The 144,179-nt window shown below is 42.4% G+C and overlaps 2 protein-coding genes and 1 long non-coding RNA gene across 8 annotated transcripts; 2 read left to right on the top strand and 1 right to left on the bottom strand.

Moving 5' to 3' along the window:
• The first annotated feature begins 47,385 nt into the window (after nucleotides 1-47,385).
• ccnh (cyclin H) lies at nucleotides 47,386-55,204 on the top strand. Its single transcript, XM_021620926.2, has 10 exons — nucleotides 47,386-47,672; nucleotides 47,924-48,053; nucleotides 50,428-50,550; nucleotides 50,638-50,711; nucleotides 50,970-51,183; nucleotides 51,407-51,570; nucleotides 51,772-51,842; nucleotides 51,996-52,104; nucleotides 54,432-54,495; nucleotides 54,572-55,204. The coding sequence occupies exons 2-10, from the start codon at nucleotides 47,937-47,939 to the stop codon at nucleotides 54,605-54,607; spliced, it is 972 nt and encodes a 323-aa protein (XP_021476601.1). The 5' UTR covers nucleotides 47,386-47,672; nucleotides 47,924-47,936; the 3' UTR covers nucleotides 54,608-55,204.
• LOC110535722 (ras GTPase-activating protein 1) lies at nucleotides 52,516-111,105 on the bottom strand. Of its 6 annotated transcripts, none has more exons than XM_036935510.1 (28): nucleotides 109,956-111,105; nucleotides 109,668-109,925; nucleotides 73,970-74,122; nucleotides 68,841-68,976; nucleotides 68,471-68,541; nucleotides 67,763-67,880; nucleotides 67,466-67,497; nucleotides 64,394-64,446; nucleotides 62,721-62,871; nucleotides 62,323-62,401; nucleotides 62,074-62,197; nucleotides 61,667-61,823; nucleotides 61,353-61,440; nucleotides 61,177-61,257; nucleotides 60,577-60,734; nucleotides 60,323-60,399; nucleotides 60,014-60,186; nucleotides 58,561-58,720; nucleotides 58,242-58,384; nucleotides 57,627-57,742; nucleotides 57,324-57,428; nucleotides 56,869-56,955; nucleotides 56,622-56,689; nucleotides 56,422-56,510; nucleotides 56,186-56,263; nucleotides 55,929-56,063; nucleotides 55,721-55,800; nucleotides 52,516-54,054 (listed from the first exon to the last, which is right to left on the bottom strand). In XM_036935510.1, the coding sequence occupies exons 1-28, from the start codon at nucleotides 110,195-110,197 to the stop codon at nucleotides 54,006-54,008; spliced, it is 3,261 nt and encodes a 1,086-aa protein (XP_036791405.1). In that variant the 5' UTR covers nucleotides 110,198-111,105; the 3' UTR covers nucleotides 52,516-54,005. The 6 variants fall into 6 exon arrangements, with proteins under 6 accessions (XP_036791405.1, XP_021476596.2, XP_021476595.2 ...); XM_021620921.2 differs by having other exon boundaries at nucleotides 109,668-110,273; nucleotides 110,490-111,105; XM_021620920.2 differs by having other exon boundaries at nucleotides 109,668-111,105.
• A 313-nt stretch (nucleotides 111,106-111,418) lies between these two features.
• On the top strand, nucleotides 111,419-124,124 carry LOC110535721. The gene is made up of 4 exons (XR_002475299.2): nucleotides 111,419-111,455; nucleotides 112,193-112,267; nucleotides 112,788-112,912; nucleotides 123,084-124,124. It is a non-coding gene; the product is annotated as an uncharacterized LOC110535721 (long non-coding RNA).
• The last annotated feature ends 20,055 nt before the right edge of the window (nucleotides 124,125-144,179 follow it).

Here is a 144,179-nt window from a genome sequence, read left to right as displayed (position 1 = left end):
ATTAAGCTTTAACCTCCACCCCGCTGATCCTCAACACTAGGGCCCGACAAGGCTGCGTTCTCAGCCCTTTCCTGTACTCCCTGTTCACCCATGACTGCGTGGCCATGCATGCTTCCAACTCAATCATCAAGTTTGCAGACAACACTACTGTGGTAGGCCTAATTACCAACAACAACGAGACGGCCTAAAGGGAGGAGGTGAGGACCCTCAGATCTGTCTGTCCCCTTCCTCAGATCTGTACCTCAACACTATTGTGTCTCGGAGCTCTATGGACAATTCCTTTGACCTCATTGCTTGGTTTTTGCTCTGACATGCACTTTCATCTGTGGGACCTTATATAGACAGGTGTGTGCGTTTCCAAATCATTTCCAATCAATTGAATTTACCACAGGTGGACTCCAATCAAGCTGTATAAACATCTCAAGGATGATTAATGGAAACAGGATGCACCTGAGCTCAATTTTGAGTCTGATAGCAAAGTTTTTCGTATTTAAAACATTTGCAAAAATGTCTAAAAACCTGTTTTCACTTCACCATTATGGGGTATTTTGTGTAGATTGATGAGGATTTTTTGTTAATTTAATCCATTTTCGAATAAGGCTGTAACGTAACAAAATATTGATAAAGCCAAGGGGTCTGAATACTTTCTGAATGCACTGTATAGACTGAATACACTGTACACACACACACACACACACACACACACACACACACACACACAATAGCGACATGCCTGAGGTGATGAAAGCATTCCAGCTGCAGTGTCCCTGTTGGGAGTGGGGCGGACACACAAACACACATATAAAACGACCTTCTATACTATAGCCTGCCTTACAAAGGACCCACAAAGTTCACATCAGTGCACTATGTGCTAGTTTATTCTAGTTTTCAGGTAGCCATATAATAACTTTGAAATTCCCTCACAGGGCAATGTATCGGGTTGTGACATCGTTATGGTAGAGTTGGAGTTAATACTTGAAGATGGACCTAAAATGTATAGCCTTACAGTAAGATGAACATTTACAGTAAGTCATGGGTTTTTCAATGGTGTGTTACGATGCACTATTTCAATGCTTAATTCAAACTTTTGCTTAGTTCATGCTTCACTTTACACCTCCCGATGTGTCATCACTATTACTCAAAGAGAGGTATAAAAAATAAATGGCAGACAATTACTCTCTCTCTCTCTCTCTTTCAACAGTTCTGCCCATTAACAGTCAGGGGCTGTGATTTGAACCTAACCCAGAATCTCTTTAATGAGTGCAATGATCCACAGCGAGAGCACAGGTAAAGTGCTTCTTATGAGAGGGTCCCTATTCCAGCGGCCGCTTTTATTCCATATCCTGCTTCAAAGCAGTGCTTCAAATCAAGCCGACGAGACTCCATCGCCTCTTATCTGCCACTGTGTAGGTCCTCCAGAGTGCAAGTGAAGATGTAAAGGAATGATGGGGGAGGATGTATTGCATGCAGGGTGGCAAAATTCCAGGAACTTTCAATGGATTCCCTGGTTTTCCAGAAGTCCTGTTTGGAAGATTCTGGATTTCCTGCTTATTTACTCCTGAATCTTCCAACCGGGATTTCTTGAAAACCAGGGAATTTGTTGAACGCTCCTGTACTTTTTCAGCCCTAATTGCATGCACACGTGGATACAGGGGAAGTTAGCTGAATTCGCTGCATACGAGGTAGGAGAATTCCAGGGAGTTGATCGAGGCCTACATACACAGCTCTGTCCTTGGTGAGGAGTGTACAGTTCTACCTGTCTCTGTTCGTGTTCTTCCTTCCTCAGACCTGTACAGGCACTTTAGTAACTGTAGTGAAGGGATGTAACTGTAGTAACTGTAGTGAATTGACATTGGAACTCAGTCCGGGTCCCAACTTACTATTGCAAGTTAGAATAGTAGAATACACAAGGTGCAATTTAGACATTTGGTTGTGCATCAGCAGTTTTTCTCTTGTTATGTCAGCCATTGACAGTCACTCAAATAGCCCATGTCAGCTAACATGTTTTAGATTGGTGAGTTAGTCTAGCGGCTAGCTATCTAAACTTGTAGTAATCATGGTCAAATTTACCTCCATTGATTTTGTTAGTCACTCTAAACACTGCAAACATTTCTCTCCACCGTATGGCCAAATGTGTAGAATTGCAGGAAGTTAGATGTTAAAACTGCCCAAAAAGTATCTGCCCCATGGAAACATTTGTAGAATTGCATGAAATTAGATATAAAATTGCAAAAACTTCTCTACGCCCCATTGCAAAATGTGTAGAATTCCAGTAAATGTGCTTTCTAACTGAAACATTTTCTCTATGCTCCATGGCAAAATGCACAGAATTGCAGGAAATAGACTGTGAAACTTCATTTGTTTTCTTCGCTGTCAAGGCGGGAGCTGCGGGGGCTCAAATGTTTGCTTAGGACCCCCCAAAGTCTATGGCCAGCTTTGACTGCATGTGTGGGTGTTGATGTGGGTATGCAGACCCGTGAGCCATTGTGGCCCATCATGATGAGTTCAGATTTTTCGTGGCCCCCAACCCCATCAAGTTGCCCATCCCTGCTGTATTGAAAACAGTATATTTCAGTTGGAGTATGAACTATACCTGTTCAAAGTTAGATTGTGTTACATGATTGGTGTCCTAAAGGGTGAGGATTGGTGAGCATCTATGTGAACAACCTTGTGGTGACCCTTGGTGGAAGTCAGTCACACCCACGGGCCCTTTGTGGGGCTATAATTAAGGCCCTCATTTATATTCAGAGTGGAAATGAAATGGCCATCTGAACAACTTTATGTGCCCTCGTAAATAAAGCCTAGGACTTCCAATACTTTTTCCACAAAGGAGGTTAACTTGTGTGTGTGTGTCCCTGCGTGCCCGTTTGTGCTAGCTCGTTTGCTGAAGAATCAGTATTTGTAAAACCTTTGAAATACATTTGCACCTTCACGCTTGACTGTGGATGGAAATAAAGTATTAGAAATAAGTATCAAAACTACACTGTAGACATCGTGTTGTTGTGCGCAAAAATGTGTGTGTGTGTGTGGGGGGGGGGGAGTACATTTTTATTGTTAGATCATTACTCAGTTCTCCTGGTGTTCCATTACAATGTGATAGACATCCTACTGGGTAACTACATACAACTTGAACGGCCCAATCTAGCTAATAACAAAGCATCTTGTGCAAGAGAAATACAGTTGGATAGCTTTGAGGTTGGATTGAATGAATGAAAAAAGGAAATGTCACCAAGTCCATACCCGAATATCTCAGAGAGAGGCTGACAATGAACATACATCAAAGGGAGATGCAGACCCCACAGTCTTCAAAAAGGCACACTGAGAAGTGCATTCAGGGTTATTAAATAGATTAATATTGACAGGATCTTTCCTATTCGAGGTGAACGGAAGAAAGGGGGCAGAGAGACAGTGCGCACAGCCTAACACTCTCCCCCAACTTGCTCATTGGACCGAGCCGTTGCTGAGCCAATCAGGGTAAGTTTTGTTGGCACGAACTCTGAGACGTCCTTCAACACTTTGGCCCCATTCATCTCGCCAAACCACCCTCCTAAGAATTTAACTGGCGGGCAAACACAGAGCGTTCCAGTAATGGTGGGGAAACCTTGGCTGTCTGTGTGAATATTTACCCTTTCATCAAAGGAGGAACATGCATATAAATCTCTACCCTGGTTTGGAGGCTCAGGATCAGGCTTTATGAAGGAAGAGGAGAGGAGGGATGCTGGGGGAAATGATGAATTGTCAATGGCCGTCTATGGAGGAGAGATTACTCAGAGATGCACAGCCAGGTATATGGGTGTAGGAGGGAGCACCATTGGAGGAAACACAGTGATAAGATTGCTTTTCAGACCCACAAAATCCAAATTAAAAGAAAGTAAGAGTTTTGAAGATCTGTTTAAGACAATTTCTACTCTACTATGAAACTTAACACCATTTTGTACATAATGTAGCTGCTACAGTCTCTTATGACTGAAAATAGCTTCTGGATATCAGAACAGCGATTACCCACCTCGAACAGGACAAATATTTTTTCTTTCATGAGTCTGACGCGAAGGATATACTGCTTCTCAGAGACCAGGCCCAAATCCCCGTAATTTGCGTGAAGAAAAGGTGGACGCGGTACATGGGGCGGAGATCGGGGTGCCTTGTGAAAATTTGTCTGCGAGTGGGTAGCCCACCTCTACCATCTGTTCTATTGGCCAACTTGCAAACACTGGAGAATAAACTGGATGATCTCCATTCGAGACTATCCTACATCAATAACAGCTGGTCTGCAATGTCTAATATTAAGGTATTGCTCGCGTGAGATAGAGTACCTCTGATTCAGAGGGGTTGGGTTAAATGCAGAAGACACATTTCAGTTGAAGGCATTCAGTTGTACAACTGACTAGGCATCCCCCTTTCCTTTCCTTTCATGATAAACTGTAGACCACACCATCTACCAAGAGAGTTTTCATCTATATATTTCATAGCCGTCTATTTACCACCACAAGCCGATGCTAGCACTAAGACCTCACTCAACGAGCTGTATATGGCCATAAGCAAACAAGAAAAGCTCATCAAAAAGCAGCGCTCCTAGTGGCTGGGGACATTAATGCAGGCAAAACCTGTTTAAAACCATTTAACCTAATTTCTACCAGCATGTCACCTGTGCAACCAGAGGGGAAAACATCTCTAGACCACTTTTACTCCACACACAGAGACGCATACAAAGCTCTCCCTCGCCCTCCATTTGGCAAATCTTCTCTCCTCCTGATGCCTGCTTACAAGCAAAAACTAAAGCAGGAAGTTGTAAGCAGGAAGTACCAGTGATTTGTTCAATACGGAAGTGGTCAGATGACACGGATGCTACGCTACAGGACTGTTTTGCTAGCACAGACTGGAATATGTTCCTGTCACCGGCTTCATCAATAAGTGCATCGACGACGTCGTCCCCAAAGTGACCATACGATTATCCCTACCAGAAGCCATGGATTACAGGCAACATCTCTACCGAGCTAAAGGCTAGAGCTGCCGCTTTCAAGGAGCAGGACTCTAATCCGGACGCTTACAAGAAATCCCGCTATGCCCTCAGACGAACCATCAAATAGGCAAAGTGTCAATACAGGACAAAGATTGAATCCTACTACGCCGGCTCTGACGCTCGTCAGATGTGGCAGGCTTGCTACTATTACAAGCCTACAAGCCTGCCGCGAGATACCTAGTGACGCGAGCCTACCAGACGAACTAAATGCCTTTCACGCTTGATTCGAGGCAACCAAATTTGAAGCATGCATGAGAGCATCAGCTGTTCTGGACGACTGTGTGATCACGCTCTCCATAACCAATGTGAGCAAAACCTTTAAACAGGTCAACATTCACAAGGCCGCGGTGCCAGATGGATTACCTGGATGTGTACTCAGAGCATGTGCTGACCAACTGGCAAGTGTCTTCACTGACATTTTCAACCTCTCCCTGACTGAGTCTGTAATACCTATGTTTCAAGCAGACCACCATAGTCCCTGTGTCCAAGAAGGCAAAGGCAACCTGCCAAAATGAATACCGGCCCGTAGCACTCATGCCGGTAGCCATGAATGCTTTGAAAGGATATTAACGCTTCACATCAACACCATCATCCCGGAAACTCGAGACCCACTCCAATTCGCATACTGCCCCAACAGATTCACAGATGACGCAATCTCAATCGCACTTCACACTGCCCTTTCCCACCTGGACAATAGGAACACCTATGTGAGAATGCTGTTCATTGACTACAGCTCAGTGTTCAACACCATAGTGCCCACAAAACTCATCACTAAGTTAAGGACCCTGGGACTAAATACCTCCCTCTGCAACTGGATCCTGGACTTCCTGATGGTCCCAGGTGGTAAATGTAGGCAACAACACGGGGGCCCCTCAAGGGTGCGTGCTTAGTCCCCTCCTCCACTCCCTGTTCACCCACGACTGTAAGACAGTCTATAGGGAGGAGGTCAGACACCTGGCAGTGTGGTGCCAGGGCAACAACCTCCCCCTTAACGTGAGCAAGACAAAGCAGCTGATCGTGGACTACAGGAAAAGGAGGGCCGAACATACCTCCATTCATGTTGTCGGGGCTGTAGTGGAGTGAGTTGAGAGTTTCAAGTTCCTTGGTGTCCACATCACCAATAAACTATCAATAAACACACCAGGACAGTCATTAAGAGGGCACAACAACACATTTTGCCCCTCAGGAGACTGACAAGATCTGGCATGGGTCCCCAGATCCTCAAAAAGTTTGACAGCTGCACCATTGAGTAGTGCGTACGGCACAGTACATCACTGGGGCCAAGCTTCCTGCCATCCAGGATCTATATACTAGGCAATGTCAGAGGATGGCCCAAAAAATTGTCAAAGACTCCACTCACCCAAGTCATAGACTGTTCTCTCTGCTACCTCACGGCAAACAGTACCGGAGCGCCAAGTCTAGGTCCAAAAGGCTACTTAACAGCTTCTACCCCCAAGCCATAAGGGTTTCTGTACAGCACTTTGAGATATCAGCTGATGTACGAAGGGCTATATACATAAATTTGATTTGAAAAATACATTTGATTTGATAAGACTAATCAAATGGCCACATTTATTACATTTACACTGCTGCTATTCAGTGTTTATTATCTATGCATATTCACTTTACCCCGACCTACATGTACAAATTACCTAGACTAACCTGCACATTGACTTGGTACCAGTACCCCCATATATAGCCTCGGTGTTGTTATTATATTTTTTACTTCAGTTTATTTAGTAAATATTTTCTTAACTCTATTTCTTGAAGTGCATTGTTGGTTAAGCAATGACTGAATTGTAAGACACATAACATGAAAGCTCGTTATTTGGAAAGAGTAGCATTTAATTGCCAGCTGTAACAAAGACATCTGAATAGACAGAGGAGATCTGTTACTTTTATTAACCTGTGCTGGTTACACTATGTTACACATTGGATAGTGACCTGTATCTCACTCACTGACGCTAGTGAGCGGGAGATCATCAGCTGGAACTATCTCCAAATTAACTGAACCTGAATGGGCCTTGAGGCTAACACATAGAAAATGATAGAGAGAGCATCCCTATGCACTTTCCATTATGTCGACTGTAAGCGCACGGGCAGCACCATTGATGCAATCTCCAATTTTATTCTCCAGTTCCATCTTCAGTTGCAGAGAAAAACCCACATCTCAGACTGGCCAATAATAAAAAAAAGATCAAGATGGGCAAAATAACACATACACTGGACAGAGGAACTCTGCCTAGAAGGCCAGCATCCCGAAGTCGCCTCTTCGCTGTTGACATTGAGACTGGTATTTTGCGGGTAATATTTAATGAAGCTGCCAGTTGAGGACTTGTGAGGCATCTGTTTCTCAAACTAGACACTCCAATGTACTTGTCCACTTGCTCAGTTGTGCACTGGGGCCTCCCACTCCTCTTTCCATTCTGGTTAGAGCCAGTATGCGCTGTTCTGTGAAGGGAGTAGCATTGTATGAGATCTTCAATTTCTTAGCAATTTCTTGCATGGAATAGCCTTCATTTCTTAGAACAAGAACAGACTGACGAGTTTCAGAAGAAATGTCTTTGTTTCTGACCATTTTGAGCCTGTAATCAAACCCACAAATGCTGATGCTCCAGCTCCTCAACTAGTCTAAAGAAGGCCAGTTGTATTGCTTCTTTAATCAGAAGAACAGTTGTCAGCTGTGCTAACATAATTGCAAAGGAGTTTTCTAGTGATCAATTAGCCTTTTAAAATTATAAACTTGGATTAGCAAACACAATGTGCCATTGGAACACAGGTGTGATGGTTGCTGACAATGGGCCTCTGTACTGTACACCTATGTAGATATTCCCTTAAAAATCATCCGTTTCCAGCTACAATAGTCATTTACAACATTAACAATGTCTACACTGCATTTCTGATCAATTTCATGTTATTAAAATTATTTTCTTTCAAAAACAAGGACAGTGTAGATTAATCTATTTTAGAGTAAAAACACATTTTGCTTAAGGGTTTATAAGTAACACACAGCAGTCAGCATGGTCAATTAGATATAAACAAGCAGAACATTGAAAGTTTCATTAAACTTCAGTCTGATATATTTTTAAAAAATGTTTCATTTCTTTTATTTAACTAGGCAAGTCAGTTAAGAAGAAATTCTTATTTACAATGACGGCCAAACCCGGACGACGCTGGGCATATTGTGCACCGCCCTATGGGACTCCCAATCACGGCCGGATGTGACACAGCCTGGATTCGAACCAGATACTGCAGTTTCATAGTCCAATCATCAAAATAAAGATTCCCAATTTCCCCAACCCTCCAACTTTCTATAATTCACTAATGCCTGATAAATTATTTATAATGTTACAAATTAAATAGTATCGAAACCATGCAAAAAAGTTATAAACCATGAGTGTCCTGAAATACAGAGCTATGCTTACTTGTAGGGGAAATTCCAGGAGAAATTCAGATGACTCTTTTTACTTGGGGGAGTTGTGAGATACTGGGGATCTCTAATGCATACAAACAAAATGGCTTCCATTCTTCAATAGAAATAAGCACTACTGCTCTAAAGGGAAAGAGCTGATGGAGTGCCAAGGAACCTCTCCTCACACACATGGGAATGTGTTTCATTTTTCTGGTATGTAGACAGAGTAAAGGTAGTAATGGCAGGACCAAATGTTTTATTTATTCATTTGTTGACGTCTATTCATAATTTAATAGCTCACTGTGTAATCTTCAAATGACGTCGTAAGACTACAAGCGGTACAATGCAAATGGCCATCTACTTAGCAGGGATGAATATAACAAAGAAGCAACTCACAATATTAATATTGCAAGATCATGTTCCTCTGTACAGTAGCAATCAATATATTGCATAATATTTACATAAATATAACTCCATAGAAAATAACAGCATAGAATATTAATGTGAAAATAATCTAACAATGTACTCTTTTGGTTTGTGGTTTCACTAGTGTCAATACGGCTATGTCCCAAGCCTTGTGAAAAACCATTTCAGATAATACACCTCAACATTATCAGCTGAAGAAGTTATCTTGCCTCAGTCATGTTCCTCTTTTCAAAGAAGAACCATGCATAATAAAACATTGTATTACTTCCACCAAATTTAAAGTTGTATTTTAATCTACAACATATCTAATGTCATGAGTGATTCATTATTTCCCCCGCAAAAAAATGTAAATAAGATTTTAAAACAAGATTTAAAACCCCCCTTTTTTTTTTTATTTTTTTTTTTTTACATATTGGTAAGATTCCCCTCAAATGGATTCTGCTATGAACATGACCCTAAGTTTTCCATTGTCTACTTGGAGATGTGGAAGACCAATCCTGATCCATGCCTCACAACAGCACAACATCACAGCAGTGTCATCAGCACATATCTCTCGGGCCTTGGTAGGCCACCATTTTCTCTCTCTCTCTCTCTCTCTCTCTCTCTCTCTCTCTCTCTCTCTCTCTCTCTCTCTCGCTTTCGCTGCAACGCTGTCTCTTAGTTTGTCGGTCTATCGGTCTCTCTCTCTCTCTCCCATTGCTATCTCATGCCTACACTTATTTATTTACACTCATATGTTTGTAGAGCCACAAACACCCACGTACATAAAATAATCATCCGGTTAAAGCATTCACAAATCTTCAAACTCACAATCCCCCCACTCCACAAACGCACACACACGCACGCACGCACACACACACACACACACACACACACACACACACACGCACACAGCCCTTTGTGCTCTCTCCCACACCAGCACTCCTCTGGGGTCCTATTCTGTGCTCCAGACCCCTTTAGAGGGGCAGCAAGCCGTAAAATGACCCCATGCTGTCCCCGCTCGGCTCGGCCCCGCCTGGTTCCGCCTGTTTCCCAGGGATCCGCTAAGGGGCCAGCTCCCCCAGGCCCTCCTCTCACGCCACACCACCTCCTAGGGCCAAACGCTAAAGAAGGCTCCCCGCCCAGGACAATGGGGGCTGGAGAACGTGGGAAAGAAATGTCATAAGGCTCTCTGACAGCGACAATGCGACCCCTTGACCCCCAGGCCTGGTCCCATGAGGGTCCTTTATGTAAACAGAGGTTGGCCAAACAAAGCAAGCCTCCGTGTTAATTAGATTCATAACCCTTATGAGGAGCTATAGAGCTGAGGAGGTGAGTGAGGCTGTGTATGGACAGCTCATGACAGCTCATGACCAGCTCATGATAGAGATGGAGCTGTCCTGAATGTGGCAGAACATGCCCTCTTACCGGTCTGTGGAACAGGCTCCACAAATTGCAGATCATTTATTGATAACATCCTAATCTTGGCAAACTTTTCTTGTCTACACCAAAAAGTTATACACATTAATTTACAACAAAAAGTAATCAAAGGTCTTAACTTATATTCATTGGGGCTAAACAAGGCATCAGCCAACAGAAGGGATTCAAGCAACAATATTGAAGAGACTCCACTATTTAATAGTCGTCAACAAAGAGGGAGAACACTAGCTCAAAAGCGGTGTGGTGTTTACAATCTCATCTCCTTGTTAACAGTCCTGGTCATTTAACCTTTGACCTTTGGGTATGACTAATTCAGACCGCTGGTCTTTCCATATGGGAGATAGAGATGCAGGTCAAATAGGGATGGCAGGACAGTCGGTTGGGGAGGAGGAGTAGGAGGAGGAAGAGGAGGGAGATGTAAAGGGGATAGACACTCCACTGTGGTGTGGGATGGTTGACCAGTCAATTGAAGGTGTGCTGGTCACTTCCCACCCTGACCTCTGACCTTATGTGTTGTTGATGGGGTTACCCCAAGAGAGAGCTTCATGTTGGGTAATTTGTATAGTGGTTTTAATGGTTGTCATTATGTTGGAGCCTTCATTATATACAAAATAAAATATCTGTAAATAATTTATTATAACTCAATGGAAAATACATCTGGAAATTACTTGTGCTGTTAATTGGAATCTTTCAATAAAACAAAATGTGTGTACTCAAAACAATTGTGGTTATGGTCAACCAAGGAATCAACCGAATCCAACATCTTGTTGTGTATTTGACGAACAGGCATCTTAACCATTGACCCTTAATAGTGGTATTGTCACCAGTACCGTGGCCTGAGCCCTTATTAAAGCAGGCCACGTGCCAGTTATCAAGGTTCAGAGGTCAGCCCATGATGGTGTTGGACAGCGTGGTGGTTGGCCGTCCCATTCACACTCAATGGCCTTATCTGCTTGCTCACGATCCCTGACAACATCCCATTGGTGACCTCATCTGGACACCAACACATGTCTGGGTCAGGTCACTGTGGTGGCTCGGGGTCAGAGGCTGAGACCTGGTTCCCAGGGGGGATCATGGCTATTGACTTCACGTTCAGTTAGTGGACATCATTTTTAAACAACTCAGGCAGGACAGGGATGAGGAGAAATCCACCCCAATGCTTTGCTGATGGCTGGTATTATAATTCTGCTATAACGTGAACATGAAAATTCTCTGTGGAAAGGTATGTAGAGGGAAAATTATGAAGTGTAAATTGGAGGATGATAATTAACTCTTTGAAGTCGGACACTTTAAACTCAAGGTTAACGATGCCACGTGTAAATAGGGGCTGAGGGCTCTACATTTCAGACCAGGTATTGTCAGGAACCCTACAGTACCAAATTGGATATGTGAATATTTGATATCAGTTGAATTAAGTGTAGCACCATCTCACAGCATCATGTTCCACAAACTAAATCATGTTCTATTCATCCAACTGTGAAGATCATCATCACCACATCCCTTGAGATATGCCCAGTTGAATCAAATCAAAATCAAGTCAAATTGTATTTGTCACATACACATGGTTAGCAGATGTTAATGCGAGTGTAGCGAAATGCTTGTGCTTCTAGTTCCGACAATGCAGTAATAACCAACGAGTAATCTAACCTAACAATTCCACAACTACTACCTTATACACACAAGTGTAAAGGGATAAAGAATATGTACATAAAGATATATGAATGAGTGATGGTACAGAACTGCATAGGCAAGATGCAGTAGATGGTATCGAGTACAGTATATACATGAGTAATGTAGGTTATGTAAACAAAGTGGCATAGTTTAAAGTGGCTAGTGATACATGTATTACATAAAGATGCAGTAGATGATATAGAGTACAGTATATACATATACATATGAGATGAGTAATGTAGGGTATGTGAATATTATATTAAGTGCATTGTTTAAAGTGGCTAGTGATACATTTTTTCCATCAATTTCCATCAATTTCCATTATTAAAGTGGCTGGAGTTGAGTCAATGTCACGTTCTGACCTTAGTTATTTTGTTATGTCTTTGTTTTAGTATTGTCAGGGCGTAAGTTGGGTGGGTTGTCTATGTTTGTTTTTCTATGTTGTATTTTGCATTTGGCCTGGTATGGTTCTCAATCAGAGGCAGGTGTCGTTAGTTGTCTCTGATTGAGGATCACACTTATAGGTAGCCACCCACCAGTGTTTCGTGGGTGATTACTTTCTGTTCTGTATTTTATGTATGCACCGTATAGGACTGTTTCGGTTTCATTTCGTTCTCTTTGTTGTTTTATTATTTAGTGTTCTGAGTTTATAATAAATATAATGAACACTTAGCACGCTGCGCATTGGTCCTCCGCTCCTTCCTACTACTCCTCCTTGTCAGAGGAGGAAGACGAAAACCCTTATAGTCAGTATGTTGGCAGCAGCCACTCAATGTTAGTGATGGCCTTGAGATAGAAGCTGTTTTTCAGTCTCTCGGTCCCTGTTTTGATGCACCTGTACTGACCTCGCCTTCTGGATGATAGCGGGGTGAACAGGCAGTGGCTCTGGTGGTTGTCCTTGATGATCTTTATGGCCTTCCTGTGACATCGGGTGATGTAGGTGTCCTGGAGGGCAGGTAGTTTGCCCCTGGTGATGCGTTGTGCAGACCTCACTACCCTCTGGAGCCTTACGGTTGTGGGCGGAGCAGTTGCAGTAACAGGTGGTGATACAGCCCGACAGGATGCTCTCGATTGTGCATCTGTAGAAGTTTGTGAGTGCTTTTGGTGACAGGCCAAATTTCTTCAGCCTCCTGAGGTTGATGAGGCACTGCTGCGCCTTCTTCACAACGCTGTCTGTGTGGGTGGACCAATTCAGTTTGTCCGTGATGTGTACGCCGAGGAACTTAAAACTTACTATCCTCTCCACTACTTTCCCGTCGATGTGGATAGGGGGGTGCTCACTCTGCTGTTTCCTGAAGTCCACAATCATCTCCTTTGCTTTGTTGACGTCGAGTGTGAGGTTATTTTCCTGACACCACACTCCGAGGGCCCTCACCTCCTCCCTGTAGGCCGCCTCGTCGTTGTTGGTAATCAAGCCTACCACTGTAGTGTCGTCCGCAAACTTGATGATTGAGTTGGAGGCATGCATGGCCATGCAGTTGTGGGTGAACAGGGAGTACAGGAGAGGGCTCAGAACGCATCCTTGTGGGGCCCCAGTGTTGAGGATCAGCGGGGTAGAGATGTTGTTACCTACCCTCACCACCTAGGGGCGGCACATCAGGAAGTCCAGTATCCAGTTGCACAGGGCGACCCAGGGTCTCGAGCTTGATGACGAGTTTGGAGGGTACTGTGGTGTTAAATGCTGAGCTGTAGTCGATGAACAGCATTCTCACATAGGTATTCCTCTTGTCCAGATGGGTTAGGGCAGTGTGCAGTGTGGTTGCGATTGCATCGTCTGTGGACCTATTGGGGCGGTAAGCAAATTGGAGTGGGTCTAGGGTGTCAGGTATGTTGTAGGTGATATGGTCCTGGACTAGTCTCTCAAAGCACCTCATGATGACAGAAGTGAGTGCTACGGGGCGGTAGTCGTTTATCTCAGTTACCTTAGCTTTCTTGGGAACAGGAACAATGGTGGCCTTCTTGAAGCATGTGGGAACAGCAGACTGGGATAAGGATGGATTGAATATGTCCGTAAACTATCCTCGACTTCACGATGTCATTTAAAAAATATACTCCAACACTCTACTCAACAAATTGGATGCAGTCTATCACAGTGTCATCCATTTTGTCACCAAAGCCCCATATACTACCCACCACTGCGACCTGTACGACCACCTGTGGTGGTCCTCATGAGAGCCAGCTTCATCATAACGCTTGATGGGTTTTGCGACTGCGCTTGAAGAAACGTTGAAACTTCTTGAAATGTTCCTTATTGACTGACCTTCATGTCTTAAAGTGATGATGGACTGCTGGACTGCCAAAATATATGTTTATTTGTTTAACACTTTTGTGGTTACTACATGATTCCATTTGTGTTTGATGTCTTCACTATTATTCTATTATTATGCCCCCACTCATTTGGGGGCAGAATAATAGAATAATATAAGTTATTGGCCAGTATTCCAGTTATGGCCCTGAAGCTCCTGCACTACCCCATCTGAGTGAAGGAAGCAGGGAGAACAAGCCATGGCTCGGGTGGCTGGGGTCCACGATAATCTTCTTGGCCTTCCTGCAACACCTGGTGTTGTAGGTGTCCTGAAGGGCAGGCAGTGTGCACCCAAAGGGGCGTTCGGCTGAGCGCACCACCCTCTGTAGCTCCTTGTCGTCTGTGGCGATGGAGTTGCCGTACCAGGTCATGATGCAGCCCGACAGTTTCCTCTCAATGTTGCTCCTGTAGAACACTGTAATGCCCTCTGGGACGGGATGAATTTCTTCAGCATCCTGAGGTTGAAGAGTCACTGACGTGCCTTTTTCACCACAGTGTCCGTGTAGTTTGACCATTTCAGCGTCTCAAGATGTGCATGCAAAGGAACTTGTCCACAATCAGCTCCTTTGTTTTGCTGACGTTGATGGAGCGATTGCTTACCTGGCACCACACCGTCAGAGTGCCTACCTCCTCCGTGTAGGCCATCTCGTTGTTGTTGGTAATCAGGCCTACTACTGTCATGTCGTCAGCAAACTTGATGATGGAGTTGGACCTGTGTGTGGCCACTCAGTCATGGGTTTACAGGGAGTACAGGTGGAGACTGAGGATGCACCCTTGTTAGCATTGCCTACATTCACCACCTGGGGGTGACCGTCAGGAAGACCAGGACCCAATTACAAAGGGAGGAGTTCAGTCCCAGGGCTGTGAGAGTTGTGGTGAGCTTAGATGGCACTATGGTATTGAAGGCCGAGCTGTTGTCGATTAACAGCATCCTTACATATTCCTTACTTTTGTCCAGGTGGGTAAGAGCAGTATTCAGTGCAATGGCGATTGCATCGTCTGTGGATCTGTCAGGGCGGTAGGTGAATTAGAGAGGGTTAAGTGTTTTGGGGAGGGAGGAGGTGATGTGGTCTTTGACCCAACGTCTGGAAGTACTTCATGATGATGGAGGTGAGTGCTACGGGACGGTAGTCATTCAGTTCAGTTACTTGTCTTTCTTAGTCTCAGGGATGATAGGGGACATCTTGAAGCAGGTGGGGGTAGCGGCCTGAGCTAGAAAGAGATTGAAAATGTCAGAGAACACAACAGCCAGCTGGTCTGCACATACTGTACGCTGAGGGCGCGGCTTGGGATGCTGTCTGGGCTGGAAGCCTTGCGAGGGTTAACACATTTGAATTACCTACATACGTCCTCCACGGATACCGTACGTACGTAGCCCTAGTTGTCCCCTGGGGCTCTCCTAGGCAGCTCAGAGTCTTCGTTGTGCTGTGAGGGTGTTTAGCTCGTTTGGTAGGGCAGCGTTGATGTCCACAATGTGGCTTGCTTTCTTTTTGCACTCCTGGATCATTAGGAGCCCCTGCCACATACGCCTCGTGTCTGACCCGCTGAAATGCTCCTCCACTTTAATCCCTATACTTGTGTTTCACCATCTTGATCGATCTGCGTAAGTCGTCATCTCCCTGTTTAATTAACCAAACTATTGTCCCCGGTCACCTTGCCGTGTTCATAAGCAGCATCTCTCTCCTTCAGGTTCCCTATAAGGGTGCCATAAATCTACGGTTTGGATTCAGGTAAGTTTTGATCACTGTCGGTATCACATCATCTATGCATGTTTTTATGAAACCAGTGACTGAATCAACATATTCATTGATGTTATCCACAGAGGCAACCCGGAATATATTCCAGTCCAGTGATCAAAACAGTCTTAGAGCTTGGATTCTGATTTTTCGGACCAGCGCTGTACAGACCTGACCCCTGGAACTTCCCTCGAGACTTTGTTTGTAGCGGGGATAAGCAATATGGCGTCGTGATCAGATTTACCGAATGGAGGACAGGAGAGAGACTGCCTTATACAGTGCCTTGCGAAAGTATTCGGCCCCCTTGAACTTTGCGACCTTTTGCCACATTTCAGGCTTCAAACATAAAGATATAAAACTGTATTTTTTTGTGAAGAATCAACAACAAGTGGGACACAATCATGAAGTGGAACGACATTTATTGGATATTTCAAACTTTTTTAACAAATCAAAAACTGAAAAATTGGGCGTGCAAAATTATTCAGCCCCTTTACTTTCAGTGCAGCAAACTCTCTCCAGAAGTTCAGTGAGGATCTCTGAATGATCCAATGTTGACCTAAATGACTAATGATGATAAAATACAATCCACCTGTGTGTAATCAAGTCTCTGTATAAATGCACCTGCACTGTGATAGTCTCAGAGGTCCGTCAAAAGCGCAGAGAGCATCATGAAGAACAAGGAACACACCAGGCAGGTCCGAGATACTGTTGTGAAGAAGTTTAAAGCCGGATTTGGATACAAAAAGATTTCCCAAGCTTTAAACATCCCAAGGAGCACTGTGCAAGCGATAATATTGAAATGGAAGGAGTATCAGACCACTGCAAATCTACCAAGACCTGGCCGTCCCTCTAAACTTTCAACTCATACAAGGAGAAGACTGATCAGAGATGCAGCCAAGAGGCCCATGATCACTCTGGATGAACTGCAGAGATCTACAGCTGAGGTGGGAGACTCTGTCCATAGGACAACAATCAGTCGTATATTGCACAAATCTGGCCTTTATGGAAGAGTGGCAAGAAGAAAGCCATTTCTTAAAGATATCCATAAAACGTGTCGTTTAAAGTTTGCCACAAGCCACCTGGGAGACACACCAAACATGTGGAAGAAGGTGCTCTGGTCAGATGAAACCAAAATTGAACTTTTTGGCAACAATGCAAAACGTTATGTTTGGCGTAAAAGCAACACAGCTGAACACACCATCCCCACTGTCAAACATGGTGGTGGCAGCATCATGGTTTGGGCCTGCTTTTCTTCAGCAGGGACAGGGAAGATGGTTAAAATTGATGGGAAGATGGATGGAGCCAAATACAGGACTATTCTGGAAGAAAACCTGATGGAGTCTGCAAAAGACCTGAGACTGGGACGGAGATTTGTCTTCCAACAAGACAATGATCCAAAACATAAAGCAAAATCTACAATGGAATGGTTCAAAAATAAACATATCCAGGTGTTAGAATGGCCAAGTCAAAGTCCAGACCTGAATCCAATCGAGAATCTGTGGAAAGAACTGAAAACTGCTGTTCACAAATGCTCTCCATCCAACCTCACTGAGCTCGAGCTGTTTTGCAAGGAGGAATGGGAAAAAATGTCAGTCTCTCGATGTGCAAAACTGATAGAGACATACCCCAAGCGACTTACAGCTGTAATCGCAGCAAAAGGTGGCGCTAAAAAGTATTAACTTAAGGGGGCTGAATAATTTTGCACGCCCAATTTTTCCATTTTTGATTTGTTAAAAAAGTTTGAAATATCCAATAAATGTCGTTCCACTTCATGATTGTGTCACACTTGTTGTTGATTCTTCACAAAAAAATATAGTTTTATATCTTTATGTTTGAAGCCTGAAATGAGGCAAAAGGTCACAAAGTTCAAGGGGGCCGAATACTTTCGCAAGGCACTGTACCTGTGTCTAAAAGGCAGTGAACAAGCTTAGAATTTCCACAAGTATGAAAGTTAATTTGTTGGTAATAATTTGGGAGACGGACCTCTAATTATCTTTGTTAAAGTACTCTGCCTCTGGGTATGCGGGTATGCGATCTCCAGTGGAGAGCATTTTTGGTGTCTGCTTGGGGCGGGATGTGCACAGCCGTGGTCAAGGGTTAAATGGCTGATGTCAAGGGTTAAATGGTTGATGTCAGGGGGTAATGGCCCTCTGTGTGGGGAACCCTTAGATCACTGAGAGGGTGTTGAACATGTGTACTTAGATTGGGAGATAGATTGAGATAGTGACAAGTGTATGTTTTTTGGGGGGGGGATTGGCAATTGGCTAAACTGTAAGCATGGACAATTGTAGTGCTAATTAAACCTGAATTTGATGGAAGTCCTAATCATAGAGTGGTTATTCTGAATTGACAAATGCCAGATATCCCAACAATATGTATTAAAAACAGAATAAATCCCTGTTTTGTAGCCACTCCCCTCACTAAATCTTGTTGGCCCAGATTAATGCCGGTGCTGGTGCTGTGGCCAGGCACTGGCTGTGTCCAGGCAGATAGGGGCTCAGGCCAGGCCAGTGCAGCGCGTCGCTCTCTCACCAGGCCTACAGATTAGAACACGTCCCCCCGCCACCCGCTTTCATCCACAGCCAGCTCCCCAGCAGAGCACAGACAAGAGACGGATCCGCTTTCTCTCTTTTCGCTCTCTCCCCCTCCTCCTCCACCTCATCCTCCCTCTACCTCTCCTCTCACAGGGGGATAGAGAGCTAAGGCGCGCAGGGACAAACCTGGCGCCGTGGAAAGAGGAGGAGGAGAGAGAAAGGGGAGAAAAGGGAGAAACGTGCATTGTGCTTTTCAAATGGATGGGAAATGATTCGGTGGGATTTGCTGACAATTATACGGTGGGGTTTAATCAATTCGGCCCATTCACAGTATGGAGAGGGCTGATCCTCCAGTACAAAGGGTCTGGCCATAGGGGGGCGGTACCTGAGAAAGCACCGGCCTGGTGTAAGTAGCATGGGGCAACACTCCCCTCCTCACACACGGCATAGGAGCATATGGCCTCGCTCTGAACTTATTAACTGCCGGATTAAGGGCAATTGCAGAGACCTAAGGGCCACTGTCCGCCCCCCTCCTCACCCCCAGGAGTAGGGTTGACTGACAATGGACATTGTGTGAGGTACCCAGCTCGTCACACCCCTTACTTACCCTGTCATCCGCTCCTGTTTGATGAGGTTATTTAGAGGAGAAACCTGGTTCTGAACAACCATCTACATCCGTCAACACACTTGTCTGGAGACTTTGTTCTGTGTTCAAAATGTTGAATTTCTTAATTCCAAAACTACCTAACACACCCATAGTTTCTACTGTATTTAAAAAAAAACATGTTGTACCTAGAGATTTCATATTGAATAGACTAAGTGCACTTGAATGTGCCCACAGATCTAATAATCGTTGCTACTCACCAGGCCTGCTCAACATGAGGACTACAGGCAGAGAAAAGGCCAATTGGCCATGGGGTTGATTAAAGGTCCAGTATGCACCATTGTAATTAGTGACTGGCTAAGAGTAGACATGTATGGGAACCGAGAGGGGCTTGGTGGTGGAGTGTGGGTCTAGGGGTGTCGACACGATCTCACGGAATTGCTAGTTTGACTTCAGAGTCTGACGCTTATCCACGTTTCTACAAACACACAATTTTGAAGTTGCTCCAAATATCAAATTGTGTTTTTGGTGTTTTTGACACCATCAGTTGCTAATCCTGCTCATATAATTTTGAGGTTAAGGGTTAAGGTTTTGGATATGGTTAAAACATTCCATTTAGGCATGAACATCAAACATTCGGATTCGGAGTCATGGGATTGCGCACATCCACCTCCCCCATCCACAACGCCCTAGCAAAACCCAAGCCTACTTGATGGCAATAGCCTAACCCTAATCCTTTTCGTCATGAATCTTGTTCTGGAGGTAGCTCTGCAAAGTGGTCACAAGCTGGCACAGTCACAAAGTTAGAAAATCTGATTTTAAACCCAACCCTAAGCTTAACCATGACCTCAACCACACTGCTAACACCAATACCTAACCATAACCTTAAATAAATTTTGTTTTCATAAATATTTACAATAAAGGCCATTTTAACATTGCACCTGGCCTATATAACGGGAAATCTCTCAGTTCCCCATCCAGGACAATAAACGTCAACCTGCGTCTTGGACAGGAGCTGTAGCTGGGAGAGTTCACCCAGTAACACCTGTCTGGCCTGTCTAAGTATTCAAGGGGATATTTGAAGAGAGGGGAGCCTCTCTAAGCCCTCATTTGACCTAGAGAGAGGCAGGTGATCCTGGCTCATTTTGTGTAGCACTGTGGGGGTCCATCTACCCAAGTGACCTCCCTTACCTGGTGTCTATCAGCGTACCTCATTTACGGGGGAACAGAAGGGCTAATGCAGCCTCCGGTGCCCACCCATAGTGAAGCTCCACCTGGTCTCACAGGGTGCAGGGTCACTCGGTCAGCTCCAGACTGCGACGGTGAGGATTTTTGGGGCCTTCTCTGCTAATCCACTCACACAGAGCAGACCCAAAGGTCAAGGCAGAGCAGAGGAGTCCTTCCTCCTCATTCTTAAAACAGGATTACAGGCCCAGCAGGGGTGGGTCTTCAGGAGCCTGGACTCATGCCGGAGACCACAGAGAGACCATACAGAAGACTACAGATAGGACCCTTAAGAATGGACAGACGTGCTCAGCGATCTTCCCCCTCTCCTGAGACCACCTGTGACCTCTGACCTATAATACACTTCAGGCTACACACCACAGCCCTACAAGATTGACAGCCAGTCACACCTCTTTCAAAGCATCCATTCTGGGTCCGTCTCTGCTAATGTCTAGAATCATGTGCCTGTGTCTTATGGTTACCTCCGAGTGTTTGTTTGTTTTCTTCCAGGGAGAAGGGCTCGTTAGTCGGGCGCTGAGCGGTTGATCTTTAATGAGAGGGGAATTGCTCTTCCCCCCTGCCCCCTTTTGCTGCACGGGCTCTCTCTCTATACCTTATCTTTAAAACCCCTCGCTGGCTTTCATGTGGCTTGTCGTTGCAAGGTGAGCGGCTGCTCCTCAGAGAGGCTTCTGTCTTTGAGCACCACTGATTAATGCTCTTTGAGGACAGGCGAGAGGCAACAACACCTCCCCTATTTTACATACAAAGCAAAGAGAGCCTGTTTTCTACACAAACAGTAATGCCACGGAGGAAAATGAAAAGCAGAAATATACAGCCCTTGCTGGCATTTCATATTAATTTAGGTAAATGGCCGCCTAATGGTCAAGTCTTTTTCTCTCCCGATCGCTTCCCCACACGTGGGCTCAATCAGATGTTTGTGTGTTTTATATCTCACCGCTGGCTTTCTTGACACTACCTCACTTTTCCAAACACTTTGGTAATCCAGTATCATTAAAATTATTTATCGTGACAAAATTAGCCACAGTATGGGTTATGATAGCTATTTCAAGAATGAATAAAAAGAGGTTAAGAAATATAGAATTGCAATGCACTCAACACATATCTTAAAAGTGCAGTGCTGTAAAAAATGAGATTTTCCTGTGTTTTATATATATTTCCAAACCATGCGTTGATGATAATGCCTTTTTAGTGTAGGAGCTGTTTGAAAAGACCGCCTGGAATTTCTGCCTGTTTTGGTGGGATAGAGTTTTGGCCTGACTGGCGACATCACCAAGTGGTAAATTAGTTAAAGTTGCAATATTTAACTTTTTGGGTGACCCAACCAGATTCATATTGAAATGTGAGTTATAGATCGGTAATTCACATTTAAAGCAAGTCTAAGAAGCAGTAGATCTGTTCTAAGTGTGCTATTTCTATGCTCCCAGTTCTTAAGTTTAGTTTTTGCGTCTTTTACTTTTGGTTTTGTAAACCAGCTTCAAAGAGCTGAAAATAAATATTGTGGGTTATTGAAAATATATTTCACAGCGGTTTTGATGGTACAATGATTCTTTACTCTATACATTGCTTGTTTTGTCACATAAACTGAAATTAGGCAAATTATTCACATTTTTTAAACCAGGAAATGGTTGAGCAATTTTTGCAGATTGCACCATTAATAGACTCCAAGTCAAGAACTGGCTTAAACATTCATACATCATCAGATAGAATTGATAGCAAGCATTAGAGAGGGGGTGGGAAAATTAAAGGGATATAAATTGACAATAATAATAATTATATATTTTATTTGGCAGATGCCTTTAAGGACACTCAAGGACATCTTACATAAAATCCACTGGTGTAAATAGAATCTATTTAATTTAGGCCTACGTAATGAATTTGAATTATGCTCGATTATTTACTGGGGAAAAACAATAAAAACAAGTTGTAAAAATAAAAAATGGCTTATCAATTTCAAAATAATGGGCAGGTTCTGGCACATGTGCTACCCACCATTAGCCAGTTAAGACTCACTAGCCAATTTGGCTAGCAAAAACAAACAAAAAAGCCAAACATAGCTCACTGTTAACATTTTTCAAGAGGCCATGTATAGAAGAGGACATTGGAGAATTTGCCAAGTTAATTGATATCAGTGATTCCGCCATGAAGGGCTAAGTCCCCCTCCAAATAAATCACTGCTTGCATTGATCTAATCGATGACCCTAATGTCAGTTTCAGTACATTCAGAGACAATGATCAGCACTACACCACTGTTTTATTTAACACTTTGAGTAATCATGAAACACGCTTCTTCACTTCGACTCACACCTCCATTGAGACATGACTATCAGTCCAGTGTAATAAAAAAATCTGATATTTCAATTTATGCTCCGATGTGCCTTGCAAGTAATAGGCTACAAGAACTACCCTCTTACCAGTGTTATCATATATTGTAGCTTGAGACTCTAGTTTTGATTTATAATGGGACTACATGGATAAATTATTATGCATTATTTATAATAAAGGGTAGGCCTACATGGAGAAAATCAAACCTCTCTTATTATATATGAAAATAGGCAAATACATGAAACAATATTTATTTCCAGTCAATGAAAATAGCCTATACATTTTAGAAATTACATTTAATTGGAAATATAACTTTGCCCTGTGTTTTTTTGCCCATGCACTACAGTTAGGCCCTATAGGCTATTTATCATTTAATTGATATCACACAATACATTGTTGTCACACCCTGATCTGTTTCACCCGTCCTTGTGCTTGTCTCCACCCTCCTCCAGGTGTCGCCCATCTTCCCCATTATCCCCTGGGTACTTATACCTGTGTTCTCTGTTTGTCTGTTGCCAGTTCGTAATGTTTGTCAAGTCAACCAGCGTTTTGTCTTAGCTCCTGCTTTTCCCCAGTCTCTCTTTTTCTCACCCTCCTGGTTTTGACCCTTACCTGTCTTCACTCGGAACCCGCCTGCCTGACCACTCTGCCTGACCCTGACACTGCCTGCCGTCCTGTACCTTTGCCGCAAATCTCTGGATCATCGACCCCTGCCTGCCTTGACCTGTCATTTGCCTGCCACTGTTGCTGTAATAAACACTGTTACTTCAACACAGTCTGCATTGGGTCTTACCTGAAACGTGATAATTGCAGGCACACTTGATCGCTTGCGCCCAGCAGAGAATTGAACTCAGTTTGCATTTTGACTCCTAAAGTGATTTTGACTAAGAAAAGGTAAGTGACAACTGTTCTAGTCTATTTAGGCTATGGTTGAATATTACTGTTATATCAGGGCATTATGTTCTAGTATCATAGTTTATTAACTATAAGCCTAGGGTTTATTATGTGTAGGTCTATGTGAATTACATGTTAAATGCAAGTCAAGGATTTACGTAGGCCTACAACACTTTGGTCTGTAATGCGAAATCACATGTCAGATGGTTTATTGTGTGCAATCAATTACAGTAGGGCAGGGGTAAGCAAACCTGTTCCTGGAGTGCCACAGGTACTGCAGGATTTTGTTCCAACTGGGCACCGCACCTGACCAACTAAGCTAATTGACCAAATTCAATACACCTGGTCTTCCAGGTTGGTTAAATCAAAGACATCACATACCTGCAGCACTCCAGGACCAGGGTTGCCTAACCCTGCAGTAGGGTATCCAGTGCATTTGGAAAGTATTCAGACGCTACAAGCTTGACACACCTGTATTTGGGGAGTTCCTCACATTTTTCTCTGCAGATCCCTCAAGCTCTGTCAGGTTGGATGGGGAGAGATGCTGCACAGCTATTTGTATGTCTCTCCAGAGATGTTTGATCGGTTTCAAGTCTGGGCACTGGCTGGGCCACTCAAGGACATTCAGAGACTTGTCCTGAAGACTTGTCCCGAAGGCGTTGTCTTGAATGTGTGCTTAGGGTCGTTGCCCTGTTGGAAGGTGAACCTTCACCCCAGTCTGAGGTCCTGAGTGCTCTGGAACAGGTTTTCATCAAGGATATCTCTGTACTTTTGTCCATTCATCTCTCCCTCCATCCTGACTAGTCTCCCAGTCCCTGCCACTGAAAAACATCCCTACAGCATGATGCTGCCACAGCCATGCTTCATGATAGGGATGTGCCATGTTTCCTCCAGAAGTTAAGCTTGGCATTCAGGCCAAAGACTTCAATCTTGGTTTCATCAGACCAGAGAGTACTTTTAGCAAACTCCAAGTCAGCTGTCATGAGCCTTTTACTGAGGTATGGCTTCCGTCTGGCCACTCTACCATAAAGGTCTGATTGGTGGAGTGCTGCAGGGATGGTTGTCTTTTTGGAAGGTTCTCCCATCTCCACAGAAGACCTCTGGAGCTCTGTCAGAGTGATCATCTTATTCTTGGTCACCTCACTGACCAAGGTCCTTCTCCCCCGATTGCTCAGTTTGGCTGGGCAGTCAGTTCTAGTAAGAGTCTTGATGGTTCCAACCTTCTTCCATTTCTGAATGGTGGAGGCCACTGTGTTCTCGGGGACCTTCAATGCTGTATAAATATTTTGGTACCCTTCACCAGATCTGTGCCTCGACACAATCCTATCTCGGAGCTCAAAGGACATTTCCTTCAACCTCGTGGCTTGGTTTTGCTCTGACATGCACTGTCAACTGTTGGATCTTATATAGACAGGTGTGTGCCTTTCCAAATCATGTCCAATCAATTGAATTTGCCACAGATGGACTCAAAGTTGTAGAAGCATCTCAAAAAGGATCCATGGAAACAGGATCCCCTGGAGCCCAATTTTGAGTCTCATAGCAAAGGGTCTGAATACCTATGTAAAAAAGGTATTTCTGTTTTTATTTTTAATACATTTGAAAAAAAAATATAAAAACCTATTTTCACTTTGTCATTATGGGTTATTGTGTGTAGATTGATGATGCAATTGTTTTATTTAATCCCTTTAAAATAAGGCTATAACGTAACAAAATGTAGAAAAAGTCAAGGGGTCTGAATACTTTCTGTTTGCATCCTTTGACACATAAGAACACGCATGTGTGATCATTCTACAGTGGTCCCTGCAGCATACGCTGAAACCTGTGTGATTAGAACACTTCATTAGAACGTCTAGTTACGATTGACACAATAGTCAGCGTTTGAGCTGGCCACAGTTTTTTCACAGAAACATTTAGCAAAAAGAGTCTTTCCGATGATATGTCCTCCATTTGAGCAGTTTATTTCTGGATGCAATGTTCAGACATTCACAGAAGTAGTAACAGCACAACAAAATGCTCATCCAAATCAGAATATGTAGTCTACATTAGTCCCAATGCTTATCGAGGAAAGAGTGAGCTAACACAAGCGGTCATATTTAGATAAATCTCAGCTGATAGAAATCATAATATGAATTAGCTAATAGCAGCTACTACAATTCATCAAATCCCGAGTGAGCTCACCAGAGATTGAAATAATTTAGTAAAACACTTTCTAAAAATATAAAGTAATCCGACTGTGGGTAGAGTTTATGCACGCAGCCATGTTTGTTTTTCTGCGTCAACCAAAGATAAGAAGAGTTGACAAGATAAGTTGGGTCTGATTGCAGTATGCATGTTGAAGGGGGTGTGTCGTCTACCATCACTCACTTCTGGAAATTTACTCAAAAGACGAGTGAACCATCCCTTTACCTCGTTTTGTTATAAACTCTTTGGTTTGACAACCACAATGCATTGTATGATGTCAACAAACATAGCTCCACACATAGCTGGCAATAAGCTTAGCATTAGCTCATCATAATTAGTACACCATCAAAAAAAAATGTATTTCACGCACATCATATAGTTGAAGTCGGAACTTTACATAGACCTTAGCCAAATACATTTAAACTGAGTTTTTCACAATTCCTGACATTTAATCCAGTAAAAATTCCATGTCTTAGGTCAGTTAGGATCACCACTTTATTTTAAGAATGTGAAATGTCAGAAGATTTGTAGAGAGAACTATTTATTTCAGCTTTTATTTCTTTCATCACATTCCCAGTGGGTCATAAGTTAACATACACTCAATTCGTTTTTGGTAGCACTGCCTTTAAATGGTTTTACTTCGGTCACATGTTTTGGGTAGCCTTCCACAAGCTTCCCACAATAAGTTGGGTGAATTTTGTCCCTTTCCTCCTGAGTCAGGTTTGGAGGCCTCCTTGCACGCACACTCCTTTTCAGTTCTGCCCACAAGTTTTCTGTGGGATTGAGGTCAGGGCTTTGTGATGGCCACTCCAATACCTTGACTTTGTTGTCCTTAAGCCATTTTGCCACAACTTTGGAAGTATGCTTGGGGTCATGGTCGATTCGGAAGAGCCATTTGCGACCAAGCTTTAACTTCATGACTGATGTCTTGAGGTGTTGCTTCAACATATCCACATCATTTCCCATTCCTCATGATGCTGTCTATTTTGTGAAGTGCACCAATGCCTCCTCCAGCAAAGCACTCCCACAACATGATGCTGCCACCCCTGTGCTTCACGGTTGGGATGGTGTTCTTCGGCTTGCAAGCCTCCCCCTTTTTCCTCCGAACATAACAATGGTCATTATGGCCAAACAGTTCTATTTTTGTTTCACCAGACCAGAGGACATTTCTCCAAAAAGTACAATCTTTGCCCCCTTGTGCAGTTGCAAACCGTATTCTGGCTTTTTAATGGCGGTTTTGGAGCAGTGGCTTCTTCCTTGCTGAGTGGCCTTTCAGGTTATGTTGATATATGACTCGTTTTACTGTGGATATAGATACTTTTGTACCTGTTTCCTCCAGCATCTTCACAATGTCCTTTGCTGTTGTTCTGGGATTGATTTGCACTTTTCACATCAAAGTACGTTCAGTTCTAGGAGACAGAACGCATCTCCTTCCTGAGCGGTATGATGGCTGTGTGGTCCCATGGTGTTTATTCTTGCGTACTATTGTTTGTACAGATGAACGTGGTACCTTCAGGCATTTGGAAGTTGCTCCCAAGGATGACCCAGGCCTTTTTTTCTGAGATATTGGCTGATTTCTTTTGATTTTCCCATGATGTCAAGCAAAGAGGCACTGAGTTTGAAGGTAGGCCTTGAAATACATCCACAGGTCCACCTCCAATTGACTCAAATTATATAAATTAGCCTATCAGAGGCTTCTAAAGCATGACATGATTTTCTGGAATTTTCCAAGCACAGTCAAAGGCACAGTCAACTTAGTGTATGTAAACATCTGACCCACTGGAATTGTGATTAAGTTAAATAATCTGTCTGTAAACAATTGTTGGAGAAAGTACATGCATCATGCACAAAGTAGATGTCCTAACCGACTTGCCAAAACTATAGTTTGTTAACAAGAAATGTGTGGAGTGGTTGAAAAACAAGTTTTAATGTCTCCAACCTAAGTGTATGTAAACTTCCGACTTCAACTGCATGTGTCCATTACAATCTGCGCAATAATCGGAATGTATGATTTGTCACCAGTACTTGAAAATGTGAATAAAACAGTATATAAATAAATTATTACCACACAAACCATTTGTTGATAATGATTTATTAATACTAGTGCCGCGTGCCGGAAGTCAATCACGTAACCTCTGACACCCACTCGGAACCATTCAGTGTTGTTTATGTATGTAGTTAGTGGACTATGCTGTAGCATTAGCAATGTCTTTCGAAAGGAGACAACTCATAAATGTGGAAATTCAGAAGATTTTTGTTATTTATGACAATGAGTCTGAGTATGAAAGTGAGGAATCAGATTCTGACAGTGACAGTGAGGAGCTGCCCCCCAACCTGCTGGCCATTGAGAACCCTGAATATGAAGACCCCTTGTCCACCAATGAAGTCCTAGGTTCCTCTGAAAATGCTGGTGGTTATGAAGGCAGAACAACAGTTGGTGAAGAATGGGAGGTCTGCGGTAGCTGTAAGGCCTCCAGCCATTTCACCCCTCCAGGCTTTGCTGAGTTCCAGTCTGGAGTGAAAAGCCCCTAGCCATCTCCCTCTGAGGCAGAATGCTTCGAAGCTGTTTCTGACAGAAGAGCTGGTGGGAGACATTGTGGAGAAGACCAATCGCTATGCCTTAGAGCTACAGGAGAAGAGAGAGCCCGGAGTGAGGGGGAAGCTCGCTAAATAGGTGACAACCAAAAATAGTGAAACGTATACTCTTGGTGACAGTCCTTCTCATGGGAATAGTGACCTGCCAAGATACTATGCCTTTAGGATTCGGGGATGGGAATTAAGTTTTTGTTGTTCAATCACTACACGAACATTGAAATCTGGGTTATGCGTATTAAGAAGTCGTCAGTCTTTTCTTGTGTTTTTTTTCTCTCCCTCTATAGCAAAACTAGCTTTTGTTTTTGTTGCCATTACATATGGTATTTTCTTGCAGTTTTTTCCTCAAGTAAAACCGTAAAGGCGTGTACGTTCAAACCCTATGTGGCTCGCCTCAATAAAAGCTCGCCTCAATCTTCAGCAAGAAAGATGTCCGGCTCCAGACAAAATCACAACTAGAATGATATAAAACACAGTAAGAAACAGTAACTGAAGAGCTCCACAAGGGGGCAGGGCAGCTGAGAGCAGAGCTATGCTTAACAGGCCACGTGGCTACACAGGCCATGGTCCTGATAAGGCCAGGGCAGCTTCAAAGGAAACAACACAAACTAATACTTCTGCATACTTGACCTGGGGAATTACTGGGGGAGTACTTGGGCTCTCATCGAAGAGAGAAGTTAGTCCGGCTCATCTAGCCCATCATTAGAATAGCATGCCTCAAACATAAATTGGTCTGCCACTGTGAAATGGGCTACTTCGACGTGAATTAAGGAGGAGGCAGAACACACCTAATTTAAAACTGCTGTTTGAAAATAAACTTTTTTTGAAAATAATTTGAAGTTGAAACATAGCCTATAGATAATTAGCAGGCAGTGTGCCTGGGTTTAAGGGCAGTGAAGGGTTAACTGTTCTGTTGAGTAACAATCACATTTTGGAACAGTGAGCACATTCTGATATTACACACATATAAAAACTCACGCTGGGGGGACAGTTAGAGATATTTGGAACTCACATGTAAAAAGGTTAACGATGATTTGAGTGCCCAAAAGGGACAGTGAGAGATATTTGGAACTCACACATGAAAAGGTTCATGTTTTTATTGCCCGAATGTTGGCCCACATACATTTTTGCTAGCTCTGCCATCAATGGATTTCTTCCTATGCCACTGCCCCTCCCAGACAGTCCCAGCAAAATTCTTGCTTGAGAAATGTTGCTTTCTTCATTGACCATTTTAATTGAAAACAAATCACTTTAAAGTACTTGATTGTTAGCCAGAAATGATTGGATATTCAAATAAAATGGCTGTAATGGACCTTTCAAAGTTATCTTTAAATTAAAAAGGTAGGCCAGATATTGTGTTCCTCATTGGCATTGATGGCTAGGAGAAATAAGAGCCATCCAGACATGACTGAAAATGGCCTGGGATATACTTTTGATGATTGTAATGCGAAACCTTTGGCATGCCGTAGTGTATTAGATGATCAAAATGATCAACCTTTGCAGAGTTTGAATACATGCGCAGACGTTAGCATTTCAGATTAACCTAATGCTAACCCTTTGGCTCATTTGGCTCATTTGCTGCCATTAAAGGCTGAAAGAGATGCAAACCTGGCAGGAGTCCATCTCTCTTGTCATAGCGCTCTCTCGCTCACTATCAAAGCCCAGTCAAATCGAGTTAGCAAGTCAAATCAGGTTAGACCCTCTTTAGCGTCGAACTACACTTTTTTAATTCAGTGCATCACTTCATCAGCACCATGCCCACGAGTGTCAGCATGCCAACACCAACGTTCCTGACCTGAGAACTCGCCGTGGCGCTGATCCGTGTCCAGCAGGGTCAGCCCGGATCAGGCACAGGTTTTGGGCTATAGGATGCGGTTGTGTGAGGAGGAGAGGAGTTACTGACACTTCTGACTCTCCTTCGCTGTGACGTGTGTTCAGAGGTCTCCACACACCTTGTCGTCCCCCTCTGTGCCCTGTCGGCTGTCACTGGGGGTTGAGTGTGTGACAGTGTGTCGCTGTTTGTGCTCCCATGGAGTGGGGTTGGAGGGGGTGGCAGGGGCCATGTCCTGGCTGCCAGTCACTCCACACAGGGTTGGGCCTGGTGGAAACACACACAGTCCCCACCTCCACCATATCATCCACTCTTCACCACCTTCCCTCCTGCCCCCAGTCACTCATGGATATGCCTACTCTCTGGCTCTCCCTTTACTCAAAGTCCACCTCAGTTGGTGACCAAAATTGTGCATTCCCAGACATGTGCCCAAAGACACAAACAAAAACGGAGCGACGCATGTACACACACACGCACGCTCACACACTCGCACACACACGTACGCATCTATCTATCTATCTATCTATCTATCTATCACACACACACACACACACACACACACACACACACACACACACACACACACACACACACACACACACACACACACACACACTCACACACACACACACACACACACACACACACACACACACACACACACACACACACACACACACACACACACACACACACACACACACACACACACACACACACTAACTGTTATCCCATCAAAACACATACACCCTATTATTCCACCAAAAACCTATCGGCTAATGCACCAGTCCATTTCCATTGGAGAAAACTGCCATAGAGTGAGATACATTCAGGGAGCACATCGGGGAGAGATAGTCCTTTATTCTGATGTTGATACTCTCTCTACTGTTGCCTTAGGGCACCTTAACCTCAGCAGGGACTAATAGCAAGGGTCTGACCGTCTTTGCAAAATCAAAGAATAATGGGACTTAAACATGCATTAAGCACTGTGTCACCCACCATGACACACAAAACAACCACAACAACTGCTAAACCTTCAGCCTACAACGCATACAACATTGTTCTGATACAGACATGGCTTCAATACAGTCTAAGTATACAAAATAAACATCAACCAATCAATCAATAAACATAAACATCAACCACAATGGTTTTAGATTTAAGAAAAATATCTTGCCTCTGCGTTATGTAAATCATTTTCAGGCATGACAGATCATTTTCAGGCATGACAGATGCAAAGGTCACTATATTAAACCTGAGTTGATTTGGCTGATAATTGTTAAAGCGCATGCATATAAGATATGAGCTTTATTTAGACTCTATTAGGGAGCGGAAAGCATGTACTTCTCATTGTCTGGATTTTCCTGCTTCATATTTTGCAAATAACAGCAATAAAGACACAGACACGGCAATATACACTGAATATACAAAACATTAAGGACATCTGCTCTTTCCATGACGTAGACTGACCAGGATCCATTATGCTATGATGTCACTTGCAACATCCACCTCAATCAATGTGGAGGAAGGGGATGAGCCAGGGTTAAAGAAGGATTTTTAAGCCTTGAGACAATTGAGCCTTGGATTGTAAAACTCAGCAAGAAAAGAAATGTCCTCTCACTGTCAACTGCGTTTATTTTCAGCAAACTTAACGTGTAAATGTTTGTACGAACATAACAAGATTCAACAACTGTGACATAAACTGAACAAGTTCCACAGACATGTGACTAACATAAATTTAATAATGTGTCCCTGAACAAAGGGGGGTTAAAATCAAAAGTAACAGTCAGTATCTGGTGTGGCCACCAGCTGCATTAAGTACTGCAGTGCATCTCCTCCTCATGGACTGCACCAGATTTGCTAGTTCTTGCTGTGAGATGTTACCCCACTCTTCCACCAAGGCACCAGCAAGTTCCCGGACATTTTTGGGGGGAATGGCCCTAGCCCTCACCCTCCGATCCAACAGGTCCCAGATGTGCCCAATGGGATTGAGATCAGGGCTCTTTGCTAGCCATGGCAGAACACTGACATTCCTGTCTTGCAGGAAATCACGCACAGAATGAGCAGTATGGCTGGTGGCATTGTCATGCTGGAGGGTCATGTCAGGATGAGCCTGCAGGAAAGGTACCACATGAGGGAGGATGTCTTCCCTGTAACGCGTTGAGATTCCCTGCAATGTCAACATGGGCCAGCATCCCTTTGGTACACTTTCGACACCTTGAAGAGTACATAGGCCAATGAATTGAGGCTGTTCTTAGGGCTAATATTGCAACACAATATTAGGAAGGTGTTTCTAATGTTTGGTATACTCAGTGTACGTCTCTGAATGTACGTATCGCTCTGATCTTCTTTATAAATACTATATGGGTGGAGATTTGTCTAATACCTACAGTATGTGTATAAGCGCGTGTAAAATAACTTGAGGCTACTGAGGCTGCAGGTGTGAGTCATGCATGCAGAGAGGCAGTGGCAGCTGTCCTGCCACTGGGCACAGATGTCAATTCAACATCTATTCCACGTCTATTGCACATTTTCAAATTGTGATTTCCATTGGTGCAAAGCCAACCCAATTGTCATACTTGAGTAAAAGTAAAGATACCTTAATAGAAAATTATTCAAGCAAAAGTGAAAGTCACCCAGTAAAATACTACTTGATTAAAAGTCAAGTATTTGGATTTATTAAATATATTTACGTATCAAAAGTAAAAGTATAAATCATTTCAAATTCCTTTTATTAAACAAACCAGACGGCACCATTGATTTAAAAAAAAAAATGTTTTACTTATGGATAGCCAGGGGCACACTCCAAAACTCAGACATCACTTACAAACAAAGCATTTGTGTTTAGTGAGTGCGCCAGATCAGAGGCAGTAGGGATGACCAAGGATGTTCTCTTGATAAGTGTGTGCATTTGACCATTTTCCTGTCCTTCCAAGCATTCAAAATGTAACGAGTACTTTTGGGTGTCAGGGACAATGTATGGAGAAAAAGTACACTTTTTTCTTGAGGAATGTAGTGAAGCAAAAGTAAAAGTTGTCAAAACTATAAATAGTAAAGTAAAGTTCTTATTCCCCACCAAAATCCTTAAGTAGTACTTAAAATTATTTTTATTTAAGTTCTTTGCACCACTGATTATATTCTTAAAACATTCTAGTAACAAAAAAAATAGTATGCTTTGTTTTGCTTAAAGCTATTTATATAGTATAAATCTCCTGTTGTTGTCAACATGAAGTCATTCATTCAGACACATTGGCTGACAGGAGGGATGTGAGTGTGTGTGTGTGAGAGAGAGTTCACTGAATCAAGGGGGCTGCAGGGTCTTGGTGTAGGCGTGGTACCCTAACCCTTCTCTGAATACTGCGTAGGCTGTGTTAAATACACTTCAGCCACAGCCTAGAGCCACTTTACCATAGGAGATAGCCTGAGGGGCCTCTTTCTCTGGTCCCCCCCTCTCTCCCTCCTTCACCTCATTTTCAAACATGTCAATTTCCTCTGAATGAGGATTTCTAACCTTTTTCAATGCTACATGTAAGCTCTTTCTTTTCCTCGCTTTTTTGGTTGCAATGTATTGCACTCCAATGCAACCTAGTGTCAATGTGAAGAATACATTAATTCTCTAAATCAAGACACATTTTGATTTAGGGGTTGTCTTTTTATTTTATTTTATTATACCAAAGGTATAACTAGTTATTGCCTATCCAAATGATTTCTAATGGAATGAGGCCAACTTAGATTCCTACCAGTATGATTAAGATGTTGATTTAGAATTAAGCAATAATGTGATCATCAAACTATTACAAAAGCATACACAGACAAACCACAGTCCCTTTACATGTTTGTTACAGTTCACATTATTTATAATATTTAGTCCAATGCACATCGCCCTCTGTTGTTGGAATAGGGAACAAGCTGTTTAATTATTGAAAATGTTCAGTAGTAGGCTACAGCACAAGTTTTCATAATATATTTTTAACTCTGTATTTTATCAATAAAAATACACAATATTGTAACGCATGAAATATACTGTATGACTTAATCGTTTCGTAAAAGCGATTTTAGCATTTCAAATTATGAGTGATGCAACACAAAATTCAAAAAACAAATTAAAATATAGGGAGAGGTCTGCTATAGCACAGAATGTGATGGAAGTGAGATGTAGACAGAGAAAAGGATGATCAGTTTTGATCAGGAATTTCCCCTGGATAATTGTCAGGATACATTGTTTGGAAGGTGACTTACAAAGGAAAAATATGACACAGGTATTTGTTGGGGAAACATGAATATGTGTCAAACTTCCGTCAAACAAAGAAATACAATATTTATGCTGTTTTTGGGACTCTCTCTCTCTCTAGACACACACACAAACATATTCACAGATATGCAAAAAGCTAATTTATATTCCAAAGCCTTTCCTATGTCGTCATACAGGCAAAAAAAGCTTGTTTACATAACAATGACAAGAGTCCTTTCAATGAGGCAACACCATACAGTGTGGAAAATCATCCTAATTATGTTATTAATGGAGGCAAATGCAAAATAGCAAAACTGTCACCGAAAGTATACTGAAAGGATGCATAGACTGAATAAAACCAAAAGCGTGTATTCTGAGTTAAGTCCTTCTCTACTTCTTTTTAGACGCAAAGAGAGAAAGACACACCAGAAACAGTCCTCAGTTGAATTAGATTAATGACAATTTAATATGCATTAATGATGCATTTTACAGAAGCTGATTGAATGGTATCAATTAAATTGAAAATCACTTTATAGATACAGTATAAACCTCAAATTATAGCTCAGCATTCTTTCCCACCGTGCACAGATGTCAGTTCAACGTCTACAGTGGCTTGTGAAAGTATTCACCCCCTTGGAATTTTTCCTATTTTGCTGCCTTGATTTTTTGGGGGGGTTTGTATCATTTGAGTAACACAACACGCCTACCACTTTGAAGATGCAAAATATTTTTTAATTGTAAATCAAAATAGAAATGTGACAAAAAAAAACGGAAAATTTGAGCGTACAAACTGCTCCAGCTCCTTCAAGTTGGATGGGTTCCGCTAGTGTACAGAAATCTTTAAGTCACACCACAGATTCTCAATTGGAATGAGGTCTGGGCTGTGACTAGGCCATTCCAAGACATTTAAATGTTTCGCTTAAAACACTCGAGTGTTGCTTTATCAGTTTCTGATAAAAAAATGTATAACCCAACCCTGATCTGTACTTCTCCACAACTTTGTCCCTGAACTGTTTGGAGAGCTCCTTGGTCTTCAGGGTGAGGCTTGCTTGGTGGTGCATCTTGCTTGGTGTTGCAGACTCTGGGACCTTTCAGAACAGGTGTATATATACTGAGATCACGTGACAGATTATGTGACACTTAGATTGCACCCAGGTGGACTTTATTTAACTAATTATGTGACTTCTGAGGGTAATTGGTTGCAGCAGATCTTATTTAGGGGTTTCAAAGCAAAGGGGGTGTATACATATGCACAGCCCTCTTTTCTGTTTCTTGTTTTGTTTTTGTATTTTTTGAAACAAGTTATTTTTTTCATTTTACTTCACCAATTTGTACTATTTTGTGAATGTCCATTACATGAAATCCAAATAAAAATCTATTTAAAATACAGGTTGTAATGCAACAAAATAGGAAAAATGCCAAGGGGGATGTTACGTTCGTTGTTAGAAGGAGACCAAGGTGCAGCGTGGTAGGCATACATTATACTTTTATTTTAAATGACACCAAAAAACAACAAAATGCAAAACGAACATAAAGCTAAATGCAATGCAGAAAGCAACTAAACACAAACACAAGATCCCACAAACTCAGGTGGAAAACAGGCTGCCTAAGTATGATCCCCAATCAGAGACAACGATAGACAGCTGCCTCTGATTGGGAACCATACCCGGCCAACAAAGAAATAGAAAACTATAATGCCCACCCAAATCACACCCTGACCTAACCAAATAGAGAAATAAACAGGCTCTCTCCCCCCCTCCTCAAAGGTGCGGACTCTGGCAAAAAACCTGACTCTATGAGGGAGGGTCCAGGTGGGCATTTAGCCTCGGTGGCAGCTCCGGTTCGGGGTGTAGACCCGCTTGTTGATCCCTAAACTTCAGTGGAACCGGACTGTGGATCGTCGCTGGAGGCTCCGGACCGTAGATCATCGCTGGGGACTCCGGACCGTAGATCATCGCTAGACTCCGGACCCTAGATCGTCGCCGGGGACTCCGGACCGTCTCGTCGCTGGAGGAACCAGACCGTGTATCGTCGCCGGAGGCTCCGGACCGTGGATCGTCGCCGGAGGCTCCGGACTGTAGATCGTTGCCGGGGACTCCAGACCGTAGATCGTCGCCGGGGACTCCAGACCGTAGATCGTAGCCAAGGACTCCATACCGTAGCTCGTCGCTGGAGGCTCCGGACTGCTGACCGTCGTTAGAGGCTCTGGACTGCCGACCGTCGCTGGAGGCTCTGGACTGCCGACCGTCGCTGGAGGCTCTGGACTGCAGACCGTCGCTGGAGGCTCTGGACTGCCGACCGTCGTTAGAGGCTCTGGACTGCCGACCGTCGTTAGAGGCTCTGGACTGCCGACCGTCGCTGGAGGCTCTGGACTGCCGACCGTCGCTGGAGGCTCTGGACTGCAGACCATAGCTGGAGACTCCGGACCTTGGATCTTGACTGCAGGCTCCGGGCCATGGATCATCACTGCAGGCTTCGGGCCATGGATCATCACTGCAGGCTTTGTGCCAAGGATCATCACTGGAGGCTTCGGCGCATGGATCCTGGATCGTCACTGGAGGCTTCGGCCCGTGGACCGCCTCAGGAGGTTCCGGACTGTGGACCGCCTCAGGAGGTTCTGGACTGTGGACCGCCTCAGGAGGTTCCGGACTGTGGACCGTCGCCAGAAGCTCTGGAGTGGGAACCGTTGCCGGAAGCTCTGGACTGGGAACCGTTGCCAGAAGTTCTGGACTGGGAACCGTCGCCGGAAGCTCTGGACTGTGGAGGCGCACTGGAGGCCTGATGCGTGGGACCCTTACAGCTGGCACAACCCGTCCTGGCTGGAGGCTTACTTTAGCCCGGCAGTGCGGGGCGCTGGCACAGGACGTACTGGGCTATGAAGGTGCACTGGAGACACGGTGCGTAGAACCGCATAACATGGTGCCTGAACGGTGACACACACCCCAGGGTGAGTGCGCGGAGTAGACACAGGACGCACCGGACTGGTGAGGCACACCGGAGGCCAGATGCGGTGCACATGACACCGGACTGGTGTCACGCTCCACAGCACGCCCGCTCTGCAGCGCTCTCAACGCCAGCACTTCTCTCCGGAATCTTGCGCCGAGCTCCTCACTCGACTCCCTGACTGGCTCTGGTTCAACCCTCGGCTCCGCCGACCACTCCGTGTGCCCCCCCAAATTTTTTGGGGGGGAGGCTGCCTCTCGTGCAAGATTCCTGATCTCGTCGCCGTTCCTCTCTCGCTGCCTCCGCCTTCTTCCATGGCAGGGTCTTGTCCCCTGCCATTACCTCCTCCCAGGTCCATGATGTCCTCCACTCCTGGGCACGCTGCTTGGTCACTTGGTGGTGGGATCTTCTGTTACGTCCGTCGTCGGAATGAGACCAATATGCAGCGTGGTAGGCGTACATTATACTTTTATTTTAAATGACACCAAAAAACACCAAAATGCAAAATGAACGTACAGCTATATTGCAGTGCAGAAAGCAACTACACACAAACACAAGATCCCACAAACTCAGGTGGGAAACAGGCTGCCTAAGTATGATTTCCAATCAGAGACCACGATAGACAGTTGCCTCTGATTGGGAACCATACCCGGCCAAAAAAGAAATAGAAAACTAGAATGCCCACCCAAATCACACCCTGACCTAACCAAATCTCTAAGTTCAGGGCGTGACGGGGGGTGAATACTTTTGCAAGGCACTGTAGTTTTGATTTACATGTGGTTGAGTTGTCAACTAACGTGATATCAACGTGAAATTCTACCAGAAAACTTGAATTGATTTGAAATCAACAAAATATTTCACAGTCATTGGATTTAGGTTAAAAGTATTAGTTATATTGATAAATTATATCAAATCCAATCAGTTTTCCATGTTGATTCAACATCATCACATGGAATTTCTTGGTAAAAATGACGTGAAAACAACGTTGATTCAACCAGTTTTTGCTTAGTGGTTTAACACTTGACTTCACTTATTCATCCCAATTTCCTTCAATGCAAATCCCTTCAAGACAACAGAGACAGTTTCTTTTGGTATACAGTATACAAAGAAACTGTGCATTTGCTCATATTGCTTTGAAAGATGGGTTTACAAAAATACTAACTGAGATGAAACACAGAAAAATTAAGGACTTAATTGTGAATGAGATATTATTACTTTTAATGCAATCAAAAATAGCAAATTGAACAGGGCATGGGAAACACATCAAGCTATACAGACACGGTTGTCTTTAGAGTCATCGTGTCTGACATTGTACTTGTGAGAAAGAATGTACAGTGAGATCTTTCTTTCCTCGTTTCCTGAGCAACCTAACCTCCAAATTAATTATAGCCTTCTCCTCTATACACCTCTGGCATAGACACAAGCACACACACACACAAACACACGCACATGCACACGCACACACACACACACACACACACACACACACACACACACACACACACACACACACACACACACACACACACACACACACACACACACACACACACACACACACACAGAAAACACAAACCTCACAAAGCATTTCATCCCCAGCCTTTGGGGGAGGGCCTTATTATCTTTTGGGGGATTCTGGCGCAGGATTTGTGTTGGTTTTAGTTTTGCACCCTCAATCAATACCTAACAGGAAGTGCTTTAATCATGTTTTTAATGTGGTGGTACAAGAGGTGGGCAGGGTATTGTCCACATGTGAAAGGCTGGTCGGAGGGGAGTCCTTTGGTGTTTCTTTACATTCACCTGCTGGGCCCTATTGGGTCTCTTTCAGAGAGAAAGGGACTGGGGAAATGAATAAAGAAAACAGGCAAAGGGGTCCGTTAGACTGGACTATGGTTTAATGAATGGCTACCTGTAATCTCCATAGTGTCTCACAGTGCTGGCAGTTTGTACGTCTCCGGTGCTTCCCCCCACTCTCTTTACCATAGCTATTCAAACCCACAGAGAATCTGAGACAAGACAAACAGGGTGGCCCATAACACAACTATGAGCTAATAATATGCTGCTCTAATTTGTGTGTGTGGAAAAGAGAGCGAAAAAGAGTGAGCGAGAAAGAGGGAACGGGATATAGGCTATACATAGCTTGCGCCATTAAGAATATTTCCAAATGGTGATGGGCATATCCCAGCACAAATCAATTAATATCGTAAATATTATAAAAAACCCACGGTATGCTAGTGGTTGATGTAGAGCAGTTTCTGTGTTGGGAGATTGTTAGGTTGAAAAATGAACCCATTAGCCTGTTAATAACGCATAGTGATGAGCTAAACTATAAATTAAACAGTAAGAACATTACTTTTCTGGGCGGTCCTTATTAACTTCTATGTGAACAATAACCATATGATTTAAATATACACCACACTGAAGACATTTCCCCTGAAAGTTAACAAATGCATCCTTGCATTCCTTTACCAAGAGTATTGTCCAAAGCATCAGAAACCCACGTAATAGTACCTTGGCACCATCTAGTGGATATTATATTTACTGTAACTATACTATAGTTATCACTTAAGCTGGGTGATATTGGTCTTTTTGTAGGTGCATCATACACACACACACACACACACACACACACACACACACACACACACACACACACACACACACACACACACACAGAGAGACAGAGAGATCCTTAAAATGCATTATCCCGAATAAAATAGCATACCATTTAAGACAAAAGCACTTCCTACACAGAAACCCAAAGCCTTTGCTATTGACCGTGCACATGAATCAAGCCATCCATACCTTGGAAATTGCTTGAATCAAATCAATAATTAGAGTGCTGTTGAATTGAAATGTGAGAGAAAATTAAAGAGAATTCATGGACCCATAGGCATTATGGGCTTAATCAAATTGTCTTTATAGTTAGCAAAAGGGATGCTTTATATAGCCTACAATAGAAATGCAACATGCACATACCAAATTTTATTGTCTATTCTCTAAATAATGATTTAGGAAATGAATTTGTTCCAAAAATAAGAGGAACAAAAATGATGGAAATGATTTTGGAAATTAATATAGCTTAATTCTAAATTCTAAAATCCCTGCATGAGCAGCATGATCAAAATGCCTCAGTTAGAAAGCGTTCAATTAAAAACATGTCTAATGCAAATATGTGTTGTATTATATGCCAGTTGTGAACTTGTTCCCAGTATACCTACCCCTCTGGATACACACTGGTTGAATCGATGTTGTTTCCACATCATTTCAAGGAAATTACATTGAACCGATGTGGAAAAGACGTTGAATTAACGTCTGTGCCCAGAGGGATGCTATTGTTTAACTTGTCTCCGTCTCATGTCAAACCCCAATCTTTTTAGGTGTTCACTAAAAGGTTAGGACTTCCATTTGCAATATTTATAGAATAAAATGATTGTAATTGCCAAACTACTAGAGTGTTTTAAAATGATTTGAGTGTGATTTAAACTGCACATTTGTCAGGGAAAACAGAGAACTTGTGACTGCGATGCCTGATCCACCTGCCATGCATTTTGTTGAAGTCCCTGGAAGGCTTGACACGTTCAGCGGTGAATCATCACTGGCCATTTAATGCTTTTCATGTGAGGGAAGGCAATTAAAGACGGCATAGATCATAGGGGCACCTCGTGTTTATAGTGCAGCACTTCAGCCAATCAACACCCAGCTTCTAACCCTCGAATTTCCAATCAGTAATAAAAACTAAAACAGCCTCCATAAACTCAAATATTGCCGTTTTTTTTCCGGTACAGCCTATCTCATGTCTTAGATTAGCCTATTTGAAAATGACAGGACATCCCTGATAGGCCTACTAGTATTTTTTTTAAATTCTATTTATTTAGCTCAAATAAATGTAAGCTTCACCACAATGTAGGCTAATTGATGGAATGCACAACTATTACAATATCAGACAGAAGGCCAATGGAAACATGAAACAAATATGGCTTGTTTATCACTGGTAGGCCTATTTGAAGCACTGAAGCATTGATATTACATTAAGCAATAGGCTATATTGTATGACAATACAAACAAGGTTAACAAAATGGAACAAAATATTTTCGCTGTGCGTTATTAACAGGCTAATGTGTTCATTTTTTCAAACAAACAAACAATCTCCCAACACGGAAACAGCTCCACATCCACCACTAGCATACAGTGAGGTTTTCAGATATTTAAGCTACTCATTGATTTGATTTGGGATATGCCCATCATGACTTGGATATATTTTCAATGGCGCAAGCTATGTATAGCTTATATCCCGGTCCCATCTCAATTCCAGTAGCTACTAGCTTACAAGAAAATCAGAGGAAAACCTCCGCACCAAACCACGAGTAGTAGGACATACTGTAAAGGTAGGTTATACAACCTATCTTCATTCAGTCAACCTTGTGCATCTTTCCATTGGAGCCTCTCATGTATTTCTCCATACTTTACACTGCTGTCCATGGAAATGTTCATTCTCACATGCTCCCTCTCTCCTCTCTCTATTCGATCTCACTCCCTCTCTCACTCACTCTCTCTCTCTCACTCACTCACTCACTCACTCACTCGCTCGCTCGCTCACACACACACACACACACACACACACACACACACACACACACACACACACACACACACACACACACACACACACACACACACACACACACACACACACACACACACACACACACACACACACACACACACACACACACACACACCAGAGGGGCAGACAGAGAACACATTGCACAGACAGGTCATACATTACTCAAGCAGCAGCCTACATGTATCCATGTCGGTGGAATGGGCTGGCTATTTGGAAAGGTGCGGACATGGCACATTGATATAAAGGGTCATTTGGAAGACTTTGCAGGGGCTGTGTACTGTGAAGGATTGGATTTTCACATGAATGCCTGCACTTTCACATCTCTCTCCCCTTTTCACCTCGGGATGGAGACAGTCTGAGTGACAGAGCACAATATGGGTCTTCAGCCTGTGTCCACATATGTATCAATATTTACAAAGACATACAGTACCAACCTTGAAACACAGCCTCTTACCCAAACTTTTGTAGTAGGTCTACACTTGCAGCTAACATTCACACACTAATGGATCCATAAAACAACAAAAGCAGAAACATTGCCATAGCAGATTTGTATTCCTGGTGAATGCGTTGATAAATTTGATCCAATAACTTGTCCATTGGTATATCCGAGGAGGGATTCTTGAGTGCAGCCCAACCATTGTCTACCAAGGACATCTCTGTTAGACTTCTATTAGACGGTGGAGCATCTGATTTCAGCGAACCTTCAAGTCAGTCTTTTGAATGAATCCAGAAATGAGTTGCAATGTGAGCAAGATCCAGCCAATAAGTGAATAAAATATTGGCCTTGGGGTCTTAACATTCCCCTTAAGGATGTGCATACATCTTTAATGTAGCTTGGAAGGTACATTGGGGTTGTAATTCAGACCAGATAAGTAATATTGTACTAATAGAAACACTTACTTCTGTCAGAATTCCTTACTTCGCTCTGTATGTGTGTGTGTGTGTGTGTGTGTGTGTGTGTGTGTGTGTGTGTGTGTGTGTGTGTGTGTGTGTGTGTGTGTGTGTGTGTGTGTGTGATATATCACCATACATTTATGGAAATAAACTGCCAGCAATTTATTTCTGCCCTTTTCCTCCTCTTTCTTTGCTCCTCCCAGTGTGGATGGATAGATGGATGAATTGATGTGTTTCCAGGGGAGAAGAGTAGAGCTGGTTCCCTGCCTGTTAAGAATGCACATCACGTAAAGCAGGTCCGTGTTCCTCCTTTAGTGCGCTACTGTACAGCTGTGGAGTTGGCGCACAGCGTATGCAAATGTGTCTGGATTTGAATGGAGAGAAGGTAGACACAAAGCTCAATTAGGGAGAGGGGTGGAAGGGGAGCGCTAGCTGTCTGAGGGAGAGGGGGAGGGGAGGGAGGAGGTTTAATGCCAACCTGGCTGGCTGGAGAAACCCATACACACTCAGACAAACACACACACATACACACACACATATGCACACGGGCACTCTCACAAGTTAATCTGATACAACAGAGAGCACTTACATTGTCAGATCAACAAGTTTGGTGACATAATGTATGTGGGATATATCCATACAAAAAAAGACTAAATTAATAACAAACAAAAAACTAATTTGGTTTCATTACTGATCAAGCACAGGAGTCGATTCTGTACCAGTGTAATTCCATTCACACACTCTAGTGGTGGTGAGGTGTGCTCTTGAGGGAGCTCTATGTCAGTACTCACCTGACCCAATGCATGTCCCTGGGGGAGCTACTGACATTACCACAGCAACTCCTGGTCACCATGGCAACCACTGCATCAAGGGTGGGTAGGGAAATTAAAAGGGGTGGGTATTGTGGAGAGCAATAATTAATATTGGCATGATGGGGATTTAAATAAGGAATTACATGAGTCTGTCTAAGCCAGAATACACATTGATAAAACAAAAAGTAACACTGATTGTCACGTAATATAGACTAACATGTTGGTAAGGAAGAACGGGCCATAAAAATAACATGCATCATTAAGAATTGATACACACATCTGTACAAATAAACAGCATTTTAACTCCAATCTCAAACCAAATGTTATGTAATTTTCCGTCAATGACCACTGCCAATACCTGAATGCCATAACATGATTCTGAGAAAAGTTAATAACAACCATGAAAATTAAAAAACAAACTCAAAGGTAGGAACCCATCATTATCATCATCAACCTGGTCAACACCCTCATAATCATCATCATAACCATCATCATCATCATCATCATCATTGTTCCATGGTCATCATGGCTCTAATCAGTTTTCTTCATCATAATCCTAATCATACTGACTGGGTCCACAACATATAAGGTTGATTGGTAGAGCAAGTAGCCTTCCTTTTGGCCTGTCTTGTCCCTCATCATGGTAACCACCTTACAGAGGACAGGTGTGTAGTGTTTTTAGAGAACATTTAGAGCTTCTAGATTCACAAGGAATAATAAACGGTAGGCTAGTATTGGACCCGCTAATTTTAATTGCACAAAACATATATTCAATTTGAATGGAAATCCTTTAGTGTCTGGTATTCCGTATGTGGTACAGTGTAATGCTTGTAAAAAAAAAAAAGTGTCAATCAATCACTCAGATAGCAATATGCACTACAATCAGATCATGACGACGACATCACAAAAAGCATCATCACAGTAAAGTACAGCCAACAAGGCAATCCCCATTCCACACTATCATTCCTATTTCATATTCAAATTGCTGCTCAAAGACAATCTCTATGTGAATCTCTGGAAGTAGCAGTAATGTGTCAATGCCTAAAGGTTTTTAGAGGAAGCAATATTTTTGCATCGTGCTGCACAGGCTAGTGCGAATGCAGTTCATTTTAGACTAAATAAGAGTAACTCGATCAGGGTGTTGCTCAGATCATTTGGTTGATCTGCTGATGCCAAAGCAACCCTGTGTGATTTCCCACCACTCACATTCTGTCAGAACGCATAAACACAGCCCTTAGTCACACAGATAGCAATATGTATCAAGACTCTCTCTCTCTCTCTCTCTCTCTGTCTGTCTGTATTTCTCACTCTTTCTTTCTTTTTCTCTCTCTCACACAAACACACACACACACACACACACACACACACACACACACACACACACACACACATACACAGACACACACACACACACACACACACACACACACACACACACACACACACACACACACACACACACACACACACACACACACACACACACACACACACACACACACACACATACCCACATCCCATACACAGGGGAAAAATAATGCAAATAGGGAAACTAGGCAACATATTGTTGACAACAACAGGAAAGTGTAGATTTATGCTATATACATGCCTAGCTGCATGTTATCAAATGCAGGGTAAAACCACCTAGAAGTGAACACGAACACACCCACATACACGCACATATGCACACATGGCGCGCACACACACACACACACCATAGCTTGTATACGTTGCTATGGTCTCATCAATAATGCATTGATGCTTCATGTTTATGCAATTCACAGGGCAAAGAACGAGCGGTCGGTATTGTAGGCTAGATACAAGCTCCCTGTACATAGCATGCCATAATAAAACCATATCTGTTAAAACGCTCAGACTGAAAATGTACTGCCAATTGACAGCGTGTGCAAGAAATAAAAATATTGAAAAGTCCCACATACCTGCTATAGCATTTCCTTTGCTTTTGGTTCAATATGCAGGCTTTAAGGGCTTCGTGATAACACCGCACACAGGACATACAACTGTAGTGCTATGATGATATTCAAATGAATGGCTCCCACTGAACGCAAGGACATTTATTATTCATAAATTTCTAATGTTTATGCAAATAAGGCAATACGGAACCACTAGGTAGAGTGGGGGTTGAGTAAACCTTTTTTGTCTGCTATAGTAAACATTTGATTCAGTTGCTGATTTTTATATTTCAATTAGAAACCTTTCTCAGAAACAGTAAATTTGTCCTTGATTTTTTTTGATCTAACTAGACAAGTCAGTTAAGAACAAATTCTTATTTTCAATGATGGCCTAGGAACAGTGGGTTAACTGCCTGTTCAAGGGCAGAACGACAGATTTGTATCTTGTCAGCTCAGGGATATGAACTTGCAACCTTTACAGTTACTAGTCCAACGCTCTAACCACTAGGCTACCCTGCCACCCCATTGACTGGCTAAAGGCTAAAAAATATCCCCTTCTATGTTTTGGCCATAGCCTATGATTTTGGTGGGACGGATCTGACAAATAGACAAATAAAATTGGCCAGGAGATGACATGGCTTTTAGTTTGGTGAATAGATGTGGGGGTTTCAGTGATTCCAAAGAAATGTCTTGTCTTTAGCTTGTAGCAAGCCTCTGCATACTTGTTATTTCAAATGTCAAGAGAAAATGGAACTCAACGGGTTGTTAAATGGACATTTATTTGATATTTAATAAAAACTATGTGCTGACAGTGCCTATAACAACAACTAAACAATCATCTATGTTGATGCCCAAATTTTTCTAAATGGAATAGGCTACCACTGATCATAGGTTATGTTCTCCTATGGCCAAAAGGCCAGCTTGTGTATCCACACCAACCTTGGTCTTTCAATTTCTGACGTTCTTCTCAGCATAAAGCCCTACCCATAATTGTACTTACAGTGGGGCAAAAAAGTATTTAGTCAGCCACCAATTGTGCAAGTTCTCCCACTTAAAAAGATGAGAGAGGCCTGTAATTTTTTATCATAGGTACACTTCAACTATGACAGACAAAATGAGGAAAAAAATCCAGAAAATCACATTGTAGGATTTTTAATGAATTTAATTGCTGCTCTCTCTCTCTCTCTCTCTCCTTCCGCTCGCTCTCTTTCCCTCTCTTTCTCTCTCTGTTTGTGTGTGTGTGTGTGTGTGTGTGTGTGTGTGTGTGTGTGTGGGTGTGTTAGATAGATATGGAGAGTTATGTTGAAGAGCTGTTTGCCTTTGATATAATCAGTTATCAAAATCACACTACCACAGCTTTATGCCCTGAACAAAAGAGCCCCAGCTGTGATGATAAAAAATCATATAAAGGTGTAGTCTAATTATTCATCCTAGGTGATCTTGACTTTAACCCATACATGCACCCCACTGTACAGTACAGCAGGTTGACGTGTATTGTCATGAATCCTGGAGGCCGCACTGAGCAATTTCCATTTGATGTGCCAGCTGCTGAGTCAAAATTGTATATATGATAAAATTCATGAAAACAAAAATGTGCTTTTTGGTCTTAATTTAAGGTTTGGTTTAGTCATTAGGGTTAGCAGTGTGGTTAAGGTTCAGTTGTACATTGTTTGTTTTACTTTGTGGCTGTTCTAGCTACTCACCACTCTTAAGAGCTGCCTCTGGGTCAAGCTTCATGACAATAAATGCTACCTGCCCACCTACATGCGCATATCAATTTGCGCACTTTACCATATATTACGGTACAACTACGCAATGGACATGCTGTTGATATGAATGTGCAAGCTACTTGCTAAGATAGTTAGTTACTTTCAAAATCATAAAGATATTAATAGTTTATCGAGCTAGCAAGTTAGTTATATCATAACGTTTGTACGGATCATCTGGAGTTTGATTAGACAGCTAGTAGAAGCTTCGCTAACAAGTCGAACAGCAACGACCGACTAGATAGTGCTAGCCGGCTGTTGCTAACGCCTTAGCTACCATCGGCTAGCTAAAAGGTAAGGAAAGAACGGGGCCTCTTCTTCTTCTTCAATGTTGCCAACCAGCTTGCTTAATACTCGCTACCGCTTAATGTCACTTGCTTCTTTAAACTAGCTATAATATTTTCTATTGGACAGGCAACGAACTATCAAATGCTATAGCATAGGCTAATCCGTTTGTTGGCTTGCTAACGTAGCATGCACATGTGATGTTATGTAACTCTTATTCAAGTAACAGTATTTGACAATCAATTTTCTGTTATGTGCAGTCAGAGCTTCACCATGTTTCACATTAGCTCACAGAAAAAGTACTGGACATTCGACAATGAAGAAAGTCTGGAACAACTGAGATATGAAGCCAACCAGAAATATCGCAACAAAATGCTTGCCAGTGGAAAGGTAAAATGATTTAAAACATTTGACATTAGGCTAGTGTTAAAAGGCCAGGTGCAGACAACGTGATTTCCTGTGTTTTATATATATATATATATAGTTGAAGTCCGAAGTTTACATACACCCAATGGTGTGACTCTGACCCAACACACAGTAAGGCTGTAAATGTGTGCTCATTTTATTTGCCGGCCTCCCAAAGACAGACACACAGTTGAAGTTGGAAGTTTACATACACCTTAGCCAAATACATTTAAACGTTTAATCCTAGTAAAAATTCCCTGTCGTAGGTCAGTTAGGATCACCACTATTTTAAGAATGTGAATAGTCAGGGTAATAGTAGAGTGATTTATTTAAGCGTTTACTTCCTCACATTCCCAGTGGGTCAGAAGTTACCATACACTCAATTAGTATTTGGTAGCATTGCCTTTAAATTGTTTAGCTTGGGTCAAACGTTTCGGGTAGCCTTCCACAAGCTTCCCACAATAAGTTGGGTGAATTTTGGCCCATTCCTCCTGACGGAGCTGGTGTAACTGAGACAGGTTTGTAGGCCTCCTTGCTCACACATGCTTTTTCAGTTCTGCCCACAATTTTTTTTATGGGATTGAGGTCAGGGCTTTGTGATGGCCACTTCAATACCCTGACTTTGTTGTCCTTAAGCCAAGTATGCTTGGGGTCATTGTCCATTTGGAGACCCATTTGCGACCAAGCTTTGACTTCCTGACTGATGTCTTGAGATGTTGCTTCAATATATCCACATAATTTTGGATATATGCCATCTATTTTGTGAACTGCAGCACCCCCACAACATGATGCTGTCACCCCCGTGCTTCACGGTTGGGGTTGTGTTTTTTGGCTTGCAAGCCTTTTTCCTCATGTGCATTTGCAAATGTAGTCTGGCTTTTTTTATGGCAGTTTTTGAGCAGTGGCTTCTTCCTTGCTGAGCGGCCTTTCAGATTATGTCGATATAGGACTCGTTTTACTGTGGATATAGATACTTTTGTACCCGTTTCCTCCAGCATCCTCACAAGGTCATTTGCTGTTGTTCTGGGATTGATTTGCACTTTTCACACAAGTGCGTTCATCTCTAGGAGACAAAACGCGTCTCCTTCCTGAGAGGTATGACGGCTGCGTGGTCCCATGGTGTTTATACTTGTGAACAATTGTTTGTACAGATGAACGTGGTACCTTCAGGCGTTTGGAAATTGCTCCCAAGGATGAATCAAACCTGTGGAGGTTTACAATTTTTTTTCTGAGGTCTTGGCTGATTTCTTTTGATTTTCCCATTATGTCAAGCAAAGAGGCACTGAGTTTTAAGGTAAGCCTTGAAATACATCCACAGGTATAGCTCCAATTGACTCAAATGATGTCAATTAGCCTATCAGAAAGCCTTCTAAAGCCATGACATAATTTTCTGGAATTTTCCAAGCTGTTTAAATGCATAGTCAACTAAGTGTACGTAAGCTTCTTACCCACTGGAATTGTGATACAGTGAATTATAAGTTAAATAATTTCTGTAAACAATTGTTGGAAAAATGTATTGTCATGCACAAAGTAGATGTCTTAACCGACTTTAGTTTGTTAACAAGGAGTGGTTGAAAAACGAGTTTTAATGACTCCAACCTAAGTGTATGTAAACTTCCAACTTGGAGGTTGGAATAATACTGTGAGAATAATGGTGTATGCATCCGGTTGACGTTTGCACACTCAGATGTGAGAATGCCAGTGGGAAAAGATGGATTCTTTCCAAAATTCTGCACATTTTTCTTATCGCTCTCAATGCAATTTTCTGTTCCCAAAACTAAAATCTTTTACGAACAGAATGGACTAAGTTTAGTAGACTTTACCCCTTGCCAAAGTAAAAAAATAATAATAATCTGTTTAGGAGTGCAATGGTGAATTGAGTTATTGCACACTTCAGAGTATGCGTTCCCTAACGGAATTATGCAAATAGATGCTAGAACCCGACAATAGGATCTCGTGCTTGGCTCTTCCCACCTCCTCGCTTGTTCTGCACACTGATTAATTTGCTCCTATTGTAAAATAACAGGCTGTGTTCTATCTTGGGTAAGTTATAACAAATATTTGGCTTTGGACTGCCTGGTGAATTAGGCCTAGTTAACAGACCAATAAGAAAGAGTTCCAAACTTCTCTGCCAATAACAGCTAATTTTAAGTTTTCCACTCCCCACTCAGACCACTCCCAGCAAAATTATTGCTCGGTACTTGCTACACAGAAATGATTTGATTTAGACATTTTAAAAAAAATTCCTCATTGGATCTTTTAACTTTGATTATAGTTGCCACCTGCTTCCAACATTGAATTTGTTAATGCCCTTGTTGTTCCCCCTCTCATCCTTTCCTTTGACCCTGCCTTGATAAAGCCTGGGGTTAGTGACGCCGTGTTCCTGGAGGCTCACGAGGAGAATGTCCTTTTCAGACACTATGAGAAGAGACTCCTTGACTTCTGTAATGCTTTCAAGCCTGTGATGCCCAAGTCTGTTGTGGTATGTATTTTGTAAGGGTACACTGTAAATCAGATCTAGACCACCTGGATTTATCTAAGGGGCTTAAGAGTGCAATCATCTCAACAGGGTACAGCTATCATGTATTTCCGGAGATTTTACCTGAACAACTCACTGATGGAATACCACCCCAGAACAATCATGTGAGTAGTAAAGGGCTTGTCTTTGACCAGTAGTCCCAGAGCCTTATGTTGAGAAACTCCTATTTAGATACAGATACACACTTTATTTTCTGAACTCACTGTACATAACCTCTCTCGCCCTCATTCTCTCACGTCTTTCCCTTCTCCCAACCTTCCTTTACTCTGCTCTTTTTTTCTCTCATCCAATCTCCTTGCCACCCTTATCCCTTTTTGGCCCACCTCTTCCCTGTCTTCTTGCTTTCTTTTATTTTCTTTCAGGCTGATCTGTGCCTACCTGTCCTGTAAGGTGGATGAGTTTAACGTGTCCAGCACCCAGTTTGTGGGGAATCTTGTGCAGGAGAGTGCGGCTGGGCAGGAGAGGGCTCTTGAACAGATTTTGGAGTATGAGCTCCTTCTCATTCAGCAGCTCACCTTCCACCTGGTGGTGCACACCCCCTACAGACCTATGGAGGGCCTGCTCATAGACATCAAGGTGGGTAAGATGGAAATGGAGATACTTACTTGGTCAATGATGCGCAGTAGAGATACAGCAGATGAACATAAACCTGGTGGAGTGTTGTGCAATTGTATGCTGCTGAGATTGAAAGAGCCATGTTGTGGACTTGGTTGATTTTGTAAGAATAGAAAACCCAGCAGGTTGTGTGCCAACTAAGGCTTCAGTCAACAGCTCTGTCTATTGGTGACCTTTTCCGCAGACAAGGTACCCTCTTCTGGAGAACCCAGAGTCTCTGAGGAAGAGTGTTGATGACTTCCTGACGCGGGCCACCCTGACAGACAGTGGGCTGCTGTTTCCCCCATCTCAGATAGCCATGACAGCCATCCTGAACAGTGCGTCGCGGGCCGGCCTCAGCATGGAGAGGTAGGCCACTAACAGGGCTCTGTGTTCTAGACTAGAGCAAGGCCATGTTCCAGGGGATATGGGCTGAACATGGCCTAGAGAGCAGCAAGTGAAAACATTATTCCATAGTGTATTGTAGACAGGGTAGTATTCTCACAATCTGTTTTCATGAATTATGATCAATTTAGTCTTGAACTAGTTTTGTTGTCCCTTTTGTTATAGCTATCTGACTGAATGTATGGGACTGAAGGAGGACAAAGAAACTCTCTTAAAGATGTACGACGCGATGAGACGTGAGTAGTTTTTCCCTGCATTGTTGCATTTACCAATTACAACCACTTGGTGGCAAGTTAGATCTGTTTGACAGCACATCAACATTCTACAAAGCAACATTAACATGTTGTTTCAGTGACAAACATCAAAATGTATTTTTCCTTTTCATACAGGGATAAAAAGTCTCATGAAAAAGTATGAACTTCCAAAACCAGACGAGGTGAACGCTTACAAAGTGAAACTGGAGAGGGTCCATGCTGACTTTGGCACAAACTCCAACATGTACGTATAGCCTTCTTGAGTGCATGCATCTGTCAGTTACAAACGCACGCATTTGTTAGATTGTATTTGTGCAGAGTGTATGGTTACATGGTGCACTACCGCACAATTAGGGAGTGAATTTCAAGGTAGAAATGATCAGCTGACTTGAGTAACAGGTTAATATTGTGTGATAGGAATGGCTGACCGGTAACGAGAGGATATTCCGGCTTCTGAGACTACTATAACAATCAGGACTCATCCAAACTCCCTTCATAATAAATAGTCTAGCAGCAATACCTTTCTCCATACATACTAAGTTTTTATTTAGCCAGGTCGATCAAGTGTATATAAGATGCAAAAGATTCACGGTTCTGTCTATCAGATAGAAAAATAAAAACATCAGCTATATGAAATAAAGAGGAAGCAGAACAGTTTCACGCTCCATGAAGCACAGCTGACATTTTATATATTTGAAGAGTGGGGTTTAATCTCACCCATATCAAGTCTATGAACACTTGGGTGAGGTATGTAAAGTCTGTATACTCTTCAGTGCATCTAAATTAAGTCTGACTTTTAGAGGGGTTTGAATGAGCAGTACTAAGTCAGCCAGTTCTCATCCAAATGACAGAGAGGTGAATCTGTATATGGCCTGCACAAAATTAATCAAGTATCTTGGTCAGTGTGGTGTTGGCTTGTTATCACCAAGGAAAGTGGGTTAGTGAGGGTTACATTTGAAGTTGCAAATATATGAAAGCTTCAGTTGATGTGCCCAGGCATAAAGGGAGGATTTCTCAGTTCCTTTAGTTTCTCAGAGCAGCACATACTGTATGTAGGCCCAGTCATCGGCAGTTTCCATAGGGTTATACATGCACATGTTACAAATAGTTCTTACAAACTGTTAGGTTAACATTTTGTATGATAAGCTATCATACAACAGGCAAAGCAGCATACAAAAGATATAGCTAGTAGCTTCAGTGCTATATACAGGTAACTGAAAAAATAAAGATAACCCCAAGTGTCTTAATAGGACGTTGGGCCACCACAAGCCGCCAGCTTCATAGCGACCTTGGCATAGATTCTACAAGTATCTGGAACTCTATTGGAGGGGGGCAACACCATTCTTCCATGAGAAATTCCATCATTTGGTGTTTTGTTGGTGGTAGAAACGCTGTCTCAGGCACCGCTCCAGAATCTCCCAGATATCTGGTGACTGAGACGACCGACCATGGCTTACATCGTTTACAAGCTCATCAAACCATTGTGACCACGCCAGGAAAATGCACCCCACACAAGAGCCTCCAGAACCCTCATTTACCCAGGGGTTTCCACTATTTTGGCAGTTACCTGTATAAGAAGCTAGTGTGAATTGTAAACTACCATTTTGGAGTTAGGGTTGTGAAATCAAGTGGTGTGTGTTAAGGCTTGTGTCTTGGAGGTGCTATGTTAGATTTCCCTGAAGATCGTTGTTATCGCTACGATGGTTTGGCTCACCGCTGCCCCGAGGCCCTCTGGGAAGGTTCCACTGTTGAAAAGGCAGTGTCTCTAGGGTTCAAGTCAGGCCCCCTCCCAATTTCAGGACAAAGGCCAAGCCAATCAACATATAGGTGATCCAGTTCTGTTTTCTTTAGCTGTCTGTAAGCTATAATATAACTGGCAAAATAGGCTAGCCGTGTCCTGTTCATGTCAGTCTGGCCCTCTCAGCTTGAATATAGTTCAACCTAGCATTGGGTTAGGAGTTCTTCCTTATTTCACCAGTGTCTGTTCCAGGGCTTTGGGACTGGCAAGAGATTCCCAGATCCAGTCAGCTATAGTGGACCGACACATCCAGAAAGCTACATGCTCAATACAAATTCACCTAGTCTCCGGTCCAGGGCTTGATGGCGGTTTGGTTGACTGACCAACCCGTCCAGTCTTTGTAGAATTCACATTACCTGGATGGTGGCAGCCAATGCCATGATGGTGCACTCGGTCCTGCAAGACAAAGTGTACGCTGTTGAAAAGGCCTCACATTGATCAGTTACATCTTAATACCATTTATTTAAGACTGCCACCCTACCCCTTCTATATCCATTCAATCGGATATGAACTCTGGAGAGTCACTTTGCAGGGTGTTCACCGTGGTGTCATGACAGATGACATGGGACTGGAGATGTGCATGACTTGAAGGGATAACATGTTTAACAAATGTGGCCTGCTAAAACAGCTTCCAGCAGACTGATCTCCATGATTCTTTACCTTCCATAAATCCAGTCAGTTTTAGCCTACCGGTCACCAATACTTCATATACCACCCAAACAAAAGATTGTGCGCTCTTTCATCTGACAGTTAAATCTTAATCCGTTCTACAGGAAAAGAAAACGAGGATATGAGGATGACGATCATGTAGCGAAAGAGCCCCGCATGACAGAAGAAGTGAGTGAAACCACATACATTTTGGCTACCAGTGCCTCTACATTTCATGTCATTAATAGCATGCTGTGTTTTCTAGGAGGAGTGGACGGATGAAGATTTGGATGACTTATGAAAACAATTAGTGCTTTATTCAATCTGTATCCCTGAATTTCCGATTCAGCTGACATATTGCCTTTAAATCACTAACGCTGAACTTCTGCCATATGGATTGAATAGATCACCCAACCATTTTGCCACTGAAGGATCAGCAATATTGTCTCATGGCCTACCCAGTGTGGGGGGAAAAAATCCACCATTAGTGTTCTTATCAGGCCATACATTATGGTCTTGTAATATAATAAACCTATTTTTGTACTTGTTTTATGGTGTCAACCTTTACATACCAAATGTGTTTCTCTTGTGATAACGTGCTATAACTGTATGCTTGAATATTCCATGGAAAAAGTTCAGGTGGGCATCCTGTGTCTGAGCAGAGCTTCAATACACTATAACAGTGCGCTATGATACAGAGCTGCACTTCTAAATCTCAGACATGTGTTCTCAGGAGAAATACACCAGTTACCTGGGGAAGAAAAGATTCCACTATCTACTTTACAAAAAAGTTTAATAAGTGCATGCATGTCTGATACAATCTGTACTGCTGTTTCTTTGATTATGTATCTTGTCTGGCATTGAGACTGAACTAAACAAACATGATACAGTTGGAAAACAAAACAATTCAGTTTGTCTCAATTATATACTCATGATTCCAGCAAGAGAATTTGACATACTTTCTGTATTAACATTTCCAAACTAAAACCGAAAAAAAAAAAACACGACATACAAGAAACGCTAGTTTCAGCACTTTGTGGATATTGTCACAACCATAAGGAATCAGTCAAATTACAGTATAAAGCATTATCGCTCATAATCCAGTTATAAGAAACAGGTTTGACTTTCCTCATAATGGAGATGGCAAACATGTCTAGGGTATGTGACGCTTTGCAATAAAATCTTTGACCCTTGTAATAAAAGGGGTACGATACATACAGAATCATTAACAGTTTGGTTCTGTTTGCTGCTGTTCTCATGGCATGGGAAATTTTGGCGGGGTGGTGGGCGGGGCTTTCGGAGATGAGGGGTGGGTTGCCATGGTGATGGGTGGAGCATGCTTGGTCGGTTCCCGTGTGCAACTCCGTGCGAGGAAAAGGCGGGATGGATGGAGAGGGGAGGAGTGCTGTACTACCTGTTGCTGTTGGACATGGCATAGTGAACCTGTTTCTGCTGAAGGAGCTCAGTGATGGCCAGCAGCTTTTTCAGCACGTGCTACAAAGAGAAACATGAGACCGCCATGGTTTACAATCATCATGGCATGTTTGGTACCATGTCATTAACAGATTCCAAAATACTTTTTGGCCTTTCAATCACTGGTTGAATGCACTTGCTACACACACCTGCTGTGCTCCCCTCTCGTTGCTCAGGGTGCGGAGATCGTCTGAGTGAGAGACACAGATCTCATGCAGGGCTGCAAGGTCACGGGACAGGTCTGTCCTAAAGTGCTCTGTAACTTCAGGGAGGTCAGGGACATTCTGTGAAGGACACGCATGTTAACGTCTGACCTAGACATTGGAACAGAACTGCCACATGTCTGTCTGCAGGTTGCTAAAGACTTCCAACGATGTCTTAACAGAAATGGAAACAAGTAACCTACCCCCAACTCATCCAGAAACATGATCATCCTATGTTTGTTGTTTTTGATGAAGGGGTTCACACCCTCCATGTAGGGCTCCTGGATTGAAAAGAGGAACACACTCCATTAACATCTATGTCAGAAAGTAAAGATATAAATACTGTTCCCTGAAGGATGGAAACAAGGTACAGCGCTTAGACAACAGGGAAGCAAATGTCCCTACACGGAACAGTGTAGGAGCTTTAAGATGGTCGTACCTTAGCACCAAACTCCACCAGGTTAGCCAGGTTCTGGACAGACTTGGCAATCAATGTGAGGGTACGGCCTGCTGTTGCAGAGGGAGGGTCTACAAAAAAAAGATGAACAAGTAAATTAAGCAATGTATGGACACACTCTTCATTCCATGCTAAGAAATAATCTATTTATGCAATACCAAATACAAAGGTTAAAGGCTCACCAGCAATGATGTTGAACATTCTTGGGTTGAGGATGGCAGGACAGATCAGTCTAAGGAACACAAAGCCACTGGAAGAGCGAAACAAGTATCCGTTAGATCAATGCTTCCCAAACATTCCTGATATAGGCCCCCCTTGACCAAAGGCACCATAACACTAGAATGGTTTCTAATGATCTAATGCTGTGAGCTGCCTATCCATGAGGGTTGCAGATGGCAAAGTAGATCCATGGTGGGTACAGTTAGTTACCTTACGACTCTGGTTCTCATGGTGGTGTTGGTCGGCCATTTCTGCTGCACTGATTTCTGCAGACACCCATAGATATACCTTAGAGTCCTGGAAGGGTCATGGAAGAGAGAGTGAGACTGAATTTACTGGAACATGACTTAAATAGAAATTTATGAACTTCAAGCTAGCCTATGGATGTATTTAATGTGTTCAGTTCATTTGTTGGTTTGTCTGATGACATAATAGATTGACTAGATTGTACAGGAGAATGTCATGATATACAGGGTTCAAACTATGGAGATGGTTATTTAAAATGGCAGTGTATATTTAACCGGCAGAAAATGAATGGCGGCGTTACGCTTACCCCAATGTTACTTTTATGCCTCACTGAAACTATTCCTAACCTTAAACTCAATTTCGACCCCTATGCCTAAACTTAAGTTTTTGTTCTGCCGGTCGGATATACACTTCCTTACTTATTAGGGTTGGGCCGATGAATGATGTCATCGGGTGACGATAATGATTGACAGCCATCGTCGATGGGGACGTCATCGTCGATGACAGATGATAGCCTATTTACACTTGACAAAGCAGAACAGTACAGACAGTGACATTTCAGAATTCTAGTCAAATTAACGGATTGATTCGTCCTTTTGTTAGTCCAAATCAATGAGTCCCGATCGACGATATGCCAAAAGTTCATACATCGCCCCAACCCTATGTGGATGGTTCCCGTGTTAGTTTGTTGGTATGTGCAACGTGGATTGGTGTGTGCTTACGGGGGCAGGATCTCAGCAGCCATGAAGATCTTCTCCACCAGCTCAGACAGGATGTTGAGGAGGTGGGCTAGGTTCAGATTCACATCCTCGTTCTTCTCCAGTTTTGAGGGATTCAGCTAGTGAGGGGGACACAGAAAAACAGGAAAGGAAAGAGAGATGTTTCATTATACAGATAGAAGTGTGCTCGTGAACAAAAACAAGATGGGCTACATAAGATTATTTCACTAGAGTAGGATTTACTGTTGAAAGCAACTGTGGAAGATAATGTGTAATGCCCTCTGTTCCACTGGAGGAGACAGTCAGTCTGAAGAGTCCTGTGAGATCACAACAGCACTGTGAATCTGTGTCATTGTGACATGAGTTACTGTTTTGTCTTCTGTGTAGCCAAAGTACTGATATGATGTTATAAATGCCAAGTGTTCCACTCCACTCGGGAGATAAAGTGAAGAATAGCTGAGTTGTTGCCCACACACTTCTCTGCTGAAAGAGTTGACTAAAGTAACTTTACAAACGTAAGATGTTGCCAAACTGATACAGTAGGTAGAGCTTGGGCTAAACGAAATAAGGCTAAAGCATTTCTGCATGTCAGAAAATGTGTATGTGTTGTGTGTTTACCTCGCAGGACTGCTTGCTCTCCATGATCTTAAGGATGGTGTCTTTGAGGGCGTGGTGGACGAAGGGTGTGGCCGTGGCCTTCATGTACTGCTCCATCAGCGTGCTGGCCAGCGTGGTCGCTCGGAACAGGGTTGTCGCCTCGTCTGGGAACCACCAGAGAGAGGGGACTTCTCATCAGCCAAGTGTGTGTGTGTGTCATAGCTTTCATGTTGGAATCATAAATACAAAGCATCTAAAAGTGGAGATTGGCTCTTTATCATTGTGAAGTAGGCTTTCACAATGTCGCTACAACATGCAGAGGTGTGTGTCTTTGTCTTACCCTCCATGTTGATCTCTCGGTCATTGAGTGTCCTGAGTAAGGGGGCCTCTGTCTTCTCGTGTCTGAAGATGCGCAGCAGGATGCTGGCCAGCAGGGTGCGGTCCTGCCCACACACATGGGCCAGAGCATAGATCACATGGAACTCTTTCAGCAGGATCAGCTGTGGGGATACACAGACAACCAGACAGAGTCAATGTCAGTGACCTATGGTCAAACAGGCGGCCATCATTTTGACATGTAGTTTTCCAGGACACATACTATGTACCTCACACGTAATACAGTATTTGTTACTAACTGCTGATCCATGTTTTGGTGTCTCACTTATTGCAACCGAGTGCTGGTCTTTGTACCTTGACTAATGGTAATCCTTAATTAACCTCTCTAGGGTATGTGGGGCGCTAGCGTCCCACCTGGCCAACATCCAGTGAGATTGCAGAGCGCCAAATTCAAATACAGAAATACTCATTATAAAAATTCAGAAAACAAAACATATTTTACATAGGTTTAAAGATGAACTTCTTGTGAATCCAACCACTGTCAGATTTTTAAAAATGCTTTACGGCGAAAGCATACAGTACGATTATTTGAGAACATAGCAGACAAATCATTACAAACAGTAACCAGCCAAGTAGAAGAGTTACACAAGTCAGAAGTAGAGATAAAATGAATCCCTTACCTTTGATGACCTTCATATGGTTGCACTCAGAAGACATTAATTTACTCAATAAATGTTCCTTTTGTTCAATAAAGTCTCTTTATATACCCGAAAACATCCATTTTGTTTGCGTGTTTTCTTCAGTAATCCACAGGCTCAAACGCAGTCAAAACAGGCAGACCAAAAATCCAAATTGTATCCGTAAAGTTCATAGAAACATGTCAAACGATGTTTATATTTAATACTCAGGTTGTTTTTAGCCTAAATGATCTATAATATTTCAACCGGACAGTAACGTCGTCAATATAAAAAGGTAAACAAGAAAGGCACTCTCTGGTTGCGCGCATGAAAAAGCTCTGTGACACAGCAAGGTCCACTCATTCAGACTGCTCTTACTCCCTAATTTTTCAGAATACAAGCCTGAAACAATTTCTAAAGACTGTTGACATCTAGTGGAAGGCATAGGAACTGCAATTTGAGTCCTAAGTCAATGGATACGGTAATGGCATTGAATAGAAAACTACAAAACAAAAACCCTGCTTCCTGAATGGATTTCTCAGGTTTTCACCTGCCAAATCAGTTCTGTTGTACGCAGACACTATTTTAACAGTTTTGGAAACTTTAGAGTGTTTTCTATCCAAATCTACCAGTTATATGCATATCATATCTTCTGGGCCCGAGTAGCAGGCAGTTTAATTTGAGCATGCTTTTAAACCAAAATCCCGAATACTGCCCCCTACCCTAGAGAAGTTAATGAATGACTTCATCATCATCTTCATTAATAAGTGTGTGTGTGACCTCTTTGAATTCGCTGTACTCCTCCTCAGGCATTATCTTCTCCATGGAGTAGCGGGCTCGCACCCTCAGGGAGCCCGGCTCGATGCCTTTCAGAGGCACGTGGGAGCTCAGAGGGAACCACTCGTCTATCATCTGGCCCTTCTGCAGTCGGCTCAGCTGGCAACGCATGAATACTGAAGCAGATGGAGAGAGACATTTAGTGGAACACAGATAATAAAACGCTGATTTTCTCATATCAATATGGAATGGGATTATAAAGAGATTGTTAGATTTCGTGACATAGCTCTAGTCTAAGTAGAACAGACTCACAGATGTCACTTTCTTTGCTCTTCTTTGTCTTGTTACTGAGGCTGATTTCAAACCTGTTGATTTCACTCGACAAGTCACTGAAGGGGGGAAATTTTTTTAACAATATTGTCTGTCAATATAGTGAACCCAAACATGATTGGACAGCTGATGGCAATGATTACATCAGTAAGTGCAGTATGGAAGCCAAATAAAAATGTCCCAATTCCCCCTAAATTGCCAATAACACTTTGAATGAAGATGGAATTAGGACTCACTCAAAGATGAACTCCTCAGTGAAGACTGGGTTCTGGCCCTCTCGAGGGTGGGTCTTGGCCACCTGCACACTGTTCAGGTAGATGTTGCAGTAGGGGTTGGTGAAGTGCTTCACCGGCAGCTTGTGGGCCTCCTCCACGTACAGGACCAGACTGCTCACCTGATGGGACACATACCAGGTCAACAGTCAGGCAGTCAGTCACAGCCAGGGCTTCTGATGACTCAGCTGCTTGGAACTACAAATTAGTAGGTTTGAATCCCGCATGGGCCACCTACATGTGTTCGCTGTAAGACACTTTGGATAATGGCATCTGCTAAAATGTCCAAATCTATAATTAAACTTTTTTCTTTGGAGAGTGAAGGCCCAACTTGGATTTCAAGATTCAATACTTTTTTGCCATATCAAACAAAGGAATTTCATTTGGCGCAGCTAAAAATAAAAAGAGAAACGCATATTGTGCATATATTTGTAAAAATACTTATATATATTTTTTTATGTATGTATGTATGTATGTATGTATGTATGTATGTATGTATGTATATATATGTATATATATATGATAAAAGCACAATAAAAATAGCACTTGACATTGCGTTTGTACCTGTCGGAGCCTCTTGTTGGGAGTGGGCTGGGTGGGTTTCCTAAGGTTACTGCAGAACGTCTGCAGACATTTCATCCAGTCCTACAAAGAGGGAAAAAAACACTGTTAGATTAAAGAAAGGTGTGATTGAAGAATGTCCCAAAGAGAGAGAGTGTGCGAGACAGATCAGTACAAACCTGTGCCTGTTCAGGGGTCTCGCCAGCAAAGTAGAATATGTATTGTTCCTCACTAAAGTGCTGGATGACAACTTGGAAACAGTTTGGCCTGCAAACAAAAACAGGAGCAGATTGTTGTGACTCAACAAGCACGTGCCCAATCGAATGTATGCACTCCTATCAAACTCAGACAGAAGAACTTAAAGAAAAGAAAAATAACTTAAAGAAAATTAACAACCAACCATAGGCTTATGTTCTGTCGCAATGATTAGTTCTTGTCCCATTCAATGTTCTCTCAGATCTAGGATCAATGGTAAATGGGTGAAATGTCTCACCTGCCAAACAGACTGTCGTGCACGCCATACACCGAGCACACGCTCAGGTCAATCAGGCCTTTGGGTTTAGTGGCCCTCTTCTCACTCTCAAAGTAGATGAGCTGGGCGTCGTTCCCCTCCAAGATGAAGTAGAGGTTCTTCCACCGCTTGCCTTTGCCTGGGGGTAGGAAGAGGAGAGGGGAGAAGACATGAGGCCAATTCCCTCCCATCTGCCTGCACTTGTTCACTCCCTCTCAAGTTCAAGGGGGAGTTTGCATCATATTTATTATTACACCAATCCGTGCCTTTTAAATCCACGAGGGGTGGTATATCAGTGACCACTTCAGGGAGAAGTGGGAGAGAGAGAAATGGGCTACGGTCTGGAAGATTACATTTACAGGCATTTGAGCGTAAAAACATATGGGTACCTTTGTTGAATAGGAGGTAGCCTTTCTTGACAATGTTTTTGTAGAAGGCGTCTTTCGTTTTCCGTCTGATAGTGTTATAGATCTCCTTGCCGTCCACCAAGTCTGAAAGCACTTGTTCCTGTTGCTGAAATACACAAATGTCAATAAAACCCCACATCAACACCATTAAATACCTGTACATCTATAGCCGTCTCAAACTGTTATGGACAGAAGTAGCACCACAACGGAGGTTAGTGGACTCAGGCTTACCTGCACTGAAACAGCATCTTTCAGGTTGTAGCCCTCCACGATCTGCTCTTTCTTATAATGCTCAATAATGTCATCAACACTGCCAGAGAGAGAACAGACAAGAGCACAGCAGTTATTTCTAATGACCAGCACTAACCTCCATACTCGTTCCTAATGCATCAGACTTTTATATAGTCATTTCTATATAACCTCCACTATGTGAAACTGTATACCTGGATATCACCACAGCTTTATACTGTATGATTACAGGTAATGCCAAAAAGGATTTCCTGACCACATCCCACAACCAGGAAAACCTCCCGGCACTATTTACAGGCCAGGTTATTTTCTGATTCTACTAAAAATCTAGATTCATCACTACTGCACTGGGAGACCGTACGTGCCCCTGCTACACATACCTGTTGTAGTATCTCCCCCCCATCATGTACTGATTGTTGGGCGTGGGGCATATCTTAAACCTTTGGATGTTCTCATTGGTGCGAAAAAACAGGGAGTAGTCCCCGGGTGTGTTGTCTGACGGCCGGACCAGGAAGCTGGACACTTGGCCAACTAAATAAGGGAGAGAGAAAGCACATTGATTGTTGACACTGACAGTATTGGAACATACAGTACCGGTCAAAAGTTTGGACATCTACAAACATCTACACATTCCAGGGTTTTATTTGACCATTTTCTACATTGTAGAATAATAGTGAAGACATCAAAACTATGAAATAACACATGGAATCATGTAGTAACCAAAACAAAAAGTTAAACGAATCTAAATATATTTTACATTTGAGATTCTTCAAAGTAGCCACCTGTGCCTTGACAGCTTTGCACAACCAGATTCATGAGCTAGTCACTTGGACTGCACTTCAATTAACAGTTGTGCATTGTTGGAATTTCTTTCCTTCTTAATGGATTTGAGCCCATCAGTTGTGTTGGTATACAGAAGATGGCCATATTTGGTCAAAAGACCCGGTCCACATTATGGCAAGAACAGCTCAAATAAGCAAAGATAAACAACAGTCCATCATTACTTTAAGACATGAAGGTCAGTCAATACGGAACAGTTCAAGAGTTTTGAACATTTCTTCAAGTGCAGTCGCAAAACCCATCAAGAGCTACGAAACTGGCTCTTATGAGGACCGCCACAGGAAAGGACGATCCAAAGTTACCTCTGCAGCAGAGAATAAGTTAGTTATCAGCAATTAACTGCACCTCAGATTGCAGTCCAAATAAATGCTTCAGAGTTCAAGTAACAGACACATCTCAACCTCAACTGTTCAGAGGCGACTGATATCAGGTCTTGATGGTCGAATTGCTGCAAAGAAACCACTTCTAAAAGGACACATGTTCAGGGGCGACAGGTAGCCTAATGGGTAGAGCGTTGGACAAGTAACCGAAAGGTTGCAAGATCGAAATCTGTCGAAATCTGAACAAGGCAGTAAACCCACTGTTCCAAGGCCATCATTGAAAATAAGAATTTGTTCTCAACTGTCTTGCCTAGTTAAATAAAGGTAAAATAAATAATAACACCAATAAGAAGAAACCAAGTAACATACACAAAGGACAGTAGACCTGTGGAAATATTTCCTTTGGTCTAAGGAGTCCAAAATTGAGCTCTTCGGTTCCAACCGCCGTGTCTTTGGGAGACGCAAAGTAGGTGAATGGATGATCTCCGCATGTGTGGTTTCCACCGTGAAGCATGGGAGGTGGTGGTGTGGGGGTGGTTTTCTGGTGACACTGTCAGTGATTTATTTACAATTCAAGGCACACTTAACAAGAAGCATGGCTACCACTGGTTTGCTGGCTACTTTGAAGAAACACTTTTTTGGTTACTACATGATTCCATATGTGTTATTTCATAGTTGAGGTCTTCACTATTATTCTACAATGTATAAAATTGTAGAAATAAAGAAAACCCTTGAATGAGTAGGCATGTCCAAACTTTTGACTAGTAGTGTATATTTTAGCAACAGAAAAGGTTTGTTGATAACAGATCACAGATATGGGAGCATAATCCGATTGTACTACATTAATCGTGAGGAGAATGTAAAATCTAAATACAGAATATAGTGCTTGCTACCTGTCATCAGCAAGTTGTAGGCCTCTTGTTTGCTGATCTTGCCGTGATACCAACTACAGAGAGGATGAGGATGGACCATTAGAGATAAAAAAGGGAGAGAGGAGGGAAAAGAAAACCGACAGGTCAATAATGTGCTGGGTTTAAGGGGGGGGGGGGGTTTAGAAGGGTCAGATCAGAGTCTACGATGATGAATCACAACCTGATAGATCCTATTGGTGAACTCCAAACAGCAAGTCATTCATTCTTTTTTATTTTAACCACCTTTTCTCCCCAATTTCGTGGTATCCAATTTTTTTTTTAGTAATTACTATCTCGTCTCTACAACTCCCATACGGGCTCGGGAGAGACAAAGGTCGAAAGTCATGCGTCCTCCGAAACACAACCCAACCAAGCCGCACTGCTTCTTAACACAGCGCGCATCCAACCTGGAAGCCAGCCGCACCAATGTGTCGGAGGAAACACCGTGCACCTGGCGACCTTGCACTGCGCCACAGGAGTCGCTGGTGCGCGATGAGACAAGGATACCCCTACCGGCCAAACCCTTCCTAACCCGGACGACGCTAAGCCAATTGTGCGTCGCCCCACGGACCTCCCGGTCGTGGCCGGCTGCAACAGAGCCTGAGCGCGAACCCAGAGTCTCGGTGGAACAGCTAGCAATGCAGTTCCCATTTTGTTTTGTAATTACTATCTTGTCTCCATCACTACAACTCCTGTACGGGCTCGGGAGAGACGAAGGTCGAAAGCCATGCGTCCCCCGAAACACAACCCAACCAAGCCGCACTGCTTCTTAACACAACGCGCATCCCGGGAGGCCAATGTCAGTCATTCTAACGTCATCTCACTCCAAATACTCAACTACTCGTACAAAGCAACTTTAGTTAATTAACAGATACAATACAATTTCTTTAATGTTGGATTTGTAAAATTCATTTTTCACATTGTACATACAGTTGAAGTCAGAAGTTTACATACACTTAGGTTGGAGTCATTAAAACGGGTTCTTCAACCACTCCACAAATGTATTGTTAATTAACAAGCTATAGTTTTGGCAAGTCGGTTAGGACATCTACTTTGGGCATGACAAGTCATTTTTCCAACAATTGTTTACAGACAGATTATTTCACTTATTGTAACACTTATTGTAACTTGTAACACAATTCCAGTGGGTCAGAAGTTTATACACACTAAGTTGATTGTGCCTTTAAACAGCTTGGAAAATTCCAGAAAATGTCATGGCTTTAGAAGCTTCTCATAGGCTAACTGACATCATTTGAGTCAATCGGAGGCCTATTCAAGGCCTATCTTCAAACTCAGTGCCTCTTTGCTTGACATCATGGGAAAATCAAAAGAAATCTCGCAAGACCTCAGATATAAAAAAAAAATTAACCTCCACAAGTCTGGTTCATCCTGGGCGCAATTTCCAAATGCCTGAAGGTACCACGTTCATCTGTACAAACAATAGTCTGCAAGTATAAACACCATGGTACCACACAGCAGTCATACCGCTCAGGAAGGAAACAGGTTCTGTCTCCTAGAGATGAACGTACTTTGGTGCGAAAAGTGCAAATCAATCCCAGAACAACTGCAAAAGACCTTGTGAAGATGCTGGAGGAAACAGGTACAAAAGTATCTATATCCACAGTAAAACGAGTCCTATATCAACATAATCTGAAAGGCCGCTCATCAAGGAAGGAACCACTGCTCCAAAACCGCCATAAAAAGGCCAGACTACGGTGTGCAACTGCACATGGGGACAAAGATTGTACTTTTGTCCTCTGGTCTGATGAAACAAAAATAGAACTGTTTGGCCATAATGACCATCGTTATGTTCGGAGGAAAAAGGGGGAGGCTTGCAAGCCGAAGAACACTACCCCAACAGTGAAGCACGGGGGTGGCAGCATCATGTTGTAGGGGTGCTTTGCAGCAGGAGGGACTGGTGCACTTCACAAAATAGATGGCATCATGAGGCAGGAAAATTATATGGATATATTGAAGCAACATCTCAAGACATCAGTCATGAAGTTAAAGCTTGGTCACAAATGGGTCTTCCAAATGGACAATGACCCCAAGCATACGTCCAAGTTGTGGCAAAATGGCTTAAGGACAACAAAGTCAAGGTATTAGAGTGGCCATCACAAAGTCCTGACCTCAATCCTATAGAAAATTTGTGGGCAGAACTGAAAAAGCGTGTGCAAGTAAGGAGGCCTACCAACCTGACTCAGTTACACCAGCTCTGTCAGGGGGAATGGGCCAAAATTCACCCAACTTATTGTGGGAAGCTTGTGGAAGACTACCCAACATGTTTGACCCAAGTTGAACAATTTAAAGGCAATGCTACCAAATTCTAATTGAGTGTATGTAAACTTCTGACCCACTGGGAATGTGATGAAAGAAATAAAAGCTGAAATAAATCACTCTCTACTATTATTCTGACATTTCAAGTTCTTAAAATAAAGTGGTGATCCTAACTGACCTAAAACAGGGAATTTTTACTGGGATAAAATGTCAGGAATTGTGAAAAACGGAGTTTAAATGTATTTGGCTAAGGTGTATGTAAACTTCCAACTTCAACTGTATGTCTGTCTTTGGGAAGCCGGCAAACAAAATGAGCACACATTTACAGCCTTACTGTGTGTTGGGTCAGAGTCACACCATTATTGTTAGAGATTCATTGAGCCGTGTAGATGCAAACATGGATTATGTCAAAGTCAGTAACGGCGCATACTGTATACAGTATGCTCTCAATCAAGCTTCCCTATCCATTCGTGCACCACATGAAAACATAATTTGGCTAGAGGATAGGGTAAACATGGGTTGCGTATGTCGAGGCAGCCAGAAGGCAGGGACGTAATGAACCTCAAATGATAGGCTGTCTAAAAATATCCAAACAGCCATTTTCCGGAATTAATATCACCTATTGAGTGAATGTTTTGTGGGGGGTTGGATAATGGTGGGTATTGAGAAAAGTGTTGATGAAATTATCTGTATTGACAAAGGTTTACATATGAAATCACATATACTATACATAGACATTATGGCAACCTAAGAAGAAAAAGCCAAATCAGAACTTACACTTTGCCCTCGTGTGGGTCCTCCTCCCGTCCCTGAAAATAAGCACGAACAAATCAGTGGAGACGTAACAACAAATGAAAAAGAAAACACCTGAATAGACCCATAAAGACTCCAATTGCCAGCTGAGTAGAAAAGGTTGAGAAAATAAATGTTTAAATGGCAAACCATGACTGTCCCAAAATGCACCTTATTTCCTGTATATAGTAGTGCCCTACATAGGGAATAATGCAATTTGGTTATGGGTTAGGGCTGATCCCAGACCTGTGCAGAGCAGACATTGTGCTGTACTCAACTCACCACCTCCTCCACCAGGTCCTCCACAATGAGGCCCTGCTCCTCCGTCCTCACGTTGGTCACCCACATCCAGCCGTCATCCAGTTCATTGTGAACGATAAACATGTCCCCTTTCAGGAAGCTAACAGACATGGAGAAGAGGGAAGAAAAATAAAAACTGGGGGCAAAAAATATGTGTTACCATCTTAATGTGCTGCTACACATGAACTCACACCTGCATCTTCTGTTTCACAAAAACCGACTATAATGCACTAGAAACAGTCTTTGTTCTTTTCAATTACAATTAACTATTTAGTTATGAGATCTAAAGGCAGTGCGGACGCTTGAGGCTTTACAGCTTATTCCCGACTGAACTATTTTAAAAATATTTTATATATATCTTTTTTTTTACATATGGTAGTCTTTGGGTGTCGTACCAGCCATTCTCCACAAGGTGTCTCATGTAAGCTACCAAACACCTTTGTGAAGAACGATAGCATGGTTCTTTCCAGCCAGCTAAGTCTGTGCTAGCAGTGTGTCTGTGTTAAGGGTTCAGACATTTTCTCAGATCTGACAACATGAAGAATAGCCAGGCTCATCTGTTCGCATGCTGGGATTTGCTAAATGAAAGGGAGAGGTCTGTTTTTGTCCTATTCAGATAATGTGATCTCCAACAGGGCAAACACACACTTTCACCTTCCACAAATGTCTTACGCTTCTTGTAGGGCTTACCTGATCTCATCGGTCTCTGGCACTTTGGTGTATGGAAGAATGGCTCTCACTCTCCTCCTGTCCTCCACAGGCTACACACATGAGCATAGACAATAAAAACACAGGACTGCACATTAACCCATGCCTCCACCAAAATCTTCATATCTTCAACCCCCCTCGGAATTCCAAATTAAAAGTATTCCACCAGACACCCTCCAGGATGATTTCACAGCCTCACACCACTCATTAGTATTTTGCCTGGCTTCTCTCCTGAGAGTGGTTATGATATATGGCCTGGGGTGTAGGGGGAAGTAGATATTTCCCAGATATATTGAGTATGTGTCTAAGAAATTCTAACTTCCATTTCTACTCGAGTGCAATGAAATCTTACTTCTGGGGGTGCCACGGGCGATAGCAGCTTTTCACCTTTCAGCAGGCAAGACACAAAGCTGTAATAACCAATCAGGTCCGACAGGGACGAGAACCGCCGCCCGCCTATGTAATAATCTCCACACATGGCGATTATCCTGTAAACACACACAACACTAAGAATGATTAATTGATCAGCACAATGCATGCACAGACTGCAGAATGTATGAAAATACAAATAGGCCAAAGCTAAATTGACAGTTTGAACAATTTATCAGCAGACAACAGGTCTACATTTGCCACAATGACCCAAAACATCAAAGAGTACAAGAGCAGAGCAGCACAGTGCTAAAATTAGGCCCAGTTGCCCTGTTGCATCTATGAAACAAAAGGAAAAGACATGCATTAAACCACCATGACTCATCAGATAATAGTCTTGAGTGAAATTGCTCGAGTAATGATGAAAATTACATGATTAAAGTCTTGGCGAGGCAGCGAACAGAGGGGAGCACATCTCAGTCAGACTATGCGGTAATGTAGACTAGACACCATTCAAATACATCTTCTTATGGTTAGGCTACATGTTTAACCTTGCCTTCCTAATACCAATCCACACAGGTTCCTATAAAGCAATGTTGTGAATGAGATGTCATCATTTCTTTGTATGTTATCAATCGTCTACTGAAGTGCCTGGTGTTGATCAGGTCTAGGAGGTATTGGTCATCAATGAACGTCGGACCTCATTGACAGGTCTTGCAGACGCATTGGAACAAATACAGTTGAATAAAATAAAAATAAAAGTTTAAAACAGTATGCACTAGGGCTGGGAATTGCCAGGGACCTCACGATACAATATTATCACTATACTTAGGTGCCGATCAATATGTACTGTGATTATCACGATACATCTGTGAGTCTTTCTGGGTAAGTCTAAGTGCTTTCCACACCTGGATTGTGCAACATTTTTCCATTATAATTTTCAAAATTCTTCAAGCTCTGTCAAATTGGTTGTTGATCATCGCTAGACAAGCATTTTCAGGTGTTGTCAAAGACTTTCAAGTAGATTTAAGTCAAATTGCCACTCAGGGTCTTCTTGGGAAGGAACTCCAGTATAGATTTGGCCATGTGTTTTAGGTTATTGTGCTGAAAGGCGAATCAATCTCCCAGTGTCTGAACCAGATTTTACTCTAAGATTTTGCCTGCGCTTAGCTCCATTCGGTTTCTTTTTTTATCCTGAAAACCTCCCCAGTCCTTAACGTTTATAGCAATACCCATAACATGATGCAGCCACCACTATGCTGAAAATATGGAGAGTGGTACTCAGTAATGTGTTATGCTTGGGGCAAATCCAATATAACACTTTGTATTCTGGACTAAAAGTGAATTGCTTTGCCACATTCTTTGTAGTATTACTTTAGTGTCTTGTTGCAAACAGGATGCATGTTTAGGAATATTTTTATTCTGTCCAGGCTTCCTTCTTTACACTCTGTCAATTATATTGACTTACTGTAGCAGTTTTGCACCAATCCACGCAGCTATGGATGCCTCCATCTGACAAAACGGATGTTCCGCTCCATTTCCCGGGTTACGTTTATACACAGGTGTTCGGAGCACGCTATATCAACTCTACATTTTATTTGTCACATACACATGTGACATGTGGATGTAGCAAAATGCTTGTGCTTCTAGTTCTGACAGTGCAGTAATATCTAACAAGTAATCTAACAAATTCACAATAACTACATTATACACAAAATGTAAGGGGACGGAATAAGAATATGTACATATAAATGTATGGATGAACGATGGCCGTGCAGCATAGGCAAGATGCAATAGATGGTATGAAATACAGTATATACACATGAGATGAGTAATGTAGGATATGTAAACATTAAAGTGGCATTATATGTAAAGTGACTAGTGATACCTTTATTAAGTAAATGTATTAAAAAGTCTCCATCCAGTGATTTGGGTCTGTATGTTGGCAGCAGCTTCTCTACATTAGTGACAGTTGTTTAACAGTCTGATGGCCTTGAGATAGACAGAAGCTTTTTTTCTCCACTCGGTCCCCGCTTTGTTGCACCTGCACCGACCTCGCCTTCTGGATGATAGCGGGGTGAACAGGCAGTGGCTTGGGTGATTGTTGTCCTTGATAATCTTTTTGGCCTTCCTGTGACATCGGGTGGTGTAGGTGTCCTGGAGGGCAGGTAGTTTGCCCCCGGTGATGCGTTGTGCAGACCTCACTACCCTCTAGAGAGCCTTGCGGTTGTGGGCGGAGCAGTTGCCGTACCAGGCGGTGATACAGCTCGACAGGATGCCCTCGACTGTGCATCTGTAATTCTTTATGATGGTTTTAGGTGACAAGCCAAATTTCTTCAGCCTCCTGAGGTTGAAGAGGCGCCAGTTACGCCTTCACCACGCTGTCTATGTGGGTGGACCATTTCAGTTTGTCCGTGATGTGTACGCCAAGGAACTTGAAACTCTCCACCATCTCCACTGCTGTCCCGTTGATGTGGATATGGGGATCCCTCTGTTGTTTCCTGAAGTCCACAATCATCTCCTTTGTTTTGTTGATGTTTAGTGAGGTTGTTTTCCTGGCACCACACTCAGAGTGCCCTCACCTCCTCCCTGTAGGCTGCCTGTTGGTAATCAAGCCCACTACTGTTGTGTCTGGAAACTTGATGATTGCGTTGAAGGCGTGCATGGCCACGCAGTCATGGGTGAACAGGTAGTTCAGAGCAGAGGGGCTGAGCACGCACCCTTGTGGGGCCCCAGTGTTGAGGATCAGCGAAGTGGAGATGTTTCCTACCTTCACCACCTGGGGGCTGCCCGTCAGAAAGTCCAGGACCCAATTGCACATGGCAGGGTTGAGACCCAGGGCCTTGAGTTAATGATGAGCTTGGAGGGTACTATGGTGTTGAATGCTGAGCTGTAGTCCATGAACAGCATTGTTACGTAGGTATTCCTCTTGCCCACATTGGATCGGGCAGTGTGATGGCGATTGCATAGGATGTGGACATGTTGGAGCGGTGTGTAAAATGAAGTGGGTCTAGGGTGGCAGGTAAGGTGGAGGTGATATGATCCTTGACTAGTCTCTCAAAGCACTTCATGATGACAGAAGTGTGTGCTACGGAGCGATAGTCATTTAGTTCAGGTATCTTTGCCTTCGTTGGTACAGGAACAATGGTGTCCATCTTGAATTTAGCTTCACCAGACTTGGCTAGTGACTGATTGAATATGTCCGTAAAACACACCAGCCAGCTAGTCTGCGCATTCTCGGATGACGCGGCTAGGGATGCCGTCTGGGCCAGCAGCCTTGCAAAGGTTAACACGTTTAAATGTCTTACTTACGTCGGCCCCTCCCTCTCCTCCTCTGTGCCCGACGTGAGTAAGACATTTAAACGTGTTAACATTTGCAGGGCTGCTGGTCCAGACAGTATCCCTAGCCGCGTCATTGTCTGAGGCTTCCCGGAACATTTTCCAGTCTAAGTGATCAAAATAATCTTGGAGCATGGATTCCGATTGGTCAGACCAACATTGAATGGTTCTAGTCACGGGTACATCCTGTGAGTTTCTGCCTATAGGACTGTATGAGCAAGACGAAGTCGTGGTCGGATTTGCCGAAGGGAGGATGGGGGAGGGCATTGTATGCATTGCAGAATTTAGAGTAGCAGTGGTCCAGTGTTTTGCTTGAGCAGGTACCACAGTCAACGTGCTGGTAGAATTTAGGTAGCCTTGTTCTCAAATTAACTAATTAGCACAGGTGGTCGGCTCGTCTTCCGTCTGTTTTCCATAAACAAGTGCTGTAACATCGAGATATGGCCGTGTGGGAACACTAACCCTAACCGTTTTAAGGTGTGTATCAATTTAATTTCTTACTGAAATGAAAGACAAGATCCAAAACCGTACATGCAAGCGATGCATGTTAATGTTCAGACAGAGTGTCAGGGGATCTTACAACTGCCCCTTACAGAAGACACCTTTGTCCAATGACTTAATGTGTAATGTAATGGAACTGAGTCATGATTAAGGCTGTCGTGGTCACGGAATTGTCAGCCAGTGATTGTTAAGCAAATAACTGGTCAGTCTCAAGGTAATTTACCGTTAATTAACAAACATATTTAGCATCTCCTAGCTTCCACACATAGGCTTTTTAAAATGAATTTTGGCTGATAAATCCATTTTAAAAAGCCCAATAAATCAATTTTAAAAAGCCCAATAAATCCATTTTAAAAAGCCCAATAAATCCATGTAATATAGCCTACGCCTTCCCAATAAATCCATTATTTATTATAGACAGGTCTAAAGAAGACAAAGACAATGTAGTCTATTTCAGAAGAAAATAATAGCATACTCCGAGTTGTCCTTATGTGGCTATGCCAAATAGCTGTGGGCTGCACTAGTTCATTTAGCAGACAAGATTTTTTTTTAACGAGTTATGCAACTATGATTTGAAAAAGTCACAAAAAAAGGCATTGTTTCATGTGCTGGGCATCATTCACAAGAGATAATATATCATTCACAAGTGAAAGGCTAATATTGTCACCCATTAGACTATTCTTGATTTAAATCTGATCTTTACATATACTAAATAATGTGTGACATTTGTTTCAATTTAGAATGGACCATTATCATGCACCTGTATCGAAAACAGGGGCACTTAAGTAGCGAATGGCGGAAACTTTTCCCCACGGTTTATTGTCATGCCAGCCAGGTAGGCTATACTCCTGTTTTAAATAGAAGCATTTTGCTTAATATTAGGAAAGTTGAGAAATAAATATAGGCCTTGTCTTTTTATTAGCAGACATCACCATGTTTTCTTCCGCAATTGCATAGCCTATAGAAATGTTGCGCAACATGAGCTCATGGGCTCTCGTGAACTGTTTGATTACATTTGCATTGATGTCAGATTGATTAGAGGGACAATAGCGTGCTGAGTACCAGGCAGTTAGCAAGTTTGGTAGGCTACTAAATGGCAAATCAGCAGCATCAGAGCTTGGAGAATTGACGTGACTAAACAGTCATGTGGAATTTGACTGCCTTTATGACTCATGACCGCCGGTGTGGAGGTAATATGGTCACCGCAACAGCCCTAGTCATGATCAAGTGTTTATATGCTCAGTGTCTCTCTCGGTCTGTGTGGGTACTGACCTGAAGTGGTTGACCACACTGGTCATGCTGAGAAAGGACAGGACAAAGGAGCCGGGCCGGCGGTCACTCTCCCTGATGAGGTAGCTGCCGGGGGTCCTGGCCTGCCGCAACCGCTCCTCAGCAATGGTCCGGTCCAGCTTCCCATGGTACCACCTGACAAACAGACAGGGAGGGAAAGCTACAGTCAGCCTCGGGTGACTATTCCTGCATTTACATTATGTTGGACTCCGTTGTTTTTTTCCCTCTCGGGAAAACGTTGTCAACACGAAGACTATGTGCTCTATTTAGCGTACCATCCGAGAGGATTCCAGGAGGGAGTGACATGTGCACAGTTACACACAAACAAGGTCTTCATGTAGGCTTGTTACACGGCATGACATTATTCAAACATACTTCAGCCTAATAGCAGTGCAAGTTCAAATTTGGTTCACATCGTAAACACTATGAATAATTAAAATCACTGAATTGATGAATAAATATGTTGGGGCCATAAATAAAATAGCCTACTTACCTCATTCACCCAAACACCCACTCCCTTGTTCGCCCATTATTTTAGGCTACTCCATTTCAGTCAAATTAACTATCACTATTCGACTATTCACTAGTTCTCAAATCAACCACTCAGTTTGTCACACTTGTTCCCTCACATGCATAGACTCAATGGAGTCACATATTCAATGGACATTACACTCGTTTGTTCATTCATTCATTCATTCATTCATTCAAGCTGCAATATTTAACTTTCTGGGTAACCTGGCTAAATTCGCACAGAAATGCGAGTTCTAGATCTGTCATGCTCATTGAAAGCGAGTCTAAGAAGCAATCGGTCTTAAGTTTTGTTTGAGTCTTACTTTTGGGTTTTGTACACCAACTTCAAAACAGCTGAAAATACAATATTTTTGGATATGTAAAAACAACAAATTCACAGCGGTTTAAATGGTACAACAATTCTCTACACTATACTGAAATTAGGCAAACTATTCCAATTTTAGCAACCAGGAAATGGCGGTGCGAATTTCTACATAGTGCATATTTAACACTCATTCATAATAATACACCGATTTTTTGGGGGATGGATTCAAATAGCCTACTGCTAAAAAATTACGTTGTAGTCCTAGTAGGCTGGGTCTTGACTGGGAGTGCTGTGGGCTTGACTTGAATAAAATAAAAACTGCGGGTGTGAGCAAAACATTACATTGATATCTTCTGAAATATTAAGCCAGTAAGAAACCGCACTAAGATTTTACCCTTTAGTGTACCTAGAGAGCATTCACTCTAAAACAGGCGAGAGGAGAGTGGAACGGAGCGCAAATGCTAAAAGCTTTTTAAGCTTCCACCTCACCATTAAAACCAGGCAGATTTTTTAATTAAACAGTAGCTTTTCGAACAACACTGGTTAAAATTTTAGCAGGTTACTGACTTGACACTCCTGACAGATGGAGGGGGGGGGTGTACACGCTGGCCCAGATTTGGGCTAGCGACCTCAGGACAGGGGGCCTGGGGAGGCGGGATGCATGAGGTGCTGCAGTAGCTCTTTTCACACAGGACGTTAAGGGCTCCCATCTGGCTTAGAAGAGCAAGGGTCTGCACTTGTAAAATAATAATGAGAATGTGAAGTCTGTGGTGGTGGAGGAAGGCGTGCTGTGAAGGAGGAAATGGGCCAGTGGAGCTCCTGGGAGGGGGTTAGGGGACTGGCTAAAGGATTTGTGTGATGGAGAGAGTATTGAGGAGGACAGATGTGAGAAGTGAGTGTGTGATTGAGAGAAGCGCTAAGGAGTAGGGCCTATGACTTAAAGAATGATTGAGAGCAGTGAGTGCAAGTGTATCTGTGTGTGAACTACGCGTAATATGTAGCTTACGGGTGGAGTGCATGAGAATAAACTAGGTGTGTGAAGTGAGAATAGGCTAATGGTGTACACGTGACATCCAAGCCAGGGCCATTTCAAAGCAGTTTTCAGCAGTAGGCTTATGTGAGGAGTTAAGGTCCAGAGTGTAGTACCAATAAGAGAGGTCAATCAGTGGCTGTCAGAGGTAGTGAAATGGATATGCCGGTCAGGATGTGGTTAAATTCCATGTCATCGAGGAAGTTGACATTTAAAACATTAAACATTTTGCCCTCAACTACTGATGGCAGGGCCGGCTCCCAGTTACAGAAAAGCAGACATCCCTGTGGCATAGGCCTTAATGGGCAAGGGGTTGGGGGAAGGCACAGGCGGAAGGGGGCCTTCTCCTCCCACCTCAGTCATATCTGTCAGCATAGACAAAACATGAGACTGACTGTAGTACAGCGGAGTGGAGTGCCTTGCATACAAACCAGGTTGGCCAGAACCAACAGTGTTGCTGCTGAATTGGATGTTCAGGTCTATAGAAGGTCCACAGTAAACAGTGTGCAGATTTACACTGAGTCGAGTGGAAACACTAAGGCAGCAGAAGATGAGTTCCATGCAGAGAAACTCCCCCAGGCTGCGTTTGTCTTCCGGAGCTCAGGTGTACTGGCCTGCTATGGGTTAGACAGATGTCCAGGTATAGGCTACTGTATCAACTGATGGGCTAAATCATATTGCAACTGCATCTGAGTGAATTCATTTCGCCTAGATCAGAACTGTCAATAGCTGTTGGTCACTATGGTGTCTGATAGAGGATGTGCGAGTCTAGCTGTGAACGTTTCTTGGCTCATACTGTATTCTTGCATACATTCAAAAACTGCAACTCCCGCAGATGTGATTTTTACTGAATCATATGAGATGTTTGTCATATTTAATTGCGCCACCAGTCATAAGTGTTCCAACCCCACCATGTCTGAAAACGCTTGTGTGTGCAAGTTAATGAACTGCAGTGAGATAAATATTCCACCGACCTATGTGCAATATCCATAACCAGCTAAAAGTTACTCAACAAGGTACTGCACACAATAACTTTAAAAGCAACAAAAACATGGCAACCAAACGAGATGTCTTATCAACATTAAAATAAGTTGAAGGCTACGAGCAACGCAGTCCTCACTAATGTAAGAGCTTATTTTCAATAGGCCTGTCTGTACGGTAGAACATTTTGGAGGATGGGTGGAGGGGTTAGCCAGGGTGTTGTGATATATGCAGTATGACCATAACCCATGACAGCAGCGATAGGACATGCTGGTTTTAGCAGTCTGAGGAATGCCGTGTCGTGTCGGTGCATGAACCGAGAGCAGCAGTGACGCTCTATTCTGCTCTGCTACTAGTTTAATAACACTCAAGCACTACTCTGAAATAAGGCTGCTCTGTATCCTGCATACTGTGCCGTGTGCACTTCAAAAGAGCAACAACCGAAACCTGTCAACAATAAAACTGATTGGTCATGCTGCAAAAAGAATTGCATCAATAGGCTAGTTAAAAACCAAAGAAAACTTCTGCACAAACATACAATGCAGACCTGATCTGACATAGGTTTGTTAAAATAGAGACCTAACACAATGTTAAATCGTAGCCCTGGCAGTAGCGTTACAGGTTCGGGGGTGTCCAAAATATGTTCCATTTTCACAACCGGAATTATGGGTGGAGTAGCGCGAAAGAGCTGGGTTTTGTTGAATAAACAAGCTGTGGGTGTCTGGAGCCCCTCACTAGCCAATCAGAATGTGCTCCATGGCTAAATATGTGGTTGCTTCAAGTTGTGTATTTACGGTCTTTAATGTAGTGTACGGTCATCAACTAAAAATTGAATTTTAGTCTGTTTATGGACTAGTTTGTTAAATAGCCTGCACCATATTAGCTAAATATTTTGTTTGCAGTCAACATTGTTATAATTGCATTGCTTCAACAAGGAAATACATTGGTAAACATGGGCTACAGCAATCGCACTATATCTATATTATGTTGTAAATTGATGTCCTAACCAACTTGCTAAAACCATAGTTTAAGAAATTTGTGGAGTGGTTGAAAAACGATAGAGATAGATATACACACACACACAGTTGAAGTCGGAAGTTTACATACGTTGGAGTCATTAAATCTCGTTTTTCAACCACTCCACAAATTTCTTGTAAACAAACTATGGTTTTGGCAAGTCAGTTAGGACATCCACTTGTGCATGACAAGTAGATTTTCAAACAATTGTTTACAGACAGATTATTTCACTGTAACACAATTCCAGTGGGTCAGAAGTTTATATACACTAAGTCGACTGCGCCTTTAAACAGCTTGGAAAATTCAAAAAATTATGTTGTGGCTTTAGAAGCTTCTGATAGGCTTATTGACATAATTTGAGTCAATTGGAGGTGTACATGTGGATGTATTTCAAGGCCCAACTTCAAACTCAGTGCCTCTTTGCTAGACTTCATGGGAAAAATCAAAAGAAATCCGGCAAGAGCTCAGATAAAAAATAAATAAAAAAAACTGTAGACCGTCACAAGTCTGGTTCATCCTTGGGAGCAATTTACAAACGCCTGAAGGTACCACGTTCATCTGCACAAACAATAGTATGCAAGTATAAACACCATGGGACTACGCAGCAGTCATACCACTCAGGAAGGAGACGTGTTCTGTCTCCAAGAGATGAACCTACTTTGGTGCAAAAAGTGCAAATCAATCCCAGAACAACAGCAAAGGACCTTGTGAAGATACTGGAGGAAACAGGTACAAAAGTAACTACAGTGCCTTGCGAAAGTATTCGGCCCCCTTGAACTTTGCGACCTTTTGCCACATTTCAGGCTTCAAACATAAAGATATAAAACTGTATTTTTTTGTGAAGAATCAACAACAAGTGGGACACAATCATGAAGTGGAACGACATTTATTGGATATTTCAAACTTTTTTAACAAATCAAAAACTGAAAAATTGGGCGTGCAAAATTATTCAGCCCCCTTAAGTTAATACTTTGTAGCGCCACCTTTTGCTGCGATTACAGCTGTAAGTCGCTTGGGGTATGTCTTTATCAGTTTTGCACATCGAGAGACTGACATTTTTTCCCATTCCTCCTTGCAAAACAGCTCGAGCTCAGTGAGGTTGGATGGAGAGCATTTGTGAACAGCAGTTTTCAGTTCTTTCCACAGATTCTCGTTTGGATTCAGGTCTGGACTTTGACTTGGCCATTCTAACACCTGGATTTTTTAAAATATTTTAATTTCACCTTTATTTAACCAGGTAGGCTAGTTGAGAACAAGTTCTCATTTGCAACTGCGACCTGGCCAAGATAAAGCATAGCAGTATGAGCAGACTACTCCATGTGTAACTCTGTGTTAACAATTAACAAGTCAATAACACAGTAGAAAACAAAGGGGGAGTCTATATACAATGTGTGCAAAAGGCATGAGGTAGGCGAATAATTACAATTTTGCAGATTAACACTGGAGTGATAAATGATCAGATGGTCATGTACAGGTAGAGATATTGGTGTGCAAAAGAGCAGAAAAATAAATAAATAAAAACAGTATGGGGATGAGGTAGGTGAAAATGGGTGGGCTATTTACCAATAGACTATGTACAGCTGCAGCGATCGGTTAGCTGCTCAGATAGCAGATGTTTGAAGTTGGTGAGGGAGATAAAAGTCTCCAACTTCAGCGATTTTTGCAATTCGTTCCAGTCACAGGCAGCAGAGTACTGGAACGAAAGGCGGCCAAATGAGGTGTTGGCTTTAGGGATGATCAGTGAGATACACCTGCTGGAGCGCGTGCTACGGATGGGTGTTGCCATCGTGACCAGTGAGCTGAGATAAGGCGGAGCTTTACCTAGCATGGACTTGTAGATGACCTGGAGCCAGTGGGTCTGGCGACGAATATGTAGCGAGGGCCAGCCGACTAGCGCATACAAGTCGCAGTGGTGGGTGGTATAAGGTGCTTTAGTGACAAAACGGATGGCACTGTGATAGACTGCATCCAGTTTGCTGAGTAGAGTGTTGGAAGCCATTTTGTAGATGACATCGCCGAAGTCGAGGATCGGTAGGATAGTCAGTTTTACTAGGGTAAGCTTGGCGGCGTGAGTGAAGGAGGCTTTGTTGCGGAATAGAAAGCCGACTCTTGATTTGATTTTCGATTGGAGATGTTTGATATGAGTCTGGAAGGAGAGTTTGCAGTCTAGCCAGACACCTATTATTTTTGAACCATTCCATTGTAGATTTTGCTTTATGTTTTGGATCATTGTCTTATTGGAAGACAAATCTCCGTCCCAGTCTCAGGTCTTTTGCAGACTCCATTAGGTTTTCTTCCAGAATGGTCCTGTATTTGGCTCCATCCATCTTCTCATCAATTTTAACCATCTTCCCTGTCCCTGCTGAAGAAAAGCAGGCCCAAACCATGATGCTGCCACCACCATGTTTGACAGTGGGGATGGTGTGTTCAGGGTGATGAGCTGTGTTGCTTTTACGCCAAACATAACGTTTTGCATTGTTGCCAAAAAGTTCAATTTTGGTTTCATCTGACCAGAGCACCTTCTTCCACATGTTTGGTGTGTCTCCCAGGTGGCTTGTGGCAAACTTTAAACGACACTTTTTATGGATATCTTTAAGAAATGTCTTTCTTCTTGCAACTCTTCCTTAAAGGCCAGATTTGTGCAATATACGACTGATTGTTGTCCTATGGACAGAGTCTCCCACCTCAGCTGTAGATCTCTGCAGTTCATCCAGAGTGATCATGGGCCTCTTGGCTGCATCTCTGATCAGTCTTCTCCTTGTATGAGCTGAAAGTTTAGAGGGACGGCCAGGTCTTGGTAGATTTGCAGTGGTCTGATACTCCTTCCATTTCAATATTATCGCTTGCACAGTGCTCCTTGGGATGTTTAAAGCTTGGGAAATATTTTTGTATCCAAATCCGGCTTTAAACCTCTTCACAACAGTATCTCGGACCTGCCTGGTGTGTTCCTTGTTCTTCATGATGCTCTCTGCGCTTTTAACGGACCTCTGAGACTATCACAGTGCAGGTGCATTTATACGGAGACTTGATTACACACAGGTGGATTGTATTTATCATCATTAGTCATTTAGGTCAACATTGGATCATTCAGAGATCCTCACTGAACTTCTGTTGAGAGTTTGCTGCACTGAAAGTAAAGGGGCTGAATAATTTTGCACGCCCAATTTTTCAGTTTTTGATTTGTTAAAAAAGTTTTAAATATCCAATAAATGTCGTTCCACTTCATGATTGTGTCCCACTTGTTGTTGATTCTTCACAAAAAAATACAGTTTTATATCTTTGTTTGAAGCCTAAAATGTGGCAAAAGGTCGCAAAGTTCAAGGGGGCCGAATACTTTCGCAAGGCACTGTATATCCACAGTAAAACGAGTCCTATATCAACATAACCTGAAAGGCCGCTCAGCAAGGAAGAAGCCACTGCTCAAAAACTGCCATAAAAAAGCCAGACTACGGTTTGCAACTGGGGACAAAGATTGTACTTTTTGGAGAAATGTCCTCTGGTCTGATGAAACAAAAATACAACTGTTTGGCCATAATGACCATCGTTATGTTTGGAGGAAAAGGGGATGCTTGCAAGCCGAAGAACACCATCCCAACAGTGAAGCACGGAGGTGGCAGCAGCATGTTGTGGGGGTGCTTTGCTGGAGGGGGGACTGGTGCACTTTACAAAATAGATGGCATCACAAGGAATGGAAATTTAAGTGGAAATATTGAAGCAACATCTCAAGACATCAGTCAGGAAGTTAAAGCTTGGTTGCAAATGGGTCTTCCAAATGGACAATGACCCCAATCATGCTTCCAAAGTTGTGGCAAAATGGCTAATGGACAACAAAGCCAAGGTATTGGAATGGCCATCACAAAGCCCTGACCTCAATCCTTTAGAAAATTTGTGGGCAGAAGTGAAAAAGTGTTTGCGAGAAAGGAGGCCTACAAACCTGACTCAGTTATACCAGCTCTGTCAGGAGGAATGGACCAAAATTCACCCCATGACAGAAGGCAACCGAGACACAATCACTACAACATGAGAGAAGAGGGCCTCCATTTTTCAATCAGTGTAGATGAATCAGGGTTAATGGGCAAGACAAGATTTAAGTGCCTTTTAACGGGGTATGATAGTAGGTGCCGCCAGGCATACCGGCTTGTGTGTGTCAAAAACTGCAATGCTTTCGCGTTCAGCAGTTTCCCGTTTGGGTAGTAGACTATTCTTGATGCAAAGGACATCAAGCCTACTTGACAACTGTGGGAAGCATTGGTGTCAACATCGGCCAGCATCCCTGTGAACGCTTTCGACACCGTGTAGTCCTTGCCACGACAAATAAAGGCAGTTCTGAGGGCAAATAGTGGGGTGCAAATCTATATTATGAAGGTGTTCTTAATGTTCTGTACACACACACAAAAAGTTGACACCTACTCATGCAAGGGTTTTTCTTTATTTTTACTATTTTCTATATTGAAGAATAAAAGTGAAGACTTCTAAAGCTACACAAAAACACAAATGGAATCATGTAGTAACCAAAAAAAACTTAAACAAATAACATTTTATATTTGAGATTCTTCAAAGTAGCCACCCTTTGCCTTGATGACAGCTTTGCATACTCTTGTCATTCTCCCAACCAGCTTCTTGAGGTAAATCATCTGTCATTTCAATTTACAGATGTGCAAAGTTAAGTCAATTTATAAAATGTCTTTCCTTCTTAATGCTTTTAATAATAAACAATGGCAAGGACAGCTCAAATAAGCAAAGAAAATGACAGTCCATCATTACTTTAAGACATGAAGGTCAGTCAATCTGGAAATTTCAAGAAAGTTTCTTCAAGTGCAGTCACAAAAACCAAGCGCTATGATGAAATTGGCTCTCATGAGGACCGCCACAGGAAAGGAAGACCCAGAGTTACCTCTGCTACAGATAAGTTCTTCAGAGTTAACTGCACCTCAGATTGCAGTCCAAATAAATGCTTCAGAGTTCAAGTAACAGACATCAACATCAACTGTTCAGAGGAGTTGAAATCAGGGCTTCATGGTCAAATTGCTGCAAATAAATCACTAAAGGACACCAATAAGAAGAAGATACTTGCTTGGGCCAGTAAACACAAGCAATGTACACTAGACCAGTGGAAATCTGTCCTTTGGTCTCATGAGTCCAAATGTACAACCGCCGTGTCTTTGTGAGACGCAGAGTATGTGAACGGATGATCTCCGCATGTGTGGTTCCCACCGTGAAGCATAGAAGAGTTGGTGTGATGGTGCTTTACTGGTGACACGGTCAGTGATGTTTAGAATTCCAGGCACACTTAACCAGCATGGCCACCACAGCATTCTGCAGCTAATTGCCATCCCATCTGGTTTGCGCTTACTGGGACTATTTGTTTTTCAACACGACAATGACCCAAAACACACCTCTAGGCTGTGTAAGGGCTATTTGACCAAGGAGAGAGTGATGGAGTGCTGCATCAGATGACTGTTCCTCCACAATCACCCAACCACAACCAATTGAGATGGTTTGGGAAGAGTTGGACAGCAGACTGAAGGAAAACCAGCTAACAAGTGTTCAGCATATGTGGGAAATCCTTCAAGACTGTTGGAAAAGCATTCCTCATGAAGCTGGTTGAGAGAATGCCTTGATGACAGCTTTGCACATACTTGGCAAAGGGTGGCTACTTTGAAGAATCTCAAATATATTTATTTAACACAGTTTTGGTTACTACATTTTATAGTTTTGATGTCTACACTATTATTCTATAATGTAGAAAAAAAACAAAAAACTTCAATGAGCAGGTGTCCAAACTTTTGACTGATACTGTATATGGATAATTTAAAGCCAGGCAAATTTAATAGTTAATTAGGTCTACAATCAATAGCTTAAGTTGATGTTTCATGTCTCTTCAATTTTCTTAGACAATTAGGGTAAGGCAAGGGCTGGTTCCTCACCTTTGCTGCTGCTGCCTCCGCCGCATTGTTCTTAATCCCAATATGCTGGTTAACTTCGCTATTATGCACACAGCAACATGGGGAAAGGCACCAATTCTACGGCACACTGAAGATTACGTTTCAGAACCGCGGACTGTGACCGTTACCAACACTGCAGAAAGCGCATTTGTTATACATTTTCTTGGGGGCGGATTTATTAGAGTTTCGCCATTATTTGTAGATGTGAGACTGAATATTGTGTATCTTGTCTTAAGAGTGACAACTGTGCCATTCCGCAATGGATTAGTCCACTGAGACAGGCACAAATCAGACAGGTGTCTTGTGCACCATAAAAAAACTAAAATTGCAACTGCCCAGCTAAAGAAATCTTTGTCCACCAACAGCCTATCGACCAAACGACTAAATGTGGTCAGCCCTAGAAACATTGTAGAATTTAGGCTACCTGATTTTGTGTGCGATTTCTCTACAGATTTCTCTACACACTGAATGGTATTTTCAGTATGTAAAAATGGCCAATTAGAAGCAACAGGTTTAGAAATTAGCTTTTCACCGCTTGAGCGACAACTTCGACCCTGAAATGGTTTGAACACAAGGCAAAAGCCTATATACCATGTACTGCCCCCCCCCCCCAGGCTCCTCCTGAGATGAAGCAAAAATGCTTCTGTGTTGTTTGAGTATTCAGGATGTGACCTCTGGTTAGACCTGGACGGCTGGCGAGCAGGGATGGAGGGAGAGCGCGGGACTGAGACCTCTGGATTTGCAAGGGCTACGTCTCTAAGGCTTAGAGGGCACTTGGCTTGTTGTTGCTTGAATGAGGACTGAGTCTTATTCTCTCGCTCACTAGTTCTCCCTTGTGCATTTGCCTCTGCTGTTTTTCCCTCCCTCCGCCATGCAAAAACATCTCCGAAGTCGTCCAGTCACTGCTCATCAACGTCAACAAGTAATGAAACTGCACCACCACTTTACATTAGCAATATGCCTCGGCGGAGCTGCCAGCTGTCAGAGGGGAAATGGAGCTCATCGTGTCTTCTCTGCACGGATAGGACTGTCCTCTGTCACTGGCACTAACAATGTTTAGCCAAACAGTCCATATTTAAATGTATATTCCACACTAAATTGGAGATAATGAAGCTTGTCCTAATATTTATTGACACTGGCCTACAAAAACAACTAGATGCTCCTCTAGAATTTACTACAGGAGGAAAACATTGGGGACACATTTCTACACCATTATATGCACACACACACCAGCTTTTTAATCTATATCAATGAATCCAATTAATGTGGACTCAATCAATAAATATATGAATGTAAACTAGAATCAAAGCAATAACTCACCCAAACACAGCTCCAAACAAAAGCAAAGCATTACAAAAATATATTTAGGGGAAAAGGTATGGGTAATTCCAAAAACCCAACTGTCTGGGAGAGATTAATAAACAGAGAGACAAAGAGATAGAACATGCAAATCCTATATATCCTGTCCTACCAGCCTGTTAAGAGAGTAAAAGGAAAGCTGGCTGGCTAGGTGCCCCACTTACGCAGAGTTGGCTCTCTGCTGCATCTTGTCGTTTGTCCCGCTCTCTCACAAGGTGTGCCCGCTCCACTGACGCTACTTATTCTGCTGCTGAGGAGAATGTTGAGTCGGAGTGACTAGGGTCTGAATGCTCCGGCACGGAAAGCAACTCAAACACAACTCTAAATCAGTCTGTGCCATGATGCTATAAACCTGCTGTCCCGATAAAGTCAGTCCGCACTCTAGGGTCTGTGAGCAGCAACCGAAGGGGGCTGCTGGACTGGACCAGACCTCACATATGCTGGAAGCCTTGCTAAGCGATTTGAAAATATTCTGATAAGTTGTCCAGTTTTATTATCGTCCAAAAGGTTTGAGGGACAGTTTTTTTCTTACAGGATGAGGAGGTTGAGTCAGTCTGCATCTTAAAGGCAAGCAGAATGAACGTCTCTTTCCCTCTCTTTCTCTGGAGTCTAAAATAAAGCCACGCATCATGATCATGCAGCCAATTGGCTTTAGGAAAAGTGGGGCAGTGTAGGTAGGGAGTGACGTCACACGAGTATGGTTGGAAAGCAACAACACATCAGGGCTTGACATCCAGGTAAATTTGCCAGCGGCACACTGGGCCTGTGCAAACAATGCTACTGGTCAGAATGAAAATACTGGCCCAAGAAAGCTGGTGACGCACGCAAAATTTCAATGCATCTTTTTTTACATTGATGGTGCAAATGTTTTATTTTCCCCCCTCAAACGATCTAAAAAAAGGGTGTTATTCTTAGCGATTTTCAACAAATCAGCAGTCTATATATAGGGCTAAAATAGGGCCCTAAAAAAGTCAGTTTTATTTTTGCTAAATTAAATTTTTCCGGTTTTGATTTTCCAGGTTCCAGAGTTTCTTGTTTTTTTCAAGTTCACTCTCACACTTTTGTTTAGATACATACAAAATAAAAGAAAATACACATTTGATGTTCTAAGTCCACAACAGTACTTACACCACATCGGGAGACCACTTATGAGGTCTGAAAAAAGTTGCCCTCTAATTAATTTGTGCACTTACCAAGATAAAAATGGGTTTGGCAAGCAGTGATTCTGTACAATGTACAGTGTAGGCTAAGTGTGACGGCAGGTTTCAAAACAAATTGATACAAATCCACATGATATCACTCCGCCAGGTAGGCCTACTTTGCAGTTAACATTTAAAATTGTTAAGGTTTACAGGGAAAGCCTATAAAACTAGAGTTCGACCGATTAAATTGGAATGGCCGATTAATTATGGCCGATTTCAAGGTCTCATAACAATCGGAAATCGGTATTTTTGGACACAGATTTGGCCAAAAAAAATGTTACACCTTTATTTAACTAGGCAAGTCAGTTAAGAACACATTCTTATTTTCAATGACGGCAAAGGAATGGTGGGTTAACTGCCTCGTTCAGGGGCAGAACGACGTAATTTTACCTTGTCAGCTCGGGGGATTCCATCTTGCAACCTTACAGTTAACTAGTCCAACGTTCTAACCACATGATTACATTGCACTCCACGAGGAGCTTGCCTAGCAGTAAGCTAAGGTAAGTTGATAGCTAGCATTAAACTTATCTTCTAAAAAACAAATCAATCATAATCACTAGTTAACTACACATGGTAGATGATATTACTTGTTCATCTAGCGTGTCCTGCGTTGCATATAATTGATGCGGTGCGTATCGTTGCTCCAATGTGTACCTAACCATAAACAATGTTTTTCTTAAAATTAAATACACAGAAGTAAATATTTTTAAACATGCATATTTAGTTAAAAGAAACACAGGTAAGCAGGCAATATTAACCAGGTGAAATTGTGTCACTTCTCTTGCTTTCGTTGCACGCAGAGTCAGTGTAAATGCAACAGTTTGGGCCGCCTGGCTCAGAATTTTACGTAATTATGACATAACATTGAAGGTTGTGCAATTTTACCCGGAATATTTAGACTTAGATGCCACCCGTTAGATAAAATACGGAACAGTTCCGTATTTCACTGAAAGAATAAACGTCTTGTTTTCGAGATGATAGTTTCCGGATTAGACCATATTAATGACCTAAGGCTCGTATTTCTGTGTGTTATTATAAACTAAGTCTATGATTTGATAGAGCAGTCTAACTGAGCGGTGGTAGGCAGCAGCAGGCTCGTAAGCATTCATTCAAACAGCACTTTCGTGCGTTTTGCCAGCAGCTCTTCACTATCGACTCCCGAGATTAGGCTGGTGTAACCAACGTGAAATGGCTAGCTAGTTAGCGGGCTGAGCGCTAATAGCGTTTCAAACGTCACTCGCTCTGAGACTTGGAGTAGTTGTTCCCCTTGCTCTGCAAGGGCCGCGGCTTTTGTGGAGAGATGGGTAACGCTGCTTCGAGGCTGGCTGTTGTCGATGTGTTCCTGGTTCGAGCCCAGGTAGGGGCGAGGAGAGGGACGGAAGCTATACTGTTACACTGGCAATGCTAAAGTGCCTATAAGAACATCCAATAGTCAAAGGTTAATGAAATACAAATGGTAGAGAGAGAAATGGTCCTATAATAACTACAACCTAAAACTTCTTACCTGAGAATATTGAAGACTCATGTTAAAAGGAACCACCAGATTTCATATGTTCTCATGTTCTGAGCAAGGAACCTAAACGTTAGCTTTCTTACATGGCACATATTCCATTTTTACTTTTTTCTCTTTGCATTATTTAAACCAAATTGAACATGTTTCATTATTTATTTGAGGCTAAATTGATTTTATTGATGTATTATATTAAGTTAAAATAAGTGTTCATTCAGTATTGTAGTAATTGTCATTATTACAAATACATTTGAAAAAGTCGGCAGATTAATCGGTATTGGCTTTTTTTGGTCCTCCAATAAATCGGTATCGACGTTGAAAAAAATCATAAACGGTCGACCTCTAATTCAAACGGCGCATGATGACTTAAGACTAAACTTTTGGAATACCTATTGTTGTCTAAGCATTTACTGGTAGATAAGTTTAAATGTATTTCCTCATTCTTCATTCTGTGAGCTCTTTCATGCAACAACCAGTTGAGAGCTGCGCGCTCTTGCTGCCTGACAGATTTTTCCGCTCAAACTAGGTTTATGTGCGCATGTGATAAATAATCTATATAACGAACAGCTTTGGGAATTTTTTATATATATTTTAAATTATATAGCCCAGATTAAAAATAGCATTGTGATAATCTTTTTTTTCCCACTGGCCCAAGCAGACCACTGATGTGGATGATTGACTGGCCCAGAGGGATTCCAAAACCTCCACTGGCACGGTGGGCAGCCCTGTATGTCGAGCCCTGAGCATGCTGCCATAACCTCTGTGGGGCTTCTGTGGGGATCTTACATACAACCACATGTCACCTGTAACTAGCTGTGTGCGTGGTTCAAGACACACTCACCCTGAAATTCCATATTGATTACAAACTCCAGGATTATTTTGGTAAATGTACAAAAACACAACATCTTCAAATGTAAACACATGGGTTTATGTACCAACCGGATCAGAAAAATGACCCATGTGCACCAACATGAGAAGTTTATAGGAGCATGTCACATTGTGTCAAATGAAAGCTAAGAGTCTATACTTTTTTATAAATTAAGGCATATACATTTTTCAATACAAAACATTTGGAAAAAGCAAAGGCTTGATTACTGCTCTATTTTTCTTCACAGATGGAGTGTCACAGCTTGTTACCCTCAGTCAGGGAGAGAGTGACAGCACACAGGGACTAGCTTGACGCACACAGATGGAGGGCTAAGGGCATCCTCCAAGACTTTAAAGCCCAGTCAGAATGTTGCCCCATCTCCATCACAGTGCCCACACAGAGAACAAATCTCCAACCTTATGGTTGCCAATCATGTTCCCTACAAAAGCTACTCAAAGCTTTTGACCCATTTAATCAGAGGGCCATTATGGGAATTCTGACTGCTTTGCTCCTCCAAAATGACTAGCAATCATGTTCCATCGGATTTAACCTGTTAAACTCTGATCCACTTTGATGGCATTTTCTAAACAACACAGAGTATCGTATACTACCCTCCAGGTACATTTTGGTTTCAAAACTACAAGTCCTACCAAAACCTGCTTAGTACTGTTAGTACTTTAAGAACTGTGGGATTATGATAAAGTTGTTACTACTACAGAGGCAACCCCCAGAAGCGTAGCAGTTCTTGACTCAAACCGGTGCACCTGGCACCTACTACAATGGTTGCTCAACTAAAGGTTTTGAGATTATGCTGTGCGACTTAGGTCATTTGTGGTTTAGTACGGTACCTTGCGTCACTGCTTCATTGCTCCAGACCAGCGCAAGGTGGAGTTAGAGCACTGATTATGCTTTTGGGTCCGAAGGCGCAAGTGTCTAACTGACAATGATTGAATGGACGACATAAACCAAAAATAAATTGATAATTGTGCACGACTTCAAAATTGAATTTCAATTGACTGAATGATGAAGGTGATTGTATTTAGAACAATAGTGTAAGAATTGCAATTCCTCTGTCCAGCATGCGCATACCCTGAAAAAAATAAAATAGTATTTCTACTTGTCAGTATTACTTACTAAAAAAACTGTTACACTAAGGTTTTTATTCTAAGAGAAACTAAAATGTTAAATTATATTCTTAAGATATATATGTTGACTAAATATAAGCAAGTGATGTCGGCTAAATAAATGAAGTTGACGGCGCAGGCATATAGCCACGGCACCTACATAAAGTTGAGTGACTCATTCATGGATTTGGATCAAAATAGACCTGGACACCATGTATAATAATAGCCCATTATGGGCTATCAGCAGGACAATAGACTCTTGCCAACACTTCCCTGTATTTTGATACTTTGTGGAAGGCAATTGATCAGCATTAACGTTGTGGATGGGGCCTCCCGAGTGGCACAGCGGTCTAAGATACTGCTGTGCAAACTGAGTTGATACAGATGCTGGTAAGATACCCGTGCCTGCCGCGACCAGGAGACCCATGAAATAGTGGGATTTTGGTTTCTCTCCCTCTAAAAACAGAAACAAACAACTAAATAACAAACTGACTTTATTTACAAAATGAGTAAGAATACCTTTTTCCTCACTCACTTTAGGTTATTTGAAAATGAAATCTCCAAAATACACTGCTCAAAGAAATAAAGGGAACACTTAAAACAACACAATGTAACTCCAAGTCAATCACACTTCTGTGAAATCAAACTGTCCACTTAGGAAGCAACACTGACTGACAATAAATTTCACATGCTGTTGTGCAAATGGAATAGACAACAGGTGGAAATTATAGGCAATTAGCAAGACACCCCCAATAAAGGAGTGGTTCTAGAGGTGATAACCACAGACCACTTCTCAGTTCCTATGCTTCCTGGCTGATGTTCTGGTAACTTTTGAATGCTGGCGGTGCTTTCACTCTAGTGGTAGCATGAGACGGAGTCTACAACCCACACAAGTGGCTCAGGTAGTGCAGCTCATCCAGGATGGGACATCAATGCGAGCTGTGGCAAGAAGGTTTGCGGTGTCTGTCAGCATAGTGTCCAGAGCATGGAGGCGCTACCAGGAGACAGGCCAGTACATCAGGAGACGTGGAGGAGGCCGTAGGAGGGCAACAACCCAGCAGCAGGACCGCTACGTCCACCTTTGTGCAAGGAGGAGCACTGCCAGAGCCCTGCAAAATGACCTCCAGCAGGCCACAAATGTGCATGTGTCTGCTCAAACGGTCAGAAACAGACTCCATGAGGGTGGTATGAGGGCCCGACCTCCACAGGTGGGGGTTGTGCTTAAAGCCCAACACCGTGCAGGACGTTTTTCATTTGCCAGAGAACACAAAGATTGGCAAATTCGCCACTGGCGCCCTGTGCTCTTCACAGATGAAAGCAGTTTCACACTGAGAACATGTGACAGAGTCTGGAGACGCCGTGGAGAACGTTCTGCTGCATGCAACATCCTCCAGCATGACCGGTTTGGCGGTGGGTCGGTCATGGTGTGGGGTGGCATTTCTTTGGGGGGCCGCACAGCCCTCCATGTGCTCGCCAGAGGTAGCCTGACTGCCATTAGGTACCGAGATGAAATCCTCAGACCCTTGTGAGACCATATGCTGGTGCGGTTGGCCCTGGGTTCCTCCTAATGCAAGACAATGCTAGACCTCATGAGGCTGGAGTGTGTCAGCAGTTCCTGCAAGAGGAAGGCATTGATGCTTTGGACTGGCCCGCCCGTTCCCCAGACCTGAATCCAATTGAGCACATCTGGGACATCATGTCTCGCTCCATCCACCAACGCCACGTTGCACCACAGACTGTCTAGGAGTTGGTGGATGCTTTAGTCCAGGTCTGGGAGGAGATCCCCCAGGAGACCATCCGCCACCTCATCAGGAGCATGCCCAGGCGTTGTAGGGAGGTCATACAGGCACGTGGAGGCCACACACACTACTGAGCCTCATTTTGACTTGTTTTAAGGACATTACATCAAAGTTGGATCAGCCTGTAGTGTGACTCCAAATCCAGACCTCCATAGGTTGATACATTTGAATTCCATTGATCATTTTTGTGTGATTTTGTTGTCAGCACATTCAACTATGTAAAGAAAAAACTATTTAATAAGAATATTTCATTCATTCAGATCTAGGATGTGTTATTTTAGTGTTCCCTTTATTTTTTTGAGCAGTATATATATATTTTTTTAACAAAGTGATTATTATTATTTAATTCATTCATTCATTCATTCATTCATTCATGTATAAAAGCCTCTAAGATTTTCTCACAGATCAGATTTGCCCTAACAAAAAATGCCCCTTAGATATTAATTTAGAATCCTCTAATCCTCTAAATCCAAGGGGCATTTTTCATTAGGGCAAATCTGATCTGTGAGAATATCTAAGGGGCTTTTATATAATTCTAAATTAATTAAATAATAATCACTTTGCTTAAAAATAATTATATTTTGAGATTTCGTTTTCAAATAACCTAAAATAGGGGAGAAAAGGCCATTCTTGAAAATGGGGTGGGACAATTACTACATTTGTAAATAAAGCCAGTTTGTCGTTTAGAATTATTTATTTTGTTTTTGAGGGAGAGAAACCAAAAACCCACCGTCGCCTCATGGGTCTCCCGGTTGCGGCCGGCACGGGTATCGAACCAGCATCTGTAGCAACGCAGTTTGCAATGCAGTGTCTTAGACCACTGAACCACTCAGAAGGTCCCATCCACAAAGTTACTGCTGATCAACTGCCTTGCAAATTATCTATTGTCCTGCTAATAGCCCATAATGGCACTGTACAACGTGACCGGTCAGGAGTAGGCTACAGTACGAAAGTAAGAGCCAAATAATCTTAACATTTCCACACCCTAATTGAAGTCCAACCAACCAATCGGAGACTGAGGGAAAATAAAAAGCTAATTGATTTATCAAGACCAGTCCCCATGCTTGTCTCAGAGCAGCACCAAATGGTACTGAAATAGTTGACCACACGCTGGTAGGCTATTGCTTCAAATCATATTCCTTCTAACTTAAAAATGCTTTTTAAATAAGACCCACACCACGTTATTCAACACTAGTGAGACTCATGTCGCGTACGGTAGGCCTATAGTATATCGAAATGTGTGTATATATATATATATATATATATATATATATATATATATATATATATATATATATATATATATATATATATATATATATATATATATATAGAGTGGGGCAAAAAAGTATTTAGTCAGCCACCAATTGTGCAAGTTCTCCCACTTAAATGAGAGGCGCCTGTAATTTTCATCATAGGTACACTTCAACTATGACTGACAATTATTAGTAGATTTGGATAGAAAACTCTAAAGTTTTAAAAACTGTTAAAATAATGTCTGAGTATAACAGAACTCATATGGCAGGAAAAAACCTGAGAAATATCCAACCAGGAAGTGGGAAATCCGAGGTTTGTAGTTTTTTTAACCTCTCTGGGATATGTGGGAAGGTAGCATCCCCTTGGCCAAAAGCCAGAGAAAATGCAGTGCACCAAATTCAAATAAATTCCCATAAAAATCAAACTTTCATGAAATCACACATGTAAGATACCAAATTAAAGCTACACGTGTTGTGAATCCACCCAACATGTCAGATTTCAAAAAGGCTTTTCGGCAAAAGCAAACGATGCTATTATCTGAGGATAGAACCTCCGTAAACAAAAGAGAGAAAACATATTTCAACCCTGCAGGCGCGATACAAAATGCAGAAATAAAAATATCAATCATGCCTTACCTTTGACGAGCTTCTTCTGTTGGCACCCCAATATGTCCCATAAACATCACAAATGGTCCTTTTGTTCGATTAATTCCGTCCATTTATTTGGCGCATTTGATCCAGAAAAACACCGGTTCCAACTTGCGCAACGTGACTACAAAATATCTCAAACGTTACCTGTAAACTTTGCCAAAACATTTCAGAACTACTTTTGTAATACAACTTTAGGTATTTTTTAAAGTAAATAATCGATAAAATTGAAGATGGGCTGATCCGTGTTCAATACAGGAAGAAAACAAACTGACGCTAGCTCTCTGGTCATGCGCCTCTATCAAACAGTACACATGAAGTGACCCTCTTTTTGAAAAGGGCTACTTCATTACACAAAAAAAAAACCTCAACCAATTTCTAAAGACTGGTGACATCCAGTGGAAGCAGTAGGAACTGCAAGCAAGTCCCTTAGAAATTTCTGGATTTCCAATGAAAACCCACTGAAAAGAGTGACCTCAAAAAGAAAAAGCTGAATGGTTTGTCCTCGGGGTTTCGCCTTCTACATAAGTTCTGTTATACTCACAGACATGATTCAAACAGTTTTTGAAACTTCAGAGTGTTTTCTATCCAAATCTACTAATAATATGCAGATCTTATCTTCTGGGGATGAGTAGCAGGCAGTTGAATTTGGGCGTGCTTTTCATCCAAAATTCCAAATGCTGCCCCCTATCCTAGAGAAGTTGATCTTTAATCATATGTTTAACGCTCGTATCTTTAATCAATGTTTATGATGAGTATTTCTGTAATTTGATGTGGCTCTCTGCACTTTCACCGGATGTTTGTTTTAGACAATGCATTTCTGAACATAACGCACCAATTTGAAATCAGACTGTGGCTGGATTAACATGAAGTTGATCTTTAAAAATGGTGTACAATACTTGTATGTTTGAGGAATTTTAATTATGAGATTTGTTTGAATTTGGCGCCCTGCAATTTCACTGGATGTTGGCGAGGTGGAAGGAATATTATGTGGATATATTTCAGCAAAATCTCAAGATAGCAGTCAGGAAGTTAAAACCTCTTAGTGATCCCTTCACGCGCCAATCCCATTAACGGGATTGATTTGACAAGACCCAGTGAAATAGCAGCGTGCCAAATTCATGAACAGAAATACTCATAATAATTCACAAATTATACAAGTGTTAAACACCAGTGTAAAGCTTGGTTGCAAATGGGTCTTCAAGATGGACAATGACCCCAAGCATACTTCCAAAGTTGTGGCAAATTGGCTTAAGGGCAACAAAGTCAAGGTATTGGAGTGGCCATCACAAAGCCCTCACCTAAATCACATAGAACATTTGTGGGCAGATTTGAAAAAGCGTGTGTGTGCAAGGAGGCCTACAAACCTGACTCAGTTACACCAGCTCTGTTAGGAGGAATGGGCCAAAATTCACCCAACTTATTGTGGGAAGCTTGCGAAAGGCTACCCAAAATATTTGAACCAGGTTAAACAATTTATAGGTAATACTACCAAATACTAATTGAGTGTATGTAAACTTCTGACCCACTGGGAATGTGATGAAATAAAAGCTGAAATAAATCTCTATTATTCTGACATTTCACATAAAGTAGTGATCCTAACTGACCTAAAACAGGGAATTTTTACTAGGATTAAAATGTCAGCAATTGTGAAAAACTGAGTTTAAATGTATTTGGCTAAGGTGTATGTAAACTTCCGACTTCAACTGTGTGTGTGGCATACACACACACACACAAAATCAAAATAGCACATTTACACAAGTATTCAGACCCTTTACTCAGCATTTTGTTGAAACACCTTTGGCAGCGAAAACAGCCAGGAGTCTTCTTGGGTATGACGCTACAAGCCTGGCACACCTGTATTTGGGGAGTTTCTCCCATTCTTCTCTGCAGATCCTCTCAAGCTCTGTCAAGTTGGATGGGGAGCATAGCTGCACAGCCATTTTCAGGTCTCTCCAGAAATGTTTGATCAAGTTCAAGTCCAGGCTCTAGCTGGGCCACTCAAGGACATGTATAGACATTGTCTTGGCTGTGTGCTTAGAGTCGTTGTCCTATTGGAAGGTAAACCTTTGCTCCAGTTGGAGGTCCCGAGCAGGTTTTCATCAAGGATCGCTCTGTACTTTGCTCCGTTCATCTTTCCCTCGAGCCTGACTAGTCTCCTAGTCCCTGCCGGTGAAAAACATCCCCACAGCATGATGCTGCCACCACGCTTCACCGTAGGGATAGTGCCGGGTTTCCTACAGACGTGACGCTTGGCATTCAGGCCAAATAATGCAATCTTGGCTTCATCAGACCAGAGAATCTTGTTTCTCATGGTCTGAGAGTCCTTTAGGTGCACTTTGAAAAAATCCAAGCGGCTGTCATGTGCCTTTTACTAGAGGAGTGGCTTCCGTCTGGCCACTACCATAAAGGCCGGATCGGTGGAGTGCTGCAGAGATGGTTGTCCTTCTGGAGGTTTCTCCCATCTCCACAGAGGAACTGGAGCCCTGTCAAAGTGACCAACGGGTTCTTTGTTGCCTCCCTGATCAAGGCTCTTCTCCCCCGATTGTTGAGTTTGGCCGAGCGACCAGCTCCATGAAGTCTTGGTGGTGCCAAACTTCTTACATTTAAGAATGGACGAGGCCAATGTGTTCTTCGGGACCTTCAATGCTGCAGAAATTTTTTGGTACCCTTCCCCAGATCTGTGCCATGACACAATCCCTCCCGAGTGCTACGGACAATTCCTTCGACCTCCTGGCTTGGTTTTTGCTCTGACATGCACTGTCAATTGTGGGACCTTACATAGACAGGTCTGCCTTTCCAAATCATGACCAATTCATTTAAATTTACAAAAAGGTGGTATCCAATCATATTGTAGAAATATCAAGGGTGATCAATGGAAGCAGGATGCACCGGAGCTCAATTTCCAGTCTCATAGCAAAGGGTCTGAAAACGTATGTCAATATAGCAGTTGTAACCAAAAATCTCAAATTTGGACTCATCAGGACAAAGGACAGATTTCCACCGGTCTAATGTCCATATACTCGTGTTTCTTAGCCCAAGCAAGTCTCTAATTCAACACGCAGTCTCCTCTGAACAGTTGATGTGTCTGTTACTTGAACTCTGAAGCATTTACTTGGGATGCAATTTCTTAGGCTGGTAACTAATGAAAATATCCTCTGCAGCAGAGGTAACTCTGGGTTTCCTTTCCTGTGGAGGTCCTGAGAGCTAGTTTCAACATAGCGTTTGATGGTTTTTGCAAAGTTCTTGACATTTTCCAGATTGACTGACCTTCATGTCTTAAAATAATGATGAACTATTGTTTCTCTTTGCTTATTTGAGCTGTTCTTGCCATAATATGGACTTTTTTTTTTTAACCTTTATTTAACTAGGCAAGTCAGTTAAGAACAAATTCTTATTTTCAATGACGGCCTAGGAACGTGGGATTAACTGCCTTGTTCAGGGGCAGAACGACAGATGACCTTGTCAGTTTGGGGATTTGAACTTGCAACCTTCCGGTTACTAGTCCAACACTCTAACCACTAGGCTACCCTGCCGACTTGTTGATTGGTACTGTATGTATGTATGTATGTATGTATGTATGTATGTATGTATGTATGTATGTATGTATGTATGTATGTATGTATGTATGTATGTATGTATGTATTCTAAAATGTATTCTATTCTATTCTATTCTATGTATTCTATGTATTCTAAAAACCTGTTTTCGCTTTGTCATTATGGGGTATTGTGTTGATTAGGGAAGACACATTTTTTATTCCATTTTAGGAATAAGGCTGTAAGTTAACCAAATGTGAAAAACGGGGTCTGAATACTTTCCAAATGCACTCTCTCCCCTTCGCATAGAGTTTATCAGGCTGTTTGTTCATTAGCTGTCTGGTCTCAGACGATCCCGCAGGTGAAGATGCCGGATTTGGAGATCTTGGGCTGGCGTGGTTATACGCTGTCTGGGGTTGTGGGGCCGGTTGGACGTACTGCCAAATTCTCTAACAGAACGTTGGAAGTGGTAGATAAAAGAGAATTACATTCTCTAGCATCAGCTCTGGTGGACATTCCTGCAGTCAGCATGCCAATTGCACGCTCCCTCAGAACTTGAGACATCTGTGGAATTGTGTTGTGTGACAGAACTGCACATTTTAGAGTGGTCTTTTATTTTCCCCTGCACAAGGTTCATCTGTGTAATGATCCATGCCGTTTATTCAGCTTCTTGATATGCCACAGCTGTCAGGTAAATGCTCACTAACAGGAATGTAAACACATTTATGTGCAAAACATTTTGGAGAAATACGCTTTTTGGGCGTATAGTAGATTTCTGTAATCTTTTTATTTCAGTTCATGAAACATGGGACCAACACTTTACAAGTTGCGTTTATATTTTTGTTCAGTATAGATAAAATCCCAAACTATTGTAGAAAGTCTCTGAAGGTCCTATGGAGGCCACAATGAGCAGCTCAGAAGTCCTGAAAACAGGATGCAGGAGAAAAAGGCAGGGCAGTGTGGGTACTGGAGAGTCATGACAGGACATTGCGTATCATGCAGAAAATGCTTGGAAACCGTATGCCTTACCAATGCACCGAACAGAGCATGTGATCTAATATGAATGTTACCGTTACTGCAATGATGTATGCATTAGTTTGTAAGATGACAAACTTCATTTAGCAACAACTAAAGAACTTTCAACCAGCATCCAGGCAAAAAAGCTGAACACTGCAATACAAGCTGTATTTAGTTTTAGTGGCGCGGCTTGTGGTTTTTCCAGTTGTGGCATTGCAGAAATTTCAAACGCTAAGGCCCAGGAAATTAGGCTACATTCTTAATAAGGCTCTCCGAGGCCTACACTAATTCTAATTGTTGGGATTACCAGTCACCAAATCTTTGCAACGACAGACAAAAAAGTGAATTGTTATAAAGGACTGTCTCCTCAACAAGAGGATAGGTATGTGACTGGATCCTCGCGCCTTTAGGAATTCCACTGGCACCACATGTCAAAAAGGCAATTAGAGAGTGTGGGTGCTCAATTAGCCCTTCAGCAAGCAACGTTTTCATGACCAACTGCTATCTGGCAAACTCAATCACACACCCGCTGATCTACAATGCCTCCAGAAAGTATTCACACCCTTGATTTTGTGTTACAGCCTGGATTTAAAATGGATACATTTTTAAATTTCACTGGTTTACACACAATAGCTCAATGTCAAAGAGGAAATGTTTGACATTTTTACAACATAATTAAAAATGAAAAGCTGAAATGTCTTGTGTGAATAAGTATTCAACCACTGTTATTGCAAGCCTAAATAAGATCCGGAGTAAAAATGTGCTCAACAAGTCACATAATAAGTTGAATGGACTGTATGCAATAGGGTTTCACATGATTTCTGAATGACTACCTCGTCTCTGTACCCTAAACATACAGATCATTGTAAGGTCCCTCCCCTGTGCAGTGAATAAAATAAAAAAGATTCAACCACAAAAAACAGGGAGGTTTTCCAACGCGTTGCAAAAAAGGGCACCCATTTATACTTAATAAAAATAAAATAAAATTTTTTAAAAAGCAGACAGAATATGCCTTTGAGCATGGTGAAGTTAAGAATTACACTTTGGATGGTGTCTCAATACACCCAATCACTACAAAGATGCAGGTGTGCTTCCTAACTTAGTTGCCTGGGTGGAAGGAAACTGCTCAGAGATTACACCAAGAGGCCAGTGGTGACTTGAAAACAGTTACAATTGCTGTGCTAGGAGAAAACTGAGGATGGATCAACAATATTGTAGTTACCCCACAATACTAACCTAATTGACAGAGTGAAACATATTCCAAAACATGCATCATGTAAGGCAGTAAAGTAATACAGCAAAATAATGTGACAAAAAAATGATTTTGTCCTTAAAACAAAGTGTTATGCTTGGGGCAAATCCAATACAACACATTACTGAGTACCACTCCATATTTTCAAGCATAATGGTGGCTGCATCATGTTATGGGTTTGCTTGTAATCGTTAAAGACTGGGGAGATTCAGGATAAAATAATACACAGGTAAAATCCTAGAGGAAAACCTGGTTTAGTCTGCTTTCCACCAGAAACTGTGAGAAGAATTCCCCTTTCAGCAGGACAATTTTCTAAAACACAAGGCAAAATCTACACTGGAGGTGCTTACCAAGAAGACGGTGAATATTCCTGAGTGGTCAAGTTGCAGTTTTGACTTGAATATGCTTGAAAATCTATGGCATGACTTGACAATGGTTGTCTAGCAATGATCAACAACATATTTGACAGAGCTTGAAGAATTTTGAAAATAATAAAATGGGCAAATGTTGCACAATCAAGGTGTGGAAAGCGCTTAGAGACTTACCCAGAAAGACTCACGGCTATAATCGCTGCCAAAGGTGCTTCTACAAAGTATTAACTCAGGGCTGTGAATACATAGGGAAGATATATTTCTGCATTTCATTAACAAACATTTTCAAAAACATGGTTTTCACGTCATCATTATGGTGTATTGTGTGTTGATGGTTTAGAGAAAAAAATGGAATTCCATTTTGAATTCAGGCTGTAACACAAAACGTGGAATAAGTCAAGTCGTACCAATACTTTCTGAAGGCACTGTACAACTCCCCCCTTAGGGAAACAGTTTACGACTCAAAATCCTCTTTAATCTTCATGGAAACTCAAAATCAATGGCTTGTTTCCTAGTGCCCTATTTGTTTTAGTTCAGGCACAGGGACGGTGTTCTCGGAGGTGGGGAGTGTGGCATTAGGGCTCCTGACGTCTCCCTTGCCTTCTTCGCTAAGCAGTTGTTAGCGTGAAACACTGATCCCACCATTGTTGATGAATAAGCCTCTGTTGTACAGGAGGTGTGATCGAGTCGCCCTCTCCGTGGCGTGCTACAAAGTGCTATGTTTAGCAGACTCACACTCTGGAAGAAAGAGTACGGAACCATGTCCAACTCTGTGAATGATTACCACCTCACTCCCGGCCTGCATGTTGGTGCCAGCTAACATGACACAGAGGAATAGCCTACACGTCCAGTCATGGAGCCTGATCACAGGACTCACAGAGAGGGGGGGGGGGGGGGGCTAAGAATCATAGAATGTGACAGACCACGGAACAGTAGATAAGCTGCAAATAGCAGGTCACCTCAGAATTGGAAAGCTTGATGACAGGCAGTGCAGAACTAAGGGCCACGTTGCTAGCCAAGTAACAGACCTTCTCAACTAGCTAGCTAACCTTAGCTAGCTATATGCCTTACTCTAACGTTACAATGTTACAACAGACAGTATGATTACTTTGGTTTGCAAGTCCATAAATATGGATATTATTGTACTTTCTTTTATAGACTTATGTTGGATCTTATTTTATTTCAACCAGGGGAGAGCCAGTCTCCAAATAGAGCTTTCCAAAGAGGATGAATAAACATTGTCACTGAATAAAACCATTGCCAGTTCATCTTCTAGATCCATATTCCTAAAGCGTCTTAAAGTAGGAGTGCTGATCAAGAATCAGACCCCCCCCCCCGTTTGTAACTTCTTAAATATGGGTTGTGGTAATTTTCACTTCATTCTTAACCCTATCCTGAAGCAAGCAAATTCAAGAAGAAACCTAGCCAGCTGATTTCCCAACATGTAACAGGACAATATCTCTATGTCTTGCTGGGTTAATCACCTCTAGGTCTGTGAGGGACATGAAAGAATGACTGCTCAGAAATTAGGCTATTACTATCTGTATATTTGTTACATGTCCAAATGCAACTGAATAAGAAAAGTAAGTCACTGGTGTTTAATTTCAATTGTTAACACTATGGATTTTTTTCAAATTATTAATTCATCAAGAAGTTAAAATAAAAGTTAGATTTTTACTTTGTTACAGTAGAACAATGATACATGGGAAGTTCTACAGATAAAAAGTTTTACTGATAAATACAAACAGAACAATACATGTTTAGCGACAACAGTTGAGCCTAATCCTGACAGGGTTTGACTGTCAGGCTAAGCCAACCACATCCCAAGCTAGCCTGGCACCTAAAGCTGTTTCAAATCAAAACGGGAGCATTTCTCCACTCCAAGTTGGACCTCATCCACCCCCACAACTCACTGTACTTCACTTTTGAGAGAATGTTTCTTTTAAAACCAGGAAATGCTGTGAACTCTGCCTGGTTTGGTTTTGAACAGCTCTGCCTCCCTGAGAACCTCCACAAAAGCTAAAATGTCCCTGGTCTGTCAAGCAGCATGATGGACAGCATGTAGCCTAATGGTTAAGAGTGTTGAACCACTAACCAAAAGGTCTCTGGTTCAAATCCCTGAGCAGACAAGGTGAAAAATGAATGCCTCCAACTCAACATCTGGTTTCCATCAAGTCATCGAGTACACCAATGGACTTGCTAATCCTGTCTGCTGCTTGCTCAGTCATGTTTGGACCCAGGCTCTTCAAAATTGACTTAAAAGAAGTTGAGGTGTTCCAAGTCAAGAGTGATATTCTTTCCCTTCCCATTCCAGAACCAGGTAAGACTGTGCCAACCAAGGGCAAAGACTTGCAAGGTCAGTAGACGGGTACTGTAGGCATAATGGCTTTGACCATAGGCCTTGTAGAACAGAGCTACAGTGTATAACCTCAACCTCTCCCTCCTTTACTGCATCCTGTATGTTGGACAGGAAGAAGGGGTCTTGTTTTTGTGGTCCCCCTCACTAGACCCGGGGCGTATTCATTACGAAAACCATTTAAGAACAAAACAGGGGGGGGGGGGGGGGGGGGGGTATTTGAAATTGTCCAATAGAAACTTGTTTGCATTAACTGTTCCTATAGCAGCATCAACACCAACCCCCTCAAGAGCAGCCATTGTTATAATTTGACTTCAGCGCCCAGTACAGGTGCCACTCGTTGATTATCTGAGGACGTTGATTGGTTCCGCCATATGGTGGACGGAAGGGGGGGCTCAAAGGGTTTGAATCTGGTCATGGCCAGACTAGGCTTGGGTGATCTACCGTTTTACCGGTCAGACTTAGCTTGGGTGATATACTGTTTACCAGCGTATTTCAAAATGCCAACGGTATGATTTTAAAAATCCTACAAAAGAATTCAAAGAATATTTTTTTTTTTTTTATGCACAAAACTATTTTAGGGCAACAGGGCTCTTGATCCAGGAGGGGATTGGATGTCTCTGTTGTAACCTAAAAGCTTGATATCTAGCAACTTAGTTAGCGAACCAAATGCCAGTTGTGGAAAAAGAACCCAATTGTCATGCTTGAGTAAAAGTAAAGATAGCTTAATAGAAAATTACTTACAAAAAAGTGAGTCACTCAGTAAAATACTACATGAGTAAAAGTATTGTTTTAAATATACTTAAGTACATCATTTTCTTTAGAAACATATAAGTTGTCAAAAATATAAATAGTCAAGCGCTTAAGTAGTACTTAATACAGGGGACGGTCCGCCCAGGTCTTACCTAGGGTGCATAGACAGAGTATATACTGAAGGTATATGTATGCCCGCAGGCCTCTTGCCTTAAACACTCCCAAGGTGCCTTCCCCTTCCCCCCTGGGAACAAAAAAAGAATAATACTAACTTAACGTGAACAATTTCAATAATCAAAACACAGTCCTTATGATAAAAACATAACTCAGCAGGACCGGCTACAAAATACTTTACAAAAAAACTGTGAGCAACAACCAACACAGGACATACTAATAAGCTCTCTCTCTGAGCAAAGCAACACTGGCTTTTATACAGCTGGCGAAAGACTATGTAATTGCAGACAGCTGTATCCCCTGACGAGAGGGCGGGGTCAGCTCCACTCTGCAATGGGGCCGACCAATCAGCTGCTTGGGGGAATCCAGGAAGCCATTTCCTGAAATACATACAAACAAACCCACAACACAGAAACTGGGGAACCTAACACGTCCACCCCAAAACCTGCAAACTTACAGTTTGCAATAACAAAACCCAACAGTTACAATCCTCAGTTACTAAACCCGTGATAGAGCATCGGCAACCACATTCGCCGAACCCTTCACATAGTGAATCTGTACATTGTATCCTTGTACAATCAGAGCCCACCGCATAAGGCGGTATAGGAATGTAGTTAGTCTCCATCTAGCCAGTGCTATGTGCGAACACTGGACTGGTGCCAAAATGAACACACACACTTGATACAAAAGACACCATTACTGTCTGGGCCTATTATGTTAGTGGGCTTATTTTATTAGTTTTCCCAAATATGCAATCTGCAAGACAGTTGGCGCAGATCTATCATTTGGACCATGTGATTGTGTTCATGATGAGATAAGATTCTAATTTAGCTAGCTAAAAACAATGTGTGAAACTAAAACGAGAGCAGAAAGCATTTCCCTGCATGAGTATTTGTTAACTCCTTGGAGCATAATGTGTTAAAATGGTGTTTTTCATTCTACAATATAGCTTCAGATATAAATCGGCATCGGACCCAAAAATCCCATATTTGTCAGGCTCTACCAAAAACCTTCTTAATTAAAATGGTAACTACAAAGTAGTCTATGCCTGCTTGGCAGAATTATATAATGAATTTTGCATCAATCCAGTGGCCATTTGTTTTTCAAACTCTGCAATCACATGACACTACAGAAACAACGGTTTCTTGCTGGTGCACACTTGCATTAAAAGGGTAACTATACACAAAAATATATTTTCCCAGGGCTCAAAATTGGTCTGCTGATGTGGTTTAAGCGTAGTTGTGGACTTAATAGAACAATTTAGTTGTTTTTCAAAAAAATACATATTTTGAGCGCGAAAACATGTAAAAAAAAAAACTGGGAAGAACGTTAACCAGGAAAAACTAAAACAGAGAAAATGGAATAAGAGATTTTATAGGATCTTAACTGTGCACTTGTCTGCCTGTTTATCAGATGATGCATCATCCATGGGACGGCACCACTGCTTCAGACAGTCACCTCTCCACAGTGGATTAGTGGCACATGCGGATAAGACCCGCGTCTTAACTGGGTCATCATTTCGTGGCAAGGGCAGAATCCTCTCAACTACACTGTCCTCAAGAGGCGTCCATTACACTGCCAGGGATGTTAGGATGTCCAGCCCTGAGAGTGACAGTGTAAGGAGTCGCCTATGGACTTGGTGTGTGGACGGATGGTGTGTCACCACTAAGGCCCTGGTCGACAGTGTGTGCACTTTAATCAGCGAAGGTGTGCACTTCAATCAGCTTGATAAACAATGCTGATAATTCCACTCGGGCTAGATAGCTAAATTAGCCTACAGACAACATTTTGTTATTATTAATGCTGTTACAACAACAAAACAGTTGGAAACAAATATTTGGTGAAACTATGATGTGATGTATGACAGGATTGGATGTTGCATGCAATTTCAATGTTGTTCGAGTTGCTTTGTGTATTGGCAAAATTGTTTGAGAAAATGTCACTGCAACACTGCATCCATGTTGCTTCAAAGAACCACCAGTCACGGCGAGCTCCCCATCCACTCAGCCTACTAGCTCACCACCCACTCAAGTCTGTCTTTTCGGACTTCCTGGTAGTTTAACATGAGAAAATAAAACTCTTACATTTTGTTATGTTACAGTCTTATTCTAAAATTGATTAAATAGTCCCCCTCATAACACCCTATAATGACAAATAAAAAATAAAAACAGGAGCGCCGCAAAGCGGTAAGCTCACAGAACAGGACAATGCTGTTGAAGGTTGCTCGTAAAAATGGTCTGTCCTTGGTTGCAACGCTCACTACCGAGTCCCAAACTACCTCTGGAAGCAACATCAGCACAAGAACTTAGTCGGGAGCTTAATGAAATGGGTTTCCATGGCCGAGCAGACGCACACAAGCCTAAGATCACCATGCAAAATGTCAAGCGTCGGCTGGAGTGGTGTAAACCTCACCGTAACTAGAGACTCTAGAGCAGTGGAAATGCATTCCGTGGAGTGATTGATCACTCTTCACCATGTGTTAGTCCGATGGACAAATATGGATGCCAGGAGAACGCTACCTGCCCAAAAGCATAGTACCAACTGTAAAGTTTGGTGGAGGAGGAATAATGGTCGGGGCTGTTTCTTGATTTGGGCTAGGCCCCTTAGTTCCAGTAAAGGGAAATCTTAACGCTACAGCAAACAATGACTTTCTAGACAATTCTGTGCTTCCAATTTTGTGGCAACGGTTTAGGGAACGCCCTTTCCTGTTTCAGCATGACAATGCCCCTCTGCATAAAGCGAGGTCCATACAGATATGGTTTGTTGATATTGGTATGGAATAACTTCACTGGCCTGCACAGAGCTCTGACCTCAACCCCATTGAACACCTTTGGGATGAATTGGAACGCTGACTGAGAGCCAGGCCTAATCGCCCAACATCAGTACCCGACCTCACTTATGCTCGTGGCTGAATGGAAGCAAGTCCCCGCAGCAATGTTCCAACATCTAGTGGAAAGCTTTCCCAGGAGGCTGTTATAGCAGCAAAGGGGGAGACCAACTCCATATTAATGCCCATGATTTTGGAATGAGATGTCCAACGAGCACGTGTATACATACATTTGGTCATGTAGCATTAAATGTTTTATCAGAATAACTGTTTGAGACTTTTAAGGCATGAGCTAAAATGTATAAGGGCCTCAACTATGTGTCAACGATAAGTGATGATGGAAAATTGCTGACTGTAGCAGATCTGTAGTGCTATGCTACATTGACAACAATAAATATGAAATCAGGCAAAGAAGCCATAATGCTTAATGCAAAATAGTTTATCGGAGTCTTGATGTTGAATTGCAATGCACTTTGTTTTGTCTGACAAGACTGTGTACGTACGGTAGGGTAATTTGTAACCTTTGGCACAGCATGTCACACCAGGCACTAAGCCTGAACATGCTAGTTTACAGTGGCCAGGTCACCACAACTCAACCCACAGACCAGATAAAGAGGACTTGTGTTGCAGCAGATTCCAGTTGCGTGAAATGTCCCTATAGTTGATCAAAAAATACATTTAAAAAACAATTCTGACATCTCTCATTGTGGGGAAAAAAACAAGGGTAAAAAAAAATGTCCCATTCATTACACGTGACATTGTGTCACTGGCGCCCCTACAGAAAGGGATATAAAGGAAATTGTGGTGAAACCACTGGCGTTGTGCTAAACATTTATTTTCACTGCTTGTAAGCAGTGGATTTCCAGTTGGGCTGCTTCCAAAGCATTATTCATCACAAATGTAGAGACGAATGGGAGCTAAAAAGTTGGCCTTCCCCCTTCCTCTGCAATCTGACAGGGAGATATGTAGCTCCTAAAATAAGAGCTGATTCCACACTTCAGCCCCAGTCACTTCCATATCTCACAGCGTGAGGCCAGAAATGATAAAGCTCAGCACTTCTCTAATGAGACTGTGACAAACGCGAGTGCCACAAGCGCACACACTACAAAGAAAATATACATAGGCCTATATGATTGTGTAAGGAAACCCAATAAGTTCCATCTCCCACAATGGATAGTCCTACTGCAGCACACTGACACAAAAGCCTACAGTCGGAGGGCATAGGCTAGCCAAATACCTCAACTCCATGATGATTTCTCCATGGAGTTGAAGTGCAGAATAGCGTTTTTGAAATTACCTTGGACTTAAACATTTACATTTCTTAAACATTTACCATGTAGGCCTACCTATGTTTGTCCTCTGTTGTAGCGTGCTTTTTTGTTTGCTGAAATGTAATAAAACGTTAATGAAATTACAACCACCGACTGTTCTTATTGCTGTTGCTCTAAGATAGAAACTCAGTGTGAATATGCCAATTCAATTGCTAGAAGGAAACAGTCAGTGGTTTTAATTGATTAACGTTTTATTTAAGAAATGTGTATTTCAGCAAACAGACACGCAACAGAGAACAAACATATGTACACAGTAAGGTTTAAATAATTTACATTTGAAGTATCGACTGCATACTGACTCAAAGGAGTCTGGGGTTTATTTTTTATTTTTTTTAACTCTACATTTAAAAAAAGGAACTTCTGCGCCATCATATTTTGTACCTTTACACGATCAATGTATATTTCATGGTGGAATTATACTGTCTGTGGTAGAATTTACTTAAGGGGATAATCCACCACAAACCACTAATTCCTATGATTAACAGTGGTAAAGAGCCTTAAATAACACTAATATGTGAAAATAATTATTTGTGAAGAAATTGTTCATTTTGTCTTTATATAAAGTTGGTAGCAACATGTGAAAATCATTGCAGAAATCTGTTGCAGCTCAACTACAAAATGCAATGCTCTCTCTGGGTTGGGTGGCTAGCTAGCTACAAAACGTAGTTACACACAATAATACCAAAGTCAATATCAGCATGTGAAGTAGCTAGCTAGCGAGCTGTAAAATCGCATAACAAACTGGACTATCCATTTAGGCGTCTATCTCACAGAGTTCAACTGCAGTTCGCCTCTGCCCAGTGCAGAATACGCAGCTAATGCAACAATGGCCCTTCCCCAGGTTACCCACAGGGTGCTGTGCGATATGGTACTTGAAGGAGAAACCGTTTAGACACCGTTTAGATTGAGCACATCTAAGCGAAATATATACTTTGTCAAGATTATATAGACCGATGGATGTTTTTAGACAAGTATGCCCATACCCTCTATTGGATGATTTGGCAATCTGTAGTGCAGGTAATTGTTTTAAAAGCGTTATGAAATGTGATAGTGTGTTATCCCCTATCTCCAGTGATGAGAACCATGTAGCTATGACGCGTTCCTACACAATTTCCTGATTTCACAAATGGACCACTTAGAAGTGAAATCATAGGGATTGAACCTAGGCGTAAAAAAAAAATTGAATGATTTTTTATCTGGCTGTGGATTATCCCTTTAACTCAGTGGAACTTGATGTGCAGCAGATTAATTCATGTAGAAATTAACTAATCAAATTTCCTTCTGTCAAATGTATATATTTTTTAACTAAGTTAAATAAACAACCACATGTAAAAAGTTGAAAGTTTATGTAACTTTCACTGTCATTGTAGTTAAACTGGCCTGTTGGTTTGTTCCCTGCACTACACTGTTTACTGCTGGCTTAGGAGTTGGTAGAGAAGCTCAGAGAAGAGAAAGAAGCAGATGGGTGTACAAAGCTCCCTTCACTATACCAGTTATTTGGAAATAAAACTTTTGAATGTAAAGGGAATTTTTCATTTAGTAGTTAGGACAAACAACTCAGTGCTAAAACTGACAACATTAATTTGGGAGGTACTGGTTCTAATTGAGTTGAAACATGAATACATTTTATCAATCGGACAATCATTTAAAATTATTATTTCTCAATTATTTCTCAACAGCATTTTAAAATGTAGATCTGTATTCATTATTTTTTTACAATAAATGATCTGTTTCCAGTAGTTGTAAACTATTGTCCTAAAATGTTATTGTCGATCCAAATATAATTGTGTGTGTAGTCTGAGCCCAACTCTGGATGAAATCATTGTGGAGTTCTTGGCTAGGCATGGGCTAGCCTTATTCAGGAGGGGGACATGTGAGATTAATTATTTCATGAGAACACCAATTAGAAAATCAGTCAATAAAAAAATTAAAAAGATGGCCACATGATTCTGTGGATTAAAAGAAGATCCTAATCGGTGCTCAGAATGATGAAGCAAAAATATTTTTGACAGGTGCTAGATTGGTTTCACATCTGCTACACCTGCCACAGGCTGACCAAATAACTTTAGTGTGGCCTTGAAAGAAACGCATTACAATTATTCCGGGAATGATATTGCATTCATAATTGTAAGCAAGTGAACGAACTGGTTTAGTTGGGAAAATAAGGCAACCAGTATGCAAATATTTCTCTACATTGAGAGATTCATGGAAATTGTTCTCGGGTATATACATTATTCATTACTTCGCTAGATTTGTGATTAACAACAACCTAGGTTAATGGAACACCCTGACATCTACCCCTTTAATTTGACTTGCTGCCATTAGCGACATCAGCTGCAACAAGTATAATAGAAACTTGAGCACTGGTGATGGCCGCAGCAGGAAGGAAATATACCCGGGTCGTTTAAACATACTATTTTGGTTTTCAAACTAAGTGTCAATGAACAATACACATAACAATTTGAGTGTATATAAAACAAATACTTACTGGTTCGTGGGCGGCGCTGAGAGGGGGAAGACCACCTCCTCTTCCTCGTATTCAGGTCCATCCTGCATGTCGCTTTCATCCACAGTTCCGAGTCCTCCGTAGCCTGGGGGCGGTGGGGGAGGTGGTGGCAGAGGGGGGAAGACACTTGACCCGTCGGGACCCACCGAGGTGGGTGACATCCGGATGCCGGGTCCCTCCGAGGTGGGGGAGTAGCACACACTGCCAATGGTCCCTGAACTTGTTCCTATAATAATTGCATGTCCGCCACTCCCTGTAGCGGACAAGGCAGGTCCGGCAGTATCTCCTCCAGACACGGGGTAAATCATACTTATATCAGGGGGGGAGTCTGGGGAGGTGTTCAACGGGTGGCGGAGGTTTGTTGCAGCTCCCTGGCCCAAATCAGTGACCCGCACTCTGGTCGGGTTGGGATAAAACGGAAAATGGGCCGTCTCTGGGCCTCCACCGCTCGCCACCCCTTTCCCTGCCGAGACAGAGCCCGTATCCTCGCTACTGACCTCCGCAGCCATCATTTTCGGAAAATACGTAGAGGGGAATAAGTCGAGAAGGGAACCTGCCCTTCCCCTCTAGTCTTGCAGCACCCCCTCACTGTTTGGGTTGGTAAAAACAACACCAAAAGTTTATTGGAAAACAACACATTAACGGTAGCCAGCTAGCGCTAGCTAGTGGTTAGCTAATAACGCAAACTCGTAAGCTAAACTCTAGCCAAAGCTAGTTAGCTACAGTAGCTAGCTATGAAGACACGAGTTTTCATGAGTTTAAAGTTCTACTATAATTGCGGTTTTGAAAATAACGTTTAAATACCTGAAGGGAGAGGCAGATGACGTATTTAATTCCTTTTTTTTCCCTAGTCCTGCCTGCTCCCTCGGCAGCCACCAGTCTACTTGTCGGTAAGTATTATTTTATTGTCACTGCCTGTGTGTGCAATCCTGTATTGTGCTGTTGTTGTTTTGCTCCTACGGAGTTCCCAAATGTCTTAGGTTGCCACCACAAACGGCCCCTTCTGTCGCCTGAACCTCTGGTGGACTTAGTTTAGCCGATGTAGCCCACCAACTGAACAAATTACAGCACTTCGTTCTTGCGTAAATTCGCGTTTCTTTCTCGATTACGGGGCTGGAGGCTTGCTGCTGCCGCCGCTATTCGCTCCCTCCCTCTCCCCACTCTGCTAGCGCAGGCCCAGCCAAGAGAGTACCGAGTAATTGCACGACGCGAGCTGCATCCATTATATCTGCTATCGGTGGTGAGGAAGTGAAAAGCAGTCTCGACACAGGATTAGACTACAATCCCTCCATTAAAAGGAGGGAAATATCATACCATTCACGCGATGAATGTGGCACGCCACATGTATGATACGCGTTACCTTTTGAATAGTAATTCAGAACCAACCACACATTGGGACCCTTTCAATGGTGATTTTAACTGAGACCGCGTGCGCATGTTCACCATAGAAGCCAAAACATTTCCCGGGATTTATTTTGTGTCAATTTCCTGGGTTTTCATATTTAGATTTAGCATGATTCTTATAAAAGCATGCTTGAATTATGAATTGGTGAGCTGTTTAGACCCTGATTGTAATAGTTTCGTAGTCTCTGAGCTAGCTAAATTAGCAAGTATTGACAAAAGAATGTTAGTTACGGCAGCTAGCTATAAAATTATTTTTTTTTAATTATTATTATTATTTTTTTTAAAGGTTAACTAGCTAACGTTAGATGTAATTTCTCTGTTCCACTCTAGTCTGTTCCCACTCTGATGACTTCTCCCATCACTCGGGTGTGTTCAACAATTCCTTTCAATGTTTGTCTCAAAATAATAGGTAAAACACTGACGGGTGAAATATATAATCAGATTAGCTAGCTACTTGTCATTAGCCTTTTAATTGGGAAATCAGCAGTTTCTACATACATCTTTGGATTTATAAATGAATTATATGTACCCATTGATTCTTGAAGAATATAACTAATGCCTTATGAGCTTAGTTCAACTGTCATACCCCCACCAGAACCCCAATTATAAGATTGTTTTACTCCAATGTTTGTAAACAAAATTAATGAAAACACTGTATAGCCTCAAGCAATATCTTGGATGGTCAGTCCTAGCTTCCATTGCTCTGTCTAAGAATTTGAGAGTGGTAACATTTCTCCAGCCCTGTCAAATACAGTATATATATATATTTTTTTTTAACCAACACAGAGACATGGAAGAAACTTAATTGCAGCTTTAGTGCTTTTCATTAGCTTCATATTGTAACCTGCAGTAGGCTATCTATGTGAGTGAAGTACAATGAAAAGACTGGTTCCAACTACCCTGACCAAGGGCTGTTGGTCTTGCTGGCAAAGGCTAATCCCCTGTCAGTTAGACCACATGGCCTGAAGGCTCTTATTCAAAGACTAGGAAACACTTACTTATACCCATGGTACAATTTAATATTTCTTATCTTTGTTGTTGTTGTAGGAAGACTCCTCATAATGGCTAACATCAGGGGCATCCTTGTGTATTATCATGAACAGGGTATGAAAAGGAGGTCCTTAGCCCTGGTGATGGAGGCTGCTGCAGCTACAGGACTACCTGTGTCTTTAGTTAAGGTATGAAATGGAGGGAAGAGGTGGGGCGTGAGACGAAGGGAGGTGGAATTAGAGACGTGACTATAAGGTTGGTGGATTTTGAGGGGTTAGTGGCAAGAGGGGATTGGGGGGACAAATCGATTTTGGGGAGAGTGGGGAAAGAAATAGGCTGTGTTCTGATACCCTGCATCCAGAAGTGTTCACACTTTCATTTCACCCACTGCAATCAAAAGCATTGGATTGGTGCAAGCATAATGGGGAGACATTCCACCATAGCACAAAATTACTGACTGACCCCAGGCCAAGTTTTTTTCTTTCCTAACCCCCTGTATTATTAGAATATTGGGGGGGGGGGGGGGGGGGGGGGGCTATCCACTACCTAAAACACTGCTGATTAGGGAAGATCGGGCAACAGTGTAAAATCATGTTTAATTACTGTACTGTAAACAGCATTTTATCAACATAGAAGTTATACAGTGTTATGCTTGAATGTTTTTAGTTGACTTACATCTAATGACAATGCTTTCCTTTGAAATTACAGAACTGGATTTGTAACTATGGGTGTTCACTTAATACCTCCTGCAACACCCGGCGCCACAAAGCTGCTGGTTATAAGTGCAGTGTCTGCCTATAACTTGTTTTGCGCAGAGCTGCTGAAGGGGAAAGGTATGTATTCTCAGATTAATGTTTATTCCAACATAAAAATCTAGTCCTACATTCTGATGTGAAATGTTGAGAATTGCTCTATCACTTTCACTTCTCCATTCCATAATGCGTCTTCCCACAGTAGTCCTATTTTAGTCAGAAAAATAAGATATATTCCTCATTTCAAATAAGACTGTTTCCTGCTGGATGTTTTTAAAGGGGGTTTTAAGTAAGAGTTTTATTTAAACAATGGTATTAATTCATTTTAATTTGGCGGACGCCTTTCAGGACACTCAAAGACATCTTACATTAAAAGTAGGCCTACATCAAATGAAATGTGATACATAAAGTCATAAAATGAAGTGTGTCAATCAACAGTGCAATATAAAATAGAAACAATCTAAAATCAAAGGACCAGACAAAATAGGACAGATAAAAAAAAAGGAGAGAGGGGTTGGGAAGAGGATACAAACCCAATTTAGGGCAAGGGTTTGGTTTAAGGTGGTGGGTTACCCAGTTTAGGGTAAGGATTTGGTTTAAGGTGGTGGGTTACCTGGTTTAGGGCAAGGGTTTGGTTTGGTTTAAGGTGATAGGCTACCCAGTTTAGAGTAAGGGTTTGGTTTACGGTGGTAGGGGTACCCAGTTTAGGGTAAGGGTTTGGTTTAGGGTGGTAGAGTTTGGAATAGGAGCTAAAGAACCGGGCACCCATGGTGGAATGGGGGGAGACAAGGAGACCAGCAGAGGAGGAGCGGATGGAGCGGGAGGGGGCATAGACTCGGAGAAGATCAGAGAGGTAGGTTGTGGAGGGCTTTGTAGGTGAGGAGGAGGATGTTAAAGTTAATACAGGATACCACAGGGAGCCAGGATTGGTTTGATGTGTTCAGATGATCTGGTGCTGGTGTGAATTCTGTCAGCAGTTCAGAACCAGTTGGAGTCTATTGATGAGTTTGGTGGGGATCTGGTGAGGAGAGTGTTACAGTAGTCTAGTCTGTGTCACGTTCTGACCTTAGTTCCTTTGTTTTGTCTTTGTTTTTGTATGGTCAGGGCGTGAGTTGGGGTGGGCAGTCTGTTTGTTTTTCTATGTTGGTTTTTGTGTTCGGCCTAGTATGGTTCTCAATCAGAGGCAGGTGTCGTTAGTTGTCTCTGATTGAGAATCATACTTAGGTTGCCTTTTTTCCACCTGGGTTTTGTGGGTGTTTATTTTCTGTCTAGTGTGTGTTGTCACCTTACAGAACTGTTTCGGTTTCGTTGATTCACGTTTATTATTTTGTTCCAGTGTTCAGTTGTGTTTTTGAATAAATCAATATGGACACTTACCACGCTGCGTTTTGGTCCGATCCTTACTCCTCCTCAGACGAAGAGGAGGAAATCCGTTACAGTCAGGAAGTAACGAAGGCATGGATGATGGTTTCGGTGCTGTAGTGGCGGAGGTGGAGGAATGCTGTCCGGGTGCTGGTTTTTATGTGGAAAGAGGGAACTATTCAGGAAGACACCAAGGCTTTTGACTTCTTTAGAGAGGGCCCAGGAAACCATCTTTGGTGATGCTTTGAAAGAGTGGATTTGGCGCTGATGAGCATGACCTCTGTTTGTTGCTGTTGAGTTTGAAAGGGTTCATGCTCATCCAGCTCTGGATGTTGTGAAGGCAGGGGAATGGTGGGTTTGGTGGCGAGGTAGAGCTGGGTGTCATCAGCATAGCAGTGTAAGTGAACTTTGATGTTGCATGATCTTGCCCAGGGGTACGAGGAATATGGATTCTTCTGACAATAAGCATGCATGGTTGAGGAAGATTTTTGCACATTAATTAGTGATTTACAGGAATGAGGTCCATGGTTTGAATCACAAGTGAAATGTATTCAGAAATCTATTACTTAAAACTATGTGGTTCACTACAAATCACTTGTCAATCCATAATAATTCAGCAGTTGTGAGATGGGATGCCTACAGTAAGTGGTAATGACAGTGTATCTATTCACGCAACATCAAGCTGCCCTCAAACCTATATAACTAGTACACAATAATAAATGCAGTATCAACATTGTTCTGAAACATGTTGACTAGAGTTGTGCTGTTATCTAACAACCAGTACTGCTTGACTGTAATTACATAGCAGTTACATAGCAGTAAGTACAAAGTGATGCCATGTTTCTTAATTAGTTTCCAAGTGAACAGTAAGAAAGCTTTTTTATCCAGGGTTAGGGCAGTGTGCAGTGTGGTTGAGATTGCATCGTCTGTGGACCTATTGGGGCGGTAAGCAAATTGGAGTGGGTCTAGGGTGGAGGTGATATGGTCCTTGACTAGTCTCTCAAAGCACTTCATGATGACGGGAGTGAGTGCTACGGGGCGGTAGTCGTTTAGCTCAGTTACCTTAGCTTTAAGCGACTAAGTCGCTTAAAAGTGTCTGCTTAATAATGGCGTATATTATTAGATAATATTATGTGTGGACTATAACTTTATAATATTGATATATCATGGGTCACGTGTGTTATTGTGTGTTTATAACCTACTGTATCTGGCCTGTTAATCAGTTTAATATCTGATTAAATAGTGAAAGAACATGGTATGCTCGCCTTAGCTCTGTCACGGTAGAACTGTAATTTCCGCTGAGCGGTCCCTGTATAGGGAGCAGACCACCTCCATAAAAGGTTAAAATCTATTAAATTAATTCCAGCTGTATTAAACACAATGCTGTCTTACACTGACCAAGATTAGTACAATGTACAGTATATGGTTCATGTTACAGGAGTGATGATGGCTTTTACATTAATCATATAACATTGCTATCATGCTTTATGACAGGTGTTGATCAGGTGTTACAGATAGTATGCTTTCGATATATTTATTTATATACAGCATCGTTTTTTTTAAAGAAAGAGAAATACAATATATATATATATATATATATATATATATATATATATATATATATATATATATATATATATATACACACACACACACAGTACCCAGTACATATATATATATATATATATATATCAACATAAATATACTGTATATACACAGTGTCTTTAGAAAGTATTCATACCACTTGAATTATTTAACATATTGTTTTGTTACGGACTAAATTTTATATGGATTATAAAATTATTTTACCCATCTACACACAATAACCCATAATGACAGTGAACAGGCTTCTTCCTTTTCACTCTGTCAATTAGGTTAGTATTGTGGAGAAACTACAATATTGTTGATCTATCCTCAGTGTTCTCCTATCGCAGCAATTAAAGTCTGTAACTGTTTTAAAGTCACCATTGGCCTCATGGTGAAATCCCTGAGCGGTGTCCTTCCTCTCCTTCAACTGAGTTAGGAAGGACAGCTGTATCTTTGTAGTGACTGGGTGTATTGACACACCATCCAAAGTGTCATTAATAACTTCACGATGCTCAAAGGAACATTCCATGTCTGCTTTTGTTTATTTTTACCCATCGACCAATAGGTGCCCTTCTTTGCGAGACGTTAGAAAACCTCCCTGGTCTTTGTGGTTTTAAATTCACTGCTTGACTGAGGGACCTTACACATGATTGTATGTGTGAGGTTCAGAGATGAGGTAGTCAAATGAAAATCATGTTGAACACTATTATTTGCTTGCAAATTATTATTTGACTTGTTAAGCACATTTTTACTCCTGAAATTATTTAGGCTTGCCATAACAAAGGGTTTGCCTACTTATTGATGCACATTTCAGCTTTGATGCAACATTTCAGCTTTTCATTTTTAATTAATTTATAAACATGTGAAAAAACAAAATTCCACTTTGACATTATGGGGTATTGTGTGTAGGTAGGCCAGTGACAAAAAAAAAAAAACATTTTAAATTCAGGCTGTAACACAACAAAATGTGGAAAAAGTCTGAATACTTTCTGAAGGCACTGTAATATGCTGAATAATATATTCAAAAGTCATCTCAGTGAGTTTCTCTTTCTCTTTGACCATGCTGAGTGGATGTTTCCCGATGTGACTAATAACCATAAACGTAATGTAGTCATAGGAACCGGAGAGCTGCTACAAGTACATATGTGTGTCATCCCTCTCCACCGGTGCCTTTGATCTGAACACTGCAAACTCCCCTCTAGTTATCCTCCTAATGATCTTGCCAATACACATTAGCTCAATGTCTGTGTACCATGTGGTTTAGGTCATGCAATTAATTGCGTTGGCCTGTACAGTAGGTGGTCGGAAAACGCCCGGCCAAAGACATGACATGACTATATAAACATTGTAAACCCTGCTAACTCTGCTATCGTGGTTAAGAAACCACATTATCAGTCCTCAGTGTATGGCATGATTGTGTTCACTGCCATGATTTGTGAACCATGCTTTGCTTCAAATAAGCATCTCAGCATCATAAGCACCTCAGCATCATCTAGGCTAGCCTGCCATATTTTGTACACTCGGCTGTTTTGTTATATTACATTTAGAGTGCCAGAGAGCTGTAGAGGCACCAGGGGAGATAAAAGGTAGAGTGCGATACGTTTTGACAGGTAGAGCAGGCCAGGTGCGAGACGACGTCAAAGACCTTTTTCAGCCGCTCAGTGGGATATGATTGGCCTAGTGGCATACACTGTGCGGCAGCCAGCTGCTGAGTCGAGTGAAGTTGCACCTAGACACTGATCTATGGCTATTTTTTTGTTTTTCTCTCGAATGGTTAAGAATAGGATTTGGGCAGGTAAGCCGTTCCTTGATCTGCAACTTCTACCCCGGAGCAACAGGCTTCAGAGGTGGGAGGCAGCCTCCTGTGGTGCTACTCCCACCTCCTCCTGCTGTGCCATCGGGTGTCTGTCTGCCATTACCTCCCCACCACAATGCTGCTGCTTTGTCTGAGAGCTTCGGACACATACAGCATTAAGCATCTCTCGCTCTCTCTCTCGCTCTCTCTCGCTCTCTCTCTCTCTCTCTCGCTCGCTCGCTCGCTCGCTCTCTCTCGCTCTCTCTCACTCTCATTTCAATTTAAGGGCTTTATTGGCATAGGAAACGTGTTTACATTGCCAAAGCAAGTGAAATAGGTCATAAACAAAAGTGAAATTAACAGTAACAAATTAACAGTAAATATTACACTCACAAAATTTCCAGAAGAATAGACATTTCAAATGTCATGCTATGTCTATATCCAGTGTTGTAATGAAATATATTGATGAATCAAAAATAAAGTGGTTTGATTAATCGATTAATCCTAAAAGTTGTCATGTGTGCAAATACTTAAAGTAAAAAAGGGAAAATAAATATACATAAATGTAGGTTGTATTTACAATCCTCTCTCTCTCTCAGTTCAGTTTCCACCTCATTTGTGGGTAGTGTGCACTTAACTTGTCTTCTCTCGAGAGCCAGGTCCTTCTACGGCGTCCTCTCTCAATAGCAAGGCTATGCTCACTGAGTCTGTGTATATAGTCCAAGCTTTCCTTAATTTTGGGTCAGTATTACTCTCTGTTTATTCTTTACAATATGTTAAGAGCTTTTTAGAGCGAGAATAAAGACAACTTTTGAGTGGTAAGACATGTATAAAAGCAACAGATGTCATTAATAAGAAGGGGCTAGAAGTGGTATAGGAAGACATCCTTTTCTGCAAACCACTGGAAACCAGGACAACAGGAGAGGATATTTTTAAAGTACTGGACAGGTTTTGTGACATTAAATGGACTTTGGTGGTCAAGATGTGTTGGTGTCTGTACTGATGGCGCAAAAGCCATGACAGGGAGACATAGGTATTTGGTATTTTATTAGGTTCCCATTAGCTGTTGGAAAAAGAAGCAGCTACTCTTCCTGGGGACAACACAAAACATGAAACATGACAATACAGAACATCAATAGACAAGAACAGCTCAAGGACAGAACTAGATATACATTTTTTAAAGGCATATGTAGCCTAAATATCAATGCATACACACAAACTATCTAGGTCAAATAGGGGAGAGGTGTTGTGCCGTGAGGTGTTGCTTTATCTGTTTTTTTAAACCAGGTTTTCTGTTTGAGTTGGAAGAAAGTTCCATGCAATAAGGGCTCTATATAATATTGTATGGTTTCTTGAATTTGTTCTGGATTTGGGGACTGTTAAAAGACCCCTAGTGGCATGTCTGGTGGGATAAGTGTGTGTGTCAGAGCTGTGTGTAAGTTGACTCTGAAAACAATTTGGGATTTCCAACACATTGTTTCTTATCAAAAGAATAAGAGACGCAGTCAGTCTCTCCTCAACTCTTAGCAAAGAGAGACTTGCATGCATAGTATTTATATCAGCCCTCTGATTACAATGAAGAGCAAAACGTGCCGCTCTGTTCTGGGCCAGCTGCAGCTTAACTAGGTATTTCCTTGCAGCACTGGACCACACGACTGGACAATAATCAAGATCGCCGATACCGATTATTGGAGGACCAAAAATAGCCGATACCGATTACTCTGACAACTTTTATTATTTATTTGTAATAATGACAATTACAACAATACTGAATGAACACTTATTTTAACTTTTAATATAATACATCAATAAAATCAATTTAGCCTCAATTAAATAATGAAACATGTTAAATTTTGTTTAAATAATGCAAAAACAAAGTGTTGGAGAAGAAAGTAAAAGTGCAATATGTGCCATGTAAGAAAGCCAACGTTTAAGTTCTTTGCTCAGAACATGAGAACATATGAAAGCTGGTGGCTCCTTTTAACACAAGTCTTCAATATTCCCAGGTAAGAAGTTTTAGGTTGTAGTCATTATAGGAATTATAAGACTATTTCTCTCTATACAATTTGTATTTCATTAACCTTTGACTATTGGATGTTCTTATAGGCACTTCAGTATTGCCAGTGTAACAGTATAGCTTCCATCTCTCTCCTCGCTGCTACCTGGGCTCGAACCAGGAACACATTGACTACAGCCACCCTCGAAGCAGCTTTACCCATGCAGAGCAAGGGGAACAACCACTCCAAGTCTCAGAGCGAGTGATGTTTGAAACGCTATTAGCGCGCTAACTAGCTGGCTAACTAGCTAGCCATTTCACATTGGTTACACCAGCCTAATCTCGGGAGTTGATAGGCTTGAAGTCATAAACAGCGCAATGCTTGAAGCATTGCGAAGAGCTGCTGGCGAAACGCACCAAAGTGCTGTTTGAATGAATGCTTACAAGCCTGCTGGTGCCTACCATCGCTCAGTCAGACTGCTCTATCAAATCATAGACTTAATTATAACATAATAACACACAGAAATACGAGCCTTAGGTCATTAATATGGTCCAATCCGGAAACTATCATTTCGAAAACAAAACCTTTATTATTTCAGTGAAATACAGAACCGTTCCGTATTTTATCTAAGGGATGGCATCCCTAAGTCTAAATATTGCTGTTACATTGCACAACCTTCAATGTTATGTTGTAATTACGTAATATTCTGGCAAATTAGTTCGCAATGAGCCAGGCGGCCCAAACTGTTGCATGTACCCTGACTCTGCGTGCAATGAATGCAAGAGAAGTGACACAATTTCACCTGGTTAATATTGCCTGCAAACCATTCTTTTAGCTAAATATGCAGGTTTAAAATATATATACTTCTGTGTATTGATTTTAAGAAAGGCATTGATGTTTATGGTTAGGTACACGTTGGAGCAACGGCAGTCCTTTTTCGCGAATGCGCAACGCATCGATTATATGCAACGCAGGACACGCTAGATAAACTAGTAATATCATCAAACGTGTAGTTATAACTAGTGATTATGATTGATTGATTGTTTTTTATAAGATAAGTCCTCTCTGATCTACCCATCCCGGATCCGGGATCGTGAATACAAATGCAAATGAAATTAAATAAATATGCTAGCTCTCAAGCTTAGCCTTTTGTAAACAACACTGTCATCTCATATTTTCAAAATATGCTTCTCAACCATAGGAAAACAATAATTTGTGTAACAGTAGCTAGCTAGTGTAGCATTTAGCGTTAGCATTAGCTTTAGCATTTAGCAGGCAACATTTTCACAAAAACCAGAAAAGCATTAAAATAAAAATAATTTACCTTTGAAGAACTTCAGATGTTTTCAATGAGGAGACTCTGTTAGATAGCAAATGTTCAGTTTTTCCTGAAAGATTATTTGTTTAGGAGAAATCGCTCCGTTTGGTGCGTCACGTTTGGCTACCAAAAAAAAACGAAAATCCAGTCATCAATACGTCAAACTCTTTTCCAAATTAACTCCATAATATCGACTGAAACATGGCAAACGTTGTTTAGAACCAATCCTCAAGGTGTTTTTCACATATCTCTTCGATGATATATCCTTCGTGGAAGTGTGCTTTCTGTTCTGAATCCCAGGAGAAAATGACCGCAACTGAAAATTACGCACCAATTTAGACAAAGGACACCGGGCGGACCCCTGGAAAATGTAGTCTCTTATGGCCAATCTTCCAATGATATGCCTACAAATACGTCACAATGCTGCAGACATCTTGAAGAAACGACAGAAAGTGCAGGCTCGTTCCTGCTGCATTCACAGCCATATAAGGAGACATTTGAAAACAGAGCTTCAGAGATTCTGCTCATTTCCTGTTTGAAGTTTCATCTTGGTTTCGCCTGTAGAATGAGTTCTGTGGCACTCGCAGATAATATCTTTGCAGTTTTGGAAACGTTAGACTGTTTTCTTTCCAAAGCTGTCAATTATATGCATAGTCGAGCATCTTTTCGTGACAAAATATTGCGCTTAAAACAGGCACGTTTTTTATCCAATAATGAAATAGCGCCCCTATAGACTTAACAGGTTAATGCTAGCTAGCAACTTACCTTGGCTTCTTACTGCATCCACGTAACAGGCAGGCTCCTCTTGAGGCAGGTGGTTAGAGCGTTGGACTAGTTAACCGTTAGGTTGCAAGATTGAATCCCTGAGCTGACAAGGTAAAAATCTGTCGATCTGCCCCTGAACAAGTCAGCTAACCCACCGTTCCTAGGCCGTCATTGAAAATAAGAATGTGTTCTTAACTGATTTTCCTTGTTAAATAAAGTTGTAAAAGAAAATTGGGGGACAAAATCGGCGTCCAAAATGACCGATTTCCGATTGTTATGAAAACTTGAAATCAGCCCTAATTAATCGGCCATTCCGACTAATCGGTCGACCTCTAGTTGATTGTGAGATTTGTATTTGATAATGTGTATGTTTTTGCTGTTTGTTCTTTGTTGTTGAGCCAAAAGGATTGGAGAAGTGGTTTATTCATACATCTCCATTTTAGATAACTCTTCATGTTGTTATTTGTTTAGTATGTTCCAATTTTCCCAGAAGTGGTTAGATTCTATGGATTCTTCAATTACGTTGATCTGATTTCTAACGTGCTGTTCCTTTGTTTTCTGTGGTGTATTTCTTTATTGTTTTAGTGATTCACCATAGTGAAGGCGTAGGCTCAGGTTTTCTGGGTCTCTATGTTTTTGGTTGTATAGGTTTCTCAATTTCTTTCTTAGGTTTTTGCATTCTTCCTCAAACCATTTGTCATTGTTGTTCATTTTCTTATGTTGTCTGCTTAAGTTAGGTTACTGATTAAGCTTTCTACTGCCAAGTTTACACCTTCATTACTACAGAGAAACATTTTGTCCAGGAAGCTGTCTAAAAGGGTTTGAATTTTTTGCTGCCTCATTGTTTTTTGGGTAGGTTTCTACTCTACTTTGCTTCCATCTATAGCGTTTCTTAATATGATGCAGTTCCTTTGTCTTTGATACCTCATGATTGAGTATTGCTCTGTTCAAGTAGACTGTGATTTTGCTGTGATCTGATAGGGGTGTCAGTGGGCTGTCTGTGAATGTTCTGAGAGACTCTGGGTTGAGGTCAGTGACAAAGTATTTTACAGTACTACTGCCAAGAGATGAGCTATAGGTGTACCTACTATAGGAGTCTCCTTGAAGCGTACCATTGACTTTGTACAGACCTAGCGTGCGACAGAGCTGTTTTGTCATATTTGTGTCTAGGGGGGCATATTTGGGAGGGGATGCTGTCACCTCCAGGTAGGTGTTTGTCCCCTTGTATGCTGAGAGTGTCAGGTTCTTGTCCAGTTCTGGCATTTAGGTCGCCACAGACTAGTAAATGTCTCTGGGCCTGGAAATGGTTGATCTTCCCCTCTAGGATGGAGAAGCTGTCATCATTAAAGTATGGGTTCTCACTCTCTCTCTCTCCTCCCTTCCTCTGTATCCCTCTCTCTCTAATCTCTTATTCTCTGCATCCTTTAGACTTTCCTTTCTCTATATATTTCAGTCCTTCTACCGTCTCTCTGAATTCTCTCTCTTTCCCAGGGCATGGAGGGATATCAACATCTCATTCTTGATGACAGCACCACTGTACATTCCACAACTGGAGTGATTTCACATATTTTCAGGGCACAAGAATGGGATTTAAGGAGAGCCATAGAGAGAGGGAGAGAGGGAGAGGGAGCGAGAGCGAGAGAGAGAGAGAGAGAGAGAGAGAAAGTAAGTAAGTAAGTACTGGGTGACATCTCCTGTCTCTCCCTATCTATGTTTCCACGTGGTGGCCTGGGCTAGCCCCCTGCTGACTCACACTCGTTTGTTGATCTAATGTGACTACCATCCACTTCACCCCCCCTTTCTTCTACCCCCACTCCTCCGAAAGACCGCTTGGCCGTTCCACGAAAAGAGCGCATTTGGATATTTTAAGTAGAAATTTAAAACCCTGTTATATTAAATGAAGGGGGGGTGAAGTCCTTTAATATAGACTACATGAATAAAGGCTTGCTAAAGTGTCAAAATTCAGCATTTTGACTTCTAGGAAGATTTGAACCTACTTAATCACAACACTTCTCAGTTTCACCCTAGTAATTTTGTTGCTTTGACAAAGTAATTTCTGAAGATTAGTATGTATTTAATGTGACTAGTGATTTATTTACATCTGTCCCTCCTTTAAAGGTCAACTTGTTACTCTCCTTTTAATATGGTGAAACTATTCATTTTGAGAAAAAAAAATTCAAAAGAAACATTGAACATCCAATAGTCAAATCGTTGCGTAAAAGCAGTTCAGCTGGTTCTTCTTTTTTTGTGCCAATTTTCTGTTATTTTGTGGTGGAAAACTGAGCTGGTCGAGCATAGCACATCAACCCTGTTACCCATAGATAAGCTAGAAATGTTTAAACAGTTTCATTTGTTTTTTTGTGAAGCTTGCATTCAATTGCCACTCCCTGTTGCACATAACAAGCTTCCATTCCTCCTGTCACAAGGGGATTTATGTATGATTTAATTAAGAATAAATAGTCAACCCTGTTACAGTCAATCCTGTTACACAAATGCACAGACATCCACATACACATCAAGAATGTTGCTTGATTGGAAGACAGAGCCCCTTGTGACTAGCACTTTGGATAGCGCTACAGCAAGCATGGTGAGACCAGTTTGGCCTGGTTTGGTGGTGTAATCTGGGGGAGCAGGGTCTTCACCTGTCCCTCTGCCTGTGTAGCTGTATCCCGCCGGGGCCTCCCAGGCTGAAGGTAATTAGATTTCCGGCAGGATGTGGCTAGTTGCTTTTACCTGGAAGGCAGACTGGGTGGAAGAGGACCAATACCCAGTGCTTAGTTTGTAGATCCTCCCGATGTGCATTTGCGTAGTGGCATAGAGCAGTAGATTAGAAGCACACATGGGGATCATTTTTAGTAGCCTAGGGTCTGGGAAAAATGTGGCCTTTTAGAAATGCATTTCATGCAATTCTAGGTGAATTTACACAACTGGAGACTTCGGCAGAATCTTTTTTAATACAGCACAAATTATCATAATGGCAGACTACTTTGACACTGACAAACTGTGATAAAATAAAAACCTTGTCTTGAATCCACCAATAGCCTAGGCCTAGGTTTGGAAACATACTGTAGGTTCCAACATGAGGAGAAAATTATAGTCCTAAAAATGTTTTCCAGTTTCACTGACTCACACAATGATGGCGCAGCTCACTTCTTAGTGATGGCCCAGGTGATGCTCTTCCCAAAAGCCTATATCTCTCTCTTGTTTAACTTTTTAATAATATTTGGAAATGTATCAAATATTTTGGTAGTCTAAAGCAGACAGATTAGAGTCTTCTCTTTTCAGGAGGAGCCATTTGCTTTCCAACCTGTGTTTTCCTGCTATTGCATTTGAAATATTGTGAAAGGCATGTTGTCTGCATGCTGTTTGTTTACTGACAGATTTGCTGCACGTTCCCAACTGCAGACTAAGTCTGGTTATTGGGCTACATCCACAGCTAGGCTATTTAAATAAACAAGATATTGATCATCTGTGGCTAAATTATAGGCAATTTCATGTATTTTTCTGAAGACTATTTTTTCATTCTATAACTTAGGATTTTTTTTTTTTTTATCAGCGGAGCTTTTGCGCAGCTATGATTCTATAAGGAAATAAATTATGAAGTGCAACGCTGGAGAGATGAGAGTTGCAGGCCCATGTCTATCAGAGAAGAGAGAGATCATAGAACGTCAATCTCATTCTAGTTCTGTGAGAGAAACTGGCGTGCTTCTCACACAGCGACTGCCACGCGTTGGTCTCATACATAGATTCCAATATGTTGTGCAAACCATAAGCCCGGATCCTGTTCCGGCAGGATGCGGCTAAAATTAAGCACGGCCAATTCCTGCTGAGAAGTGGAGAACTCCACCCTCGGCCTCACCTATTGGTGGAGGAAAGCAGTAGTTAAAACCTGGAAGGAGTTAGGAGGAGCCACTGGGAGACCAGGGGGTATTCTGACAGACAGCCAGAGGGAGAAAGGGTTTATGAATGAGAGCAAGAGGGCAAAGTCAAATTCTGCTATGTTTCATAGTAACCGGTTTGTCGGATGAGAATACCAGGCACTGATTTGAGAATAGCGGGAGCCTGACTGAGTGCAGAGATGTTCTCATTCATATTCAACACTGAATTATCATAAGGCTTAATTCAGCAGACCTCTCAATCAAAGTCACACTTCGAAGCATCATTCTTTGTTGTTTTCCATGAATGGTCTTAATGGGAGCTACTATCAGACATAACATCCCTTGGTTCATCTAGATTGTGCATGGCAGAACTCAGTCTAGAATAGCAACATTCTAACTTCCTCCCCTCAGCTTCCTTATTCACCAGACTCTATGTGATATGTCTCTGACCCCCTCATGTCTGTTTTAAGTGCCTAGGTAAGTGGGGAACATCTGAAGGGGAATCCTCTGTACACACATTGACACTTTGTCTCCAAGCCTCTGGACCAGTGCACTTGTCCAAATTGCCTTTATTTCCCCAAATGAATGGGGGAAGAGAGACTGAGACTGAGTGACACATGAGGGTTGGCATGACTGAGGGTCGTTTGGGAGGTAACGTCTTGGTTCTTCAACATTACTATCCTGGGACCTAAAAAAATGTGTCATGTCCAATGTTAACCACCTGCTTAAAAATGTATGCTATCTGCACTTTTGATTTTAGAATGAAGTAGTGCTATGAAACATTAAGTAGGCTAGTCCTCCAGTAACAAACTCAGATAAATTAGTTTCTTAGAGTGTGCTGAAGAAGATTGTGCAAGGACAGAAAGGTGTGTTCCCAAACTCACTCTCACATCCAAAAGTACACTCCGACGCACAACTACACACAAATGCACACACACTTGCATATGCACAAGTACACACAAGTGATTCCAACATTTTAATTGGTAACGTAACTGATTTTTGTGATCATATACACAAGTACACACACACCCTAACGGCTTATGTTTCCAAAGGTCGACCCTGGTCTACATCTACGTCAAGAAGAAAACATCCTCTTTTGGGTCATAGGGAAATGCCATCTCAGCATACACTCCCGCCGCTGTACTCTCTCCATGAACACCTTCACCTGAGATGGGCCTCGCTTTGCTCACCAGGAGTGTAAACAGTTCCCTCTGCCCCTCACACATGTCAGCAGAAAAACCTGTGAGTTTGTGTGTGTGTACAGGGTGACGAGTCACTGAGTGCCTGCCTGGGGCGTGTGTGTGTGAGAAAGAAAAGTAAAGTGTATGTGACAACTGCCTTCAGAAAGTATTCACACCCCTTGATTTTTGTTGTGTTACAGCCTGAATTTAAAATGGATTACAATTAGATGTTGTGTCAATGGCCTACACACAATACCCCATAATGTGGAACTATGTTTTTAGAATTTTCTTTACTAATTAATTTTTTTTTTTTATGAAAAGCTGAAATGTCTAATAAGTATTCAACCCCTTGTAATGGCAGGCCTAAAAATGGAAAGGAGTAGACATGTGCTTAACAAGTCACATAATGAGTTGCGTATAGTCACTCTGTGTGGAATAATAGTGTTTAACATGATGTTTGAATGACTGCCTCATCTGTGTTCTTTATTTTACTAGGCAAGTTAGTTAAGAACAAATACTTATTTTCAATGATGGCCTAGGAACAGTGGTTTAACTGCCTTGTTCAGGGGCAGAACAACAGATTTTTACCTTGCCAGCTCGGGGATTCGATCTTGCAACCTTCCAGTTACTAGGCCAACACTCTAACCACTAGGCTACCTGCTGCCCCGCGTACCAAAAAATGCATCCTGTTTGCAATAAGATACTAAAGTAAAACTGCAAAGAATGTGGAAAAGAAATTAATTAACTTTGTCCTGAATACAAAGTGTTGTTTGGGGCAAATCCAACACAACACATCACTGAGTACCACTCTTCATATTTTCAATAATGGTGGTTGCTGCATCAGGCTATGTGTATGCTTGTAATCGGCAAGGCCTAGGGAGATTTTTTAAAGATAAAAATAAGAAGCCACTAGCACAGTCAGTGTAGTCAGCTTAGCTATCCCTATTGAGACCGTGTCTGTGCCTCGACCTAGGTTGGGCATAACTAAACATGGCGGTGTTAGCCTTAGTAATCTCACCAGGATTAAGACCTCCTCCATTCCTGCCATTATTGAAAGAGATCGTGATAAATGATCATAATGATCAAAATAGGGCTACTTAATGTTAGATCCCTCACTTCAAAGGCAGTTATAGTCAATGAACTAATCACTGATCATAATCATAATCTTGATGTGATTGGCCTGACTGAAACATGGCTTAAACCTGATGAATTTACTGTGTTACAGTAGTGACCATATCCCCCGTTCACCCCGCAAAGGCGGAGGTGTTGCTAACATTTACGATAGCAAATTTAAATTTACAACAAAAAAAAAGACGTTTTCGTCTTTTGAGCTTCGAGTCATGAAATCTATGCAGCCTACTCAATCCCTTTTCATAGCTACTGTTTACAGGCCTACTGGGCCATATACAGCGTTCCTCACTGAGTTCCCTGAATTCCTATCGGACCTTGTAGTCATAGCAGATAATATTCTAATTTTTGGTGATTTTAATTATCACATGGAAAAGTCCACAGACCCACTCCAAAAGGCTTTCGGAGCCATCATGGACTTATTGGGTTTTGTCCAACATGTCTCTGGACCTACTCACTGTCACAGTCATACTCTGGACCTAGTTTTGTCCCATAGAATAAATGTTGTGCATCTTAATGTTTTTCCTCATAATCCTGGACTATCGGACCACCATTTTATTACGTTTGCAATCGCAACAAATAATCTGCTCAGACCCCAACCAAGGAGCACCAAAAGTCGTGCTATAAATTCTCAGACAACACAAAGATTCCTTGATGCCCTTCCAGACTCCGTCTGCCTACCCAATGATGTCAGAGGACAAAAATCAGTTAACCACCTAACTGAGGAACTCAATTTAACCTTGCGCAATACCCTAGATGCAGTTTCTCCCCTAATAACTAAAAACATTTGTCATAATTTTTTTTTTTTTTTATTTTACCTTTATTTAACCAGGCAAGTCAGTTAAGAACAAATTCTTATTTTCAATGACGGCCTGGGAACAGTGGGTTAACTGCCTGTTCAGGGGCAGAACGACAGATTTGTACCTTGTCAGCTCGGGGGTTTGAACTCGCAACCTTCCGGTTACTAGTCCAACGCTCTAACCACTAGGCTACCCTGCCGCTAGGCTACCCTGCCGCTCTAACCACTAGGCTACCCTGCCGCTAATAAGAAACTAGTTCCCTGTATACAGAAAATACCAGAGCTCTGAAGCAAGCTTCCAGAAAATTGGAACGGAAATGGCGCAACACCAAACTGGAAGTCTTTCCGACTAGCTTGGAAAGACAGTACCGTGCAGTATCGAAGAGCCCTAACTGCTGCTCGATCATCTTATTTTTCCAACTTAATTGAGGAAAATAAGAACAATCCAAAATTTATTTTTGATATTGTCGCAAAGCTAACTAAAAAGCAGCATTCCCCAAGTGAGGATGGCTTCCACTTCAGCAGTAATAAATTCATGAACTTCTTTGGGGAAAAGATCATGATCATTAGAAAGCAAATTACGGACTCCTCTTTAAATCTGCGTATTCCTTCAAAGCTCAGTTGTCCTGAGTCTGCACAACTCTGCCAGGACCTAGGATCAAGAGAGACACTCAAGTGTTTTAGTACTATATATCTTGACACAATGATGAAAATAATCATGGCCTCTAAACCTTCAAGCTGCATACTGGACCCTATCCCAACTAAACTACTGAAAGAGCTGCTTCCTGTGCTTGGCCCTCCTATGTTGAACATAATAAATGGCTCTCTATCCACCGGATGTGTACCAAACTCACTAAAAGTGGCAGTAATAAAGCCAAATATAAAAAACTATCGGCCTATATCGAATCTTCCATTTCTCTCAAAATATTTTGAAAAAGCTGTTGCACAGCAACTCACTGCCTTCCTGAAGACAAACAATGTATACGAAATGCTTCAGTTTGGTTTTAGACCCCATCATAGCACTGAGACTGCACTTGGGAAGGTGGTAAATTACTTTTTAATGGCGTCAGACCGGGGCTCTGTATCTGTCCTCGTGCTCCTAGACCTTAGTGCTGCTTTTGATACCATCAATCACCACATTCTTTTAGAGAGATTGGAAACCCAAATTGGTCTACACGGACAAGTTCTAGCCTGGTTTAGATCTTATCTGTTGGAAAGATATCAGTTTGTCTCTGTGAATGGTTTGTCCTCTGACAAATCAACTGTAAATACCGGTGTTCCTCAAGGTTCTGTTTTAGGACCACTATTGTTTTCACTATATATTTTACCTCTTGGGGATGTCATTCAAAAACATAATGTTAATTTTCACTGCTATGCGGATGACACACAGCTGTACATTTCAATGAAACAAGGTGAAGGCCCAGAATTGCCCTCGCTAGAAGCCTGTGTTTCAGACATAAGGAAGTGGATGGCTGCAATCTTTCTACTTTTAAGCTCGGACTAAACAGAGATGCTTGTTTTAGGTCCCAAGAAACAAAGAGATCTTCTGTTGAATCTGACAATTAATATTGATGGTCGTCTCAAATAAAACTGTGAAGGACCTCGGCATTACTCTGGACCCTAATCTCTCTTTTGACGAACATATCAAGACTGTTTCAAGGACAGCTTTTTTCCATCTACGTGACATTGCAAAAATCAGAAACTTTATGTCCAAAAATTATGCAGAAAAATTAATCCATGCTTTTGTTACTTCGAGGTTAGACTACTGCAAAGCTTTACTTTCCGGCTACCCGGATAAAGCACTAAATAAACTTCAGTTAGTGCTAAATACGGCTGCTAGAATCCTGAATAGAACCAAAAAAATGTATCATATTACTCCAGTGCTAACCTCCCTACACTGGCTTCCTGTTAAGGCAAGGGCTGATTTCAAGGTTTTACTGCTAACCTATAAAGCATTACATGGGCTTGCTCCTACCTATCTTTCTGATTTGGTCCTGCCGTACATACCTACACGTACGCTACGGTCACAAGACGCAGGCCTCTTAATTGTCCCTAGAATTTCTAAGCAAACAGCTGGAGGCAGGGCTTTCTCCTATAGAGCTCCATTTTTATGGAATGGTCTTCCGATCCATGCGGGAGACACAGGCTCGTTCTCAACTCATCTCTTCAGTAGGTCCTATGACTGAATGTAGTCTGGCCCAGGGGTGTGAAGGTGAATGGCAATGCACTGGAGTTACGAACCACCCTTGCTGTCTCTGCCTGGTCGGCTCTCCTTTCTCCACTGGGATTCCTTGCCCCCGGCAGAGGGAGTTTTTCCAAGCCACTGTGCTTCTACACCTGCATTGCTTGCTGTTTGGGGTTTTATCCTGGGTTTCTGTACAGCACTTTGAGATATCAGCTGATGTAAGAAGGGCGATATAAATACATTTGATTTGATTTGTACAATCCAGGTGTGCAAGGCTCTTAGAAACATATCCAGAAAGACTAACAGCTTTAATCGACACCAAAGGTGATTCTGACATGTATGAATACTTATGTAAATTAGATATTTCTGTATTTCCTTTTCAATGAATTTGCAAAAATGTCTAAAAACATGTTTTAACTTTTTGTTGTGTGTCGATGGGTGAGAAAACAAATATATTGAATACATTTTTAATTCAGGCTATAACACAACAGAATGTGAATGAGGTCAAGGGGTAGGAAAACTTTATGAAGGCTCTGTATGTGCCTGTAAATGTATACGGTTGAATATAAGTTTAGGAATTTATGAGTGGGTATTGGTGTGTGAGTGTGCCAACTGTTTCCCACTGTCCTAATTGGGTCTGTGGAAGCCTCCTGCTGCTCTCTCACAGAGGCCCTGCTCTCCAGTTGTATCGTACAGATACAAATGGGCCGGAGAACGTATGGCACAGGCTGCTGATCCACACCTCCCACAATCCCCTGAGAGGACGGGGAAGCAGATGGGGAATCTTCCGTGGTGCATTATAAGTGGATCACCGAAGGCTGTGTGTGTGCATGCATGTGCACAGTTGTCCTGAGACTGCACAGAAAAGCCAGGACCTCAGCTCAATGGAGACACTCAAGTTTTTTTAAAATCCTGTCGAAGTCTCCCGTGCCGGAGTCTCCCGTTCGTCCGGTGCTGCCGGAATCTCCCTTCCATTCGGGACCCGGGGCTAGGGTCCCCAGTCCGAGGGTCCCCAGTCCGAGGTCGGCTGCGAGGGTCACCGCTCTAAAGAGGCCATGGAGGCAGGTGAAGAAGCGGACAAAAACTATGGTGGAACCCTATAGGTTCAGGTCTTGCGGCCGGAGTCCGCACCTTTGGGGGGGATGGGGTACTGTCACGTTCTGACCGTAGTTCCTTTGTTTTGTCTTTGTTTTAGTATGGTCAGGGCGTGAGTAGAGTGGGTTGTCTATGTTCCTTTTTCTATGATTTGGGATTTCGGTGTTTGGCCCGGTATGGTTCTCAGAGGCAGCTGTCAATCGTTGTCCCTGATTGAGAACAATATTTAGGTAGCCTGGTTTCACCTTTGAGTTGTGGGTGATTATTTCCTTTTTAGTGTTTTTGTCATTCACCTAAAAAATTAAAGAACAGCTTTTTCCCACCGTCGTAACATTGCAAAAATCTGAAACTTTTTGTCCAAAAATTATGCTGAGAGCTCATCTATACTTTGTCACTTCAAGATTAGATTACTGCAATGCTCTACTCTCCAGCTACATGGATAAGTCCCTAAATATACTTCAGATAGTGCTAAATACAGCTGCTAGAATATTGACCAGAACCAACACAATTTATCATATTACTCCACTGCTAGCCTCTGCCTTACTGGCTTCCTGTTAAGGCTAGGGCTGATTTCAAGGTTTTACTGTTATCCTACAAAGCATTACATGGACTTGCTCCTACTTATCTTTCTGATTTGGTACTACCGTACATACACTACATTACCAAAATTATGTGGGCACCTGCTCGTCGAACATCTCATTCTAAAATCATGGGCATTATGATGGAGTTGGTCCCCCCTTTGCTGAAATAAAAGCCTCCACTCTTCTGGGAAGGCTTTCCACTAGATGCTGGAACATTGCTGCAGGGACTTGCCTCAATTCAGTCACAAGAGCATTAGTGAGGTTGGACAATAATGTTGGGCAATTAAGCCTGGCTCGCAGTCTGCGTTCCAATTCATCCCAGAGGTCATCCCATTTCATCCCAATGGGGTTAAGTTCAGGCTCTGTGCAGGCCAGTCAACTTCTTCCACACCTATATCAACAAACCATTTCTGTATGGCCCTCGCTTTGTGCACTGGAACATTGTTATGCTGAAACAGGAAAGGGCCTTCCCCAAACTGTTGACACAACGTTGGATCGTCTAGAATGTCATTGTATGCTGTAGCATTAAGATTTCCCTTCACTGGAACTAAGGGGTCTAGCCCGAAACATGAAAAACAGCCCCAGACCATTATTCTTCCTCCACCAAACTTTACAGTTGGCACTATGCATTGGGGCAGGCAGCATTCTCCTGGCATCTGCCAAACCTAGATTCGTCGGTCGGGGCAGCTATAGCAGGCATACATTTGACGAACTGATTTGTTGGAAAGGTGGCATCCTATGACCGTACTACATTGACAGTCACTGAGCTCTTCAGTAAGGACATTCTACTGCCAATGTTTGTCTATGGAGATTACATGCCTGTGTGCTCAATTTTATAAACCTGTCAGCAACAGGTGTGGCTGAAATAGCTGAATCCAGTAATCTGAAGGGGTGTCCACATACTTTTGTATATATAGTATACCTATACGTACACTACGGTCATAAGACACAGGCCTCCTTATTGTTCCTAGAACTTCTAAGCAAACAGCAGGAGGCAGGGCTTTCTCCTATTGAGCTAAATTTTTATGGAATGGTCTTCCGATCCATGTGGGAGACACAGGCTCGTTCTCAACTCATCTCTTTAGTCGGTCCTATGACTGAATGTAGTCTGGCCCAGGGGTGTGAAGGTGAATGGCAATGCACTGGAGTAATGAACCACCCTTGCTGTCTCTGCCTGGCCGGCTCTCTTTTCTCCACTGGGATTCTCTGCCTCTGGCCCTTTTACGGGGGCTGAGTCACTGGCTTGCTCGCACTCTCCATGCCGTCACTAGGAGGGGTGCATTATGTCATGCCTGTCCGGTTTTGCACCCCTTCTGGCTCATGCAATGAGGTAGATTTTCGTGGGCTATACTCATCCTTGTCTCGGGTTAGTAAGTTCGAGGTCTGTTGATATCCATTTGCTGGTGTGGGGGCTATGCTTTGGCAAAGTGGTTGGGTTTATATCCTGCCTGGTTGGCCCTGTCCGGGGGTAACTTTGTGTGTGTGTGTGTGTGTGTGTCCCTGACTCAGAGTCACTGTCAGGTCTGGTATAATTCTCCTGTCTTATTTAGTGTCTTGTGTGATCTTAGGCATTCTCTCTCTCTCTCGCACCTGCTCTCTCGACATCTGAATGCTCGGCTGTGACAAGCCAACTGACGTTTACTCCTGAAGTGCTGACCTGTTGCACCCTCTATAACCACTGCCTCTTCTTTGCTTTCTTCCTAGGTTCCTTCCATTGTAGGTAGTTTTTCCTAGCCTCTGTGCTTCTACATCTGCATTGCTTGCTCTTTGGTGTTTAAGGCTGGGTTTCTGTATTAAGCACTTTGTGACAACTGCTGATGTAATAAAGGCTTTATAAATAATATGATTGATTAATACACAACACTGCATATACACTCAACACTCACTTTCTAGTTTCAGATGTAAGGAGGTTTAGCTATATATCTGATGACCACAGCAAACATCTGTTCAGCCATTTTGTCTCCTACTGACATTGACATTGTAAGCTACAGTGAGTTTGAGCAGAAGGAATCTCCCTGTAAAGTTGACCCACTTTCACTGGGCAGACTGGGTGGCTGTTTCTCTTTTTTTGGGAAGGGGGTTGGTGGGAGGATTGCAGCTGCCACTCGATGGCACGTATAGGCAGCAGGGTGGTGGGACCGGGTAGAGGGGGAGGCACATGGCTCCCTCAGTCACCTCTATGAGAGGGATGATTGGAGGAACTGGGCTGAGGTCCACATCACGCATCTGCTTCAGTGTGTGGGTCGACAAAGGAAACTTTCCAAATACTGAGAGAAACAGAAAGAGGGAGAGAGGAAGAGACCAATAGAAACAGATGGATATGGTGTGTGTGTGGGTGTATCTGAATTTTGAGACATTAGCTGCCGCTGTTTTATAGTCAGACAAAGCCAAACTATGCAGATTAAGGCCTGTTGTATAGCGGCAATCACACAGAATGTATACTACAATATTTTCATGGAGATGCAGAATCAATGACAGTGTTGAGGAATTTGGTTTCCCTTAAAAAAAAGTACTGCATTTATTATGCATCTTTAAGGTCATAATCAGTGTAAAAATTGCTACTGTTGGACTGCCTGGCTGTTTATGGCAACATTTGATGTCTTTTTTTTCTTTGTCAAAGCACCATAGACTATATACAATACAAATAGAAACACTGCAATTAACACCTCAGACCATCAATGAGAACAGACAGACTGTAACGATCGTTGCTGGAAGGATTGGACCAAGGTGCAGCGTGGAAGGCGTTCATCATGTTTATTAATGTGAACCAGCAACCAAAACAATACAGAGTAACAAAACGAACGTGTAGCTTTGTAGTGCAAAAAGGCTACAATACAAAAACAAGATCCCACACACAACAGGTGGGAAAAGGCTGCCTAAATATGATCCCCAATCAGAGACAACGAATAACAGCTGCCTCTGATTGGGAACCATACTAGGACAACCTAGAAACGAAAAACCAAATAGAGAATTAAAAGGATCTCTAAGGTCAGGGCGTGACACAGACAGTTTACACAGACAGTTTTCTGAATCTCATGCTTGTTTATCCTTATTTTCAGAGCATCTTTTTCCCTTTCTGTTTCACACAGGCTAAGACAGTATGTGAATGCCTTTTGAGGGCTGCATAGTGGAAGGACCGAAACCGAAAAATGTGTGGCAATCAAATGTATCCCCACTGCCAGCCAGCCAGGGAAGCATGCATCAGACCAACTCATTTGCATTCCGTTATGAGAGTCGTAATGCCAGACAGAGCATTGTCACAGCAAATTACATGTGTGAGTGTGGTTAAAACCTGTTAAGGATATGGCAGACATACGCCCCCTTTGGAGAGATTGGGTACCCCTAGTAAACTGGAAAAAAAATCTGTCAAAAATTGCTAATATATGCAAATAAAAAAATATTATTGGATAGAAAACACTCTAAAGATTCTAAAACCGTTGGAATTATGTCTGTAAGTATAGCAGAACTCACAGGGCAGGCATTCTTCCAAACTAGTTTTTGTGGCCATGAAAGTTGGAGCAACTTTGACGTCATGGCCCCCACCCTTCCCAACCAGTTATGATTCTGGGGACACTTTCTATCTCTTCCGCTAGATGTCCTCTTTCATTAGAGCTTTGCATCGTTCAAATCCCGTGAGAATTGACCCTATGGGAGTGAAATTAGTGCGTGCCACGAGAGAATAGGCTGTGCGTATGGGCGCGAATTGGTCCCAGCCATTCCTTTGTTCCAGCACTCAAGAGAAGAGCAGACGATGGCCGATTGAATTGAAGTTTGTTTTGCGTGTCTAAAACATCATAAAGCTTGCTTCTGCACTTAGTTTGACCTGTTTAGTCGACATATAATATGTAATTTTGAAGTTTTGATGCGCAACTTTTCCGGACCAGAGGACGTTTTGGGTGCATTTCAGCTGATGTTATTAGCAGTAGCTAATACAAAGACGCAAGACTTGAAACCAAACGATGTATTGGGTAAGTATGAAGCCTTCCAGAACATTCTGAACGAAGACCATCGAAGGTAAGGGAATATTTATGCTTAAATCTGTGTTTCTGTTGACTCCAACATTACGTGGAAATGTAGCTTGGAACTGAGCGCTGTCTCAGCATATGGAATAGTGTGCGATTTCTGTAACGTTAAAAATAAATCTAACACAGCAGTTGCATAAAGAAGCAGTGTATCTTTCTAACTATATGTAGAACATGTATATTTAGTCAAAGTTTATGATGTCTATTTACGTTATCTTGCCGCGCTACATAGATTTCCTGCGGGCATTTTTGAGTAATTTCTGAACGTGAACTCACTGTAAATGGACATTTATGGATATAAATGGCATATTATTGAAAAAAAAAAATATGTACTGTGTAACATGTCATATTACTGTCATCTGATGAAGATTTTCAAAAGGTTAGTGAGCGATTTATTTTTTAATCCTGCGTTTGTTGATTGCATGTTTTGGCTATTGAAATGAGCTGTGTCTGGTGGTGGTTTTACATATATATGTGCTATGTTTTCGCCGTAAAACATTTTAGAAATCTGACTTGCTGGCTAGATGAACAAGGTGTTTATCTTTCATTTGAGCTATGGACTTGTTAATGTGTGGAGGTTAAATATTTTTAAGAATATTTTTGCGTTCCATGCGCCACCGTTTCAGCTGAACGTGGGAGGGTTGATTCCCAATTGGGAACCAGTATCGTAGACAGGTTAATAACTTTTAATTGGGAAGGATTGTTAAATCAGACTGGTTTGCCACTGGTTTGGAAGGTTTGGGGAAAGTCAGTTATCTGTTTGCATGAATGAACATTTAAGGCTTTCATGTTTCCTGCTTTTGTTTTCATGCTGTAATAGGATTGGTTGTGTTAGGGTTATGATGGCCCAAGTGGAGAAGGGTGTGCTAAGTATATAGGTTTGAGGGAGTTTAAAAGTGAATGACAGTGTCTGTCCTGTCTGTCCTGTCTGTTCTGTCTGTCTGTCTCTGTCTCTGTCTCTGTCTCTGTCTATTTATTAATCTGATCTTGAGCATAGCTGCATGTCTTATAACCAAACCTTTTTGAAAACACTCTTGTCCAGATGGGCACTTGTGGGAAGTCAGAGCACTCAAGCACAACTAGAGTGACATCTGATACCAACCCATAGCCATCTAATGCAGTACAGCAATAAACCACTGAACTAGTGAGATACAAGTTCTATCGATAGTTAGCCACTGATTTTACTATTTCAAGGTAGACAAGTATGATTTTGATCTGCAAACCTTCCAAGTTAAGTAGTGTGCATGGCTTCCCATCTATGTATTGTATTGTATTATGACCCAATTTGATTCCTCACACTGGATCAAAATATCCCAAAAACACGCACGCACACACGCACAGAGTGAGAACAAGAAAGATTTCTCTATGAAAATGCTTCATGTGGCTCAGTTCACGTATTTGAGCTTGATGGCATTATCAGACGATATCGCCCTGGCATAGGCAGTCAGGGCAGTCCCTATTCCCGTCTGGAGTTACCATGGGAGATGGACAGCAGCATTCTGGGGGTCTAATGTGAGGGGTCATTATGAAAAGCACTTCCTGCAAAAATAAGTTACTATGCACAAATATCAGAAACACGTTTTGATTCATTCATACAGAAAAAGAGAAAAAGCATACGTTATGTTAATTTCAAGTTTAAATTGTAAGTTTGACGTTTTATTACATCGATTCCACCTTGCCTCTGAGGTATCCTGGAAGTCCCCGACGTCGCCATTGCCGAGAGGACCCGAGGCTGCTTGAGCTCCCTCAAGAGTCTCCAAAGTCTGTCAAATCACCTCTTCCTTAACCGATGCAACTAGGCAGAGCTAGGCTGTGCCCAGCCAAATGTCTACACCAGCTTCACAGGAAGAGTTGCCTGTATTGCGGGACTACTGGTCATTTCAGGTCCTCCTGTACACTAAAAGACCAGGCTCACCAGTAGGGGAGAGTACTCTGGTGCGTCATACGGATAACTTTTCCTCTCCCCTTACTCGCACCCATTTCCATGCCATCCTGCTGTGGGGGAACCAGTTGAAATCTCTCCGGGTATTCATCGACTCTGGGGCCGATGAGAGTTTTATGGACGCTACACTGGGGTCCAAGCTGAGCATCCCCACTCAGCCCCTCTCCATTCCCATGGACGTTAGAGCATTGGATGGGCGCTCTATAGGCCGGGTCACCCACAAATACCACTCCCATCAACCTACGAGTGTCAGCGAAGCACAACGAGGCTAAGTCTCCTCAGGTTCCCGTGGTATTGGGATTCTCTTGGCTCCAGCGACAGAATCCCTTTATTGACTGGACTGCTGGTGCCATCATGGACTGTAGCCCGTTCTGCCACTTGCCTGGAGTCAGTGCAGCCTGCCCCGGGAAGTCTTCCGGTGGGCTCGGAAGTTGCCCTGCCAGTCCCACGGAGTATCAGGAAGGCACGGGTCACTTCACTTCCTCCGCACCGACCATATGACTGTAGGATCGACTTTCTCCCAGGCACCACACCGCCCCAGGGATGACTGTATTATCTTTCGGGCCAGGAGACAAAGGCTATGGAGACCTACATCGATGACTCCCTAGCTGCAGGGTATATCTGTCCTTCTGCCTCCCCCACTGGCATGCATTGACTACCTGGGCCTCACTGACATCACGGTGAAGAACCGCTACCCTTCGAGCCGCTCCAACGGGCCACCGTTTTCTCCAAGTTGGACCTGCGGAACCCCTACCACCTGGTGTGGTCAGTGGTCACTGTGAATATCTGGTCATGCCATTTGGCCTCACCAACGCCCCAGCAGTGTTCCAGGCCCTGGGCAATGACGTTCTCCGCGACATGTTGAACTGGTTCGTCTTCGGCTACCTTGACGACATCCTAATTTTCTCCCACTCAGCCCAAGATTAGGTGCTCCACATCCGACAGGTCCTCCAGCTTTTTGTGAAAGCAGAGAAATGCAGATTCCATTGCTCCACCGTCCCCTTCCTTGGTTACATCATTGTTGCAGTGAATGTACATATCAATCCCGGGAAGGTGAGAGCAGCGTTGGATTGTCCCCAGCCTACGTCCAGAGTGCAAGTGCAACGTTTCCTGTGATTTGCCAACTTTTATCGCCACCTTATCCGGGGCTACAGCAATCTGGCTTCCACCATGTCTGCACTCACCTCTCCCAAGGTTCCGTTCACATGGTCCCCAGCTGCTGACCAGACGTTCCGGGACATCAAGCACTGCTTCACCACAGCCCCCGTATTGGTTCATCCTGACCCCTCCCGTCAGTTTGAGGTGGTGGACGATGCTTCAGATGTTGGAGTGGGGGCTGTCCTGTCCCAGCGTTCTGCCCTGGACCTCAAGTTACATCCCTGCACCTTTTTCTCCCATCGCCTCAATGCCACAGAGAGGATTTACAATGTGGGAAATTGTGAGCTTCTCGCTGTGAAGATGGCATTGGAGGAGTGGAGACACTGGTTGGAGGGGGCGGAACATCAGTTCATTGTGTGGACGGATCACAAGAACTTGAAATATCTCCGCACCGCCAAGCATCTCAATTCCGAGCATGCTAGGCGGGACCTGCTTTTCACCCGGTTTAACTTCTCCCTCTCCTACCGGCCGGGATCCAAGTATATCAAGCCGGATGCGCTATCATGCAGCTATAGCCATGTGGCAAAACCCTAGGACCCCGAGACCATCCTTCCCACCTTGTGCCTGGCGACCACACTCAGCTGGGGAATAGGGAAGCAACAACCTCCCCTGCTCTGCCGCTGGGCTCTCACCTTTTGAGTGTTCCCTGGGATAAAAGCCATTGATCTTCCCGGAGAAAGAGTATGAGGTCGGTATACCCTCGACCCCGCTGCTGCTGTACCTGGTAGAGAGCCCGGTCAGCTCTTCTCAAGACCACCTGCAGGTATCGACGACAAGCGGACCGTCACCGAACCCTGGCTCCCCGGTATCGTCTCGGGCAGAGGGTATGGCTGTCCACTCGAGGCATGCCCCTCTGGATGAAGTCCAGCAAACTTTCCCCCCGTTTTTTGGCCCTTTCCCCATCTCCAAGCCCTTCTGCTGTTTGTCTTCTGTTGCCCCCGTACCCTCTGTATACATCCTACTTTTCATGTGTCTAGGATGAACCTTTTTGGGATAGGGGGCAGCATTTTCACCTTTGGATGAATAGCGTGCCCAGAGTGAACTGCCTCCAACTCTGTCCCAGATGCTAATATATGCATATTATTATTAGTATGGGATAGAATACACTCTGAAGTTTCTAAAATTGTTTGAATGATGTCTGTGAGTATAACAGAACTCATATGGCAGGCAAAAACCTGAGAAATATCCAACCAGGAAGTGGGACATCTGAGGTTTGTAGTTTTTCAACTCTTTGCCATTCCAATATACAGTGTAAATGGGGTCATATTCCCAAGGCTTCCACTAGATGTCATCAGTCTTTAGAACGTTGTTTCAGGCTTCTACTGTGAAGTGGGGGCGAATGAGAGGGGATTGAGTCAGGTGTCTGGCAGAGTGCCACAGGCTCTGAGGCGCGGCCATGAGAGATGTTAGCTCTTGTTCCCTTGCTTTTCTACAGACATAGGAATTCTCCGGTTGGAACATTATTGAACATTTATGATAAAAACATCCTTAAGATTGATTTTATACTAAGTTTGACAAGTTTCTTCGGGGTGACGTCCGACGTTCGGCTGGACCTGAATGCACGTTTGGATTTGTTTACCAAACGTGCTAACAAAAGAAGCTATTTGGACATAAATGATAAACTTTATCGAACAAATCAAACATTTATTGTGGAACTGGGATTCCTGGGAGTGCATTCTGATAAAGATCATCAAAGGTAAGTGAATATTTATAATGCTATTTCTGACTAATGTTGACTACACAATATGCTGGATATCTTTTTGGCTGGTTTGTTGTCTGAATTCCGTACTCAGATTATTGCATGTTTTGCTTTTTCCTTACATTAAAAAAAAATCTGACACAGCGGTTGAGTTAAGGAGAAGTATATCTCTAATTCCATGTATAACACTTGTATTTTCATCAACATTCATGATTAGTATTTCTGTGAATTGATGTGACTCTCTGCACAATCACCGCATGTTTTAGAACTACTGAACGTAACGCGCCAATGTAAAAATAGATTATTTGATATAAATATGCACTTTATCGAACAAAACATACATGTATTGTATAACATGAAGTCCTATGAGTGTCATCGGATGAAGATCATCAAAGGTTAGTGATTAATTTAATCTCTATTTGTGCCTTTTGTGACTCCTCCCTTAGGCTTGAAAAATGGCTGTGTTTTTCTGTGAGTTGGTGGTGACCTAACATAATCGTTTGTGGTGCTTTCGCTGTAAAGCATTTTTGAAATCAGACACTGTGGCTGGATTAACGAGAATTGTATCTTTAAAATTTTGTAAAATACTTGTATGCTTGAGGAATTTTGATTATGAGATTTTTGTTGTTTTGAATTTGGCGCCCTGCACTTTCACTGGCTGTTGGCGAGGTGGGACGCTACCGTTCCACATATGCCAGAGAGGTTAACCCTCTGTTTCCCCTCATGTCTTTGTCGGTGATTGTTTATTGTTAAGCGTATGCGTACGTCTGTACTGGTGCGCGTCGGGTTATGTTACCCATTTATTTTAATTATTATGTTTTCCTGTGGGTTTTTGTAAATAAACTGCGCCGTTGGAGACACAATTATTTCTCTCCTGCGTCTGACTTCCCTGCCACCAGTTAAACACCATTACAGGTGTTCCTCTTGTCCAGATGTGTTACGGCCATGTGAATAGCGATGGAAATGGCATCTTCCGTGGATCTGTTGGAGTGGTAGGAAAATTTAGTGGGTCCAGGGTGCCTGACATGCTGGCCTTGATATGAGCCATGACCAGACTCACAAAGCACTTCATGATGACAAAGGTGAGTGTGACGGGCTAATAGTCATTTGGGCATGTCATCTTGTTTTCTTGGGCACTGGGACGATGACTACAACCTGGGACGGGGACTGGTTGATGATGTCAGAGAAGATGCACGCTAACTGGTCAGCACACAACCTGAGGATGTGGCAAGAAATTATATCTGGGCCAGCAGCTTTGTGAGTATTCTGTCTTGATAGTTTTCCTTGCGTCAGCCTCGGGAGAAGAAAAACCTGGTTGTCCGGAGCAGCGAGAGTCTTCCTGGATGCCTAGGTATTGTCTGCCTCGAAGCGAGCATAGAATGTGTTAAGCTTGTCTGGGAGGGAGGCTTCGGTGGGCACCACACAGCTGGATTTGTCTTTGCAGTCTGTGATAGTCTGTAGTCCTTGCCATATGAGTTATGAGTTGGCAAACATCAATTCAATCTTGAGTCTGTATTGTCTTTTAACTTCCCTAATGGGTTTGCGGAGCTCGTACCTGCTTGCCTTGTGCATGTCGCGTGTCACAGACTCATCAGGGTTCATTCAGCTGACATAGAATGCTGCAGTACGGGCTCTGTAAATCCATGGTACGGATATCTCTGTACCTCCAGGGTGAAACTGGAGGGTGCACAATTCAAATAAATAATCATATAAATTCTGGATATTAAACATGTAGGTACATACAAATGTCCTCCTGATTCCTGCTTACAATCAAAAACTAAAGCAGGAAGTACCAGTGACTCGCTCAATACAGAAGTGGTCAGATGATGCAGATGCTACAGGACTGCTTTGCTAGCACAGACTGGAATATGTTCTGGGATTCATCCAATGGCATTGAGGAGTATTCTACCTCAGTCACCAGCTTCATCAAAAAGTACATTGATGATGTCGTCCCCACAGTGATCGTGCATACATATCCCAACCAGAAGCCATGGATTACAGGCAACACCTGCACCAAGCTAAAGGCTAGAGCTGCCACTTTCAAGGAGAAGGACACTAATCAGGACGCTTGTAAGAAATACTGCTATGCCCTCAGACGAACCATCAAACATTCAAAGAGTCAATACGGGACTAAGATTGAATCCTAGTACACCGGCTCTGACGCTCAACGGATGTGGCAGGGCTTGCAAACTATTACGGACATCAAAGGGAAACCAGCCGCGAGCTGACCAGTGACACGAGCCTACCAGATGAGCTAAATGCCTTTTATGCTCGCTTCGAGGCAAGCAACAATGAAGCATGCATGAGAGCACCAGCTGTTCCGGACGACTGTGTGATCAAGCTCTCCGTAGCCGATGTGAACAAAACCTTTAAACAAGTCAACATTCACAAGGCCGCAGGGCCAGACGGATTACCAGGACGTGTACCTAGAGCATGTGCGGACCAACTGGCAAGTGTCTTCACTGACATTTTCAACCTCTCCCTGACTGAGTCTGTAATACCTATGTTTCAAGCAGACCACCATAGTCCCTGTGTCCAAGAAGGCAAAGGCAACCTGCCAAAATGAATACCGGCCCGTATCACTCATGTCGGTAGCCATGAATGCTTTGAAAGGATAGTAATGCCTCACATCAACACCATCATCCCGGAAACCCTAGACCCACTCCAATTCGCATACTGCCCCAACAGATCCACAGATGACGCAATCTCAATCGCACTCCACACTGCCCTTTCCACCTGGATGAAAGGAACACCTATATGAGAATGCTGTTCATTGACTACAGCTCAGCGTTCAACACCATAATGCCCACAAAGCTCATCACTAAGCAAAAGACCCTGGGACTAACCCATAACTGG

Source organism: Oncorhynchus mykiss, chromosome 11, assembly GCF_013265735.2.
Source record: "Oncorhynchus mykiss isolate Arlee chromosome 11, USDA_OmykA_1.1, whole genome shotgun sequence".
Taxonomy (NCBI): Eukaryota; Metazoa; Chordata; class Actinopteri; order Salmoniformes; family Salmonidae; genus Oncorhynchus; species Oncorhynchus mykiss.
The sequence above is the reverse complement of the archived record's forward strand: the minus strand, read 5'-3'. Positions and strand labels throughout refer to the sequence as shown.

What these genes read in the sequence shown, in the direction of transcription:
- ccnh (XM_021620926.2), top strand. Translation starts at nt 47,937, where the DNA reads ATGTTTCACATTAGCTCACAGAAAAAGTACTGGACATTCGACAATGAA. An exon ending in TGATGCCCAAGTCTGTTGTG is followed by an intron (nt 50,551 to 50,637) that starts GTATGTATTTTG and finishes TCATCTCAACAG; the next exon opens with GGTACAGCTATCATGTATTT. An exon ending in GATGTACGACGCGATGAGAC is followed by an intron (nt 51,843 to 51,995) that starts GTGAGTAGTTTT and finishes CTTTTCATACAG; the next exon opens with GGATAAAAAGTCTCATGAAA.
- LOC110535722 (XM_021620920.2), bottom strand. Translation starts at nt 110,197, where the DNA reads ATGATGGCTGCGGAGGTCAGTAGCGAGGATACGGGCTCTGTCTCGGCA. An exon ending in GCTGCTGAGATCCTGCCCCC is followed by an intron (nt 57,429 to 57,626) that starts GTAAGCACACAC and finishes TGCTTTGTCAAG; the next exon opens with TGTAAATAGGCTATCATCTG. An exon ending in ACGAGAGGGGAGCACAGCAG is followed by an intron (nt 55,801 to 55,928) that starts GTGTGTGTAGCA and finishes TTCTCTTTGTAG; the next exon opens with CACGTGCTGAAAAAGCTGCT.